The 144,179-nt window shown below is 43.8% G+C and overlaps 2 protein-coding genes and 1 non-coding gene across 3 annotated transcripts; all 3 read left to right on the forward strand.

Annotated features, from left to right (window-relative positions):
* Positions 1-27,927: 27,927 nt before the first annotated feature.
* Positions 27,928-47,575, forward strand: LOC124975218 (nascent polypeptide-associated complex subunit alpha, muscle-specific form-like). The gene is made up of 3 exons (XM_047538043.1): positions 27,928-28,070; positions 32,816-32,984; positions 46,838-47,575. Exons 1-3 carry the CDS (start codon positions 27,928-27,930, stop codon positions 47,573-47,575), a joined length of 1,050 nt encoding a protein of 349 aa, XP_047393999.1.
* Positions 47,576-72,370: 24,795 nt separating this feature from the next.
* LOC124975214 (mothers against decapentaplegic homolog 1-like) lies at positions 72,371-109,408 on the forward strand. The gene is made up of 6 exons (XM_047538042.1): positions 72,371-72,770; positions 94,023-94,277; positions 97,473-97,589; positions 99,701-99,922; positions 108,201-108,457; positions 109,265-109,408. The coding sequence occupies exons 1-6, from the start codon at positions 72,371-72,373 to the stop codon at positions 109,406-109,408; spliced, it is 1,395 nt and encodes a 464-aa protein (XP_047393998.1).
* Positions 96,775-96,904, forward strand: LOC124975219 (small nucleolar RNA SNORA33). Its single transcript, XR_007106867.1, has one exon. It is a non-coding gene; the product is annotated as a small nucleolar RNA SNORA33 (small nucleolar RNA).
* Positions 109,409-144,179: the final 34,771 nt, after the last annotated feature.

Raw genomic sequence — 144,179 nt, forward strand, 5'->3', positions numbered from 1 at the left:
CAGTGCACAAAGCACAGAGCACACAGCACTGTGCCTAGAGCAAAGTGGACAGAGCTTAGAGCCAGAGCCCAGGGCAGAGAAACCAGAGGATAGAGTACAGAGCACAGAGCACAGAGCATAGAACCAGAGTCCAGAGCACAGAGCACAGAGCAGAGCACAGAGCCATACACAGATCACAGGGCTCAGAGCACTGAGACAGAGCCCAAATGATAGAGAACAGAACACAGAGCAGGAGCACCAAGTACAGAACACAGAGCCCAGAGCACAAGGTACAGAGCACAGAATGCAGAGCACAGAAAATGCAACAGGAGCCCAGAGCCCAAACCCAGAGTGCAGAGCAGAGAGCACAGAGGAGGAGCACAGAGTACACAGCCCAGAGCCCAGAGCACAGAGAAGAGAGCCTGAGTACTGACCACAGAGCACAGAGACAGATCCCAGAGGACAGAGCACAGAGCACAGAGCCAGTGCACAGATCACAGAGCCCAGAGCAGAGAGCAGATAGCAGGAATACCAAGCACAGAGCCCAGAGACCAGAGCACAGAGGCAGATGCCAGAACCAGATCCCAGAAGACAGAGCACAGAGCCATAGCCAATAGCACAATGTTCAGAACAAAAATAACAGGGACCAGTTCACAGAGTACGAAGCACAGAACCACGGCACACAGTACAGAGATAGAGCCCAGAGCACGGAGCCCAAAAAACAGGGCATAGTGCACAAATCACAGACGACAGTGCCAAAGGACAGAGCGCAGGGCACAGAGGACAGAGCCCAGAACCAGAGCTCAGAGCGAAGAAAGCAGAGCACAGAGCCAAAGCGCAGAGCACAGAGCAGAGAAGACAGAGCCAGCACCCAGAGTACAGAACCCAGAACACAGAACACAGAGCACAGAGTCTCTGGACCCTGTCCCTGTGCCCTGAGCTCTGCACTCAGCATTCTGCATGCTGGCTCTGGGCTCATGGGGTGTGCTCTGTGCTCTGTGCTCTGGGCTCTGTGATCTGGGCTCTGGCTCTGGGAATTGTCTCTGACTGCGTCTGGACTCTGTGCTCTGTGCACTCTGCTGTGTTCTCTGTGCTCTGTGTTCTATGCTCTGTGCTCTGAACCTTGGCTATGTGATATGTAATCTGTGCTGTGCTCTGCTGTATGATCTGAGCTCTGGCTATGTGATCTTGTTGTGCCCAAAGGCTTGAGACCCCACAAGGACCACCAGAGACCACGATCAATGCAAGCAGCAAAGAATCATTTATTAGCGAGTTTGAACCCGGTCCTCTGCGTCCTTAATCAACGACGCTAGGAGAGGCCCCGAGCCCTCATCAGCAGGGTTTTTATAAGGAAAAGCAAGCAGTTTTACAGTGTTCTTCTAATTGGCTAACATTCGAACAGCTAAACCTCCCCTGGTTGGGTCCGGTCAATCTATTTGATTTTCATTGGCTCCGGCCAGAACTGGACGGTCCTAGAGGAAGAAGGGAGGAGGGAAGGGGTGAACTATTCAGGAGCTGAGTCGGGGCTAGGCCCTGCTCTCGTCCTTGACGGATAAGGTCTCCAGGCAACCGCACATTCCTCGGACATTGGTTAGGCAGGGTCTTGTCGATGAGGTGGCTTTCCTTGAAAGCATTAGGGGTGTCTCCCTTTTTTCCATGACCCTCCTCTGCAGCAGATGCACTGAGCGATTTTCATCCTCTAGTCTCAACAATCTCCTTGATCAGGAGGTTGTGTGACACAGAGTTGCAAAGCTCCTTAGAGAAGTTCTCTTGTTCATGGGTTCAGGCTGACTGAGGACAAAAGATCCAAATACTGGCCTATCTTGCCTTCTGTATTTAATTCCAATCTCTAAGTTTGATCTTAATCATCCAGCAAGCCAGTTTCACCAGTCATAAAGTAAGAGTACTGGACTTTAAATTCAATGTCCATAACTTTGCAGTTATTTACCCTTTTATCTAACTGGAGTCTGCATTAGTACTGGAAGTTACTACTATCTGTTCTGGTATTTGTTACCACATCTGTTAGGTGATGGCTTATTATCACAAGTTACCTAGGTTGCGTGTTCTGGAAGCAGCTACTTCTGCAAAATAGTAACAGGCAACAGTTTTACAAAATGAAATTAGCAAGAGTAAAAACATATTTAGCTTGTATAATAGTTATCTTGAATTTTGGCTGAGTTCTACATTATATACCCTGTTTGAGATCACAGTAATCTTTACAACAAACATCAAATTTTTGAGCACAACTTTAAATGAGTTAAAGTCTGGCTTACTTTGGAGTCATTCTAATATGTAGCAGGGTGAGGCAGAGCCTTATCTCAGATAAGGCAGGGCTCTTCACAAGTCTTAAGTAAAATGTTCTAATCCTAAAACTAATTTTTGCCCCTTTTGTCATGACCAGCATGACCAAATTTTCAAGTTCAGTGAGGGTCAAAGGAGTATTAGAAAATAAAGGTTTATAAACACAGATTTTGAAGATTAAGCTGAGATCAGATGGAGCTCTGTTCTCTGATGGAAATGCAGATCTAAAGAGTTATGTTAGCAACATTTATACATGTCTTATTATTAAGTTAAAGACTATGTAAGCATTATTCTTTGTTTTCAGGAGAGTTACAGAGACTAGACCATCTACATAACTTTTTCCCACAACTGCAAAGTGCAATGTTAGGAACTCTGTGTAGCTCTCAAAGAAGTCCACTGTCCAAAGTTACTGTAAGGTGGGCAGGAACTAGAGAAGGGAACTGATGAAACACTGGTTATCTAGCAAAACAATTTCTTTCTGCCCAAGAGCTGTGTGCCTGATATCAATGTAAGAGCTGATAGGACTCCTGTACAGAGCCTCCCCAGGGAGGCTACTGCCACAGCAGTTAGGCATCTTGTGCTCCTACACAGGAACACTCCCAGGCACCAGGCATGCTCCAGTCATGAAGTCAGGGACCCCAATCTCAGTCATTGTTGTCCCATTTTTGCTATTGTGCATTATACTCTTTCTTAAATGTCATTTTAAGAAGTTTACATATATTGATTTCTGAGTCCCTATGAATATTAGTTAACACAGTCTAACATTATATCCAGAACAGGAATCAATCAAAGAAAGGCTGAGAGAGCTTTTAACTTTTCTTTTGTGTAGCAAAATGCTTTCACCTTCTACAATATGAACCTTTAAACAAATCAGGCTGTCACTAACTCTTAGATATACATTTACATTTAAATTTTTATCTCAGTGAAATAAGTAACCAATTTTACATATACCTTACTGATAATATGTCCCATAATAGAACATTAAATGATAGAAATAAATCCCCAATAAAATTTACTCTTTAAGTTTAATATTACCAGTACAGACAAGTTTATTCTGGAGAATAGCAGCTTGACAAATTTCCTGCTTTAAAAACTTGTATACCTGGAAAATATGAATACATTTAATATACAAGGAGTGACCATTTCACAGTTACCTTGACACTTTAATCTTACTAAATTCAGTTTTTAAAGAAAAATTTAGACTCTGTAACATAGTACAATACTCTTAACAGTTGTTTAACCATAATTGTATAAACCCCAATTTTTAAGACTAATTGTTTTAAAAAAATAAAACTTAATAGACACAAAGTTAAGAGTAAATTAGTGTTTCTAAGAAATCCTTGTTATTTTACCATATATTTTAAACTTTGGCTTATATCAGAACATTAGTATTTCACCTTAGGAAAAATCTTAAATAGCTTTAGCTGTCTCACATACACACAACCAACTTAGTTACACACAGACTTGTTGAAACTTGCCCTTTACTTACACACAGACTTTCTTAGCACTTACTTAGACCCTCATGTATTCCATCACACAGGCACTTTCTTACCCAGAAACATTTTTTTTCTTTTTATTAAATATATTTCCAAACCCAGAACCTTTTATTCTCTCTTCCCTACCTGTTGACCCCTTTCTGTTCACATTCTGAAACAACTCTAACTGAAACACAGTGAAAGGGGAGATGGTAGCTCTAAATCCAAGTCTAAGAGCTCCTTGGAGCTTTGCAGAACTGGAGGGGGAGCAGGGGGAAGTGGTAAGGGAGCAGATGGAACACTCACTCTCCGAGTTGAGGTTTTATCTGTTAGAACATAACTCCTAATAACCTTGTTTTTAGTAATGACACAAAGCAATTTTAAACTCTTTTTAATTTACCAACCTATGAAAACACCAATAATGTTTAAGTATGATGCCCCATGGAATTTGAGGGGTTAAGAGTACTTGATGTTATTTAACAATGAGCATTTTAATTTTGCAAATTAATCAGATGTCACCAACAAACACATTTGAGTAATCCCATACATGTTAACTCTAATTCACTTATTTTGTAAAAACCAAGAAAGCAGGCAGGTGTCCTGAACAGTATTTGCTGTCTTTTTCCTGTTGAAGAAAAGTCCTAGAAACAATTGATATTAGACATTGTTTAACATCAACATTCCATTAGTTTGACCACCTAGAGACTTATGAGTTATTTTCAAAGACATTTTACTTTTATTAGTTTACCCAATTTGAATTGAACCTTTAAATCACGTGAATTAAAAGTATTTGGATCCATTTTTAAATTTTAGTTTTAGGAGCGCTCAGTTTTGATAAGGCCTTGTAACTTTATCTCCATTGCAATGTAACAGATGTTCAAAAACTCTAGTTGAATAAAAATAGAACTGATCAAAAAAATCATTAACCTAGGTATGCAGGATCAAAATTATGAGCTCAAAAATACAGCATTAAAGAAAAACAAAACAAAACAAGAATCCTGGAAAATGAATTAGTTAAACAAAACAAGAATCCTGGAAAATGAATTAGTTCTGTGTAGCAACCCATAAGTTTAAAACAGACACCCTTTTGTTTTCTTTCTCTTATCTTCAGGTTACCCCCCTTTCCCGCTGAGACTGCTGCAGCCTACATTCCAATGCAGGCTTCAGCAAGGCCAGGCAGGGGGGAGGGAGGATCACCCAGGACTCTTTTAACCCTTTTTTTTTTCTGGTTGAGAAATCAGGTTAGGTTTGAATGCAGAAAATAACAAAACATCATTTCTCACTACTTTTGAGGAATGGAGCTGCTGAGCTCTCTGCCTAGGGGGATTGGAGTAAACAAATCTCTCAGGAACAAGGAGGAGGACTGTAAAGTACCCTGCAATGAGTATCCCTAAGCCTAAGATCGGATTAACACAATGAAGAATTTAACAGAAGGCAAGAGTAAAGACCATATAGTACAATACACAAACAGACAGACACGTAGCGCGCTAAATCAAAAATTGGCTAGCTGGTATTTTGTAGTTTCCCAGGTGCCACACAAAGCCCAAATGGGACAAAGAGTTAACCAGATGCGGCCAGTTGTCCGAATGCAATACTGAAGCTGCTCAGAAGCAGCGCAGACTCTGCTCAGAAGTGACAAATTCACCCAGAATGCAGCACAAACTGCTCAGAATGCAGCACAAGCTGCTCAGAGGTGACAAATTCACCCAGAATGCAGCACAAACTGCTCAGAGTGCAGCACAAGCTGCTCAGAAGTGACAAATTTACCCAGAATGCAGCACAAACTGCTCAGAGTGCAGCACAAGCTGCTCAGAAGTGACAAATTCACCCAGAATGCAGCACAAACTGCTCAGAAGTGACAAGAATGTTACCAGATGCGACGAATCGCCAGAATGCAGCACCCACTGCTCAGATGTGACAATAATGTCACCAGATGCGACGAATCGCCAGAATGCAGCACCCGCTGCTCAGATGTGACAATAATGTCCCCAGATGCGACGAATCGCCAGAATGCAGCACCCGCTGCTCAGATGTGACAATAATGTCACCAGATGCGACGAATCGCCAGAATGCAGCACCCGCTGCTCAGATGTGACAATAATGTCACCAGATGCGACGAATCGCCAGAATGCAGCACCCGCTGCTCAGATGTGACAATAATGTCACCAGATGCGACGAATCGCCAGAATGCAGCACCCGCTGCTCAGATGTGACAATAATGTCACCAGATGCGACGAATCGCTAGAATGCAGCACCCGCTGCTCAGATGTGACAATAATGTCACCAGATGCGACGAATCGCCAGAATGCAGCACCCGCTGCTCAGATGTGACAAATGTCACCAGATGGGTCGAGGGGACGTCTCCCGAGACCCTGCTGGGGTCCTATAGCGCGTCCGCCAGGATTGTGCCAGCCCAGAACCAGAGCCTGCAGGCAATTCAGACCAGAAAACACACGGCAATGCCTTACTCACCGGTGGAAGATGTCACTTATGACTCTATGATCAGGTGTCTGGGTGGGCTTGGGGATCCCGGACGAGCCCCCATATGTTGTGCCCAAAGGCTTGAGACCCCACAAGGACCACCAGAGACCACGATCAATGCAAGCAGCAAAGAGTCATTTATTAGCGAGTTCGAACCCGGTCCTCTGCGTCCTTAATCAACGACGCTAGGAGAGGCCCCGAGCCCTCGTCAGCAGGGTTTTTATAAGGAAAAGCAAGCAGTTTTACAGTGTTCTTCTAATTGGCTAACATTCGAACAGCTAAACCTCCCCTGGTTGGGTCCGGTCAATCTATTTGATTTTCATTGGCTCCGGCCAGAACTGGACGGTCCTAGAGGAAGAAGGGAGGAGGGAAGGGGTGAACTATTCAGGAGCTGAGTCGGGGCTAGGCCCTGCTCTCGTCCTTGACGGATAAGGTCTCCAGGCAACTGCACATTCCTCGGACAAATATCTCTTAACAACCTTGGTAAGCACAGGGGCCCAGCAGTCCTGTTTGTCCTTGAGACAGTTAGCAGCACAGATACCACCCTGCTCTCAACAATCTGACTCTGTGCTCCCCACTGAGTCATCTGGTTTCTGGATCAGGGCTCTGGCTCTTTGCTCTGTGCTCTGCACTTTGTGCTACTGGCTCTGGCTCTGGGCTCCTGCTCTGTGCTCTGTGCTCTGTGCTCTGTTCTCTGGTCTCTGGGCTCTAGGTTCTGAGCTCTGTCTCTGTACTCTGAGTCTGGCATCTGTTCTCTATGCTCTGGCTCTGTGTTCTGTGCTTCGTGCTCTGTACTTTGTGCTATGAGCTCTGGCTCAGGGCTCCTGTTCTGTGCTCTGTGCTCTGCGCTCTGCACTGTGTGCTCTGGGCGTGTGCTCTGTGCTCTGGTCTCTGGCACTGTGCTCCATGCTCTGTCATCTGTGTTTTGGGCTCTGTCTTTGTGCTCTTGCTCTGTGATTTGTACTCGGAGCTCTATGCTCTGTTCACTGCTCTCTGGGTTCTGGCATCTTTTCTCTTTGCTCTGGCTCTGTGTTCTGTGCTCTGCGCTCTGTGCTCTGCACTCTGTGCTATGGGCTCTGTCCCTGTACTCTGGGTCTGGCATCTGTGCTCTGTGCTCTGCACTTTGTGCTATGGGCTCTTGCTCAGGGCTCCTGCTCTGTGCTCTGTGCTGAGTACTCTAATCTCTGTGCTCTATGCTCTGTGCTCTGCACTCTGGGCTCTGGGCTCTGTGCTCTGGGTTCTGTGATCTATACTCTGTGCTCTGCACTCCAGTCTTTGGTTTTCTGTTCTGTGCTCTGTACTCTAAGCTCTGTGCTCTATGCTCCTTTCTCTATGCTCTGTGCTCTGTGCTCTGTCTCTGCACTCTGTGCTCTGACACTCTGCTCTGAGCTCTGTGCTCTGGGTTCTGTGCTGTGGTCTCTGTGCCATGTACTCTGGGCTCTGGGCTCTTTGCTTTGTGCGCTGGGCTCTGTGCTCTGTGCTGTGGTCGCTGTGCTCTGTGCTCTTGACTCTGTGCTCTCTGCTCTGTGCTCTGTGCTGTGGTCTCTGTGCTCTCTTCTCTGTGGTCTGTGCTCACAGCAGGTGCCTAGAGTCAGAGCCCAGAACTCAGAATGCAGAGCAAAGAGCACAGAACACAGAGCACAGAGTTAGAGCACAGAGCATAGTGCACAGAGCACACAGCAGAGAGCCATAGCCCACAACCAGATCCCAGAGTGCAGAATGCAGAACACAGAATATACAGCTCCGAGTCAAAAACCAGAGACAAAGCCCAGGGCCCATGCCAGAGCACAGAGCACAGAAATGAGAACACAGAGTACAGAGAACACAGCACAGAGCAGGAGCCCAGAGCCAGAGCCCATAACACAAATTGCAGAGCACAGAGCACAGAACACAGATGCCGAGCACAGAGCACAGAATCCAGACCCAGTACAAAGACAGAGCCCAGAGACAGAGCCCAGTGCACATATCCCAGAGCACAGAGCACAGAGCACACACCTAGAGTGCTGAGACACAGCACACAACACAGAGCACAGGGACCAAAGATCAGAGACCAGAGCACAGAGCACAGAGACTGGAGCCCAGAGCACAGAGGACAGAGTGCAAAACACAGAGGACAGTGCCAAGAGGGCAGACTGAAGAGCACATAGCACCGAGACAGAGCCTAGAGCAGAGAACACAGAGCCAGAGCCCAGAGCGCACAGCACAGAGCACAGAGAGCAGAGGGCAAAGCACAGAGCACAGAGCACCGAGCCAAGACCCAGTATACAGAGAAAGAGCACAGAGCCCAGAGCCAGAGCCCAGAGCAAAAGCCCAGAGCACAGAGCACAGAGCACAGAGCACAGGGTGCAGAGCACAGAGCACAGAGCAAGAGCACTTACCCACAGCCCAAAGAGCAGAGTGCAGAGCACAGAGCACAGACCAGAGATTCAGAGCACTGATCCAGAGCCCACAACGCACACTAAAGAGCACAGAGCCATATCACAAAGTCCTGACACAGAGCAGAGAGCACAGAATCATGAGCACAATGCACAGAGCACAGAGCACAGAGAGCAGAGCAGGAGCCCAGAGCCAGAACCAGAACAGAGGACACAGAGCACAGAGCACAAAGCCAAGAACCTAGAGTGCAGAACACAGAGCATAGAGCAGAGATCAGAGAGCACAGAGCCAGAGCACAGAGCTTAGAGTACAGAGCACAGAGCAGAGAACCAGACACCAGAGCTGAGTACAGAACACAGAGTACAGAGCACAGAGCATAGTGTACAGAGCACAGAACCCACAGCACAGAGCCCATAGTCCAGAGTGCAAAGCACAGAGCTCAGAGCACAGACCAAACAGCACAGAGTCACAGCCCAGAGCCAGAGCCCAGAGCCCAGGGTGCAGAGTGGGGAGCAGAGTATAGAGCTCACAGTCAGAACCCAGAGACAAAGCCAGGGCCCATAGCCAGAGCACAGAGCACAGAACTGAGAACACAGAGTACAGAGCACAGAACACAGAGCAGGAGCCTGGAGTCAAAGCCATAGCACAAATTGCAGAGCACCAAGCACAGAACACAGATGCAGAGCACAGAGCACAGAGCACAGAACCCAGACCTAGAGTGCAAAGACAGAACCCAGAGACAGATCACAATGCACAATTTCCAGATCATAGAGCACAGAGCACAGTGTACAGAGCACAGACCCATAGTACAGACACAGATCACAGAGCGTAGAACACAGAGCACAGAGCACAGAGCGCAGAGTGCAGAACACAGAGTATAAAGCACAGAGTGCAGAGCACAGATCCAGAGCATAGAGCACAGAGGACAGAGCACCAAGTTTAGAGTACAGAGCACAGAGCAGAAAACCAGAACACAGAGCACAGAGTGCAGAGCATCGAGTATAGTACACAGAGCCAGATCCAAGAGACAGAGCCCAGGGCACATAGCCAGAGCACAGAGCACAGAATAAGAACACAGAGCACAGAGCACAGAGCACAGTCCAAAGAGAACCTAGCCAGAGCACACATCACATTGCCCAGTGCCCAGAGCACAGAACACAGATGCCTGACCCAGAGTACAGAGACAGAGCACAGAGCCAGAGTCCAGAGACAAGAGCATAGAGCTCAGAGCACAGAGAACAGTGTAAAGAAACAGAGCCCAGAACCAGAGCACAGAGCACAAAGCATAGAGCACAGAGTGCAGAGCATAGAGCCAAAACACAGAGCTTAGAGTACAGAGCACACTGTAGAAAACCAGAGCTCATAGCACAGAACACAGAGCCAGAGCACAGAGCACAGAACCAGAGCCCAGAGACTAGAGACCAGAGCATAGAGCTCAGAGCACAGTGCCAGAGCCCAGAGCACAGAGCACAGAGCACAGAGCACAGAGCACAGAGCACAGAGGAGAGAGCACAGTGAAAGTTTCCAGAGCACAGAGTACAGAGCCCAGTGCCACAGCCCAGATGACAGTGCCAGAGCACAGTGCACAGGGTGAAAAACAGAGCCCAGAGTCACAGCACAGAGCACAGATCATAGACATAGTGCACAGAACACAGAGCAGGGAGTCATAGCCTAGAGCCAGAACCCAGAGTGCAGAATGCAGAGCACAGAGTATAGAGCTCATAGCTCATAGCCAGAACCCAGAGACAAAGCCCAGGACCCATAAGCAGAGCAAGGAGCAAAGAACTGAGAACACAGAATACGTAGCACAGAGCACACAGCAGGAGCACAGTGGAAGAGCGCATAGGGCAAATTGCAGAGCACAGAGCACAGAACACAAATGCAGAGCACAGAGACCAGAGCCCAGAACACGGGGTACAATTCACAGAGCAAAGAGCACAGAGAGCAGAGCAGGAGCCCACAGCCAGAGCCACAACACAGAGCAAGAGCCCAGAGCACGTAGCCCAGAGTCCAGAGCCAGAGCACAGTGCACAGGGTACAGAAACAGGGCCCAGAGCCACAGCACAAAGCACAGAGCATAAAGCATAGTGCACAGAGCAAAGAGTGCAGAGCACAGAGCATAGAGCACAGAGTGCAGAGCACATAGCCAGAGCACAGAGCTTAGAGTACAGAGCACAGAGCAGAGAACCACAGTCCAGAGTGCATAGCACAAAGCATAGATCACAGAGCCCAGAGCACAGAACCCAGTACCCAGAGGGCAAAGCACAGAGCATAGACACAGAGCACAGAGCACAGAACCATAGACCAGAGCCAGAGCCCAGAGTACAGAGTTCAAAGCAGAGTATAGAGCTCAGAGCCAGAACCCAGAGACTAAGTCAGGGCCCATAGCTAGAACACAGACCCCAGAAATAAAAACACAGAGTAAAGAGCACAGAACACAGAGAAGCAGCCCAGAGTCAGAGCCCATAGCACAAACTGCAGAGCACAGAGCACAGGACACAGATGCAGAGTACAGAGCACAGAACACAGAACCCAAACCTAGAGTGCAAAGACAGAGCCCAGACACAGGTACTGGTTAATAGATCCCAAGGCACAGAGCGCAGAGCACAGAGTTCAGAGCACAGACCCATACTACAGAGATAGAGCACACAGTGTAGAGCACAGAGCACAGATGCCAGAACCAGAGTACAGAGACAGAGCACAGAACCAGAGTCTAGAGGCATGAGACCAGAGCATAGAGCTTAGAGCACAGTGCCAGAGCCCAGAGCACAGAGCACACAGCACAGAGCACAGTGCCAGAGTCCAGAGGACAGAGTATAGAGCTCAGAGCCATAACCCCAAGACAAAGTCAAGGGCTCATAGCCAGAGCACAGAGCACAGAACAGAGAACACAGAGTACAGAGCACTGAGCACAGAGCAGGAGCCCAGTGCCAGAGCCCATAGCGCAAATTGCAGAGCACAGAGCCCAGAACCCAGGGCACAATGCACAGAGCACAGAGGACAGAGCACACAGAGCAGAGCAGGAGCACAGAGCCAGAGCCAAAGCACAGAACCCAGAGCACAGAGCACAGAGCCCAGAGTTCAGAGCACAGGGCAGAGTGCAGGAGCACACAGCACAGAGCACAGAGCACAGAGCCATAACAAGGTGCACAGGGTACAGAAACAGAGCCCAGAGCCACAGCACAGATCACAGTGCATAGAGCACAGTGCACAGAGCAGAGAGCCAGAGCCTAGAGCACAGAGTGCAGAGCAAAAAGCACAAAGCACAGAGCACCAAGCCAAGACCCAGAGTACAGAGAAAGAGTACAGAGCCCTGACACAGAGTATTGAGACAGAGCCAAGAGACAGAGCCCAGAGCACAAGCCCAGAGCAAAGAGAAGAGCGCAGAGCACAGATCTCAGAGCACGGAGCATAAAGCACAGAGAAAAGAACTGAGAAAAAGAGTCCAGAGCACAGAGTGCAAAGCAAGTATAGAGCACAGAGCCAGAACCCAGATCACAGAGCACAGAACACAGAACATGAGCCCTGAGCAAGAGCCCATAGCACAGAGTGCAGAGCACAGAGTTTAGAGTACAATGCACAGAGCAGAGAACCAGAGTGCAGAGCACAGAGTGCATAGAATTGAGTATAGAGCACAGAGCCATAACCCAGAGACAGAGCCCAAGGTACATAGCCAGAGCACAGAGCACAGAATCAGACACAAAGCACGGGGCACAGAACACAGTCCACAGAGAACATAGCCAGAGCACCCATCACAGCAACCAGTGCCCAGAGCAGAGAGCACAGGTGCCAGACAGAGCACAGAGCCAGAGTCCAGAGACCAGAGACCACAGCATAGAGCTCAGAGCACAGAGCACAGAGCACACAGTTCCATAGCCCATAACACAGAGCATAGAGCACAGAACAGGAGGCGTGAGAAAGCCCATAGCACAAAGTGCAGAACACAGAGCATGAGGCTCAGAGCACAGTGCCAGAGAACAGAGCTCAGAGCACAGAAAACAGAGCATAGAGCTCAGAGCACAGAGCACAGAGAGCAGAGCACAGAGCATGAGGCTCAGAGCACAGTGCCAGAGAACAGAGCTCAGAGCACAGAAAACAGAGCATAGAGCTCAGAGCACAGAGCACAGAGAGCAGAGCACAGAGCACAGAGCACTAACCAAGCCCAGAGTACAGAGAAAGAGCACAGACCCCAGACACAGAGTATTGAGACTGAGCCTAGAGCCAGAACCCAGAGCACAAGCCCAGAGCACACAGCACAGAGCGCAGAGCGCAGAGTGCAGAGCACAGAGCAGAGCACACAGCACATAGAAGGAGCCCTGATCAAGAGCCCATAGCACAAATTGCAGAGCACAGAGCAGAGAACACAGAACCAGAGCACATAGCACAGATGACAGACCCAGAATACGGAGACAGAGCACAGAACCAGAGCCCAGAGACCAGAGACAAGAGCATAGAGCTCCGAGCACATTGGCAGAGCACAGAGCACAGAGCACAGAGCAGGAGCCCTGATCAAGAGCCCACAGCACAAAGTGCAGAGCACAGAAGACTGAACAGAGCCAGAGCACAAGCAAAGATGCCAGAGTACAGAGACAGAGCACAGAACCAGAGTCCAGAGACCAGAGACCAGAGCATAGAGCACAGTGCCAGAGCCCAGAGCCCAGAGCACAGTGCTAGAGCCTAGAGCACAGAGCACATAGCAGGGGCCATTATCAAGAGCCCATAGCTTGAAGTGCAAAGCACAGAGCACAGAACACAGAACAGAGCACAGAGCACAGATGCCAGACCCAGAGTACAGAGACAGAGCACACAGCGAGCACCCAGAGACCAGTGCACAGAAATCAGAGCACAGAGCCAGTGCACAGAGCACAGAGCACATGGCACTGGGAAAAAGCCCAGAACACAGATGACAGATCTTGGATCACAGTACCAGAGCCCTAAGCACAGAGCAGAGAGCACAGAGCCAGAACACAAGCACAGATGCCAGAACCAGAATATGGAGACAGAGCACAGAACCAGAGCCCAGAGCCCAGAGACCAGAGCATAGAGCTCAGGGCACAATGATAGAGCCCAGAGCACAGAGCACAGAGCGCAGAGCACAGTGTTAGAGCCCAGAGCCAAGAACACAGAGCACAGAGCAGTAGCCCTGAGCAAGAGCCCACAGCAAAAAGTGCAGAGCACAGAGCACTGAACAGAGCCAGAGCACAAAGCCAAGATGCCAGACCCAGAGTACAGAGAGAGAGCACAGAACCAGAGCCCAGAGACCAGAGACCAGAGCATAGAGCTCAGAGCACAGAGAACAGAGTACAGAGCACAGAGCACAGATCAGAGAGCACAGAGGACAGTGAGCCTGTATTCTGCGTCTGGCATCTGTGCTCTGTGCTCTGGCTCTGTGTTCCAGAGCCCAGAGCCCAGAAACCATAGCAAAGAGCTCAGAGCACAGAGTACAGAGCACAGAGCACAGAACACAGTTCCAGAGCTCAGAGCAGAGAGCACTGAGCACAGAGCTGCAGCCCAGAGCCAGACCCCATAGCACAAAGAGCAGAGGAGACAGCACAGGACAGAGTCAGAGCACAGAGCAGAGGAGAGACCCAGACTACAGAGACAAAGTACAGAACCAGATCCCAGAGACCAGAGTATAGAGCTCAGAGCACAGAGCCAGAGCCCAGAGCCCAGAGTTCAGAGCACAGAGCACTAAGCCAAGACCCAGAGTACAGAGAAAGAGCATAGAGACCAGACCCAGAGAATTGAGACAGAGAACAGAACCAGAACCCAGAGCACAAGCCCAGAGCACACAGCACAGAGCACAGAGCACAGGCCAGGAGCCCTAAGCAATAGTCCATACCACAAAGTGAAGGGCACAGGGCACAAAACACACAGTCAGACCACAGAGCACAGATGAAAGACCCAGAGTACAGAGACAGAGCACAGAGCAGAGAGCAGAGAGCACAGAGTATAGAGCAGAGTTTCAGAGCTCAGAGCACAAAGCACACAGCACAGAGCAGGAGCCCAGAGCCAGAGCCCTTAGAACAAAGTACAGAGCATAGAGCCCAGAACAGTCACAGAGCACAGATCACAGATGCCAGACACAGACTATAGAGACAGAGAACAGAACCAGATCCCAGAGACCAGAGACCAGAGCATAGAGCTCAGAGCACAGAGCCAGAGCCAGAGTCAAGAGCATATGGCACAGAGCACAGAATAGAGCCAGAGCATAGAGCACACAGCACACAGCACAGAGGAGGAGAACAGAGCCTGAGCCCATAGCAGAAATTGCAGAGCACAGAGCACAGAACACTGATCCAAGACCCAGAGTACAGAGAAAGAGCAGAGCCCAGACCCAGAGTATTGAGACAGAGACCAGAACCAGAGCCCAGAGCACACAGTGCAGAGCGCAGAGCACAGAGCACAGAGCACAGAGCATAGAGCACAGAGATCAGAGCATAGACTCAGAGCACAAAGCATAAAGTACAGAGCACAGAGCAGAGAACCAGAGCCCAGAGCACAGAGTGCAGAGAACAGAGTATAGAGTACAGAGACAGAACCCAGAGAATGAGCTCAGGGTACTTAACCAGAGCACAGAACACAGAACTCAGAACACAGATCACAGAGCGTAGAGCACAGTGCCAGAACCCAGAGCACAGAACACACAGCAGGAGCCCTGATCAAGAGCCCATAGCACAAAGTACAAAGCACAGAGCACAGAACACAGATGCCAGACGCAGAGTAAGAGACAGAGCACACAGCTAGTGACCAGAGACCAGAGACCAGTGCACAGAGATCAGAGTGCATTGCCAGGGCACAGAGCACAGAGCACAATGCCAGAGCCAAGAGACCAGAGCAGAGAGCACAGAGCAGGAGCTCAGAACCTGAGTCCATAGCACAAAGTACAAAGCACAGAGCACAGAACACAGAGCCAAAGCACAGAAGCCAGACACAGAGTACAGAGACAGAGCACAGATCCATAGCCCAGAGCACAGAGCACAGAGCAGAGGGCATAGATCTGGAGCCCTTATCAAGTGCCCATAGCACAAAGTGCAGAGCACAAAGAACAGAACACAGAATCAGAGCACAGAGCACAGTTGCCAGACCCAGAGTACAGAGACAGAGCACAGAACCAGAGCCAAGAGAACAGAGACCAGAGTATTGAGCTCAGAGCAGAGAGCACAGTGCCAGAGCCCAGAGCACAGAGCACTGAGCACAGAGCACAGAGCACAGAGCACAGAGCACAGAGCAGGAGCCATGAGCAAGAGCCCATAGCACAAAGGGCAGAGCACAGAGCAAAGAGCCCAGAGCACAGTGCCAGAGAACAGAGCCCAGAGCACATAGCACAGAACACAGTGTCAGAGCACAGAGCACAGAGCACACAGCAGGAGCCCTGATCCAGAGCCCAGAGCACAAAGTGCAGAGCGCAGAGCACACATGCCACACCCAGAGTGCAGAGACAGAGCACAGAACCAGAGCCAAGAGAACAGAGACCAGAGTATTGAGCTCAGAGCAGAGAGCACAGTGCCAGAGCCCAGAGCACAGAGCACTGAGCACAGAGCAGGAGCTCAGAGCCACAGCCCATAGCACAAAGTACAGAGCACAGAGCAGGAGCTCAGAGCCAGAGCCCATAGCACAAAGTACAGAGCACAGAGCACAGAGCAGGAGCTCAGAGTCACAGCCCATAGCACAAAGTACAGAGCACAGAGCAGGAGCTCAGAGCCACAGCCCATAGCTCAAAGTACAGAGCACAGAGCACAGAACACAGAGCCCAAGCCCAGAGCCCAGAGGCCAAAGACCAGAGCTCAGAGCACAAAGCACACAGCACAGAGCCCAGAGCAGAAGCCCAGAACCAGAACCCATAGCACAAAGTGAAGAGCACAGAGCACAGAGCAGGAGCTCAGAGCACAGATTCCAGACCCAGAGTACAGGGACAGAACACAGAGCCTGAGCCCAGAGCCCAGAGCCCAGAGACCAGAGCTCAGAGCACAGAGCACAGAGCACAGAGCAGAAGCCCAGAGCCAGAGCCCATAGCACAAAGTGAAGAGCACAGAGCACTGAAGAGAGTCAGAGCACAGAGTACAGATGCCAGACCCAGACTACAGAGACAAGAGCACAGAACCAGATCCCAGAGACCAGAGACCAGAGCATAGAGCTCAGAGCACAGAGCCAGCGCACAGAGCATGAAGCTCAGAGCATAGAGAGAAGAAGGCAGAGCACAGAGCACTGAGCCAGGTCCCAGACGACAGAGAGAGGAAAGAGCACAGATCCAGAGTATGGAGACAGAGCCCATTGCCAGAGCCCAGAGCACAAATCCCAGACAACTAATCACAGAGCACAGAGCACAGAGAACAGACCACAGAGCACACTGCACAGAGCACATTGCACAGAGACCAGAGCACAGAGCCCAGAGCCCTGAGCTCAGAGACAGAGCCAGAACAGAGACAGAGCACAGAGCACCGAGCACAGTGACCAGATACCAGGGCTCATTTCACAAAGCCCAGAGCCCAGAGCACAGAGCACAGAGCACAGAGCCATAGCCCCGTACACCTGTACTGTAGGACAGTAAGAGCTTACCTGAGAGAGGACACCTACATCACAACCACATAGATTTTCCTTCTGAACACCCCATTGGTTGCATCCTTAGCCACAGGGACTCTGTGCAAAGCACCGAGATCATTGCCTGCAACCATCTACCTGGGCCTGGGCCTCCCCTCTCCCCTGCTCTCATCCACAGGCCCACCCCAGCCAGTCATCATGTTACTCCTCATCCCTTCTCCTCAAGTTGCCAAGAACTTTCCTCTCATACCTGGTGTGACCTCTGGTTCTCAGGTGTCCTGGGCTTCCAGATGGGGTCCACCTGACTTCACATGCATACACCCTTTTCACAGCAGAGACACAGCTTCTGCCAACACCAGCCCCCCTAGAATGATAGACGTGTTTTCTGGACCAATGCTCTTACTGCAGAGCACCCTTACTAAAGGAGCTCCCCACCTGGGAACTGGGGCAGCTTGCTGGTGTTGGATTTTCAGACAGAACGTCTTACTCACCTAACTCAATTGAGCCACCTAACTCAATTCCACAGAACACTCTCCTGAAATTGAGGTTGTGGACATGCCCTTCCAGAGGCAGGAACCTCAGCCTGCCTGTGCTCCTTGGCTGTGGATCTGGCTTGCTCAGGTTCTCCCCTGCTGGAACCCAAGTGTCCTTTAATTCACAGCATGACTTATCTGCCCCTAAACTAAAAGGGCTCCAGAGCTTCCAGAGAGGGGAAAAAGATCTCTCAGGATCCCAGTTTCCTCCTGCACAGTACCAGCAGCTATGTGGGAGGACAGGGCTAGGTGCAGGTTGGATGAGACCCTTAAATTTGGAAAGAAAAGGTTTCTTGGACCATGCACTGAATGGGTGTTGGGTGAAGGGAGACCAGAGGCCAGGGGGTTGCTGGGCTCCCTGACTGCAGCAGACACTGTCCAGTGCCCCTACCTTTCTTGGTGCAGTTCTCCAAGCTGCAGCCCAACATCTCTACTCAGGAAGGTTCTAGATTCTGCACCACAGGTGCCCTTCCAGGACTCCTGCCAGGGCTGCTCCCTACACCCCACCCAAGGCTCCTGGGTGCCCATCCTTTCCACATGTGGGTACCAGCCAGACCTGGGAAGAGGTGTCAGACATGCAGATCATGAAGAGCAGGTTGTGAACTCTGCAAAGAATCCACGCTGTAGCCAGTCACATGGGGCCTCAGGAAGGAAGAAGCTTGACCTGGTCAACCCCCCTCCCATTGCCATGCTTTACTAGCCCTGTTCTCCTCCCGCAGGCCCTGGCAAGGGGATGCCTCTGCCCAGAGTGAGACTGTCCTGTGAGGGGTGCATCAGTCCACCCTCACTGTCCAAAAATGTATGATGCAGTGTCTTGGAAGCTGTGAGGCTTGGGCACCTGGAGCTGACCCTAAAAGGGAGTCCAAGTCTGCTGGGCAAGAAATGTGTACAAGGCTCATGCAAAAACCTTAGGCAGAGTCAGACCAGCACTGTGCACTCAGGAAGGATCTGAATGCAGTCCCTGTACCTGTTGAAGAAATTATTAATACACCAAGGTGTCAAGGACTGGCTCCTGGAAGCTCGTTATAATTAGGTCAAGGTTTGGGTTGCTGTGATTTGGAGTTCAAGCAAATGGTGTGTTTCAGGACAGTGAGGGGTAGCAGCCCAACTAAAATTGTTGTAGGATGTTTGGACAGAGACACAGGACACCAGGGATGGCAGCAGGAAGCAGTGCCAGCCCTGGCTCAGTGGATTCTTATCCAAAGGCTGAGCCTTTGGCACAGGGAGTGAAAGAACAGAGACGACACCGCATTGTTGAGTCGCCGGAGAAGTTCCGCTTTATTGGGGGAAGTTGTGGGTTTTTATAGACATGGGCAAAAAGTGATTATCATAAAGGGTGTTGGGGCTATGAGCGATTGGGTGGCATGCTGGAGAGATAGGGTGTTAGTAGCTGGTTGGCTGTGCCCTAGCCACCGGCGGGAGTCACCTAATGCGGAAGAGACCCAGGAAGTCAGCCATCTTTGAGGTCTTGGGACCATATGGACCTCTTACAGCCTTACAGGGAGCATAGCCTTGTATAATTCTGTTCGTTTCCTTTTACACACTAGTCCTCTGTCTCCTGTGTGAGGTAACTGGCTTTCCTTGTTGAGCATTCTATTTCTATACTAAGACTAGCAGCAATGTCCCAGCTGAGATGTGGAAGGATCACATTGACCCTGATAATACCATCTCATCTTCTTCTTTACTATGAGAAAATCTCACCCAAAATAAGTTAGATATGCAGAGATAAGTTACTTAGGTCACATGGTTACACCTTGAGTACCCCTGGGAAATAAAATGTCATGAATGGATGTTTGTTTGCTTTTTGCTTCTCTTCATTTTCTTTTTATAAGAGGACATTTTTCTGGTCTTCTATCTTTAGGCTTCTTTTCAAGAAATGGAAAGAGAAAACAGAAAGACAGAATTGGGTTGAGGCAGGTCAGGTCAATCACTGACCCAGCCTATTGCTGGAGTCACCCTGACTTAGTGAAGAACAGGTGGGGAATCCGTAAATTTCTCACTCATAAGGAAAACCTTCCTGGGAAGCCCGGACACTAGGTTGCATTAACCACCAGTGAATTTAGAAGCTAAACCATACAAGTACCCACATTATTAAATTGAAATGAGCTCAACACATTTTATTATTCTAATTCATCGATATAAAATTGGTTACTTTTTTGTTTGCCATTTACTCAACATATAAAATATCCCTGGGCCAGAGGTTACTGATTATAGGCATTTTGCTTGACCCACCCATCATGTCTCTGAGACCATGTGGAAACACTTCCCTCAGGCCCTTTGACTTCCCTTGATGTGGCCTCCAAAGCCTGCATTCAACTCCTGTTTTTAGGTGGTGGTGGAGGGGGGTGTTGTGTTATTTATTCTGGCCCCAAACTCCAGGCCTCAGAGGATCTTCCTGCCTTTGGTACTGAGGGTACACTCAGCAGAGAAATGAAGAACAGGGTACAAATGTAACAAACGAGCAGCATGTTTACTGCAAAGGAAAGATTACAAAGTAACAGACCCCTGCCAAGAGCAGAGTAGTCAACAGGAAAATCACATGTTCTCTTCAGAGGCTTCTTCCTCTTTCTATCACCCCCCCTCCACACTCCACATATTATCACTCACCGATACCACCAAGCCCACGTGTTCTAGTCAGCTTATTCGCTGCTGTGACTAAATAATCTGAGCAGCCCAATTATAGAGGAGGAAAGGCTTATTTGAGAGCTCATGGCTCCATAGAAGGTCAGTTCCATTCCTCAGGGCCCAAGGTGAGGCTGAACATCATGATGGAGGAGTGTGGCAGAGGGAAGCAGTTTGCATCATCAGGAAGCAGAGAGAGACTCTACTCTCCAGATACAAAATATATACCCCATAGCCATGTCCCAATTCCCACCTGATCCAGCCACGCCTTACCACATCCCATCAGGATGAATTCACTGATTGGGTTAAGATTCTCACAACCCAATCATTTCTCCTCTGACCCTTCCTGCATTGTCTCAAATGTGAGCTTTTGGGGGACACCTCACATCCAAACCACAACACCATGCATCTTGGTCTTTCTGTTGGGTTCCCCCTTCATGTCCACAAGCACTTCTGTCAGCTAGGCAGTTGACTTCTTGGTGAGCCATCTTTACTCTTCTGTCTGGACCTGAACCTGCCCCTGCCTTCCTCCTTCACCATCCTCCCTGGCTACACATGCAGTTCTAAATCTCCCTCACGTCTTCCCTTGAGCCAGCAAATGCCCAGAGATGGCCTTGCACCCTGAGTCCCTACCAGGGCACACTTAACCACTGCACCACAGCCTCCAGCTCACAACTGCCTCGTTAGCCCTGCAAACTGAGTCATACCCATGGGCCTGGGGAGGTGTGACTCCCTTTTTCTCTTTGGGGCTTGAGCTCTGAGGACATTATTCAGGGAATTCTGAGGAACAGGATAAAAAGACTTAAAAAGGGCAGAGGCAGGGAACACCAGGAGGCCTGCTGTTGCACCCCAGAGGAGCCATTCCCGCCTGTCTTGACTTCTCCCCAGTTGTGGGAGCTGATCAGATCCTTTGGACTGAATCCCTTCCTGCTGAGTTTTGAACTAATGAGGCAGGTGGCCAGCGCCCTTTTATTTCTGCCTGTGGCCCCTGGGAACCCAGGGGAAGCAGGAGTGTCTGTGAGAGGGCCTCATGCCACAATCCCTACCCCTTCCACTCCAGTCTACCTACAATGACCTGCAGACCAGGGACGCTCTCCTGGTACCCAGGGGCCCATCTGGTTCACCCTCCCCAGAGTCTGAGGTGTGGCCTGTTCAGGGACCACACTGAATCAACATTCTCCTGGCACATGGTTGCACCCATGGAGAGCTCCGGGAGGCTAGGACTGTGTCCGGCTTCCTTGGGGATGTGCCCAGCCTCACACATCACTGGGGGAACCTCGAGCCTCTCAGAGACACCAGTCAGGGTGAGGAGGTGTCCTGCAGGGGAGCTGGTGAGGGACCTAGGTGCAGCGTGTAGCTTCCCAGGCCAGACTGGCCCTCCAGTACCTGCAGCCATACAGCCCTTCCTCCAGACCTTGTGCAGGCACCTCTCCACCTCAGCCGCCTTGATCTCGTGCAGGTTCTGGTGCTGCTGGTGCTGAGTCTGCTGCTTTCTCCACCATGTGGCTGAGCACTTCTCCCACTGGTGTGGCTGCACCCAGGGCTCCCCTTGTGTTTCAGGGCCTCCAGCTGCAGGCGTGCGTTGCTGCAGCTCATCACACAGTACATCCTGCTCAGCCAGGTGGTCCACTTCATCTTGGTCTCCTGATCCTGGACCTGCCCTGCATCCTGCTCCCCATGCAGCTTTTCCAGTGGGCCTTGCTGTGACTGCAGGTGGTTCTGGAGTGTGACTGTTGTGAGGTTCCCTTCATCTTCTGCTGCTTCCCTTTCCTGCACTGGGCCTTGCTGACTGGTGCCACCTCACACACCTCCACCTTAATGAAGATGAGCACCAGCTCCGTGGCTCCATGCAGGCCACCTCCAGGAAGCCTGACTGCCTCCTCCATCTTTGTTGCCCCCTCTGTCCCACCAGGACCCTTTTGGTCCAGCTCCTGCTTTCTCCATGGCCTTTTATCCAGGAGAGCAGTGGACAGCTTCTTAGGGTTGCCCTGGTCCCTGGCCTGCTGGGTCTTTCCTGTAGCACTGTTGCAGGGCCTCAGGGCAGAGAGTCTGGCTCTGCCATCTCAGCACAGGCCTCTCCTCTTAGGTTGCCGCTGGCTTCTTGGTCCCAGAAGTCATTGGAGACGTCTCCCAAGGGGGTTGACCTTGCTCCCAGCCTTCTCTTTCTATATTTTAGTTTTTTAATGTGGTGCTGAGGCTCAAACCCAGGTCCTCATGCATGCTAGATGAGAGCTCTACCACTGAGCCACAACCCCAGCCCAAGCCTTCTGTTCCTGTTCTCAGAATTTGTGTTTCCTTTGCTGTTGTGGGGTCCAGACCCCTCTGGACCTTGAATATTTACAGTTTGTGTGTGCCAGAGTGACTTGGGCCAGGGCAGGTTGCAGGTCACCCTGACCAGATCCCATAGGTTGGCATCTGGGTGGCCTCCCACCAGGACCCTGCGGTGGCATAACTCATGTGTCTTCTTTTTAAAAATGTCTACTTAGAACTTTGGTCCATTGTTTAGTGTGCTTTGTTTGTTGTTTTTCCTTTGGAAATGTTTGAATTCCTTAGAGATTCTGGGCACAATGATAGTTTACAAATATCTTCACTCCTTTGGATGTTGTCTCCTCATTCTATTGATTATTTTCTTGGATGTTCAGAGGATTTTAATTAGATATGAATGCATTTGTCAGTTTTGGTTGATGTTCTTTTGAGGTTGTATCAAATAAATCTCAGACTGGTTTTCTAAAGTGAGTTCTATACTGGGCAGCTCTACTCTGCGAGCAACAGTCAACCTAAGGAGAGACCTTCACCTTTCTTCTTGGCAGAGTTTCTCCATGAGCATGGTCTGAGGTGGGCTGTGGAGACAGGCCCAGCTATAATCATCTATTTCTATGGAAGAAGAATGGAGATGGTGCTTCTAGTACTCCACTATAGAGGTGAGTCCTGAGTCCCCAAACTGGAATCAGCGCCCCCAGATTGTCCACCTATGTCCTGATTATCTTGATGCAACTGGGTGGATAGAATCTAAGGACCCATTGGTGATGGAAGTGAAATTTTGTCAGGCGAGGCTTTTGGGGGGCTTCCAGTTTGGAAGGGAGATAGCTCCCACTGGAAGACATCAGGTTGCCTGTGGATGAACATCAGGGGCTCTTTTATTGGTTACTGGCAGGGTGGGATGCTAGTTGTCTAGATGTGTGCTCACCTCAGGCCCTTTGCTCTGTGTGCGTGCAGGGCACCCTGGCCTCAATGATGCAAAGCTGACCCTGGTGGAGTGGCTCACACCAAGCTCCTTTGCTGGTTCCATCGGGCAAACTGAGGGGCTGTTGTACTCCAGGGACCTAGAGGGGCTGGTAGTTGAAGCAGGAGGTCAAAGACAGAACACCATCAGCAGTATGGTCTCAGCATTTCTTGCTGGTTGTGAGCTGGGCCCCAAATATCACCCCCTACCCGCTCAGTGCTGGGATGTTGAGGCCATGCCAGCAGTGGGTGCCTGGCCATCTCTTCCCATCTGCCTCCTGGGCCTGGCAGGATGACAGAGCCCATGAATGGGAACAGTGGACATGAAGGGCAAGTGAGGATTGCTGGGGTTGTGTCCCACATCTCGACCCCAGGTGGGCTCTCAGGGTGAGATGAATGATTATGTCACAAGGAGTAGAATGAGCAGTGTGTGATGTGGTCAGAAAGGCACCTGGCACAGGGCAGGTGCCACATATTTGCAATGGCATCTCATCAATGTTATCAGCAGTAAATAAATGCAATTCTAATGAGTGCTCACTACCTTCATCACCATTCATGCATGAGGTACAGAGAAAGGTACAGTCGGCTGCTGAGGGTTCACATGAGAGATGTGCACAAGGTTCCAGGCACACTTATAGCTCAAAGCCTCTGTTCTTTACTCCAGGATCAATGCTGCTTGGGGGTGCACTGCATGCCTCACTCCAAGATTGCTGATTCCCAGGGCTTCGTGTTGCAGAAAGAAGAGACAGATGCTGTTTTAGACTAGAGAGATTTTCTTGTGTGATTCCCACCAGCTAGTAGAAACAGGAGACAGGTCCTCAGAAGTCCAGCAGTTTATGGGCTCGGGTCTCAGATGCTAGTAGGTCCTCTGGATGCTCACTGCCTGCCAGGGCATGGCTCAGCACTCAGAGAACTGGGAACCAACTCATGTGGACTTCTCGGTGTGTGTGCAAGGGGTAATTTGTCTTCTGCCTCTGGTGTTAGGAGATGCTGGGTGTGGACAGCCCCTCTTTCCTGGTGCTGGACTTAGGCCATGGGCAGTGAACAGTAGACAGGCTGTGCAAGAACAGCTCCAAGAGAGGATCAGGACAGGTTGGGTCTTTTTTGTGGGACAAGGAGCAGTTTAGAATGGTGTATGGTGCAGACCAATCCAAGGTTTGGAAGACTCCTGAATAGGACGGAAGAGCTGAGCACATGATCAGGTACCCAGGCAGAAGGTCAAGGTCATAGGCCAGGGCTTGAGGGTTACTTGGTGCCCTGGAACCCATGGAAACCATCTGCAGGAGCAGAGTATGTGGCAACCCTGGACAAGGGTAGAATTAGGCAGCGGTTGGGTTTGCTTCCAAAGTTGTACCCCAGGAGGATGAGAGAGAGTGGGGGATGTGGGTGGTGGGCAGGAGAATCTGGGCTCTTTCCTCACTGTGCTGTTGTGCTGAGGGTGGTGTGGATGGGATGCATGATGGCAAGATGTGTCCCAGAACCCCAGTTGGCTGGAGAGAGGGAAGGTCATGGTAAGATGTGGTGGTTTTACGGACGGGTTGATGCGAGATCCCAGGGTGCCACACTGAGTGTGAACACCCAGGAGCACGCTGCTTTCTTCCCCAGGGTGCACAGGGCTACAGGGTGGTCAGATCAGAGGTGGGTTATTGAGCTGTGTGAGTTGTGAGCACCATCTAGATGGATGCTCCTATGTGTGTCACATTTCACTTACAAAGAAGTTCAGTCTCAGCAGAGATAGAGCCACCAGTCTGGGCACCCCTCATCCAGCATCGGAAATTCCAGGCCTGTGCCCTTTGGTCATCTTGTGAGTTGTCCTGAAACCCCTCAGGATGCATAGAGGAGAGGCTGAGGCATCACCTGGGCCACTCCTGGATCAGGACAGAGCTCTGAGGCTTTGAAGCCCAGAACAGGGAGAGCAGCAGTGAGGTGAGAGGAGAGTCCAGGAGTGTACGGGGCATAGAAATGTTGAGAGCAGGGTGGTATCTGTGTTGCTAACTGTCTCAAGGACAAACAGGACTGCTGGGCCCCTGTGCTTACCAAGGTTGTTAAGAGATATTTGTCCGAGGAATGTGCAGTTGCCTGGAGACCTTATCCGTCAAGGACGAGAGCAGGGCCTAGCCCCGACTCAGCTCCTGAATAGTTCACCCCTTCCCTCCTCCCTTCTTCCTCTAGGACTGTCCAGTTCTGGCCGGACCCAATGAAAATCAAATAGATTGACCGGACCCAACCAGGGGAGGTTTAGCTGTTCGAATGTTAGCCAATTAGAAGAACACTGTAAAACTGCTTGCTTTTCCTTATAAAAACCCTGCTGACGAGGGCTCGGGGCCTCTCCTAGCGTCATTGATTAAGGACGCAGAGGACCGGGTTCGAACTCGCTAATAAATGACTCTTTGCTGCTTGCATTGATCGTGGTCTCTGGTGGTCCTTGTGGGGTCTCAAGCCTTTGGGCACAACAGAAGGAGTAAGCTGGGAGGTGACTTTGGGTTTGAGAAGGAGGGAATGGGTGAACTATCTCCAGTGGGGAGTGATCCTGATGCAAGAGGACCAGGCCACCCAGGGGAGCAGTGGCGGTGGTGGGGGGAGGTGAGACAGGTTGCTGTAATCACCTGCTCACAGGCCTGTCTCTGTGTCTGAACCACTTCTGTTCAAACTTTCCAAGCAACTTAATCCCTGGGTCTAAATATAGTATGGAATGATTTAGAGTTAAACCACAGTTTTTGACAATCATAAGTGAGTGCAAACAGGAGTTCTAAAGCAAGTTTTATTTCAACCCTTGACTTAACATTTTTAACCAGGAATTCTGCCTCTTAGGTTTTGGTGGGGGGAACATAATGCTGTACCGCTGTCTTGAAGTGCTTCTAGATGTTCAGTAATCAGACACAGCCACAAGTGCAGGAGCGCATCCCTGAAGGACAAAGTACTGCTCCGCTGAAGAAAGAAGGGGAAATGCTGGAAATAAGTAGAAACAGGACTCAAAAAAAATATGTCAGATGTGTTTCAAAAGTGACTTGTATTTCTCCTTTCAAAATTGCATTGTCAAATGCCTGATGTTAATAATTCCTTCATGAGGAATGAACTGGAAGGCCAAGTCTCCTCTTGGGGACACATGTGGTCAATGGAAGGAGACAACGTGTTTAGCATTAAGTCAGGGGGCAAGAGGAGGATGTTAATTTATGTGCAAAAATGTATTTTGAATTTGATCCAAGATGAGATCCATCATATTCCAGTTTCCTCAAAGAGATGTAAAAGCTGGAAAATGCCCAGTTATGGTCCAAGACTCAGAAACAGGCTGCCTGGAGACAGAAAAACTCTCTCTGAGGGTCCTTCTACTTGGCTTTCTCAGGGCTTGATCTTTCTATATGGTAATAGGAGTGCTGTGGGGACCGTGGGGAGAGTCTGTGCATTTGCAACCCATAGATACTCACCTGGGCAGAGAGCAGAGCAGGGTATGGAGCAGGTTGGACTGGGTAGACTGGGTAGACGTGCTCCTTCTCCCATGTGTATGTGCTGCAGCAGCAGGGACATCACAACTGACCCTTCCTTTCCTGGGTCTGTCCAGGACAGGTGAAGCATCCAGGTGGCAGGTGGGCTTCAGTCTTCATGTGGCCCATGACTCCATTCTTGGAATTACTCAGGAGGTGGATCTGAGGGACTAACACTGCCTCTCACACCAAGGTCAGTGGACCTGCCCTGGGCTGTCCTAGCTCCCATCTCCCATGCCCCACCCTCTCAGGCCCCAGCTCCTGGCCTCAGTTTGAACCCTGATACCATCCTTGGTCTGATGTCACAAAGCCATTTCATCCCTATGCAAGTTGTAACTAAGCGTCTGTACTAATAATGACGTGGCCCATCACTGCACACCACAATTCGAAGGTATCGCTCCACCTTCCATAGAAATATCACTCGAAATGATAACTTGTCATTTTTTCATTCTTCTTTCTAGGCAGGGACTTGTGGGTAAAACGACTTCTGGAGTCAATATTTTATTGTTCAGCAACCTTTATAGAAAGATTGTTAAAATGATCTGTCTTTCAGGGCTAGGAGGTGATTGCTTTTTCATCTGACATTTTCCTCTTACAGGCAGGGCTTTTTAGGTACCCTTGTTCCTGTGTTAGCAACAGCTGTCATGTCCAGGACTCAGGCCCAGTTCTGCTGTGGTGTGCAGGAATCATTGGTACCTTGGTACAACTCCTTCCTGTTCCTCACATTCACCCAGCTTCTTCCACAGCTGCCCCTTGGTCTCCTTCCTCGTCTTGATTGGTGGGCAATGGCTTCATTTACAGTAAGTTTCAACAAATAATATTTGAAAGTAGAAAGATGTGGAAACTTAAGTGAGACATGAGGGCAGGCTTTTGTTCCATTATGGACAGAACATTTTGGGAACCCAGGCTTCTTCGATGCTTCCCAAATCCCAACCCAGAGACCATGGTGAAGATGCAGAAGAAGGCGGTCAGACGGCTGGCCTCTCTGTGGCTTCCGTGGCGCTGCTGGAGTTTCTCCTCAATCCTAGCTCACAGCTGATGTGCTGGCGGCAGCCTAGGTGGGGAGGTCCTGGGGCAAGGCCTGGAGAGAACCACTCGGAGCGGAGCGGCTGGACATTCCATGTTTTCCAGGAAGGGAGGGTGGCACTCGGGAAGAGAGTGAGGTCTAAGGCAGGAGCAGGAGGGTTCTTCCTTGGAGGGGTGAGGGCAACAGTGTCACCTACACACAGACACCAGGGGACTAGCTCAAGATGGTGGTAAAGCAAAATCCACTTATTGTGCACAAAGCCTTTGGTTACATAGACTATGCAGCAGCTTGTGTGAGGGGAGGCTCCTTTCGCATCAACCAATGAAAAGGTCATTGACTCCCCTTATCTCAGATACTCCCAAGGCTACGGGCAAGTATCACAAGTCCACTGGATGGCGTTCCAATCCATCCTGAGTGGTGGGCCTTTGCTCACACCATTGACTCAGTGACTGCTGCCAAGTATGCCTGTGGGACATGAGCTACACCTCTCTCTATGGCACTCCTGTGTCCTGGCCACGCAGTATCCCGTGCTATAACTGGGATTCCTTCTTCTCACAGCCTTCCAGTGCCTTCAGCTCCTCACACCAGAGAGGGGGCCTATTCACAAGGACAATGCTAGGAAGGTAGGCAGGATGGTCTTGGGGTCCCAGTGCCCTGGAGCTTGTATGGCTCCACAATCTTGAGTGGCTCCACAATCCTTGCAGAGACCTCAGACATGTTTCTCCAGAGAGATGCCTGGGCTGGGAATGGCCACATCCCCTTGAGAGGAGCAGATCATTCATGGGGTATGACCCACCACTGATACAGAGAACAGCATTCCAGAATTAACCACCCTGTGGCCTGTGAGTCAGCTTGTCCCCTTCCACAAGCTATGTGCTTCCCAAGCTACTGAATCAGGATCTCTGAAGGTAGGTGGATATTTGTCTTTGTAAAATTCCCCAGGTGATGCTGATGTACAGTAGCACTGGAGCTCAAAAGACTTATTCCATATCTGGGAAGTGGGCCAGGAAGGTGACTCACCAAGGCCAATGGAGCCAGGTCTGGATCCCAAGCCTTCCAGGTGCCTGTCCAATCTTACATTACCCCCAATGACTGCCAGTCTTCTGGGACAAGGCTGCCCCACCCACCCCAAGCTCCCTGGGCTTCCATCCTCACCAGGCACAGATGCTGAACTCTCTTGTGTGCTCATGGGTGGCTGCTCTCTAACCTGCTTTTCATGGGAGAAAAGTGTTCATCACTCTGGTTTCATAATTGGATGATAGGCCTACAATGCTGCAGCCTACAGTTCCTGAACAAGGCTGAGGGCCCCCCACAGGCTCTGGAGAAACAGAGAAGTCATGTTTCTTCCAGGGTAGCAGATGACACAGTCTCATGGAAAGAAATCTACTTTGGAAGCAGGCAGGTGGGCATGCAACCAGTTTTTGCATATGAGTGTTGGTTCCTGACCTTGCTGGACTTTTACTCACCTGTGAAATAAGGCTCCCAGTTGGCAGGGGTGATCACTTGAGTTAACAGATGGTAAGGCACCTCCTCTGTTATCATAGGTAGAATATTGCTTGTATGATAGTCAGGAGAGGTTAGGTTGCTACTGTAACAAACACTCCCCAACTCTCCATGCACAGACCAAGGCTTCATTTCTCCCCCACATTAGATGTTGGAGGAGGGACTACAAGTGGGATTGATTGATAGTTGACCCTGAGAATCAAGTTGCAGAGTCTCCATGACCAATGAAGCATCAGGTTTCAGGTTCACAGTGACAGGGAAGAGAACGTTGGAGACCACGCCCCAGCTCTGAAGTGTTCTCCCCAGAAGTAACACATCATGCCATTCACATGTATCAGCTAGGGCAAGTCAAAGAGCACATCCGAATTTGAGGGCAAGTTTTCAGAAGATGAGAATGAGAGTCCTCGGTGATCATGACCAACATGCACATGATGTAAGGGCTTAGCATCATCTGGATGGCAGAGAGACACTGCCACACAGGACTGACTAGCAGCCAGGTTCTCCTTGGTCACACCATGCAGCCACCAATGGGCAGTTCTCTACAGAATGACCATGCATTCTGAGTCCTTCACCTCTCACTGGATGGTCACTGAAAAGGGAGATTTCCAGTGGGCAAGAAAGACATCTGAGCAAATGCAGTGAGTTCCGCTGTCATGTCTTGCTGCTGGAGGATGGTTTCTTCTCCCAGGTTCATAGCTCCTGCTGTATTGCTAAGTGGCTTACACGTGTCAGCAGTAGTGCTTACATAAGCAGTGGGATTTCAGGTATGACACATGGAAGGCATCTCACTCCTCAGCATTGCCTTTGACTTCAGTTGTGGGTTCACATCCTGGCTCCTGTGGTCACCCACAGCGATCCCCTCTTTCAACCAAGCTCTGCAGAGACTCTCCAGCATGCTCACAGGGATCTGGCTATGGGGCATCTCAGGTCTGCAGTAGCTGCTGGGACAGGAGGTCTACTGAAACTCTGACCCACAGCAATAAAATCAGAGGGCACCATGGGAGGGAGAGATCCATCAGGAAAAGCTCCCGGGTTCATACAAGGTTCTTCCTTATGAATATACATCAAAGTTGGAAGTTCCTTAGCGACTGCTTATACATGCTTACTATACTCAGCTCCTGCTACAAGCCAGGTTTGTCCCGGGCTTGGGGTCAGGTAATGAGTGGCAGAGTTCCTGCTCTCCTGGAGTTGATATTCTTGTTAAAGAATAGGAAAACAGAGAGACCCACAGAGAAGGAATCCTGTTTAGGTGGAGCATATGATGAGGAAAATCACACAAAGTAAGGGGAGAAGGAGTGCCTTGGCCTGGGGAGGGCGCTCCCCTTTAATAGAGGGACAGGAAAGACTTTCCAGAGGAGTGGATGAAGACAGGCATGGAGAGAAGGGGTGCGTAAGCTGACACAGAGGCACTCAGGGGTGTGTGCATGGTGCCAGCATGCCCATGTGGTGGGGGTGACATGCCTGTCAGGTCTCTGCAGGTCGACTGGCACTATCTCGGGGTGTTAAGCTCAGTGTGGCAAGGAGGCAAGGTAGCAGCTCACATGAGGTTGCTCTCTAAACTCCTGCTCTGCCTCACCCTCCTGCTGAGTCAGGAAGTGGCTTAGCTTATGGACCAGCAAGTGGGTGAGAGGGGACAGCGTCCAGCATCTGAACAAGAAGAGGGAGGGTGCAGGGTCAGGTCAGGGCCGCAGTGGGGGCCGAGCTCTGAAGCAACAGAACATAGCCCTTGAAGCCCATCTTGACCTTTGGCAGCCACAGCGCTGGTCCCCTGCAGCAGGGCCAGCTGTGAGAGCCATGCTGGGGAGAGGCTGGTGTTGCAGGCCCGACAGCTGGGACACCCCTGAGTCCTGCAGCATCACCCTGCAGCAGTCTGGCCAACTTCCTCACTTCTACCCACACACACCACCGCCATCCATAGAGTGGCAGGTGGCCTTGTGTGCCCCTTTTGTCTGGAAGTGTCTGGAGTCTTGGATCAGAGCTTCAGGCACTGGAGGGATGCACCTCTCCCTTTAAAGAATGAGTTGTGGGACACTGAGATCAGTAAGTGGGACGTTCCTTGAAGTTTTCAGAAGGACCTGGGTCAACCCTCAGAAGATCAGGATTTCAGAAAACAAACCTGCTCTTGACCAGTCAGTCCAGGTCCCCCAACCACTCTCCATGCTTCACCATCATGTTAATCACTTTCTTGGTATTACAGGGTAACAGGTCACATTAGAGTCTTTTATTTCAAATGTCCTACTGACATTGAGGTGGAAGGATGTATGGTAAAAAAAAAAAATTAACTGGGTAGGATTTGTATGTTTCATGTCCTGGATGTGCAGGAATGCAGGCTGAGCAGACAGTGAAATCCCCAGTTCATGGAAGGGTGGTGGGTGGGAGTGGGGCCTCCAAATGCAGGAAAAATCAGGACTGATAGCAGGGTGGCCAAGAGCGCAAAGCAAGAGTCAAGGGCAAGACTTCGCAAGTTGAGATATTTGGTAGATAACAGAGGGCGAACACAGAGCAATAAAACATGTGCAGGCTGCATAGGAGGCCTGATGTGATGGAGGGGTGCCGAGCGGCAGGACTGTGACCCTGGATTTCTCTTCTGGGGTCCTGATATTTTCATCTGTAAAGAGGCATCATGAGGTATAGTTTTCCATGTCTCAGAACCTCCTGGATATTCCTGACTCAGGAACAATTAATTCTATTCCCAAATAGTCATTGGATAACTGAGTAATCAAAAGCAATTTTATTTTCATAACCTAGCCCTGGTCCTGGGATTTGAAAGTTGTCAATCTGAGGGAGGAGCGAGTGTGGACATGTGAAGGGACTGCAGAGGTCTGACCCAGCACCCAGTGAAGGGTCCCTGAAGTGTTCAGAAGAGAAAGTTCCTAAAGTTAGGTGTCATGGTGTGGGCTGCAGAGAAGCCATCTGGGAAGACTGCAGGGGTGGGGAATCTTGGGGAGAGAAGTGAGCATCATGCACAGGGGCACATAGTCCTCCTGCCATCCACATCTGCCATGGTGAAAGAGCCTGAGCACCTGGCTCAAGACGAGTTTGTCTTTTTAAACTTCTCCCTGACACGTACTTCTAGCAAACAGAACTTGTGCATTCATTATAGCTCCTCAGTCTGCGTTCTCCAAAACCTGAGGCCCTGTCTTTCTGAGTCTGTGCTAGTGAGGGCATGTGTGGTGTGCTTGCATGAGTTGTCTGTCTTTGCTTAATTGGTGAAAGGAAGAGGAACACTTGCATTTGCAGCTAAATTATGACTATGCTCTCTGGGCACCATAGAATCAGCCGCAAGCAAATTGGCCCTGCTCTTGTGGATCCTTTCTTCAAGCAGGAAGACAGAAAATCAGCTCTGAATAGCCAACTGGTGAATCTGATGGTGATGTGTCCCAAGAAGAGAACACTGGATAAGAAGGTGGCAGAGATGGAGGTGAAAGGTGTGGATATGGAGGTGAAAGATGAGAAGTTTTCCTGATGCTTCCCTTCAGAACCTCTCAGGGCCTTCATCATAACATGTGTGAGACTCCGTAAGGGAATGTGGGGATGTAGCCTGCCCAGGGGGAGCCCCAGCATACCAAGGGACATTGCTTGTGATCTGAGGAGCACTCAAATGTTCTTCTAATTCTAAGGAGGAAAGTTGGGCCCGGAGGACAAGCAGCTCACCAGGAAGTCACAACTGGTCCCCTGGGCTGGAGCTTCAGCCCTACTTGCGTTGGGACCTCTGTTCTCTCAACTGCACTCAGGCCAGGCATCATTACACTCATTCCTCTGTCAGATGCAGCTAATGTTTAAATGATTACCTGTGTCCAAACACCTGTTATCAGGTGGAAGCATGAAACGTGATAGAATAGTTTCCAAATAGAGGAAGTGTGTAAGATACCTGAATGGACATATGGATCAAATCTCAGTATTAAGAAATAATGCTGCTAGCCATCTGAATTCCTTCCCTGTGATGGAATTTAATTATGGTTACACTCAACTGGGCTGCATTGTTAGGAATCTAGGGAGAACATATCAGGCATTTCAGCACTATGGTGAATTTTAAAATAGGAGAAAATATAATGAGCACAGGATGGGGAAGAGAAGAGGGGGACTTTTCTGCCTCTGTGTCTCTGTGTTTTTGTCTGTCTGTCTATCTGTCTGTCTGTCTGTCTGTCTCTCTCTCTCTCTCTCTCACACACACACACACACACACACACACACACACACACACACACTTATTTTACTCTCTTGCCTTCAGATTCTGGGACTATTGGGGTCACTTTGTTAGGTGGTGGGAACCCTTTGGATGGAGAGGCTGAGGACACCAGAGAGAGGGCTGGGCCTTGGCACATCCAACTTGGGTTTCATTCTGTCTCTACCAGTGACCAGTGATGGGCATTCAGGAAAGTAACGTCCTAGGGTCTCAATGGCCAGAGAGAAATATGATCCTACTGTTGTGGATGGAGCTGATGAGTGCTTTCCTGTCTTGTCACATGGAGTACTGGGAGAACTCTTGGATTCAAGGCCACATCCCCATATCTCTTGAGGAACTCTGCAACAGGAACCAAGAAACTGCACTTCTGTATATGGACCTGGAGATAATGGTGCATTGGAACCAGACTCTGGGTTTGGAGAAGCCTTGCTCTAAAGTTGTAGGATTTCCATTGAACTTTCACAAATTGATGAGAAAGGGCACCTGTATTTTCAAGGTCAGCCTGCTAAGTGGCAGACTCCTTGAAATTCAATTGAGAGCACTGTTCTAGGGGCAAAATTAAAGCTAGGAAAGAGCAAAATACTAAGATTGGCTGGAGTGGAAAATGAAGAACACTCTGCATGGCAAAGCAGCTGCTTGTACTGCTTCCTGCTCCCCAGAGACCCCTGGAGAGGGGCTGGAGGGAAGGCCTCCAGGTCCAGACATACTGGTGGCACCACTTTTGCTTTCCACAGCTCCCTTATGGGTTGGCAGATTCCACTTTTCTGAAGAGAGGGGACAGGGCTGTGACCTCCTCAGAGTTGTGCAGCTACTGAACAGAGGGAGATTCGAAGTGAGGCATTTCTGCTGTTTGTCTTTGTCCTGTTTATCGGATGCCACACTGCTTCATGTTAAAGAAGTCCGTGAACATGTACCTGCATTCTCCTGCAGGCTCAGCGGCAGTGGAGTAGAAAATGAAACAAGAAACTGCATGAAAAAAGAGAAAAAATTGGAGTAATAAAAGTAGAATATTTGGAGAAAGAAAAAGTAAAGAAGCATCATATGGTAAGGATCACTGGACTTCTGGGTTTCCATGGATCCAGACTTGTTGGAGCGGAACACTTAGATGGGGGAGGTGGTGACTTTGATTTGGGAATTGAAATCCTCTTCAGAGTCTCCCTACTTCCAGAACTCAGTGACTAATCTTAGGTTAAGAGTGTATTTTTTCAATGCATAAGTACAGATGACTGATGGGTTTCAGGCAAAGCCTGCCAGAGCACTGTATTCTAGCAGGGATAACAGACAGAGAGAGAGGATGCATCCATACTGTGGAATTTCAGGACACAGTACACTGTCAGCATGGGTACAGTGACCTTCTCACAGCACTTAGTGAAAGGCAGAAGTCCCATGGCCTACGAGGCTTCCTGCCATCCAAGCACAGGTTAGACACTTCTCCAGAGACAGGCTGGTTTATGATTTACATCTTAAACCTTTGAGATGTATTCTGAGGTTGGAAGTAAACTGACCTCAGTTCAGTGTCCTCTAACCCATTTCTTTCCTCCACTCTGTGCCTGTGTTGCATAGGGGCAGAGCCCTTATGTTGAGCAGTCACAGGGTGAGCCACCCTGAGAACACAACACCTCCTACAGCTACCTGCAGCACCTGTGTGTGGCTGGTCACCTGTACTGTGCTGTCAGGAAACATCCCTGACCTGTACAAGTTTCCTTCATTTAGTGGACAACATCAGGGAGCCCTACAGGTCTGGGATCAATCCCTTCAGCAGATGGGGTCCATGATCCCTGGAGAGGAGTCCACGGGGAGTGACACTTTCACCTTTTGTCCTCTGATAGGAGTGAGTTTTCCCTGCTCTTGAGCCTTCCCTCTGCCCAGGGATCATCCCAAGAATATTGTCATCACAAGATGCCTCTTCCAGATTCCACCTGGAATTGGAGACATGTCTCTTTCTCCCATTCCTGCTGAGGTTTCCTTTCTCAAATAGTTATTGAACTTCTACCATAATTATGAGCCTACAACACCAAGAAGTGTAAGTCCTCAGGAGCCACAAGCTAACAGGGGAGAAGGAGGACTACCAGGCAAATGTCATCCAGCATGCTAAGCAGAGAGAGGACAGGATGCTGTGCTGCACTTGATCAGCTGGGCTATGTTCAGAAGATGGTTAAGCAAAGGGGGGAGAGTGGGGGGAGAAGAATTCCAGAGGATAGCATGGGAGAAGACCAGGGGCCTGCTGCATGATGGAGGAATTCCAGGGGCTCTGCAGTAAGAATGGAGGGTGGGTATTGGAGTGTGGGGTAGGGAAAAGGCAAGGGTCTCAGAAGTTTGGGTCACATTCTGATTATAAATCCTGGGGGTGAATCAAGGTATGTTCAGGCATTCACTGGGTTCCTTGCCCATCACAAGGAGTGTAGGAAGGTCCACCCAGATCACTGGGTCCCAGGTGAACATCAGGTTGCCCTATTCCTAGGTTCAGGAAGGTCTGGTTGAAGAAAGCCCTGGAGCTGGGCTTCAGTTGTGATTCACATCCTCCTTCAAGAGTCCTGAGCAATGAAGTACCTTGACTTAACCATGAGAAAATAACACAGAACCAGAAGTAGGTTCTACCTAGCAAGAAGGGGGTGCAGACCACCTTGGAGACCTGCACAGTCACAGGATGAATGCCCCAGTTGGAGTGTACCTGGAGGTTCTTCTGGGATGAAGGGTGTACATGGCCTGCCTGCCAAGGGAGGTTCTACTCTGACACAGGGGATGATGGGCCAGAGGCGGATCTGAGTGAAAACAGACACACACTCCACACTTAGGGTTCTGTCCTGGGCATGGGCAATCCTGGGCACCCAAGGACCCTCTCTCCTGCAAACTGCCCCCCACAGCCCAAGTTGGGAGCACAGCCCTGCCACACCCTGTGTTTCACCAAACATCTCTAGTATACTGGCTGAGTCGAAACCTAAGGACTTAAAAACTGCCTCATTTTCTCCAGAAAATGAACTTTCTTAAGCCTGTTCTGGGCCTTATACAGACTTTTGCCCAATGCCTATAGTAGAACCTGTTGATGGTGGATGGTGGGTAGATGTGGGAGGTAGTAGAAGGGAAGCAGGAAGGCAAGGAGGAATGGAACAGGGAAAGCAGGAGGGAAGGAGGGACAGGAAATTGCCTGGCGGCCAGCTGTTGGCATCAATATGATCCAAGATGCGGAAAAACTACATACACCCTAAATGTGCAATGGAGAAAAAAGTTAAACCCATCCTGGCTCTTCCACAGTGAGGAATATTTCAGAACAGAGGAAGATAATGAAAAAGCTTAGGAAAGATGTGGGAAAAATTAAAATATAACCATATTTCTCTGCTGCAGGCCACATGCTCACTATACTGCCCTCAGGATTCTGGGTATTGTGGTCCATCTCTTCTCTGCTGCTCTCATGCAGAAGTTCCTGCAAACTCAGACCACATGTTCATAAAGCCCTGAGAATTGTAGCCAGTGTAAACCATCCTTCCTGGGCAAATATCACCCAGAAAAATCCATGGATCTGCAGGCCCCATTCCCTCAGAAAGCCCTGATGTTATATAGTGTAGCCTATATTTCCTGCTCCAGGAAGCTGCAGGACACAGTCCTACCAGGTACGCTGAGGAATCTGAGTAGTGTCCCATTTTTCCTGAGGCCTTTGCCCAGCAGTTCTAGGGAGCTGTAGACCAGATGCTCACCATGCACCCCTGAGGATTCTGGGCAATGTAACCCATCCTTCCTTTTCAGCCTCACCCAGAGGATGCTGGGAACTTCAGGACAGAGGCCCACCAGGAACCCAGAGAATTCTGGTTACTGCAGTACACCCTTCCATCACAAACTTCACCCAGATGCTACTGGGAGCTGAAGGCCACATGGTCACCCCTGTAGATTCTAGATAGTGGTACCAAACGTTCTTGGCAGCCCTCACCAAGAATTTCCTAGGAAGTGCAGGCCACATGCTTACCTGGCAGACTTAGGATTTTGGGTAGTGCAGTTAATTCTTCCTTTTCAGCCATAATCCAGGGTTTCTGGAATCTGTAGGGCACATGCTAACCATACACCCCCAAGGATTCTGTGTAGTACAGCCCATTACTCCTGTAGTGTCCTCATGTAGAGGATCCAGGGAGCTGCAGACCACATGCTCATAAGACACCACTTAGGATTGTGGGCAGTTTAACCCATCCTTCCTGGGCAAACCTCACTCAGAGGATCAAGGGAGCTGCAGGCCACATACCCCCACAATCCAATATGTTTCTGGGTAATGCAGCCTATACTTCATCTGTAGCCCTCACCCAGATACTCTTGGGACCAGCAATCCTCATGTTCATAAGGCACCCTGAAGTTCTGGGTAGTTCAGACTATCCTTCCTTTGCAGGCCTCACCTGTAGACTCCAGGGAGTGCAGGACACATGCTCACCACACGACCCTGATGATTCTGTGCAGTGCAGTTCATCTCTCCAGCAGGCCCCCTGAAGAGACTCCTAGGAGCTGTAGGCCACATGCTCACCACACACACCTGAAAAATCTGGGCAGTATTACACATCCTTCTAATTCAGTCATCAGCCAAAGGCTCTCAGGAGCTGCAATTCACAAGCTCATAAGTCACACTCAAGATTCTGTGTAGTGAAGCCCATTATTTCTCTACAGCCCTTATCCAGAGGCACCTGGGAGCTCCATACAACATGCTCACCACAATCCCCTGAGGATTCTAGCATTGTAAACCATTCTTCCTGTGTGGCCCTCATGGAAAAACTCCCAGGAGCTGCATGCCACATGCATACCACATACCCCTGAGGATTCTGGTTAGTGTAATGCATCCCTTGAGTAAAGCCACACTCAGAATATCTAACCATCCAGGAGACTAAGCCCCAGTAATAGGTTAGGTGTCCCCGACACTGGGACCTCAAGGGCACTTCTTCATATTCACGAGAATGACTGTGGAACACCAACAGCGTGTAGTTGCCTGCTGACCTTGCCTTTTTAATGTCAAGGAGGCTACTGTCCGGTTGATTGACTCCTCCTCCTCCAGGTCTGTGAGGCTGGCAGCGCGGGGCCATACTGTTGGCACACAAAGGCAGAGGATTTTCCATTGTCTTTTTTTCTGGGAGGATGAAGGGATAAAAGCCCTAATAAATCTCAAAATATAAATTTTTCCTTTAAATTTTTTTTTATTCTTATCATGTCCTTTTTTCCAACTTTTTCCTTTTTGATGACTCTCAGTGATACTGTTGTTCTTTTTTCAGTCAATATGAATGAAAAGAAGAATTAAGGGAGAGAGCTATTCCTTTGCTCATGATTTGTCACTCAGTCTTCAAAAGGAAAGTTCTTGCAGGCATGAGATGCAAAAAGATGCATCAGCAATGGACAAGATCTTGAGTTGGACCTATTTTACTGACCTTGGACATAGAGGTGTGATGTGCAAAATGTGTCAGTATGATGAGCTAAAGTGATTTGGGGGTAATAGCATATACTAATGTCATTGATGAGAGCAAAGTATGTAGAGAAATTGCTGACATGCAGATCAGTCACCAAGATGCAACATCCTGAGCCTGAATGGTAGGAGAGGAACCCGCAGAGGAATAAGTGTAACATCTGCAGACTGCTTGGTGACACAGAATCACAAAGTGCTATTTCCATCCATGACATGCTGCTGATCCATCGAATTTCATGGTCCCACAGCAATAGTCTGAGGAAAGGGCACCCACGTGAGCTGCCACTCAGACCTGCATGGTTGGTGTGTCCTGCAGACACCACGGAAGCCATGGCCTCCTAGGCATTGCTAGCATTGTGCAGATCAGAGCCACATCTTGGAGAAATACTCTAGTGTTTTTGGTAGAGCTTTGTGTGTGGTTCCATGTTTAGGAAATGTTTTCTCATCTATTATTTTTTGACCACTTTTTAAATCTTAGGAGATTTCTGAAGTATCTTGCTCTTACTTTGCCTGGAAGCATATTTTTTCTTGATTTTATATTAGCACAATATTTACAAAGAGTTCTGCACATTATCATGATTTAAACAAGACTTAAATTCTTCTGACATTACTCAATAAAATATCTTTAAATAGAACAATTTATGATTAGCTAGAACATCAAAAATAACTTTATATGGATATATTAGTAATAACTATTTAAATGAAATTAGATAACCAGCAAAATAGGTTTCTTAATAAAAACAATTTAAAAATTGTTATTTGTAATTTCATTGGAACTGTGCAAAGTTAACCTAGGAAAAAGTAAGTGTTGAAAATACAATTTGAAGAGAGGAGCTAATTACAAAGTGATTCCAAATTAAACAACTGAAATGAAACAACAAGAAACAGGATGAGAGAAAAAGCAAAGATGCTTTTGTGTACATTGTTAATCAAGATTCTACCAAACCCTCTTTGTCCAAAATATAATCATTAGAGCATCAAGCAGGTGATGTTATTATATGCAATTAATACTAAAGCTAATTTAATAATGGATTCTGCTTCAAGACTGCCTTTGTAATCTCCATTCCTTCCTTTTTTGTTTCATGAACTTATAAGTTGTTTCTATTGCACTGTTGGTGCTTAAGTGCTATAAGTTAAGTTCTTAAAACATGGAAATCTGGAAAACACCTAGGATTTGTAAAATGATATTAGGTGAAATGCACAGAATCTGTTTTAAAAGTGAACATTAGGAACTGAGGTAGAGCACAGTGTTAGATCACCTAGCATGCACGCAGACCTGGGTCCAATCCCCATCACAAAACATGTAAAATGACGACCTATGCAATGTGAGTGCTACTAGCATGGCATTTGACATGAAACTTGCCAAAGTCAGTAACAGAGTCTCAAAAGGCAAAGACTAGTTTCAACATTATTTTCTATAATTTCCTGTTTCAAATTTATTTTCCCCTCAGAATTTGTAAAAATGAATAGTGAGATTTTTTAATCTTTGTAAGATTTGGATTATTTTCATAAGATTTGGATGATGTTAGATTTTTGAATTCTTTGTTCAAATAAAATATTGCTCATTTTTAAAAGGCAAAATCTTCAAAATCATTGTATGTTTCACAAACACTCAGATAAGCAAGTTTTATTTTAAACATTAATAATTTCTTAAGCATGCAAATAGGTTATAAACATCAAGGATACATCACTGACCAGTAATTATATTTTAATTAATAAAATTTTAGTTTAGATCCCAAAGTCACTGTTAAATGAAGAGCCTTCCACAAGTCAAACAAAGCAATTTATTGTATAAGTTTTAAAAAAAGGATGATTCACAATCCAGGAACACAAGAGCATAAAATTAGGAGCACAGGATCAGGCAGCATATATTGACAGAACCCAGATGTTTCTGGCTGAATGTTACCTACACCCCCCCAACAAACTGCCAGTTTTGTCCAGTTGCAAAATCTTTGTGGGTATGCAGAAGACCAGCCTCTAGGAAGGGATGGCTGGGTCCACCTGCCTTCATCACACACCTCAGCTGCAGCCAGATTGTGCAGATGTCTCAGGGCTGCAACCATGGGACTCAGCTCCGGCACTGGGATGTGAGGGAAGTCAGCACCACTTTCTTTATTTTGGGTCACTCTCCTGATTTTGCTGAGTTTAAATGTTTAGATATTTATGTCTCTCAGGGGTTTAGGCTGCAGCTGGTCCTCCATATATTCCAATTCTGCATGCTCATATTCAAACAATCTTAGCTGCAAAACAGTTAGAAACAATTTCATCTGTACTATATAAATAGGTACATTTTCCTTGTTATTACTGCCTAACTTTTTACATAGGGCTTATGTTCTACTGGGTATTCTGTGGAATTTTCTGATGGTTTAGAACATGCAGGAGGGTATGCATGCATTATATGCAAATGCTGTGCCATTTGCTATGAATGACTTAAGCATCCCTGGGTTTGGGCGTCTGTGGGGCTCCTGGAACCCATCCATGCCAGCAGTTAAAAATTTCTGTTGAATTTTCCTGTGCAAACTTTAGGTGATCTCTGGCATTGTGTTGTCTCCAGCCACACACTGGATATGTAAGGAAGTCAGCCAATGGAGCAGACCTGGAATCCTCCCAATATGCCTTGGAAAGCTAGGCATGGAGTTGAGTGGGTGATGTTGTCAAAGAGATTTACGCAAATGAGATATCCAGGGGTGTAAACTACTTTTGGGGGAAATGAGGATGATAAAGACACTGAGAAAATGGGTGTAACTAGGGAAATATTTAGGGCCAGGAGTGGCTCTATTTTTGTGTCTCTATGTGTTTATGAATATTCGTGTGTTCGTATTTTGAGGATTGAAGATATTGGAGAATATTCATTATTTGGGTGACAAAACCAATTCTAGTTAGGACCACAGGAAACCAAAAGTTACTGCTGGTGGGGAAATTCTGCAATTCTTTGTTTTTGAAGATAGCTGCAATTGTTGAGAGCAGCATTGAGAAATATAAATATGAGAAAAGCATGTTTTAAAATACATATTTCCTGAAATTCATGGGACCTCAGTACTATAGGACAGGGACCACACTTCCCTTGGCCTGTCCTCTTGAATCTCACGGTCAAAGAAGCAGCCTTTCCTCTTTGGTCCTGTTTCTCACAACCAGCCCTGTCCAAGCCACCATCTTCTCTTATGACCACTGCAGTCGCCTCCTCCCTGGTTCATCTGCTTTCCCTCTAGATCCTCCTCTAGCTCCCACTTTTCTACTGAGAAGCCAGGGAAAGGCAACACCCATCAGGCTTTGCCCCACTTGGATCCACTGTTTGACTTTCTATTGCAGTTAGAATAAAATGTGAAGTGCTGATGAGAGTAACAAACGGGATTTAACTCCTCAGCCTCTTTCCTATTGTCCTCATCTGGAAGGTCTCCTCAGAGATGCTTTCTGTGGCCATCTGGTCTAAAATAGAACCCTGCCTGGTTCCTACCATCCCTGTCACCTTAACCTGTTTTACTGTCTTCATAGCTTCAAGGATCACATCTTATCTTGTGCCCCTGTGCTGTCTCCCCAGTGAAAATATAATTGTCAACCTAAAACGAAAGATCCTATTTGCTACAGTCATTTTAGTACCAAGAACTGTGCCCAGCGCACTGTAGGTGCTCAATAAATACTGGCTAAGATAATATTCTTTCACTTGTCAATACCTTCTCTAGCTAGTGTTCCATGTTCTCAGTCCTATGGTTTTACAAGAAGTGCTCCCATCTAATAACCATGGCTTGTGGGGTGTCAACATAACTGGAGCAAATTTGAAATGGATAAAACTTGGTTTCTGCCAGGCATTCACAAAATGCAAACTTAAGGGGAGTTTTATTAGGCAAAGTGGAGCATCCCTTTGTTAACTGGTCAAGCAAACCTGATCACCTTGTCTCAAATGGACAAGTACAACGTTAACTTTGCTTTCGAAATATGAGTTAACTTAGGGGATGCACTGATGCAGAGTGGAAGAATCCTTCAGGAAACCAGAAATACATTCCCTTGAGAGTGAGATGTCCTTTTTGTTTTTTCTTTTTTGTATGAGGAATTGAACCCAGGATGCTCTTGTATTTATGATGTCTCCCTTGAAGAGGGCATGGCTTTTCATTGGTTTTCTTTGCCATCATATCCCCTGAAACTAACAAGGTTTAATTGGTTCATTCATTCACTCCATTCCTTCATTCATCCTGTCAGGGGTTTAATGAGGTTCTGTTAGAAGCCAGGCAGTTTCAGGCACCGAGGCTATAGCAATGAACACAGCAGGCCACGAACTGACTTTCTTTGGGAGGTAGTTAGTCATGCTAGAGTTTGAATTTGGAATATCCCCCAAAGACCTCAGTGACTTGGTTCTCAGCTTAGCCCCATTGGGAGGTGTAGGAAACTTTAAGAGGTGGGTCCTAGTGGGAGGTTTTAGGTTATTGGTGGCATGCTCTCAAGGGGATTGTAGATTTTTAGTCTCTCTTTTTCTTCTCCCCTCCCCTACCTTCCTCACTTTCAACTCTCATGGGGTGAGCAGCTTGCTCCACCAGAGACTTCCTGCCATGATGTGCTGCCTCACCAACAGGTTCAAAAATGATAGGTCCAACTGACCATGGAGAGAAAGAAACCTCTGAATCCATGAGCCAAAATGAAACTTTTTTCTTTATAAGGTGATTGTCTCAGGTATTTGTTACCATAATGGAAAGGTAATCAGTACAGGTACTGGTATAAGAAACATATATAACAAAATAGGGAGAGAGGATATAAAGTATATGTGTAGGAGAAACCTTAGATGTTGGCCTTGATGAGATGCAGATTAAAGACATGGGGAGGAATGGAGTTAGTCATGTGGACCTCCTTCTAGGGTGGGAACAGTTAGTGAATAAGAAATAATGTGGGAGTGTACCCATATTGTTCCACAAGAGTAAGGAGGCCAGGGTGACTTGAGGCAGGGAGCAAGAGGGAAAGTAGGAGACTAGGTTGGAGTGGTAAAGGAGGTTAGGGAGGGAAGATCATGTAGGATCTCTACACATTGGAGAACTTTTATTCTGAATGAAATGGGGAGCCAAAGAAGAATCTTTTATTACTTTAACATTTAGTCCATATTCAGGCTTTTATAACTGTCTCAATAATGTCATTTTTAAAAGAATATCCAAAATTTTATTGTCATTTAAGGCAATAACTTCCACAAGAGTTGAAATCAAATTTCATAGTGTGTTGCTCCCTGTCAAGCAACAAGGTCTGTTGTATCTCCTCAGGGCCCGCCTGAGGAGAATACAGGGCCGAGCAGGATGATGAGTAACTGCGGCAATGGAAACCCACCAGAGCGGGGAGGTCTGTCAGCGCACGAAGAACAGCAGGAACTCCTTTATTGAGGGAGTTACACAGCTTTTATGTAGGGTGGGGGCTAGATGGGAACCAATCAGCTTAAAGGTCAGCAAGGCACAGGGAATCCTCAGGGAGAGAGTCCCATAGAACTAAATGGCAAGCATGAGCTGATCACGTTCACGGAACTGCTGCTAACCAATCCCAAACAGTAGTGGGTGGAGATGAGCAGGCCAATCAGGGAGTTGGGTACAAACACATTTTTCAGTTTCCTGGGGAGAGTGACAGTACAAAGAAGCCAGGGTAACTGTTGGTGGATCAGGCAGTGCCACGTATGAGGAAGAGGTTGTCACGAGGGTGCAACCACCATTAGGGTGCATCCCCTACAATAGTGTGTTATATAATAATTACCATTTGAGGCTACTAGGACTGCACTAAGAAAGACCATGTATAGATTTAGAAAATTTAACAGCTTTATAAAGCCAATATATCACCTTTTCTCCCATCAGGATCCAATCAAGGATCATATAGTTATATCTTCCTTTTTTTCCTTTAACAGCTTTGTTGAGATAAAATTCACATGCATATAATCCACTCATTTAAGGCATAAAATTCAATGGCTATACACACAAAGTTGTGAAACCACTACTGGAAACTGATTTTAGAATAATTTCATCATCCTACAACCTTTGGCTATCACCCCCAGGTCGCTCAATTCCCAATTACTTTCTATTTCTGTAGATTTTTCTCCTCTAGATATTTCAAATAAATGAAGAAAACAAAATGTGGTCTTTTATGTCTACTTTCTTTCACTTGCACTAATTTAAAGGGTCATCCAAGTAACAAATGTCAGTACTCTGCTCCTTTTTATGACTAATGTTCCCTTGACTAGATATATCTCATTTTATTTACCAAAGGAGGGTTCTGAACAGGAGACCTGATCTCACTGGCATTCTACCAGGCTAACTCCAGCTCTTGCTCCAAGAAGCAGAAAATGATAAATGCTGCTTTTAGAAATAATAAGATGAGATCCAAGAATTGACCTGTAAGTGCTCAAATAGTTTAACAAATAAGGGATTTGAAATTTATTTAGCAGACATATAACTTATAAATGACATTTTATGGGTTTTATATGATTTTTGTTCCTTTGAATAATTAAATATGAAATATATAATAATTGATTAATAAGCAATAATTTCAGATGGGATGCTTGATGCATACAGGTACAGGAATAATTGAAGAAATATTCATTTACCATGGTTTTTGGTGTTAATGTTGCTGGAAATGATTCTTTTGGTTGATATGAAATTTACTCCTCAGAATAATCCTTCTCTAAACACAACTCAACATTATGGTCATTATTCAAGATTCCATTCCAGCTTTCAGAAACTGGCCATGAAAAAAGTTCAATCTTGGACAAACATCTTTTCAATGTCTATGCAAATCAGGTAGACAAGTTTATTTTTGTTCTGAAGGTGTTTGTGACATCTAAAAGGTCGTAGAAATTGGACCAAACAACTAGAGTATGAAGAGCTACCTCCTTGTGGCTTCTGTCATTATTTGGAGCAACAGGGCCCTATTCAAACCATTGAATCCTGAGTTGGAAATGCATGTATGGACTCGGGGTTTGCAATACTTAAGAGGCTATCCAATTCTGGACACAAGCATCTTTTGGGGCTGCATATCTTTGTGGAGAGAATGAGGGGAAATGAAAACTAGACATATAAAGAGAGAGAGAAAATGTGATCCGCATTCTAAGGAAGATCGGTGCCCATGGTGGATGTGATGTGTTAAGAACCTTGTCAGAAATACACACAGCACAGCGAGCCTGATTTGCACATTCTGCACCAAACCTGCTCCACCAGGACTAGAGTCGGGGCTGGGGAAGCCAGAAAGCCAGTGGGCTTTTGCTACCCCTTGGAAGGGGCTGGGCTGAGTGTGGGCCTGGGGACTGGGGGCGTGGCTCCCGCCGCTCCCCTGCGCTGTCCGCCCACTGGGCAGGGAATTTGGAGAGGATCCCTGGTCGCGCTACCTGCACGCGTGCGCGAGGGCGCACGTGAAGGGGCCGTGACCCCCGACCCCGGACGCCAGCGCCACCAGTTCAATCCAGTCTCCGGACCCCGCGGAGGACAGAGAAGACTCAGCGGCTGACCCGGGCCCAAGCGAGGGGAGGGACCCCGCCCGCCGGCCACTCGTGCGTCCGCCTGGACTGGGCGCCTCCAAGCAGGTAAACGCAGAAGGACCCGAACCCCGCTTTCCCCTGCTCGGCGGCCTCCCAGCGCGCGGTCTCCCCTCAGGCGGACGCGGCTGCGGGGCAGGGCTTCCCTATCAGGAGCCTCCGGGCCGCTCCAGGTGCAGCCCCGCCGGCTCGCCTCCCTAGTCGGGTCGCAACCCGTGCGGTCCACGTCTCTCCCTTTCCGGGGCCCCGCCGGTTCCCCGCGCCCTTGCGGGTCGCAGCCCGCGCGGTTCACGTCTCTCCCTTTCCGCGGCCCCGCCGGCTCCCCGCGCCCTGGTCGGGTCTCAGCCCGCGCGGTTCACGTCTCTCCCTTTCCGCGGCCCCGCCGGCTCCCCGCGCCCTGGTCGGGTCGCAGCCCGCGCGGTTCACGTCTCTCCCTTTCCGCGGCCCCGCCGGCTCCCCGCGCCCTGGTCGGGTCGCAGCCCGCGCGGTTCACGTCTCTCCCTTTCCGCGGCCCCGCCGGCTCCCCGCGCCCTTGCGGTTCGCAGCCCGCGCGGTCCACGTCTCTCCCTTTCCGCGGCCCCGCCGGCTCCCCGCGCCCTGGTCGGGTCGCAGCCCGCGCGGTCCACGTCTCTCCCTTTCCGCAGCCCCGCGAGTCCTGTGCGCTGTCGGCCGCCCACGGTGTCCCGCGCCGTCTGTGGCCCTCGCGGGGTGAGGACCTCGGCGGGCACTGCCCTTTCCGCCCGGCCAAGCGGTGCGCCCAGGAGGGGACGCCTGGTGCCCGGTCCAGGCGTCCTGCGCGGGTTCCCTTCCGTGCCCACCGGCCTCTTCGGGGTCCATGTCGGGGAAAGCGCGCACCGAGATTCTCCCTTGGTTTATCCGAAGCGTTGGCTGCGGCGTGTAGTCCGCCCTCTTCCGCCGCCGACCCTCGGCGTCTCCTGACCCTCTCATCCCTGCCCTCGCCGGATTCCTTGGCCTCCTGCCCCTGTGTCCACGAGTTCCCTTGCCCCGCGCCCTCTTAGTGCTTCTCGGGTGTTCCCGGAGGAAGGCCGGCGCTGGGTGAGACCGATGGCGACCTGCTTTGCAGGTAGTTGCCGGCCGTGCAGTCTGAAGGCTGAGGGGCGCTCGTTTCCTTGGTGTTCTTCAGGGAGGAGCAGGAACAGGTCGATGAGGCCGGATCTCAAAACTGCCGCCGCGGAGGCCTTTCCCTCGGGGCTCTTGCGATTTTGTAAAGTACTCCCTGAAGATAGCCAGTGAGACCCATCTCTGGAGAAGGCGCCCTGTTCGTGAGTACTGACCGCCTGCCCTTCCTCTTTCCGTGGTCCCCCAAAGTCTGGGATGATAGAAAAGGTGCGTGGGTCCTGCCCTGTCTTCCTGTTGCTCAAGCTCTCAGCGCCTGCATCACAGAAAGCCCTTTCTTCTGAAAGAACATGCTTCGCTCCACTTGACTGTGTTGGGTAACGTATCCACACCTCAGGAACACCAGAACACTTCCTGGCCCAGGCTGGTTTTACCTGTTGTGATAACTGCAGCCTAACATTGTATTGGTGTCAGGTGAGCTGTACTGGAAGGAGTGTTTTTAAAAAGAATCAAGGCAGATCCTGTGTTCACTGCCCAGCATTTTAAATGGGTGTAAATGTTTTTGCATCAGCATTGCTCCGATGTAGGTTCCAGGCCTAAATATGCTGTACTGATCAAAGTGTTTGTCCTCCTCTCTCCCTCCCTCATTACCATGTGCAGTTATTTGGTATTTCTGTGCAGGTGGCGTAGCATTCCTATAATAGTGCAATTCTTAGGAAACCTTAACCAGGATCTTGGGGGGTAATTTTCTGGAGATGGTGATGCCAATGTATCCAGAGGGCCCAGGCAGAATCAGATTTCTTCTGAGGGTAGGGATTTGTCCTAGATTTAGTTTTGACCCCTGTTTCCATAGGTATGTAACCAAATACATTTTTCCTTTTGCATTTTCCTTTCCTTGCAGAGCTGATGATCTTTGTGTTTTAGAGAAATGACAGTTTTTTAGGCAATTAACAATGTTAACCTCTTAGACCTCTTGAGACTTAAGTAATTTTTTCCTGCTAAGTTCATTAAAGCATTAAGAGGAAGTAAGTCTCATTTATCAAGCAACATTTACTACATTTTTAGTTAAAAATAAAAATTCAGAATGGTACACCACCTGCACAGAAATACCAAATAACTGCAAATGGTAATGAGGGAGGGAGAGTGGAGGACAAACTGAATTTTTATTTTTAGCAATTCTGGGTTCAAGATAAAATTTAATAACTTGGTAGATTGGAAAAAGAATAAATGAGTGTAATTAGAGGAGCATATTTAAACTTCAGTAACCTACATAATTAAGGCCAAGTTGTGTGAGTATAAAATAACTCATTTGTTAATGGAGGCTAATGGAGGCATCGCTGACACTTTATAAATAATGTAAGTTGTGTATGATGTAGAGTCTACAGAGATGGCAGAGAAAGCATCGTTACCAGCCTTTTCAATTTGCTTGAGATCTTAACTGATTTACAGCACTGAAGTAGTACAACATGATACATCAGGATGACATGGGGTCAGCCTGTGAAGCTGTGTGAGGTCAGCCTATTAGTTCAGCCATCATAATCAAACCATATTACAGGGGCATCAAAGCAGGAATCTGTCATATTAAACCATATTACAGGGGCAGCTAAGCAGGAGTCTGTCATATTAAACCATGTTACAGGGGCAGCTAAGCAGGAGTCTGTCATATTAAACCATATTACAGGGGCAGCTAAGCAGGAGTCTGTCATATTAAACCATATTACAGGGGTATCAAAGCAGGAGTCTGTCATATTAAACCATATTACAGGGGCAGCTAAGCAGGAGTCTGTCATATTAAACCATATTACAGGGGTATCAAAGCAGGAGTCTGTCATATTAAAACCATATTACAGGGGCACCTAAGCAGGAGTCTGTCATATTAAACCATATTACAGGGGCAGCTAAGCAGGAGTCTGGCATTATAACTCAGACGTGGGTGGTACATTAATTTGTTCATAATGGAAAGGCCAAGTTAGCCAAGAGCACTAGTGTTTCTAAAGGAAGGAAAGCCTTACAGAACTATGAATTTCTGAGGGAAAATTTGAAGATGAATGCAGAGATATTCAGTGTGCATTGATCAAGTGGCTTCCCCTTGGTGGTATAGAAACAAGTGCTTTGGTGCTGGCCCTTTGCAGATCTGGTCTGTGTATGGAATCATGCTTTACATGAGCTTGAATTTAACCTGGCCTTAGGAACCTTATGCAGTATCAAAGGACCACATCTTTACCTCTGATCCTTTCATTAGCACTGAGTTTGCACTGTATTGATGTATGAGTTGACATGTTATTTCTCTTAACTCATCAGTGACCAGATCTCCCTTAAACACAAAGATATTTGCATTGAATGTATGAGCAATTCAGGAAAAGTAGACCCTTGATTTGGCTCAAATTTCTTAGATTTCATTTTTAGTTTATGGATCATCTGTGGCCATATAGTCTAGTAAAGTAGCCCCATAGTCACATATGGTTATTTGTTTAAATGAATTAAAATTAAATTAAATTTTTTCTCAGCACTGCCAGTATTTTAAGTGCTCAATAGCCACATGTGACATGTGACTTCCATATTGAACAGTGTGTATATAGGACAGTTCCATCATCGTAGAAAGGTCTAGACAGTGCTTCCCAAGGACCTTCCCCTCTCTTCTCACTTGTCTCCTCTACTAGTGAATTTGGGAGGTTGAAGAGAGACAGACATATATTGGTTAATTTATGTGCTCTAGTTAAAACACAGTTTAGAAGTGACAGTCAAAGCTAGTGGATAAAATGAGGTTGACTTTTCTGTAGATCTTATTTGTCATCAATGTCATGGATTCTAATTTGATTTACAGCATGGGGTAAGAGAAATAATGGTGATTTTTTCACAGAATTTTTACCAAGTGCCATGTCAGGCATTATTTTAATAATTTTTAAGCCTCAAAACTTCCCCTAAGAACTGTTGTCATATTTTACAGGTAAACTGAGGCCAGAGGGGTTGGTTGTCTTCCCTGAGGCTCATAACTAGTGATTATGATTAATCATCTTAGCTGGGATCCAGACAAGGCAGCCTGACTCCAGACCCACAGCCTTGGCTGTGCCTTTGGTTTGCATCTAGAGCACCCAGTTAGGCATTGCATGGTGGTGCTTTACTATGCCTGTGTCGACGTGACTTGTCTTACTGTTTAGGCCTCAGGACATATTTTTCCCCTTGTTCTTTTTTGGGGCTGTCTTCTGTTGTCCCCTTGTAAATGTTTAAAAGGGAAAAGTAATTTTAATAGTTATCTAAGCAACACGTAATTTGAAGAAAATCTGACATAGAAGCAATGCATTTCAAAGCCCAGTTAGTTCTTTTTTTCACCTTTTCTGTATAATTCCTGCCACTTTTCTTGTGTTTTATTGTATAATCACAAGATATTGGGTACTGATGAAGAAAGTTCTAGTATTTCAGTTTATCTCATTGACATTACCCTGTTTTTCCTGGGTGGTTAAACGTGTATCTTGAGGTAAGACTAGTTAATTGCAAATTCCTTGGGGATGTTTTTGGTAAGTGTTTTAGTATTCTTTAGTTTAATGTCTGACCTTTCACTTGTTCTCAACTTTTTGAATGGAGTGGTGGACCATTTAAGAATCTAGTAAAACCAAGAGTCCTGTCTCTTCTCTTTTATCCTCCCATCCAAAAATGTCCCTGTGTCCTGGTGAGTTTACACGCACACAGCCCCAGTGCATGACCTTCAGGTGAAGTACATCCGTGGGGCCATCTTGCCAGACGCTTTCATGAACACTGACTCGAGACTGCCTATTTAGAAATGTTTAAAGTTGCTTTAAAGGCTTTCTAATCCAGATGGCTCATGTCAAGATGAGCAGTGTGAGGCTGAGAGAAGATGATCTGCTGGTCCACAGTTACCCACATAGTGTTTGCAAGCAGGAAAGCCAACCTGGATCCTCCTAGTGTTGTTGAGCATTCTTTATTATTGTTATAATTATTGTTATTATTATTTACATGATAGTATATTTTGAAATATTTTACATACATAGAATAATTGTTCCAATTAGGATTCTGTGGTTGCGGTTGTACATGATTTTGGTTTGCATCTAAAACACCCAGACAGGCATCATGTGGTTACCTTGGTGGTGTATTCATATACGAGGACAGGGTGTTCCTTTTGTTTGTTTTTTCCTTCCACACTCCCTACATTTCTGTGGCTTTGGACTGAGCATGTCCAGTAGACCTTGGGCGAAGGGAGAGGAGATGGGTTTTTATTTGGCATGATACTGACAGTTTATACCTACTGTTTGAGCTAAATAGAAATCAAGTCTGACAGAGAGATATTTGTTTCTCCGTGTTGAAATTGGTATTTTTCTTTCATTCTAGAAATGGAAAAGAAAAACCCTATGTCTAATTTAATCAATGGGACCTTATTAGAAAATGGGGGATCCAAGATTGAACAAACTTCAGATTAAACCAGACAATTCTGACTGAGGAATACGTGAAACTCCTGCAGACTCCCCAAAGCAGATCACGTTCTCCACCAAAAGCTGCAGTTTGGGGTGTTTACAGAAGGGATAGGGGGCACTAGGGAGAGAGTTGGAAATGCCTGAGAAGAAAAAGGATAATTTAAATGTAAAATGATGGAGAAATTTGATATGAAGTCATAAAGCAACTGTGAGGTAGAAGTGCTCTGGTACTTCTCTATGTGTGACTTTAATTGTTGGAATGATGATGGCAGGGTGTGCTTTGGAAACGGGCATTGCTTCTAGGTCTCAAACTGAAAGCTCTTGACTCTGTATCTACCTGTTCTTCTGTTATCTGGTAGACAAATACTCAGTCTGATGAGGTTATCTCTTACCTGATTTGAGGGGAAAATACCTAAAGGATTTTTAACACTTAACACAGCATCCTTTAAAAAGAAAAGAAAGATAGTGCTAAATAACATGTACTACTTACCATCTAAGTTAAACTCTTCATTGATGTATGCATTAAGGTAATGTCAGTTTTATAGCAGTTAGTTTTATAGGCAAAATGTAACATTTACATCTGCTGCTGATGGACTTGCAGAAATGAGCAGGCTCTAGAACATTTGTTTGCATAAGGGACTTATATCTTTTGGACAGAAAGAGCAAAAACTTTTGTAAACTGTACCTCAGAAGTCACTGGAAGCAGTATTGGAATAGTTGAGCATCTCTGCCAGTTTTTTCATCAGCTGAAAACAACTTTAGAGAAGACTCTCTTGAAAATAAAGCTTCCTACCCTCTTAAGGTCTGAGGAGTCTACCTGGTGTGATTCTCACAAATCTCTTCTGCTTGGTTCTTGGTGTTTGGAAAAGGAACTTTATTCTTTTACAAGAACCCAGGTCTGTGGTGTAGTGGATTAGTTTCTTGACTTTTTTTTGGACAACATATCTGAATTTGAAGAAAGAGCACATATACATACAAGTATAAATTATGCATATGCATGTTTTTGAGCTAGAGATGTAAATGAATATTCACTGTCATATTTGAGAAGTGGGATATAAGAGTTGCCTATTAACTGGAACTATATTTTATTTATATACCTTTATATATATAAATATATTTATTATATATCACATTTTGAAAATATATTTTATACAAAAATTTTAAAACTATATTCATAGTTTCTCCTAATTTTAGTGCTAGTCTACTATTGATATTTTTTCCTACAATCTCAGATTGTTAGGGTATAGTTACTCATACTATTCATTCATTTTCCTGTCCTGGTCTATCTTTTGTGGTACGCTTATGCAAGGTGGAAGTATTTCAGATCTTGTATAGCTTTTTCCTTTCAATTTCAAACACGAAACAAAAAAGAGAACTAATTATCTGTGAACTATTATAATTGGGCATTAAATTATCCATTTAGCTAAATGCAAGATCATTTGTGTGTTTAGATCAAAGGAAAATGTCATTTTTAATGAAGGAAGTAATTTTGGTGTGGTATTGTAATAAGTACATGTTCTTAATTTATTCCATGAATATTTGCTAGTTCTAAGAGGCACAATAATTTAAGACACAATAATGAAAAATTAAATGCAACAACGTTGTAAGAAGTATAACACGGTCATGTAGGAGTGAGCTGTGCTGCAGCTCATGAGAAGATCACTGTGACATGGAGGGTCACATGGTTTTGCACAGGTAGGAGGGAGACACTGCTGGGCGCAGAGTGCTTGGGCAGAGTGCTTGGGAGATCAGCATGGGTGCTGAATAGCCCCAGAGCAACATTGTCCTGTAGAAGCAGATGTTCCATGTCTGTGCTGATACAATAGCTATGGCTATGGGCGACTACTAGGCACTTAAAAAGTGGCCAGGACAACTGGCAACTGCGTATTTTTGTCCTAACTTACTTCTGGTTCAGCGGCAACGATGGCTGTCATGGATCAGCCCAGAACTGGTGAGTGGTGAGCACCTCCACCTGACCTGCAGTGTTCCCAGTGGAACCCAGCAGGGTGAGGCAGAGGAGATTTCAGAATGGATAGGTTGGGATGACAGTCTGAAGGCCTTGGTGTGTGAGAATAGGAAGCCTTGGGAAGTCCCTGGAAGTGTTGTGCTTGCTGTTGGGATTGGAGTGGGTAGAACGTGGATGCCAGGAGATTTATAAGAAAGTTGTTGAATTATCTGTGTGAGAGTAAATTTCTGGTGAAAGTAGAAGTGGAAAAAGAAGGAGTTTTGCAGGCAAAATGCCAGAGACTGGTGATTGGCTGTAGAGTAACAAGAGATATCAGAGGTGGATCTTAAATTTCCAACCTTAGTAGGGTAGAAATGGTTGTAAAAGGAGAAAGGATTCTATGAATGATACGTTGGGGTTGACTAGACATGTTGAATTTAAGGTGGGGTGGCTGAGAGTTCTTCAGGTACGTTGCAGGGGCATACCTGAAGTTTAGGGATGAGTTCTGAGCTTTGCATAGGTAACCTCGGCAGCTGCCTGCTTATTATTCTGAGGAACCCACAAAGAAAGAAACAGCCATTAGAGCATTGGAGCCCACAGTTAGGAGTAAGGAGAAGGAAGAGGCATGTTTGAAATAGACAAAAAGGAAGGAACTGGAAGAAAGGTAGAAAGTCAGAGGACAGGTGAAACCATGAAGCTGTGGGAAGAAAATCCAGTGCAGGTCTAGAGAGGTAAGTTCAAGGTCCTGGGTGAAGGAGAGAAGGTCACATGATCAAATGAATGCATTGATAAGTCTGCAAAAGCAGCAGAATGGGGGTCCAGGTTAGAGGAATGCCAGCTACCACTGTCCCAGGATGCAAGTCAGTTCCTGCATCAGGGTGGAGAGGTGAGGGAAACAGCAGACGGCAGTGGAGTTTAAGAATCTGGAGAAGTTTTGGAAGAACTGTTGTAGATAGTATTTCAGAGAGTTGAGAGAGGATTCAAGTTCTAAATAGTGGATGAAAAGCCTGGGGTGAGCAGAGGTGATCACTGCCTTTAGTGTGACTCTGGCATGGTGGACCTGGGATAGCAAACAGGCTCAGAGGTGGGACCCTACAGTCAGGTTGTCAGGGCTTAAATCCAGGTCCAGCACTTGCATTTGCAAAGCTACCACTAGCCTTTGATTCTCCCTTATCAGAAAGAACAGAGATAAAGTATCAGTCTCAGTATTGCTACAGAGATGAAATGAGTTATTCTTCCATATTTCTTCTAATCTGAGATGGTGCTAATTGTGACACTTTATTTCCTGTACCACTGAGGGGAAGAACTGTCGAAATACAAATGTACCACAAATTGTAAGCTTTCATGACTTCAGTGGTGTTAAAATGTCAGAGGTGCATCTCACAGTCAGTGAAATGCAGAATATATGAAAGACTTAGCATAGGTCTTGGCATATAATAAGCATTCATATATGTTAACTATTTATAAAAATCAATGTTTTTTAGAGTCTAGAATTCAAATGTTAATGAGGGCAATATTGAGTCCATCTAGATAAGGTAGCCTGATGGACTAAATGAATTGAGAGGAGTTATGAAGTGGGTGTCCTGGTAATGAAACTGTGAGATATCAAGTTTGGGAATTTGTAGATAGAGCATTTTCCTGATAGTTCTAGATAAAGGTCTTAAAGAAAAGTATAGTAATTGAGCCAAGGGAAGAATCTCTTTAATAATTTAAAGAAGTTATTTAAAAATAACGACTTTGAAAATAGATATTTCTTTTTTATTGCTTTTCTTACTGCATACATTAATGTCAATTTTTTCTTCATTATAGCAATACATGCTTAGTGAAGGAAAATTCTGGCATGAATTCTTACCCTAGTGGGAGATGGAAAGGGAGAGGTTGATTTCCATCAGTTTGGGGGCATTATTAGTAGCCAACTACAGAGTACTTCTCCCTGTGCTCCAAAGGCAGAAATCATAAAGGATAAATTTTATAGATTTGACAGCTTTTATATGACCAAACACACAAACATGGCCTGAAAGATAGCAGATTGAAACCAGTTATTGTTCTTTGTAAGAAACTTTAAAACAATCATAGGAAATACTATTTTAATAGAAACATATAGGAAAGGGATATGAACAAATAATTTAAGAGTAAATAAAATACAAATTGCTAAACATGAAATGTTCTGCTGTGTTCTGCATAAGACCACTCACTGGCATGGGAATGGTATCTTCTCTTTTGTTTTTCTGTATGGAACAGAAAGTGGGATGTGAAAGTGAACGCCGGACTTCCCTCACTGAAGGAAAGGCGAATCTTGAGACTCTGGAATTACAAGGAGTGACAGGTTGTATCTATATCTATACATAGCTAACCTTGTGTATATATCCACATGTGTGCATACACACACACACACACACACACAGATTGTGTATGTAGTTGTGTGCATGTGTACATGTTGGACTTACGTGACTTCTGAGAAGCAGGCCCTCTCCATCCCGTTTCCTTGATATTACCCTGCTTCCCTCATGACATGATTTGGGGTTGAAGAGCCCTTATTAGAATCTGAGGTATTTCTGACCCTTTCTGGGCTGTCAGTTATATGCATATTTCTCAATCAGCTGGCATGATTGATGAGCCGTAAAGACACCAGTCCTCCCTGGAGCATTTTCCCATCTACCTGTGTTGCAGTGTGAGATTTTATAGTGGCACTTACTGATTCACGTGAGGCACAATGATATTTGGAATATGGTTTTGATTATCGAGATGAACTGGTTTATGAGGTATTAAAATAAAGAGAAAAGTTTCCCCATGTAGTAAAATCTCTTATAAAGTAAGTTAGGCATCAGCATTTGATTTTCCAGATTTTTCCCCTGTGGGTAACAGTTAGTGGTCATGGGTCTAAAAGTGTCTTCACGTGCTGCCCATAAAGAAGACGTCTGCTGGTGACTGGTAGGGTCCCTATTTACTGAGTCACATTGTCTTTCCTCAGCATTAAGTGGGCTCTTAGCTCACTACTAGACAGAATCAGAATTTTTCTGCATGTTCAGCCTCACCACATCACCTTTCTTTTAATTACCTGCAAATATTTCAAAGTAGTGGGGGATGGTGGATGGGGAGCTTGAAAACTCTCACCTACAGGCTCGTCATTGGCCGGCCACCCAACCCTAAGTGTGTGCTGAGTGATGAGTGACTGGGAGTGCAGGCCCTGAACCGGTGTGCACTGGTCCAACCTGTCACTCAAACTCTTTAAGCTAAGTGGGAGAGGGAAGGTAAATGCCAGGATCTTAATTTTATTATAGAAGGTAGCTTTGTGTGGAAGGGAGCAACAGTGCAGTGAATGTTGCTGTAGGAATTGTACATTTAGCCCTTTTGAAACTCAGGACAGCTGATTGTCTATAGTTCACCATGTCCTCAGTTATAACTTACTGCTTTGCTTTTTGCCCATTACTGGCTTCGCAGTCTGGCATAATTAATAACAACCTCTCTATTTCCCCTGTATTCAAGGTTATGTATTCAGGACATTAGTTAGTTCAAGTGTGAAGGAACATTTGATTGATTTTAAATGTTTTTTATCTTTTAACTGAACAGAATCAATTATCATTTAAATGATTGGCACAGAAAATGGTATAGCATTTATTTGCATTTAAATACTGGAAAGTAGTCAAATGGTGTGGCCCAGATATTGCTCTGTGTTCTGGGAAGGTATTTAGGAAGAGCACATCCTGAGTGTGGGGTTTTGCTCTTGAAGCTAGCAATAAACAATTCAGCAAGTACTTCACGTGTCAGTGCCATGCATCCATCATGGGGCCGTGGCAGGAGAGGAGAAGACGGTGCAGTACTAATCTCTGCTTTACAGAAGCAGTCTAACTGGTAAGAAGAGCTGACAGCAATGCGACAAGCCTTTGTTGTGATGTTACTTGGTCTTAGATTAAAGGTATTTCAGTTCCGGGTGGGATAGGGTCTCCCGATCAGGGGATTGGGAAAGAAGCTTGATGTAATTGATGGAACTTTCTCTTCCTGCCCGCTTTTCGTCCTTAGTTCACTCTCAGCGGGTTTTCGAGTGTCTGTATGTTTACACTTGTATTTGTAGCGTATTCAGGTCTTCTTCTCACAGGACACTTGAGAGACAGCAGAGCCTGTCCTGGGTGCTCAGGTGTGCTACCTAAGAGCCAGGCTGACTTTTGCTCCCCCTTCCCTCTGAGGAGTAGAGAGAACAGCTCTGTCTTTCACATGTTCCCCCTTTTCCCTGGAAGCAGCCAGCACTTCTTTGATTCTGGGTCTAGAAGTGCAGCTACACTAAGCTGCTGAGGTTACAGAGAGAGGAGAGGGAGAGTGTGGAATAGAGCCATGTTTGCCCCACAGAGCCCAGGAAAGGTTGTACTGGGGTGAGCGGGTAGGAGGAGGGGCCTCGCTGCTGGCATGGAGTAAGTAGGGGACTGTGAGGCTAGCTGGTCTCCTCATGATGCTGCAGCCCCCAGAGCTGGGGTGGAGGGGGGAGAAGGGGTGGGGAGGCAGGTGGATGGCTGACCGTGTGACTGCCGTAGCCTACATGTTCACTTTCCCTGCGCTCCTTACCCCTCAACCCCAGTTCTCCAGAGTCCCGGGAGCACTGCAGCTTACAGCTGTACACCAGGCATCGCAGTGGAGACTGCAGTGTTTTACTTTATTGAAATGGGATATTTGATAAGCATTATCCAAAGGGAAAAATGAGCCACGAATTTTTTGTATTATTTTGTTTTTTTTTTTCATAAAGGGCCTTAAAAATATTCCATGAGAATGTAAAGAACTTGAATTTCTTAAAAAGAGTTTAATTTCAACATTCCACAGACTCATCATAAGGAAAGGATATTAGGCGTTCAGCACAGGTGTGAGCTGTTGATGTGAAGCCGAGGACCAATTTCCTCTTGTCAAATTATAACAAGTTTATTCTAAGCTCTTTAGATGAAAATGAGTTTGATTTTGTCATTGCTGCCCTGGTAACATTCTTGGTTTTACATGTTCTAGGAAAGTGGGAAGGTGTCATGAAGAAAAATGACAAAACAAAAACAAAAAGACAAAAATGAGTTGGGAAGGGAAGCATAGAGGGATGAAAACGAAACTAGAAGTGAATCTTTGCTTGTGGGTCCTTCAGCTTTATCATCAGGAAAGGCGGGGGTTGCTAGGAGGGAGGGTGGGGGAGGGCCTAGGCACGGTCCTGAGCGTATCTGACCCTCACTTTTTCATCTCTAAGGCAGTGCTCACAGGAGCCTCATCAGGATGGAGAGAGGTGGCACAGGCCACGGGCCTGCATGGTGGTGGTGGTGGGGAGGATGCGGGGATTTTCATTCTTTTTGAAGACTTGAGCTGTGTTCAAGATTGATGGGCACCGGCACTGGCCCTGGTGATGTTTCCCGTAGATTGATCAGCACAACACTCTTTCCTTTCAAAATCAGTGGCAAGAATGACAAAAGTGTCTTCTCAAGCCAGAATGTTTCAGATACTCTCTACAAAGGCCTGTTTCTTGCTGGTGCTGTAAATTCCAAGAGGAGGATAGAGTGAATCACATGTTAAAGGTTTTCATAATATGAGAAAACTGAGGGATAGCTGTTATCCACTTACATATTTTTCACAACAAGTTTTGAATCTCCAACCGGGACTCTGGAGGACTGGGGTTGAGGGGTAAGGAGCGCAGGGAAAGTGAACATGTAGGCTACGGCAGTCACACGGTCAGCCATCCACCTGCCTCCCCACCCCTTCTCCCCCCTCCACCCCAGCTCTGTGGGCTGCAGCATCATGAGGAGACCAGCTAGCCTCACTCCAATTTGACAATAAGTTCTGTCAAATTTACTATCTTCTCAGTCTACATAGTAGCTTTATTTTCATTCTAAGACAAATAGAAGTAGTTAAAAGATTTCTTGGTTAAATCCTAATGCATTCCAAAGCAGCAATTGATTTTTACTGAGGCTGCTTGGGAATATCCATTCCATTTTTCATACCCCATGGTGTGGCTGGTTGGTAGTTAATTGAACTCATTTAGATTTCCATTGCAAGGTGAGCAACATGAAGCTGGGGATGCATGGGAGGCAATGGTGGCAAAGGAAACAGCACAGGCTGTTGGCCGTTGTGCCTGAACATGTGTTCCTCCACAGATGAGCAGCCCAGTCACACTGTTGTGATCTTACCCAGGGCACCCTACTAGATGCTTCCCCATGCCTCTCACACACACATTACTTCTGTGAGCTTGGTGGTGGTAGGAATGATATCATTCTCCTCTTCATTCTGTACATCTTTATGTTGGTAGTAAACATTTAGATAATATTTTCAGTTATAGTTGGTGTCTTAGATGTCGAACCCATAGAAGAGGAGAACTTGGATTCTCAGGCCTTTGCAGAGCAGCGCATTGATTGTTCAGTTCTGATTGGTAAGTCTGTCACTGTAGGGAAGTTATGGGATAGAGATGCCATCGAAGGCACCAAAGGGCCTAGATTTGTGGTACAGGTCCACCTGGTTCTGTGGACAGTGCTTACCTATATCTGAAGGGTTAGTTCTCTAAAAGCAGGGGAGAACTTTCTTCTTTTAGATCTTAGCTTGAGGGAGCTCTTTCTATTCAGGAAGAGGGCTGCTTTGGAGGTGGTCAAGTGAACAATTGCTATTCCTCTCCAACTTTTGGCAGGTTGGAAACCGGGTGTCGCTGATTGTCACATAGGGTGATACCTGGCTGATCTTAACTTCCCCTCCCCCCAGTGGTTATATAAATGTTGATCTCTAGACATTTTATTTTTCCAAGTGCTGATTTGTATACCAGAAAAGAATCATGATCAAATTACTCTTGGAGATATTTGAATAAAAAAGAACATTTTTTTTCTTAGTAATTTATGCATTAAGAATTTCAAAGGACATTTGAATTTTTAGCAGAAAGGGGACCTGAAGGGGAAGGAAACTTTCTTTTTCTCTTTTGTTAAATGAAGTTTTTGATCATGTGGCTGAACTGCTTAATGAAAGAGTCCACTCCCATCCATTATCCCATGCACCCAGAATTGGGTCACATGTTCCACTGCTGGGTACAGGATGCAGTCCTGTGAGAATCCCCATTCTAGTATAGTCTTAATGTTAGTCTGTGGTTTCTGTGTCAGGAACTTTGGGATGTCTCTGGAAAAAACCTTGGGAATCATAATCTGTTTTGACAGTTCTCCTTTTGTTGGAATTAGCTGACTTCAGTACCTAAGTGAAATCAAGCAGTAATGGAAGTTGCATTACAGGTCCCTTGGTATGTTCCCCTTTGACCCTTTTTGTGTTTTTGTTTTTTTGTTTTTTGTGGTACTGGGAATTGAACCCAGGGCCTTGTGCATGCAACTGAGCTATATCCGCAGTCCCCCCTTTGACCCTTTTTGATGTTTTAATTTAAGTATTTTAGGTGGCAGGAATTAACTTCATCAGTCCTTGAACCCTATCTAAAACTGGATGCTAGGCTAGATCACATATACCTTTCCACAGTGCTAATTCATATCACCACTGATCACTTTGTGCAACTTACCTCCTACCCTGAGGTGTTTTACATCTGTATGGCATCTAGCGAGCATACGGCAGAAGGGTTAAAACACTGATCTACAAAATTCAATAGTTGACTCATTAGCACTGTGAAGCCCCCTTGTGCATCTGCTGTAGGAGCTCAGGTCTTGCTTTTTCTAGGTAGTTGTAAGATCAGTCTATCTGTTTAAGAAGGTAGCTCCCTAGCATAAGCCTGGGCATATGTGTTCAATTGGTTTATTGAGTTAGTATGAACTGTTTTTCTTGAATAACTTATCCAGCTGTTAAACAGTCTCAAAGCAAATTAATCGATTACATGTGGGTTTGTTTCTTAATTCTTTTGATCTTTATGCCATGATATTTTATCCTTACTTAAGTCAGAGTAGTGAACCAAAGAACAAGTGAGGGGGAAGTTGAGCCCCTTGCCTCAGTGACTGTAGGCCACTCATCTTTGGTCAGTTGCCTTTTTTATAAGGTATGAGTCTGGTTTTTGATCCCTGGTCATATTTTGGATCCATATTTTATCTTACTGAATAATTGTGTCCTCAGTATTTAATGGACTCATTCATTCTGTCTAGTTGCCTGGTTTCCATGCCAGTGCAAGAATCGTAAAACAGCCGCTGGCTGAAGCTGATAGAGTGTTGGCCGTTTTTTGCCTTCCTCTCCCCTCATCTTTATCTTAAAGCTTCAGTCGTCCTCTGGCATCTGTGGGTATCCATGCCTGAGTCCCTTACATAAAACGGCCTAGAATTTGCATGTAACCTGTGCTCCTCATTCCCTATGCTTTAACTCATCTCTGTAATACCTCGTTGAATGTAAGTGCTGTGCAAATAGTATTGTTCAGTGAGCATATATATGTTGAATACATGTAGTTTTTTCTTTCTTTTCTATCTACTGTTGGTTGAGTCCACAAGTACAGAACCCATGGGCACAGAGGGCCAACTGTACCTTCAGACACAAGCTAGAATAATTGTCCTTTAGAACTTCCTGTGGGAAGCTGGGATCTGTAAGGTGTGGAGTGGTGGAGAGTGTATCGTTGTCACTCACACAGTTGGATAATTACATGCTTCTTTATTTGATGAGGCCATGGTGGAGAGAATGCCATGGCTAATTAGGTGTTCTTTAAATATGAAGCTGGTTACACAGCTCTTTGAAGTATTCAAAAATTCCTTGATTTTTTTTTTCTTTTTAACAATAATGAATACCGTATCTAACTAAGGAGGAGCATTATAAGGACATCTTCTAGGTATTATAAGGATGTCTTCTAGCAGACCTAATAGAAATCTTCCTCTTGGGCGAGACTCCATGGGAAAGGCTTCTGACTTAGAACCCAGCCTTAAGCTGCATCATTATTACTTCCTGCACTGGAGCTCAGGGGAAGTCAACCTGACTTCTGAGGAGAGTGTGTATGTGTGGCTTTATCTCATGAATTCCTTTGTGTGTGTGTTTTGTAATTAGCAAATGTTGGCATAGCAGGACTTAAAAAAGGAATTATGATTTTTCACTAAATACTTGGACAAGTTTAGAAAAATAGAGAGAATTGATCTTCCAGACTCAGCCACAGTTATTTTAGTTTATTTACATAGTTGTTCATGTCATGTATTCCATTTATATTTTGCTTATAGTTTTTTCCAAGTTATTTATTTTAATTTTTTGATACTGGGGATTGAACTCCATGGGTGCTTTACCACTGAGCTATACACCTAGTCCTTTTATTTTTGTTTATTTTGAGAGGGAGGAGAAGGTCTCACTTGATTGCTGAGGCTGACTTCAAACTTGTGATTCTTCCTCCTCAGCCTCCTGTGTTGTGGAGGTTACAGGTGTGCACTCCCAAGCTTGGCTACAAAGGACATTTTTTGTTTGCGTGTGCATGGTGCTAGGGATGGAGGCCAGGGTCTCTTACATGCCAGGCAAGCACTTCACCCCTGAACTACACCCCAAACCCTTTCAAAATTATTACATAGTTTTTGTGAACATATTTTTAAGGGCTCCACATTATTCCATTGAGTGGATTCATATAGTTGACAGCTATTTTCTGATTGTTAGAATTTCTGTTTTCTTCTGTTGTAAATCATTCTCTCATGAAAATCATTGTGTGAAACATTCTTCCCTTTTCACTTTATAATATTTCCTTAGAGTAAATTTCTTCTGGAACAAAGTTTCTTATATTTTTCAGGGCTGTGGGAGTGGGGAGATGGTGGTTCTTTTCTGGACAGGTGCTTTCTTTTCCATCCATGTGAAGTGTTTGTATTTGGACAGGGGGGAAGAAAATCTGTTTGCTGACTCATGTATTTATTTGGCACTTTAGACTGATATGGTCACTTCACTATTGACATAAACTAAGGCAGGAAGTATAAAAAGGGACAGAAAATATTGGCTATCTTGCCAAGGCCATAGATCATGGACTCATTTGAGTCCCTTATGCAAGGTAGGTTACATGTTTGATTTGTTTATAAAACGTGCTTAAATCACGTAGGTAAAAATCAGTCATCAGTATTTATTTGTTTTGTCTATGCACATTTATATACAGGTTTATATGCAGGTTTATGATCTTTTCACTTTAAATTTTGCAATTGGCATTCAGCTATTTACTGTCCAGCTGGCACCTCCAGTTTTGTGAGGTGAAAATTTTAATTTTTTTAAATTTTCCTCCTTGTGTGGAGAAGTCTCCCTATATTGAAGAATTACCTTAATGTCTTCCTGAAACATAGACTGAATCACCCTGGTACACTGATTTAAGACCTCAGTTTGTCCACAGGAGAGATGCTTCACAGACCCTTTCTGGGTCATGCCCCTGTCCTTCATATTAGCTTTGTATCATTTCCACCCAGATTAAACCTGTCATTGTTATCACCTGTTTGCTGGACGGAGTTGGGTTAGAAAGGTGGTTTAAAACCTCAGGTTCTAGAGTCAGGCAAAATGGATTCAGATATTGGCTCTGCCACTTACAACTCTGTATGTAACTTTGAACCAGATATTTAACTTTTTAATATTTCACTTTATTTACCTATAAAATAGGGACAACAGCAGCCTTTACTTAGAGTTTATTGGTGAGGCCAACGTAGTCAGTGATGTGAGGTATGAAACTGTGTCCGTAGTGGAATGGGTGCTCACACTGTGAGTTCTGTCGTTTTTGCAAAATCCTGCTCATCCCTTAAGGCCTACCTGGTATTTCCCCTCTGGAAAAACTTCCTAGAATTAATTGTTCTTTTCTGCACTGTATTAGATTTGCCTTAGTCCACGTGGGCTGCTGTAACAAAATGCCGTAGGCTGGGTGGCTCACAAACAACAGAGGTTTACTTCTTGCGGTTCTTGAGGTGGAAGTCCAAGACGGAGGCTCTGTCTGGTGAGAGTGCGTGTCTGGTGAGGCACCTTCCTCCTGGGCAGAGGGCCTCTTCCCGTTGCAACCTCACCAAGTGGAAGAGCGGAGACATTCTCTGGGGTCTTTTGTAGGGCAGTCATCCCATCTGAGAGGAGTCTTCTTTCATAACCTAGGCCTCCCAGAGACCCCACCTCCTAGACTATGGCCTCGGGAGTTAGAATTTCAGCATAGACATGGTGGGGATGGGGGCACACACACACAGACCTCTCCATTGTTTGCACTTGGTTTACAGCGTTTATCACACCGCATCACGGTGAGCAGCGTACAAATCCACAGTACCTGGACCTTCTTTTCTCTTCCTGTGCTCATGGTTGACCTTGGTACTAAAAGGTCTTCTGACCAAGGTCCTAGACATGGCCTGATAAAACATCTCAGTGCAGGGCTTTGGAGCCAGCAGGCAAGTTAGCGGTTTGCTTTGTGGGAGTCGGCTGTTCACGCCCTGGCTCTTCCACTGAATCCTTAGTTAGCTCCTTTAGGATGTTGGATCTCTTTCTTTCTGTGTCTGGCAGGCACTTAACACAGCTTTGTGATTCTCAATTAGAATACTTAAAACAAGGGACTGAAGTATTGCTTCTTATTACATCACCCCCAATAGACTCCCCTCATATAATAAAAACTACCATCAGAATTGGACATTGCCCTAAGTGATTTTGATAATTTACCCCCTCTATTTGAAAATCATTGGTTAAAAAGCTGTTTGGGGAGTAAAAGGTGAGGTAAAGTACAGGAAGAAATATAGTTCCTCTATCAATTGTTACTGGTGTCTGAAGAGAAGTTGTCTTTCTGGTTCTTGTGCAAAACCAATCTGTAGTAAAAAGGAAATTACCACACCAGTAGGTACACTCTGACCAAGTGGGACTTTTGATAGTAGCCTGATTTTTTTCTCTTTCCTGTTAAAAGCAAGAATACCAGCCTCAGAATAATTCATAAATTTGGTAAAACTCTTTTCTTTAAAATAGAAAACTTGCCTCCTGTAACCTACTGAATAAAGTTGAGCCTTCACATTTTGCTTTCTTAGTTCTTTAGAGAGCTAAAATAGTTCACCAGACATTTATTGAGGATCTGCTTTGTGCCAGGTATACTTCCAGACTCCAAAGAAGGGGAATTGGAAGAGTCCCTTGGTCACCTTTTCCAGTGAGGAAGCGATGTGTAGATTGCCATCCTGTGACAGACACAGGGTTGCAAGCCTACACGATCATGCAGTTTACAGTTGTTCATAATCATCTTGTTAAATTTGGGACTCAGTAATGATTTCTGCCATCTCATTCCTGTTATTGGTAATCTGTGCCTTCTCTTTTATTGATTAGTCTTGCTAAGGATTTATCCAATTTTATTAGTATTTTCAAAGGACCAACTTTGATTTTAACAGGGTTTTTTTGTAGTCTACTTTAGAAGAAAAGTTTCTGTTCTCATTTACTTGTACTTTCTTTAGGTTTGATACCAACATTCCTTTTTCCCCCCTTGTGGAAGATACATAGAATACTGAAAAGTCCCTACCCCATGTATGCATTTAAGCTGCAGTTTCCCTCTAATAACAGCTCAATTCACATTCTACAAATTTTGATGTGTCATTTTTATACTCATTCAGTTAAAAATATTTTGTCTCCACTGTAATATCTTCCTTGACTCATAGGTTAAAAAGTGTGGTGGTTTTCAATGATAATATTTTTATTGATTTCTTAAATTAAGATTAAAGGAGCCTGGTGCCGTGGTGCACACCTGTAATCCCAGTAACTTGGGAGCCTTAGGCAGGAGGATTGTGAGTTCAAAACAAGCCTCAGCAACTTAGGGAGTCCCTAAGCAACTTAGTAAGACTCTGTCTCTAAATAAAACATAAAAAAAGATGGGGATGTGCCTCAGTGGTTAAGTGTCCCTGGGTTCAATTCCTGATACCAAAAAAAAGAGAAAAAATTAAAGAATCTTAGTAATTAAATGATTTTATTTCTTTGTTGCATGTTGAGATTTGCTTGATATGTGGTCAACTTGGGTAAGTATTCCGTATGTATTTGGAAATATTTTGTATTCTACCATTGTGGGGTACAGTGATTGTTTTAGTCAACTTTATTATCACTGTGACCAAAAGACCTGACAAAAACAGTTTTAGAAGAGGAAAAGCTTACTTGGGGCTCACGGTTTCAGAAACGTCAGTTCGTAGATGGCTAATTCTATTGCTTTGGGCCCAAGGTGATGCAGAGCATCATGGTGGAAAGGTGTGGAGAAGGAAAGCAGCTCAGAACATGAGAGCCAGGAGGCAGAAAGGGAGGAAGCTTGCTCACCAGGACAGAGCATACCTCGGAGGCACACCCCAGCGACCCACCTCCTCCAGCCACAACCTGCCTGCCAACAGTTAACCACAAAATAATCCCTATCAGCAGATTAATGCACTAAGTGGGTCAAAGCTCTCATTACCCAGCCATTTCACCTCTAAACTGTCTTGCACTGTCTCACACATCAGGTTTTGTGGAGGACATCAGATATCTAAACCCTAACAGTGATCTGTGAACTTGAAGTTGATCAACTCTTCAATCATGTCTCTCTTCTATATGTATCAATTTTTGTTTGCTTGTTTTCTCAGTTAATATTTTAATCTCCCTCCTGGATTGTGGGCTTGTTTGTCATTTTGAATCTTTCAGGTTTTGCTTTATGCTTATGGAGGCCATTATCACTTGCATATAAACTGGAGGTTGAGATGACTACGTGGTGGGTCAACCCTTAGCCTATGAAATGCCGTACCCTCCCCCTTTCAGTCTTGGGTGAGATGCCTTAAAGTTTTATTTTCTCTGAATGGATAACTGGCTGTGCCAGCTTTTTGGTTAGAATATACATTAGGTAGCTTTTCCCATCCTTTGGTTTTTAATCTTCCTGTGTCCTTATGTTTAATCTGTGTCTCTTGTAAGGACAGCTCTGTGAAGTGGTGTTCCCCACCCAGCTCCACCTTGCAGTTGCTCTAGTTCAGTCTGTGTTTAAGTAATTATTGATACTTGGGGAATTGGAACTAAATCATATTATTTTCTATTTGTCATCTATTATTTGTTCCCTTTTTCTCTTACACGCTTGGATTATTATTATTATTTTTTTTTGGTACTGGGGATTGAACATGGAGACACTTTGCCACCGAACCGTATCCCTAGCTCCCTCATTTTTATACATTTTTAAAATTTTTTTCTAGTTGTTGATGGACCTTTATTTTATTCATTTATTTATATGCAGCACTGAGAATTGAACCTAGTGCCTTCCACATTAGCCAAGTGCTCTACTACTGAGCCACAACTCCAGCCCTCCCTTGTTTTTTTTTAGTTACACACATGACAGTAGAATCCATTTTGACATAATTATACAAGCATGGAATATATCTTATTCTAATTAGGACCCCATTCTTTTGGATGTGGTGAGATCTACCGTGGTGTATTCATATAAGTACATACTAAAGTTAGATCAGATGCAGTCCACTGTCTTTCCTTACCTATCCTCCCTCCCTTTCCTTCCTTCTCCTCTGCTTAAACTGTTCTGTTCTCTCCCCTCCTTGTTTTACTTTAGCTTCTGCAAATCAGAAGAAACATCGGGCCTTTGGCTTTTGGGACTGGCTTACTTGACTTAGCATGACAGTCTGTAGCACAGGGCCTGTGACTATGGAGGGGACCCACAGCTGATGCTATCAACTATGGGGGACTCAGTCTGACTCACACGCCAAGCTCTGAGGAGAACTTTATTCGGGAGAGATGGAACGCTTGTCACATAGGAAGCTGCTTCTGTCTTTACTGCGTATAACAGTGTCTTTTATAAGCTTGCAGTTAAGCGAGCCCCACACCTTAAAGACTAAGCCTTGCGTAAGCAGTTACTAGTCTGTTTTTTGGCAGATTATATATTGGTAACAGAAGGCAAAACACAGCCATGTGAACGCAGAAGGTGACAGTTCTCAGACCACAGAAGAGCTGTCTTACAGCCCATAGACGAACATTTTGTTCACAGAACACAGGAAAAGGGTGATGGGACCCAAGTCCCTGAGTGGCCTGAAAGGTGCATGCCGTGTTGGCCTCCTTCCAGGGGCAGGGCGGAACCCTAGTCCCCGAGTGGCCTGTTTGGCATGTCTGTCTCCTGACAGAATGTCACATAGGCCTCCTTCCAGAAGGGGCCCAAATTAGCTTCCAGATCCATTATCTGACAAACATAATAAAGTCATTCGTCTTAATGACTGAGTAATACTCCATTGTGTGTATTATATATATATATATATATATATATATATATATATATATATATCACATTTTCATTATCCATTTATCTGTTGGTGGGCACCTGGGTTGTCTCCATAGCTTACCTATTGTGAATTGAGCTGCTATAAAAATGGATATAGCTGCATCACTGTAGTATCCTGGCCCTTCTTATTTTTTATTTTGAGGCAGGGTCTAAGTTGGTCTAAGGGCAGGGTCATGGTAACTTGCTGAGACTGGCCTCTAATCTGTGATTCTCCCTCAGCCTCATGAGTTGCTGGAATTACAGGTTTGCGCCAGCATATCCAGCAATCACAGTATTTTTAAAAATTCTATGTTTTTGTTTCTACTGTTACCTTGTGTTTTAATTTGCTCTTTTAGTTGTTGTATTATGAAATGAATTTATAACTTTTAGTGGCAATAATAAATAATGCTTTACCATGGTCTAGATAATATGAGAAAACTTAGAGCACTGACTTTATTTAACTTGTTTTGCTTTTTTGCATTTTAATTCTACATATATTTAAATAACAAAAAATATTTATATTATTGTTGTGTGAAATCAGTATTTCTTTTAGACTTCACCTTTATTTACCCTTTTGGAGATCCTCATTATTTTCAGTAGTTCCTTACTTCTTTCTGAATTCTTTTCCCTTCTGCCCAAAGAACTTCTTTGTTTCCTTTAGGTCTAATCTGCTGGAATCCAGTTTTAAGTCACCTACTATTTATTTACATTTGCCATGCTAAAGATGTCCTTTCACTGTCTTGTTTCCATTGCTTCTGTTGAAATGATAGCTCTCAACCTTATTTGAAATATAATGTCTTTTTAAAGAGTTTTATCTTAGATTTTTAGGTATTTTACTGTGAGATGACACATTGAAACATATAGACTTGTATTTTTGTTTCATGCATCTATGACTAGAGTCTACTATCAATTTTGGAAAACCCTTAGAGTGCTAAACATTATTAATGTATCCATTATGTCTCTTTATTTTCTTATTTTCCCTCTTACACTCAAGACATTTTTTTATTGATCTCTCAGATTACGAACTATTTTTTTTTTTTTTTTGGTAACCTTAAGTCTTCCTGTTTAAAGTCTTCACTGTTTATTTTTCAATTCTAGAATTTTTAATTGATTTGTTTTTTATGAATTGGTGTTCTCTGTTAAAATTCTCACTCTTCTTTTTCCTTGGCATATCAGCCAATAATTTTTGACATTTTCAACTCTGTATTTGGCAGTTTCACTGTGAACTTTGTTGGCCTCTCAGGTCAGTTTCTTTTCTGTTTGTTTCGATCATCTGTTCCTGCCTCCGGGATGCCTGGGTAGCTTTTGGTTGATGCTGTACACTGTGAACAAAACCTCGTAGGGGCTGAAGATGATGTCCTCTCCCTCAGGAGGGCGTATGCATTTCTTTGTCCAGCTGTTAGAGGGAGGGTCATCACTGTGACCCAGTCAGCGATGAGGACATTCTGGCTTCTGGTGCTGTGCAGACGGCTCCTGTTCAGTTTGGCTTTGCACTGAGCCTTCACCTGCAGGATACTCCGCTGGAAGCCAGAGTATTCACCAGGACCCTCTTTCCTGGTGGACACTCACCCACAGGTTTTTAAATCTCAGCATTACTGGGCCGTCGGGGGTCCTGCTTAGTTTCTTAGCTTCTTTATAGCTGCTTTCTGCTTCCCTGCTAGCTCTCTAACAGGCTTTGGCAAATGCTTGGAGAGGAAAATAGAAGGTATTCAGCTCACTTCTTTGCTTATTCCTTCTCTCTAGGATCTTAGCTCTTTAAATTTTTTTAAAAATTTCTTAAGTCTTTTAAAATTTTTCTTAGTTTTTCTGTGGTGCCTTTAAAAGCTGGACATTTTGTTTTCTGATTTGGTGGTGTTTTGGGAAGTGGTGAGTCTGGTACTAGCTGCTACCCCATCTTAGTCAAAGTGAGCCTCCTAACCTGCCTCAGCTCTTCTGTCTTCATCTGGAGCAGCTTAGATGGAAAGCTCAGCGAGACAGTTTGACTGAAGGCTTTGGCGTAGCACGTCAGTGTGCGCTTCGTCTTTTTCATGGCAGTGCCATTTCATGTCAGTGTGAAAGCAAGGATTAATGTCCTACGTCACTTATTGCCCTATTGCCTGTAGACAGAGACGTGTGTACTGAAACCAGCCTAACGGGCTAAGTTTATATAGCTTAAGAAACAAATCAGAGGTGTTCAGATTGATGTATTTCTACTGCTTTCATTGAGTTCAGTTTTTGCTGAATGAGGTATGTGTATTTTAGGGCTTACAAATGAATCTCAGTAGAGACATCACAGTATCAGTTGAGAATTTGGATTTATTTACACTAAGGTGTTGTTTCTATCCCAGTGCTTACATTAAAAAAATGACATACAACTTTTAAATTGCCTTAGTTTACTCATCTGCAAAATGGCAGCAGTTCCATCACCTGTCTCAAAGTATGTTAAAAGGATTGAATATTGTGTACAGTTCTGCACTGGTCTCCATACCTTAAACTGGGTGGTTTAAACAAATTTATTTTCTCTCACTCTGGAGGCTGGACAGACCAGGATGGAGGGTCTGGACAGCCTTCTGGTGAGGGCTGTCCACCTGGCTCGCAGGCGGCTGCCTCCATGCTCTTCGCTCACACAGCCCTTCCGCAGTCCTTGGGCACAGGTGTTGGGGACCTCCTTCCTCTTACAAGACCGTCCATCCTGTTGGAGTATGGTGCCAGCCTCCTGACTTCATTTGCTTCTAAACACTTCCTTAGAGGCCCACATCCAGAGTCCCACCAGGGGCTGGGCTTTGGTGTGTGGATTTCAGGGGAATGCCATTCAGTCCTTGGCAAACAGGGACAGATGCCCCCTGACTTAGAACAGGCTCCTTCCCAGTAAATCCATTGTGTAGTAGAAAAGCCGTAAAGTTGAATCACTGTAAGCCAGGAACCTTCTGTACATAAAAGTACTTAAAATAGTCACCTGTCACACAGTAATTAAATGAATTACGGTTGTGTGATTCTAAACATCTCCCCTTTTTTCTTTTCTAGGTGCTGACTTTGGATCACATTCTAGAACAGCAGGAATCGTGATTTCTACCCGTCAGGACTGCTAAGAAGCTACAGAGAGTCCCATGTAAATAAACCGTGACCTCCTTTGCTGCCCTTTACATGGGGAGACCCCTGTATTTCACCGCATCCGGGAGTGTGTATCCAGCACCGTCATTATGAGTGTGACGAGTTTGTTTTCCTTCACAAGTCCAGCCGTGAAGAGACTTCTTGGGTGGAAACAGTGTGACGAAGAAGAAAAATGGTCAGAGAAGGCTGTTGCTGCGTTGGTGAAGAAACTGAAGAAGAAGAAGGGAGCCATGGAGGAGCTGGAGAAGGCCCTGAGCTGCCCCGGGCAGCCCAGCCACTGTGTCACCATCCCCCGCCCGCTGGACGGCAGGCTGCAGGTCTCCAACCGGAAGGCCCTGCCTCACGTCATCTACTGCCGCGTGTGGCGCTGGCCGGATCTTCAGAGCCACCATGAGCTGAGGCCCCTGGAGTGCTGCAGGTTCCCCTTCGGCTTCACGCAGAAGGAAGTCTGCATCAATCCCTACCACTACCAGCGCGTAGAAAGCCCTGGTGAGTGTGGCTTGCTGTGTTGATTGCTTTACGTGCCAAGCAGCAGATTCAGACTTAGAAGCAACAGAATTTCTCTCTTTGGTTGTAATTCCAAAGTATCGAGGCAACTTGTGTGCGTGTGTTTGTGTGAGAGAAAGACAACGTGAGCCGTGTGTTAGTCCGCTGGCCTCTCACTGAAACAAACACCTGAGATAGTCAACTCATAAGGAGAGAAGGTCTGTGTGGGCCACAGTTTAGGGAGTTTCAGTTCATGATCAATGGATTCCTTGCTTTTAGGCCTGTGGCAAGGCAGCGCATAATGGTGTGGCATGCGTGGCAGATCAAAGCTCCTTTCCAGTATGGAAGCTGGGGTTCCACTCTGCCCCTCAAGGGCATGCCCTCAAAGACTGGAAGACCTTCAGTAGGCCCACCAAAAAAGGTCCCACCACCTGCCAATGATGCCACTCTGGGGAACAGCCTGTAACACGTGGACTTTGGGGTACATTCCCAATCCAAACCTGTAGCAGCCCATAACTGTTCCATATATTTTAACAGCTTAGAACTCTTTAATCAGCTCTGTTGGAAACAGGCTGTGAAAATTGTCACTGCAATACCAGTACCACTAATTTTTAGTAAATGTTGCATTTCTGGATTTATTTTTTGCTTCACTTTGTTCTATACATTTCTGTACACAAATCTAGCTGAAATATATCACAAGAGGAGAAAATTAGGAAGTAACATGCTGTTGCTTGCCATCGATGTACACGAGGGAAGTACATCATGGTGGCAGTTGGGACTTACCACTTTGTCTATGAGAACAGCACTTATCATCATCTCTAGTGGAGGATATGAAGGAATTAGCCTGTGACATCATTTATTACTATTATAGGATATTCCTGTTTTTTACACGTGTGTCCCTTTTTGGAGGTAAAGAATATCCAGCTGACCTTCCATACCTGTGGATTCTGCATTTATATGTAGAACCAGCTGGGGATTGAAAATATTCAGAAAAAAAATACATCTCTACGTGTATCTATGTATAGATAATTTTATTTCCATTATTCTCTAAACAATAGAGTATAACAACTGTATGTAGCACTTGCATTGTATTAGGTTTTGTAAGTAATCAGAGATGATTTACAGTGTGGAGGAGGATCTGTGTAAGTTATATGCAAATCTTACGCCATTTTATATAAAGGAATTGAGCATCCACAGATTATAGAATCTGAGGAGAGTCCTGGCACCAGTCTCCCATGGATAGATGACTATGGTTTTTGTTTTTATTTTTTTATTTTTTCAAATTTTTACAGACTATATTTTTATTATTTGTACACAAATGGGGTACAATTTTCATTTCTCTGGTTGTACACAATGTAGGTTCACACCATTCAGGTATTCATACGTATACAGAGGGTAACACTGTCTCTTTCTGCTATCTTTCCTTCTCCCACCCACTCCCCTACTCTCATTTCTCATTTTGCTCTTACACAATCCAGTTTCTCCATTCTTCTCTTACCCCACATCCTATCCCAAGCCCCATTATATATCATCATCCACTTATCAGAGAAAATATTTGGCCTTTGGTTTTTGGGATTGGCTTATTTCACTTAGCATGATATTCTCCAACTCCGTTCATTTACTAGCAAATGCCATAATTCTATTATTCTTTTGGCTGAGTAATATTCCATTGTTTGTGTGTGTGTGTGTGCATATATATATATATATATATATATATACATATATATATATACCACAGTTTCTTTATCCATTCATCAATTGAAGGACATCTAGGTTGGTTCCACAAACTGACTATTGTGAATTGAACAGCTATGAACATTGATGTGCTGTATCTCTGTAGTATGCTGATTTAAGTCCTTTGATACTACAGTTTCTTTATCCATTCATCCACTGAAGGACATCTAAATTGGTTCCACAGTCTAGCTATTGTGAATTGAGGTGGTATATACATAGATGTGGCTGCATTACTGTAGTATGCTGATTTTAAGTACTTTGGGTATTAACCTAAGGGTGGGATAACTGGGCCAAATGGTGGGTCCATCCCAGGTTTTCTGAGGAATCGCCATACTGCTTTCCAGAGTAGCTGCACCCATTTGCAACTCCATCAGCATGGGTGAGTGTGCCTTTTTCCTCACATCCACACCAACACCTGTCATTGCTTGTGTTCTTGGTAATAGCCATTCTAATTAGAATGAGATGAACTATTAGGTTGTTTTGATTTGCATTTATCTAATTACTAGAGAGGTTGGACACTTTTTCATATATTTGTTGATCACTTGTATATCTTCTTCTGTCAAGTGTCTGCCCAGGTCTTTAGTCCATTTACTGATTGGGTTCTTTGTATTTTTGGTATAACACTTATTAAGTTCTTTATAAATTTTGGAGATTAGTGCCCTGTCTGAAGTGTACGTGGAAAAAGATTTTCTCTATTCACATTATTAATTGTTTCCTTTGCTGAGAAAACACTTTTTCATTTGAATCCATCCCATTTATCAATTCTTGCTTTCATTTCTTGTGCTGTGGGGATCTTGTTAAGGAAGTCTCTTCCTAAGCAAACATGCAGAGGATTTGGGCCTACTTTTTCTTCTGTTTGGTGAAGGGTCTCCAGTCTAATACCCAGGTCCTTGATCAGTTTTGAGTTGAATCTTGTGCAGGGTAAGAGATAGTGTTTTAATTTTCATTTTACTGCATAGGGATTTCTGTACCATTTGTTGAAGAGGTTATATTTTATTCATTGCAAGTTTTTGGTACCTTTATCTAGTATGAGATAATTGTATTTGTGTGGGTTTGTCTCCGTGTCTTCTATTCTGTATCACTGATCTGCCCATCTGTTTTGGTGCCAATACCATGCCGTTTTTGTTACTGATTGGTCTATAGTACAGTTTAAGGTCAGGTATTGTGATACCTCCTGCATCACTCTTCCTGCTGAGGATAGCTTTGGTTATTCCAGGTCTCTTATTCTTCCAGATGAATTTCATGATTGCTTTCTCTATTTCTATGAGGTACATCATTGGGATTTTAATTGGAATTGCAATGAGTCTGCATAGCACCTTTGGTAGTATGGCCATTTGACAACATTAATTCTGCCTGTCCAATAACATGGGAGATCTTTCCATCTTTTAAGGTTTTCTTTAATTTCGTTCTTTAGTGTTATGTCATTTTTATTATAGAGTTCTCTCACCTCTTTTGTTAGATTGATTTCGAATTATTTCATTTTATATAAGGCTATTGTGAATGGAGTAGTTTTCCTAATTTCTCTTTCAGAGGATTCATCACTTTTGAATAGAAATGCATTAGATTTATGCTTGTTGATTTTATATCCTGCTATTTTGCTGAATTCATTTGTTCTAGAAGTTTCCTGGTGGAGTGTTTTGGATCCTCTAAATATAGAATCATGTCATCGGCAAATAATGATAGCTTGAGTTCTTCTTTTTCTGTTTGTATCCTTTTAATTTCTTTGGTCTGTCTAATTGCTCTGGCTAGTGTTTCAAGGACAATGTTGAATAGAAATGTTGAAACAGGCCATCCCTGCCATGTTCCATTTTTAGAGGGAATGATTTCAGTTTTTCTCCATTTAGAATGATGTTGTCCATGGGCTTAGCATAGATAGCCTTCACAATGTTGAGGTGTATTCCTACAATCCTTATTTTTTCTAGTATTTCGTTCATGAAGGGGTGCTGTATTTTATTAAACACTTTCTCTGCACCTATTGAAATAATCATATGATTCTTAATTTTAAGTCTACCCATGTAATGAATTACATTTATTGTTTTCTGGTTGTTGATCCAACCTTGCATTCCTTGATGAACCCTACTTGGTCATGGTGCATTATCTTCTTAGTATGTTTTCATATGAGATTTGCCAGAATTTTGTTAAGGGTTTTTGCATCTGTGTTCATCAGGGATATTGTTCTGAAGTTTTCTTTCCTTGATGGGACTTTGTCTGGTTTTGGTATCAGGGTGATACTAGCTTCATAGAATGAATTTGTAAGGGTTTCCCTCCTTGTTTATTCCATGGAATACTTTGAGGAATATTGATATTACTTCTTCTTTGAAGTTCTTGTAAAACTCGGCTGAGATTCCCTCTGGCCCCAGGCTTTTCTTGGTTCATAGGCTTTTGGTCTATGCATTGCTTGAAATTGATCCATTTAAATTGTGTATGTCCTCCTGATTGAGTTTGGGAGGATCATATGTCTCTAGAAATTTGTTGATGTCTTTGAGGTTTTCTATTTTGTTGGAGTACAGATTTTCAAAATAGCTTCTAATTCTGTGATGCATTTCAATGGTGTCTGTCATGATATTTCCTTTTTCATCTTGAATTTTAGTAATTGGAGTTTTCTCATTAGTGTGGCTAAGGATTTATATCAATTTTGTTTACTTTTTCAAAGAAACTACTTTTGGTTTTGTCAGTTTTTTGAATTGTTTCTTTGCTTCAGTTTCATTGATTTCAGCTCTGATTTTAATTGTTTCCTGTCCTCTACTACTTTTGGTGTTGTTGTTTTCTTTTTCTAGGGTTTTGAGATGTAATGTTAGGTCATTTATTTGTTGACTTTTATTCTTTTATTGATTGTGCTCCATGCAGTGAATTTTCTGCTTAGTACTGGTTTCATAGTGTCCCAGAGTTTTTGATATGTTGTATTGTTGTTCTCATTTACCTCTAAGAATTTTTTTTATCTCCTCCCTGATGTCTTCTGTTATCCATGCTTCATTCAGTAGCACATTTATTTAGTATCCAGTTATTTCACTACATCATTGATTCTAATTTCTTTCCATTATGATCTGATAGAATACAAAGTAGTATCTCTGTTATTTTGCATTTACTAAGGACTGCTTTGTCGCATAATATATGGTCTATTTTAGAGAAGGATCCATGTGCTGCTGAGAAGAAATTGTTTTTGCTCGTTAATGGATGGAATATTCTCTACATTTCTGCTAAGTCAAAATTATTGATTGTGTTATTGAGTTCTGTGGTTTCTTTGTCCAGTCTTTGTTTGGAAGATATATCCAGTGGTGAGACCGATGTATTAAAGTCACCTAGTATTATTGTGCTGTGATCTGTTTGGTTCCTGGATTTGAGAAGGATTTGTTTGACATACATTGATACTCCATTGCTTGGGTCATAAATATTTATGGTTGTTATGTCTTGCAGGTTCATGGTTCCCTTAAGCAGTAAGAAATGTCCTTCTTTATCCCTCTGACTAACTTTGGCTTGATGTCTACCTTATCTGATATAAGGATAGACACCTTTGCTTTTTTACTGATTCCATGTGCATGGTATGTTTTTCCCAGTCCTTTTTACCTTTTGTCTGTGGGTGTCTTTTCCTCTGAGGTGAGTATCTTGAACGCAGCATATTATAGAGTTTTTTTTTTTTTTAATCCAATCTGCCAGTCTGTGTCTTTTGATTATTGAGTTTAGGCCATTAATATTCTGGGTTATTATTGAGATATGATTTGTATTCCGGGACATTTTGGCTTATTTTTGGTTTTGAACTAAACTTGGTTTCTCCTTTGATTAGCTTTTCCTTTAGGGTAGTTCCTCCCTTTGGACTGACATTGTTGTTCTTCATTTCCTCCTCATGGAATATTTTGCTGAGTATGTTCTGAATGCAGACTTTGTATTTGTAAATTCTTTTAACTTTTGTTTATCATGGAAGGATTTTATTTTGTCATCAAATCTGAAGTTTAGTTTTGCTGGGTAAAAGATACTTGGTTGGCATCCATGTTCTTTCAGACCTTGAAATATGTTGTTTTTGGGCCTTTCTAGCCTTTAGGGTCTTGGCTGAACAATCTGCTGATACCTGTAATTGGTTTTCCCCTATATGTAAACTGGTGCATTTCTCTTGCAGCCTTTAAAATCCTGTCTTTATTTTGTATGTGAGGCATTTTCATCATAATGTGCCTTGGTGTGGATCTGTTGTGATTTTATACATTTGGTGTTCTGTAAGCCTCCTGTATATGATTTTTCCTTTCATTCTTTAGATTTGTTAAATGTTCCAATATTATTTCATTGACAAGGTCATTAATTCCTTTGGTTTGTATTTTGTGCCTTCCTCAATCCCAAAAATTGTTGAATTTGGAGTTTTTATGATATTCCACACTTCTTGGAGGTTCTGTTCTTGATTTCTTTCCATTGTCTCTGTTTGGTCGACTTTATTTTCAAGATTAAATATTTTGTCTTCATTGTCTGAGGTTCTTTCTTTCAAGTGATCTAGTCTGTTGGTGATGCTTTCCTATTGAGTTTTTAATTTAGTTTATTGTTTCCTTCATTTCAAGTTTTTTTTTCAGAATATCTGTCTCTTTGTTGAAATGATCTGTTGCTTCCTGCATTTGCTTTTTTAACTGTTTATTGGAGTCTGCATTTGCTCTCTCACCATCCTTTGCTTTGCATATCATTTTAATTATGTGCATTCTGAGTTCCTTTCCTGACATTTCTTCTACCATGCTGTCAGTGGATTCTGTTAATATAGCATCTTGGTTTGTTTGGGGCACTTTCTTCATGCTGTTCATGTCCCTTCCCTCTAGCAGTTCGGGTCGTAGGTATTGCAGTTTCCCCCCATAGGCTTATAGTGACCTTGCAAGTTTCAATACCTCACATGACAGTGAGCTTGTAGTTTCCAGCAGGTGTCTCAGGATGAGAGCTCCCCCACCTAAAGATGGTGGCTTATGCTTTGGGGATAATCCAAAGTGGCTGTACCAGCTTCTGAATGCATTGGTAGATGGGCGCAGAGTCTGTGTGTGGTGTGGGTGGGTCAGGGTCCTGAAGAAGTTCTGACTATCTTTTTAAATTATAGTTTTGCCCTCAAGTTAGAATCCTTGTTCTGGAAAATTGGGTCAATTGAAAGAGATTTGATGTTGAAGCATTTAAGTATCTCATTGTCAGATTGGGGCCAGTTTTGTTGATGGAATGGCTGTTAATAGCTAATGGTCAGGAATGGTTCCTAAAGGTGAATGCACGGTAGAATCAGAGGGTTCCCCTCCTAGAATTCCTGACCCTGGGATAGCTGGTAATCTGTTTTAACAAGTACTTCAGGTATTGCTGCACAGACATCGGATTGGTGTTTGGGAACTACTGAGCCAAATCATGTAATAACGTGGTTTTCAAGTAAAAAAAAATCCAAAATATTGTTTTATAAAAGGTATATAAAGAGTATTTAAAGACTATGGAATAATTTATAAACTCCTTTGTATTTACCACCCTGTTTGGTAACAGTCTACAAACAACTGAAACCCTTGTCCTTGTTCTCTGACCACTATTCTGAATTTGATATTTATCATTCTTGTGCATATTTTGTACTGGTATGATATATGTATAAATCCATGACAACACACACTATTATGTTGTGTGCTTTAGAATGCTATATAATATTAGCATTTCCTTTGCAACAACTTATTACATTCATTCAACATTATATTTTTGTGATTCTAGAGGATCCAATTTAGGATTACCTTGTCTAATTCTGTGAAGAACCCTCTGAGTATTTATTGAAATTTCATTGATACCGTCTGGGGAGGATTGACATAATTATGCTCTGGAGCATATTATTATTTAATATTCTTTAAGTTTTCTTCACATCTTCTCACAGATGTATTTCTAGGTGTCCATTTTTATCATATCTTTGAAGGTTGCATTGTTACAGTTGTTCTATGCTAAGAAGGCGGTTGCTTTTTTCCAAACAACATTGCCAAATTCTCCCTATGAGTTCAAATGTAGATAGTCTTTACTGCTCAGTTATACCAGATATGCTGGATTTTTAAAAAAAAAAACACAAAGATTAACATAGAATCACATGGTCCTCTTTAGTTAGGAGTTAAAATGGAGCTAAGAGTTTGAGAGAATGAAAAGCAGGGTCTAAGTAAGATGTGCAGATATTTAGGTCAGTGTGTTTTGATTCCTGTGGTGACTTTCCAGGCTACCAAGGGAAGATTCTAGTCATGAACATGCATGAAACTCAGACTCTCGTAGATTAAGAGGCCTGTGTGTCAGACATGTGGAAAGGAGAGCTGTTTTGACCTGAAAAGGGTTCTGACGCCAGGATCCACTACTGGAAAGCACTGGGCGTGTGCCCTACCCACTTCCTGCTCCCAGCCTCCAGCTTTCAGCGAGCACTGCAGGAGGTGGTTGCCTCCCTCCTGCTGGTCACCCTTGGTCACCTGTGCTGCAGGTTACAGGTAGGGTCCAGTCACCCTCCTGCTCCCCAGTCTTGCTGGAACTCTGCAGAGTGTGTCCTGCCTTCCCTCCCAGCTTCCTTTCCTGCTCTTCATGTCTGTGTACTGTGTTCTGTGGGGACACCTGGTGCTCTTTTCCTCTGCCTTCACACCTCCCTCCTCCCTCTCTGTTCAGCTCACTCTGTCCTTGGCATCTGACCTTAATGGATGTCAGTTTCTTGGGCAGCCTCTTCATACCTTCTCTGCAGCCCAGGTAGGTCATGCCTGTGTCACGGCAGCCTGGGTTTCCTCCTAGTGCTCTGCACTGCTGGGATCACCCTTGGACTTCTCCGTAAGACAGTGATTAAAGCCTCATGAGGGCGGAGGCCATGAGAACGTCTCTATTTTCAGTGACTTGCCTTGTTCAGTAGATGTTTACTTGTAAAATGAAAATGCTGGTTCTGACTTCTCTGTGTGGTCATTTGCCCATCTTTTTAGAGATGAATTTACTGTTCATATATATTGTCTTACCATCTACTGCCCTTCTTTGGTCATTTCAGTGCTGATGAAGATCAAAAGTAAAACTGATACTGAGATGATTTTGTTACTCTTGGTAATTTACGTGGTATAATAAAAGGTTTGATAAGGAGGAGGTGGGAAACTTACTAAAATAGGCATTTTGCAATTCCACAAAAGTCATTTCAGCTTCTCTTTACCTAAAAGTTTTGGGAGCCATGCATAAAACAGTTCTAGAAAAGTTTTTGAGACTGAGGCTTAGATCTGTTTCATTTGAACATATCAAGGTTTTACTTTGTCATATTAGTCCCTGGCGTGAAACTTGGAACAGATGGCTTTTTTCCCAGAGACTGCCGTAAAGTAGCCCCTGTACCTGGTTAGAAGCCAGGCTAGATCCACCCCTTCCTCTCCTGGAGCATACCTGGGAATGTTTTTGTAAAACAGGAAAAAGGGAGTGTGGCATTCTAAGCTGAAAATGCACTACTGTACAGTGAAATTACTTGAAAACCTATTTTGAACAGGAGTATAGCAATTTAAGCATAAGATACTTAGCTTATTAGTCTCTCAAACTTGAAGAGAGTTCCCAGCAACTCTTCAGAAAAACCCAACAGAAATCTTGAGTATCTAGAAAGTTTACAAGTAGGAATTTTCAGATTGTGGTCTACTTACTGATGACAGTAGCATCATCTCAGAATGTGTTAAAATGCAGATTTTTAAGTCAATAAATAATAATTATCTTTTTTATACAATGTGATGTTTCCACACATGTACATTGTGGAAAAATCAAGCCCTAATTAACATGTCCATCACTTCCCATCGTTGTCATTTTTTGTTGAGACTTAAAATCCACTTCATTATTGATTTTGAAATGTACGTTATTAACTATGGTTGCTATGCTGTGCAGGAGATCACAGAACTGTTCTTCCTGTCTGAGGGAAACTGTCTTCTTCCCCTGTCCCCCCTTCAGCCTCTGGTACCCTCCACTCTTTCTCCCTCCTTACCTTCAACTTCCTGAGATTCCATGGGTGCATCAAGCAGTAAAGTCATGCTTTGCTGTGACCCTGATGTCCCCTGCCTGAGTGTCCAGGGAAGGCGTCAGACCCAGCCGGCTGGGTGAGGTTGTCTAGTACTCGAAAGAGGTACTATAGAGCTGGTCATGCAACATTTTGAATTTTGTGTTTGGAGACAAATATAAAATTCACTTGTTCTTTCCAGATTTTTCCTTCTGCCAGTATTCATTAAGATTATTGTGCTGATGTTATAAGGCATCTTCAGGTGGGTAGGAAAATGGGGAGAAAGACAAACATGGTTTTTTAATTTGTCTCAAATGCAAGTTTTGCCATTGTTCTTTTGGGTATCTTTTGCCCTCAGTTTCTTCGACCAAAAATTTTTATATTGATTTAAGCAATTGTAGTTTTTCCTCAGCTTATGACATTTATTTTGTTACAAATAAAATAGTGTAAAATAATCATGTGGGGAAGCTGAGTTATGGAAACACTTTGCGGAGGCTTAGATTCATGGCTATTAGTAACAGTGGTGGAGCGTGAGGAATGGTGTGGTGGAAAAGTGCCTCTTTGACCATCACTGACAAATACATCTTTGGGAAAGTAGAAAATGTTAGGCATTTTGTTAACCGTGTGTGTGTGGACACATGGAGGACACAGAACGTTCCAGGAGCATCTGAAGACCCTGACCCTGCTGTGGTGTGGCAGGTGGCTGTTCTCCTAGGCTTTAACTAGCTTTGGGGACCAAGGCTACTTATTAGTGGTTGAATTAAATGGAGGTTTTCTTTTTCTTTAACAAAGTAAATGCCAGTGCTGGTTGTCAGTCATCTGTTATTGAGAAGACCATTCTGTTGCTATCTGCTGCTACTAAAGCGCCTTACTGGAGACTTCCTAGCATTGGCCTTTTATAATGTTTTCCACATGGTTCTTGACCATTGTCATTTGCACTTTGAACTTAATCAGCTCGAAACACTGTAGAAGCCTGAGCTTAACATTCTGTAATTTCAGTTTCCATCTTTACAGTGACACCCTGGAGTTGGCTTCCAGGTGCCTTTCTTTTTAGCATGATAGCTGCCAGCTGTTTAAAATTACCAGACACCTGACAGCCTCCTCACCTGTTGACTGAATGCAGGTTTTGATTTTGATACTTCAGTCACCCTGTAATTCATGACTTGGCAGATTTTATATTGAGGACAAAGTCTTGAAATTATAGAAATGGAGAACAGATTGGTTGTTGCTGGGTAGGAGAAGGAAGTGGGTGTGGCTGATAAGGGATGGGCTGAGGGCAGCCTTCTCCGGTTTCAGTGGCACTGTTCAGATTGTGGTGTAAAGGTGAGCTGAGTCTCTCCCTTCTCGTGCAACGGCCCCTGAGTCTGGTTACTCCATCTAAAAGATGGCGTTACGTGAAAAGGCAGCTAGTTCAACTCACAGCTCAGCCACCTGGGCTTTTCCTCATGACAGGTGGTACCTCATGTTGGTGCAAAGGCAGGACACATTCAGCAAAACTACTTCTGATTTTTGGTTTTGATGTTTTCCTTTGTTGGTGATGTGCAGCAGGATACACTCCTGGTGCTGGGAAGAGCACAGAGCTCAACTCCCAGTCAGCCACACGGTCATGGGGGAGACACTAACACTCTGCGGGGTCTGTGTCGCTGAGCTAGGATGTTAGGTTAGGTTAGGACATCAGATGCATTTCCACACCCAAGGGTTGAGGGGCTCTGTGTGCATTTGGAGGGTGGGGAGAAAATGTTGACTTTTCCATAAAGCTTGAGTGCTGGCAGCTCAGGGTCTGATCGTTGATAGTGTAAATGAGATCGCAACTGTGTTCATTAAAATATTTTGAAAATTTGGGATTAATTAGCATTAACTGTAAAAATTAAAATGAGGTATGTGTTTACATAGATCGCAATTTCTCTTTATTCAGACATTCATACTGCACAGATGACGCCTCAGGAACTGCGCCTGCTTAAGGAAGCCTGGCGTGTGTCCAGCAGTGTGCTGAGTTGAGGAACAGAGGTGCACCTCACTTACAAGCCTGAGGGCACTGACAAACTCCCCGTTCTCACACAGCTGGACTCGTGTGTTCCAGCATATATGGTGGTGTTCGTGTGTATATGTTTTGCTGTACCAAGAATTTAAATCAGTTTATAGGTAGAGATAGAAGGTAGGAAAGTGTTATTAATGAAGTAGACCAAGGAAAACAACTGGAAGTAAGGTTGACTAAGGAAGTTGGGAAGGTGTGGGCTCCTTACAGTTACTGGGCTGTTGATAGATTCCTATGTGCAGTTGACCCTCTGCATAGACTGCTGATTGAAGAATCTTGCACACAATACTGCGTCTGCCCTGACTGTACAGTGTGGTTGGGATGCTGACACTAACGGCCCATGTGTTAAAGACTAGGTCCCCATCTCACTCTTCTTGGGAGGTGCTAGAGCCTTAAGAGGTGAGCCTAGTGGGGTGACTTCAGGTCTCTCAGGTCAGTCCCTGTCCACGCCCTGAAGGAGATCCTGGGACGGCTCTCTCCTTGCTCACTCTGACCCCTGGCTCCTCAGGTGGGCTCTGTTCTTCCCTGAACTTCCACCTCAACAAAGGCTGGACCAGCCTATCAACCAGGGACTGTAACTCCAGAGGAAATCCATGGGTCAAATAAACCCTTCCTTTTGTAAGTTAATTGTCTCCTATATTTTGTTCATAGATGTTCGTAGGGCTAAATCCACCAGCCAGCTACCAACTACTAAAGATTAAAAATATGGCTGAAGAAAAAGAAATTTTGAAAATCACAGAAAGATATTTTTTGTAATACATGAAAGAAGTAGTGTGTATACTGATTGCAATTGTATGAAAATAGTTTTTCTTTTTTTTAATGAGTAACCTGGCTGGGAGCTGTGACACACTCCTGTAATCCCAGGTTCTCAGGAGGCTGAAGCCAGAGGATCACAAGGTCAATACCAGCCTAGGCAGCTTAGCAAGATGCTGTCTGAAAACAATGGCTGGGGTGTACCTCAGTGGTGGGGCACCCCTGGGTTCAGCCCCAATACCGATCATCACCACCACCACCATCATCATCGTCATCTAGCTAATTTATCCATGACTGGGTTTGGGAGAAATAGTATTTGGGACTTTGTGAGTTGTGTGTTTTGGCTTATTAACCTCACGTGTGAATTTCAATAGTGATTTATTTAATCTGATTTATTTGCAGGTGTGGGGAGGTTTTATGTGTGGCTGGGGGTAGTAGAGAAGTCACAGGTGACTTGCCTCATGTGGGGAGTGCCCTGTGACCTTGATGGACCCTTGTCAAAGGGAAAGACATAAGATGAGGTTTTGTCTTACGTAATGATCTCAGGACGCTTGTCTTGGTTTTACTTTCGGCTTCCTTGGTACTGGGTTTCGAAAGGCTCAGAGAAAAGACTGGATATTTCTTTCCCCAAAAGTGACATTTTCCACTTCAGAATGAAAATGTTCTTTTCAAAAAGTCGGAATCATGACTAATAATCATGAACTAGCCAGATCAGCAGACCTTTGCCCAGATTTGGGGGAAAATGAGATTCGTTTGGGAAAGAGATGGGGAAGTAAAACAAGGATATTCATTTTGAAAAGCAGAACTGGGGGACTTGAGCAGCTGTGAGACAGATCCCATTAGCACTGTGTCAAACATCTAAGTGGATTTGAAGAATCCCCAGTTTGGTGATTAGTACAGTTGTTAGATCCTGGTGTCGACTAGGTGAAAAGCCACAGGCTCACCTCCCTCACTTGGTGTGATCCAGCGTCCGTGGCAGCTCTTCCCTGTATTTGGAAGGTAGACTGAGAACACTGGCTGCTCGCTCATTCCTCCCCCATAACCTTGATTTCCCTCCTGTGACCCTTAACCTGAAGCCAGACTGCAAAGCTCCAGTGCAGTTCTGAGGTCATCAAACTGCTATGGGTCAGAAGTAACCGTGACTTCCTCCATAAGAGAGAGTCTGGGAATGTGTTCCCTGGACTAAATAAAAAGATCTAGGTCAAAGAAGGCTGGCAGTTTCCCCCAGTTCTTTAAATGGTGCATTTATGCTCTGGAATCTGAGCCGATGTTCTGGATGGAAGCGCACATTCATTTTCTGCCACAGACTGCCTCAGGCTAGGGCAGCTCTGCAGGAGAGGCTGCAGTTCTGAGTTCACTCCCACAGGAAGCCACCCACGGCTTAAGAGGCTGCAGCCTGGTGCCTGTAGTCAGCAGTAACTTCACTGCTTACTGTCTGCCCACCTCTCTGGAGATGCACGTGGAATGAGGCAAAAGAAAAGCACATCTTTATGAAGGGTGTTTGGGCAGCTTCTTGTAAATTAAAAATAAATGTACATGGATGTATGTGTATAAAACATATGTACATGTGTGTGTGTGTGTGTGGGTGGTGGAGTAGTGGATATATATACACATATACATAACAATGAAACTGGCTTTGTATAGTGTTTTCTTTTTATTTCTCTATCATCATAAGGATATATGTCCTGTCTCACTCCATATTTATATCATATACATATATATACACACACACATGTGTGTGTGTGTCCTGTATATACACACACATATATATGCAGACATACATCCATAAACACATGTCCTGTTTCAGTCTCATCATTGATACGTGTGGGGGTCATGCATACTAATGCCTTCTTGAAACACCAGGTGACTGAAACAGTCATGTATGTAGACAGCCAGTTGTAGCCGTCAGTGATTTTTTTCTGTGAGCACCTGGAACTTTCCCCAGTGGATGGTGATACAGTGCATAGATTTTTAATTTAAGATAGTCAAGTTAGAAAATGACTGGGGATAAATGCTTTTGGAATGTAAACCCTGTGACTATGAACTAGGAGAAGGAACAGCTAATTTTAAAGTGAGGTATTAAGAGGCAGATGATGGGCAGTCCTTGAGGCCAGCTGGAAGGAGGGGTCCCTGGCTAAACCTGAGATGGTTTGATCAGCAGAATAACTAAGGACAGAGTAGATCACTAGTAGTAACTGGAACAGGAATCCAAGGACCCTGCTGATGTAAATCATTGGGGGAGCTTGTGTGTAGTAGAGGGCTCTTTGCCAGCTGTGAATGTGGAATAAAGTTCTTGAAGTTAATTCAGTACAGATGAGGCCACTTAAAGGAGATACTTATTTCCATTCCTTTTTTAAAGGGCATTCTTAAAATTCAAATTAACCAGTGGCTCAGCTTTTCCTAAAAGGGATGCCTCATTCTTCGATGTTACCAGGTAGGAGTGACCTCATGGCACTGAGATAATAGTGCTCTAAGATGCTGGAGATGGTTCCGGAAGAGTCATCGTCCTCATATGCTTGTTTCCCATAAGAGAGGAATAGCCTCAAAGCAGGAAGAACGTCTGAGGAAGGTGTCCCACACCTGTCTTCCTTCCTAGGTCTGATCTGAGTCAGGCCAAGCTGGCAAATCCTGGTTCCTTAGGTCAGTTAATCTCTCACCCAGGAACTCAGAATTGCACACAGAAAGTGCTTCAGCCTGGGTAGTCTGGATGCCTCTTCATACCTTTCCCCACCAGAGAAAATGGATATATTGCCAAAATGATAGGAGCAGCCTAGGGGGAGGGTCACCAGGTGAGCTGCAGCATCACCCTTCAGGATTCCAGCAGGAAGAGGTGCCTGGCCTGTTAGCCAGCAGACCTTGCTTCCATGAGTCCTTCTCTGCACACTCCTACTTCTTCCCTGGCTGGCAGCTCTTCCAGACCCATCTCTTTCCTGAATTTCATCCATCATTGCTATTATTAAGGATGACCACATTATTTATTGACCAAGCTGGGGCACTTTTGGGATTGACAGTGGTCCTCTATTACTAATGAAACCAGACAACAGGTACAGAGTGGGACTGCTCCAGACAAACATCCTATTTAAAAACGTCTTCAGATGGCACAAATCAGATTTCTATAATGATTCTTGAATTGTGCAGCATCGGGGAGATAGGTGCTTGTTGTCATGGAACTTAATAAACTAGACTGGATTTTTTCCTTTAAATGAGTAGCCTTTAATTTGTCCAGAAACATTCTGGAATTTATTCTGTTCATCCATGATTTAAACATACCACAAAGAATATAGCAGTGCTGAGACCCCAAGACAAGGTCCTCGTCTTAGTCTCGGGTCTCCTGGGGACTCCTGATAAGCACCCATCACCTTCCCCTAAAGCCTGACCTTCCTGTGTGACCTCGGGAGGAAGTCAGCCCTCTGAGCACCCCACTCTGCGGCATGGTGTCCTGTGCTCAGTGTGCTTTGGGCTGGTAGGTAATACTTGTAGTGGCAGCAACATCAATGTGGCCCTTGTGGGACTTGGTCATCCCCTGAACGTCAAGTTGGGACATTGTCTCCTCACTCCTAAATAGGTCTCCTGGTTTGTAGGGTATAGTTTTATATTTTAACTCTCCACCTTTTCTGAGAAATTTATAACTTCGTTAGAATAGTGTGTGACATTCAATCATGTTCATACTAGGGTGCCAACACCCACCCAGCCCCACGCTGTAAAAATACTCAACTGTGGAATGGGTAGGTACACCTCCATCCTAAAGTCAGCATCGTTTTTAAGGGTGAAACACTACAGCATCAAGACAAGTCAAGGAAGTTTGCTTTTTGCACATTGTCCTCTCATGATTAGCCAGTGCAATTAGACAAGAGCAAACAGTGGAAAGGAAAAAAACTCAGCTGTCCAGTGTCAGCCATGTGATTATGCACCCGAACATCTCTATAAAAGTCAATGATAAAACTAACTCAGCAAGATAATCCAGGCAGATAGTAGACCACAGAGGTAACATGAAAATGTCAGTAACCTTTGTATGTGTGATGACTAGTTAGAACATATCATGGAGAAACATTTTCAGAAATAGCAGAAAATATAAAATGCGTAGAGAATTTAACAAGGAGTGAACACATCCTGTGTGTGGCATGACGGACTGAATTGTTTAGTCCTCCAGAATCCATGCTGAAGACCGTACCCCAAGTGCCTTGTAAGGTGACTGATTTTAGAGATAGGGTCTAAGGAAGATTAAGGAAAATCGAGGACATGAGGGGAAAGCTGTAGTGCAGTCTGTCTTGTCTCCTTAACAGAAGGAGGGTTAGGATACACAGAGAAATACCAGGAAGAGGGCCTTGGCGTACACCCTGAGAAGATGGCCAGCAGCAAGCCAAGCAGAGAGACCTCAGGTGAGACCAGCCTGCCAACACCTTCATCTTAGGCTTTCAGTCTCCAGAACAGCGAGAAGAGAAGTTTGTTGTGGAAGACTCCAGACTGTGTGTTTGTGACAGCAGCCTTAGCAGACTAATGCAGGCGGTACCCGTGGAACACAGAAGGCTCAGCAGGAGGCTCCAGCAGACCTTCCTAGGTCTCCAGCAGGCCTTCACCATCCTCAGGTTGTCGATGTTCACTGTCAAGTTATGACCGTGACGTGATCCAGTAAGAGAACCCAGTGACCTCCTTTTCAGGAAGCATGCAAGGTGATAACGAAAGTGATGTGGGAAACAAGCATACAAACAAAACACTGGCTGGAACCACGAGCCCTGTCAGACCAGAACTGCTGTAATGGAGACTGTGGTTCTAGGCGCAGACAAAAAAAGAATGAAGCAGAAGGATGTGTCTTGACATGGACCCAAACATGGAGATCATGAGAAAAGTGGCGTCTCCAATTAGTAGGACAAAGGTGAACCCTTGATGAATGGTGTCGACTAATGATCTATAAAATGTAAAATTAGAGTCTTCACAAGTAAAACCAAACTCCATACACACCAGAAGATAAATAAGTGCCTGAAGCTGCATGTGTGCTGAAGAGTGCATAGGTGGATTCCTCCCTGTTGTGTGGGTGTACATGACTACATATGATGCAGACGTCTGCATCCAGTGCAGTGTCCATATAGGGCTAGCAGAAATTAACGTTGGCATATAAGAAAAGTCAAGAAACCTGTGACAGGCGTGTGAAATTCCTGGAACATATGATACTAGCTAATATGGCAATCTCTAGTGCATGGGTACATGTTTTTAAATGAAGGGCAAAAAAATCAAAACAGACAAAAAAGCATAAGCAGACACTTGACAGAAGATATTAACTCACTGAAACACCTGAAGAGATGATAATTACTTACAATAGGAGAAGTAAATTAAAATTGCTCCTAGAAAATATTTTTCACTCACTAGATTGTCAGAAACATCCAAAGCTTGACAAAGTCTCTGGAGAATGGCGGGGAAGGGTGCTCATGTGACAGCCCCTGTAAGGGGTGCTCAGCCGTCACATCACGCGCGCATTTACCCTGCACCCAGCACCCCCATCTTGGGAGTGCAGCAGCGTGTACAATGCAGTCAGTGCAGCCGCACAGGTAATGGTAAGATAACATGGACTACTTCACTTCCCGGACATGGACGGGTTCAGTCAACTGGTGTTGCTGACTTCAGAAACAAATGAGTAAGAGCCCTGTAACACGACGTCATTACGAGGGTGTGGAAAGAGCAAAATGCAGAAGAAAAGAGTAGGTTACCAGCTAGAGTGGGCTCCTGATGGCCAACCCTCAGATGGTATGACTATCAAAATAGATAAGAAGAGTGACGGTATAGCCCGTTGACTAAGAATCCATGACTCCATAGGATGATCGACCGTCATGAATGGCAGGTAAATGGAGGAGAAGGGAAAGTGCTTAGGTCAGAGTTCTGACAAGGGGTGACAGTTAAATCTTGCTGTTTTGCAGTCATCATGACAAAGATTGATTCAAGCAGAAACGGATACTTCACATGGGGTAGAGTTTGATGAGAACTCACTGTTTTTTTCCCACTCGTTTTTTATTAATTACAAAAGGAGGAATCGTAACTCTAGACAGTGGATGAGTTGGACTTCACATTAACCAAGTGGAGAGATGAACAGCATTGGTCACACGCAGAGGCGGTGGACTTCTGGAGGCTGACCCTCAGGAGAGAGGAATGTCATCTCCCTTCAGTCAAAAACCTGTGAGTTTAATCATCAGGAAATACAACAGAGACCCAAATGGAGAGACAGTCTACAAAACAACTCAATGTCAGCAGAATCAAACAGAAAACAGCTATTTTGTTAACCCTACATGTGGAAGTTCACATTCGTTTTAGAAATGGAGGGGATCTGGGCTACCTGCTCTGAGATGACTCAGGAGGAGAATGAATGTATGTGCGTGTGTGAATGGGGAGCGGGGAGGAGGGTAGAGTAGCTGATGTTAGAAATTGTTGAGGATCTAAAGGATCTATAAGGGTTCTTTACACCATTCTTGTAATTTTTCTGTAAATTTGAAACCATTTCAAAATAAGTTAAATAAAGGAATGATCCTAGTAGCTTCATTATAATTACTCCAAACTGGAAACAATTAATTGGCAGAAGATAATATTGTGTCATCAAATAAATCGCAGTACATACATGTGAGAAAATGGAACACAGCCTTAGATGAATCTCACAGGCAGAGAAGCCAGGGAGGGTTGTGTGTTCTGTTTATGTGAAGATCTGTGCATCTCACTATAGATACCTAGTAATTCAGTGTTCAGAGTTTATTAAAAGTGCCTCCACCAACAGTGACAAAATCATCCAACCATCAGAGGTGAGGACCTGGGAGTGGAGTTCAGTGGCCAGGCATGTGCTTAGCATGTGCAAGGCCCTGGGTCCAGTCCCCAGCACCACACCAAAAGAAAACAGGTGAGGGAAAAGTTATTTTCCTTGCCAAGTTCATCTGCAGCGTGCTGCTTTGCTGTCCTTGGTGGCTCAGCTCCCAGGTCATCTTCCAAAGCTGATTGAGCTCATCTCTGGCTGAGCAGATCACCACACATCAGGTAACTGCAGGAGCAGAAATACATTCTCCTTTGCTGTGGCAAAGGTTAAGTCTTCCACCCTGGCTCCCCTACCTGCAGGAAGTAGGAACAGGAAGTTCTCAAATTCTCCTGAGCAAAATAGGAGCTGCTAAAATAGGCTGGCAGGGGGTGTCCTCTGAAAAGTAGAGGAGATGGAGATCGACTCAGGTTGCCCCCTGTTTCTGCATTTGTGGAAGGTAGTTTAGGGGGTTAGAGTGACTTGGAGTGAAAATTGTAAGAAACTGTAGCTAGATGATAATTTAAAGTCATTGGGCTTTTTCACAGCTTGTAAGGTTTCTATTGGCATTTCAGAAGCCTTTATCAGTAATTTTTTTGACAAGATAAAGTAGTTTGCACTTCAGGTGATATTGAAAGGTAGAAGGAGAAAAGAATCAGTTTTTTAATGACTTGGTTTGGGCAGATTCCATCAGTGCTGAAAAAACAGTAAAACAATATGCTCAAAAGCTTTATTTCTGAAGGACCAGATAATAGGGAAATCAACAAATCTGCTACGGGATTATATAGGAACGTAAGATATAGCATGAGAAATTTAATACTTCATATTTTTCAGCTCATAAATATGTGATAATCTAAGTATTAAGAGCTTATTTTCCTCAAAAGCAAAATAAATCATGAGATTCCCTGGAAACTCCTCAGAAGTCAAACTGATTTCTAATGCCACAAAATATTGTTGCTTTAAGGAAATGCATTGAGTTTTAACTACCAACAATAATAGATTTTAAATATAATCTCTTCGCTCCTGCAGTTTGAAAATGGGTTTTTCTCCTATCCACTGAGGATACAAGAGCAGGAGGGCTTCCAAAGGCCTTTGCATTAGGAGAAGCCTTCTGGTGACCCTGGTGGGAAACTTGGGTGGAGCCTGGTCAGGGCTCTGTAACTGACCATTGCCCCGCCCTTCCCTTCTAGAATGGCTGTATTGATGGTGGCTTTGCCTGGAGGTTTCTAGAATTTGAGGAGCATGCTCATTTTAGCTCCTCAGGTTCCTAGTGTTACATGGAGCTTTTAGGAGGGACAGTAGTTGCTTTTGCTTCTCTCAGGTGCCTGCCTTTTGGGCCTTCCTGTCTTGAGTTTTTAGTTAGCAGAATGTGGTTTTCATCCTGTGTCCTCCTTGGCCTATCGGGGTGCCAAGGATCGTTGGTAAATTGACTACGCATCTCAGAAAAGAGGTGTTCATGGAGGGCTGCCGCTGGGACCGCACAGAGTGAGTTGTGCCGCACAGGGCACCACCCCTGTGCCATTGGCGTCTTCACCAGCCCCTGGATGTTTTCTTGCTCACTGTCGACTTCCTCAGCCTTATTTACTCTGCTTTTCACTTTAAAGCAAATTTATGTGTCATTTCAAATATTCATGGTGAATAATTCATATCATTCAGTAAACACTAAAATCTTACCAGCTGGGCTGTGAAGTGGACTTATTCTTAAGTGTGATTGATTTTTTTAGTGGGTGGAAAAAATAAGAATGAGAACCTTAACAATTTTTAACCTAAAACAATGTACTTTGCAAACTCTCCTTGGGCATTTTGTCCATGCTGCAGATCTCAGGCATGTCATCTGTGGGTATAAAGACACTGGATTTGTTCCTAAGTATAAAATGGATTTTCATTTGAATGGTGCTTTTGAGTCAGCCGCAGGGCTGGGTTCAGATCGTTCGTTGTCACTTACAGATAATGTTACAGCTTTCTAGTGAGGGGCTTATCGATCTTTGCTATTCTCTTTTTTATTTCTCCTCTTTTCCTCTCCATTTCCAGTTCTTCCTCCAGTGCTGGTTCCAAGACACAGTGAATACAGTCCTCAGCACAGCCTCCTAGCTCAGTTCCGGAACTTGGGACAGGAGGAGCCTCACATGCCACTCAATGCCACCTTTCCAGATTCTTTCCAGCAGCCTACCAGCCACCCGTTCCTGCATTCTCCCATCAGCAGCTACCCAGATTCTCCTGGAAGCAACTGCAGCACCTATCACTCTCCAACCAGCTCAGACCCAGGCGGCCTTTATCAGATGCCAGGTAGGATGGAGTGGCCCCAGGGAGACGGACCACCTGGCAGGGAGGAGGCCTCACCCAGCATCTGGGCCCAAGCTTGGGTGCTTCATGTGCCACTGGCAGAGTAGGAGGCTCCAGCCAAGGAAGCAGATGTCTTGCTTCGTTTTTCAGGCACAGATGCTCAAATAAAAACTGTTTTTCATTTGTTTGAAAATAAGTTTGGAAACAGCTGCATCCTTCTGCGAGTGACATTATTACACTCTTTGTTATTGATTTCAAACAAAGAGAAATAGTGCATTACACATATTGCCATTACGAAAAACAGCCTGATTAACTTCGTTTCAGACATGGAAGAAAACCTGTTGCCAGTTCCACCACAGATAAGATGATCCCTAAGGGATCACACCCCATCGAATTAAGTTCATTTAAGTGGTGATGTAATCCCAAGAAACATACTTTAGCAACAAAGGAACTGCAGTGGGAGTGCAGGAACCATCTGCTTGTTTAACTTACCACAGGCAAAAAATAATGATTTTCCTCTTAGACAATAACTGATGGTGTAATGGTTATCAAAATATATGATAAATGAGGACTTTGTATTTTTCAAATTATAAATTATAAACAAGAATCTCAGAAAACAAACAGTACCAAATTTCTTGCCAGTAGACCTCAAGGAAAATCAAAGACGGACTTGAAGTTCATTAACATTTTGGAAAGGGAAAATGGGTAAACGTTTTTTGGGCCACTTAGAGTGTTTTTAAGTAAATTTAAACTCAGCATCAGTCTCAGACCTTTAAAAATCGAAAAGTGAACCAGTGGGTGGCGCACACCTGGAATTCCAGCTACTTGGGAGTCTGAGAGAGGAGAATCACAATTTCAAAGCCAGCCTCCACAACTTAGCAAAATAAAAAGATCTGGGGCTGTAGCTTCGTGGTAAAGTGTCCCTACTTCCAATCCGCAGTACTGAAGAAAAAGAAAAGTGTTTCATACTTTATATGGCTTCCATTTTATGTAGTTGTTACTCCCCTATTTTTAATATACACAAATATATATAAATAAATATATATTTATTTTATATATAAATTATATATAATTTATAAAAATACGTGTGAAGTTTTACATATATATTTATTTTAGTTTTGGGTGAACACAACACCTTCATTTTATGTGGTGCTGAGGGTGGAAGCCAGGACTCCACGTGTGCAAGGCGAGCGCTCTACACTCAGCCACAACCCAGCCCTTGTTACTACCCTATTTTGTAAGCCTCTTTATTTTGCATTGTGGTTTTTTAATCCAAAATTCTTGGGATGAAGGTGGTATATTAGTTTAAAGATCAAAGTGCTGACATCTGGTGGTTCCCTGTCCACATCACTCCCTTGAAAACCTGTTGAATTTGGTGGGCAGGTTGGTGGTAAGGAGACACATTGCAGAGCACTTCAGAGCAGTGGCAACCGGCCGAGCCTGAAAGAAAAACCTGGAGATCCTTGCCAAGTTTATACTTTGTCTTTGGCTGTCAGGGATAAGACACAGGCCAGGTAGAGGAAATGCAGGAAAAAGAGAGGAGGAATCCTAACCACCAGCCAGAATGAGCTTCTCCCTCTAAGCCACGCTGATGCTGTAGGTGGCCAGTGAAATTGTCCCTAACTTGACAGTGGAAATCCACGGGATTCAGGCTCAGAGGAGGCTGCCTTGACTCCTGGCTTGAGGTAAAACAGGCAGCCATAGAGCCTCAGGGAAGAAGCTAAATGTAAACAGAAGGAAAAATGGGGAAAGGCATCTAGATGCAACCCCTGTAATCATGTCTTGGGACCCTGAGTCACTGGATGGAGGCAGCATTGGGCTGATTGGGCTGGAGCATCAGTTAGCACCCCGAGAACCCCTGGAGGAGCAGTGATGGTTATTCCCATTAAATGGTTGCCCGAGGACTTTGCCCAGCATGCAGTTCCCTCAGGTCAAAGTTCGTTCCCAAGGCTCTGTCATGGTGCTAGGTGGTGGGCTCCCCAGAGCCCGTGACCACAAAGGGCTGTTGGTGGGAAGCCACGGTGCTTTATTTTACAGTAAGGAAACACCAGACTTGGACCAGTATTGTTGTTTCAGAAATCACGTTGCCCTGGTTTGCCAGCAGGTGGTGAGCTCTTCAGGAGAGTACATATGTAGATTCTGAAACAGAAGATTTTAGAATTAAAACTGTGATAAACTGATTTATTTCCAGTTATTAAGGATTTTAAAACTAGTGCTTATTTAAGTAGTAGGGAGAAGGTGATCCTAACAGGTTGCTCAAAGTGATGGAAAGTTAACAGTTTTAAATTCATAGACTTCATTGAAACTTGGCTGGTAAATTCCTAAAAGCCCATAGGTTTAATGCAAAGATTCTCAAACCTCCCTTCTTAATCATTCTCTTGTAGCTTTCAGATGTTTTCCATCCAGTAGTTGAAACTAAGATGTGCAGGTCCTCTTCAGGCAGACAGTATGGGAGTGGGCTGAAGCGCCGCTCTAATTGTTTTTTAAAATGGCGTGGTCCAAGCCACCTGGTGACTCTGCTTACCTGGATGTGTTTCTGCAGAAGTTTAGAAAAAACTGCCAGTGGTAATTCCATATTGTGAGCCTTAAGGACACTGAAGTCACTGATGTTCCCAGAAATGGCTGCAGCAGATATTAGTGATGGAAAGCATGATCCATAAGACTTTTAATTACTAAGGCTTCTGGGGGCTAGGGTTGTGGTTTAGTGGCAGAACGCTTGCCTAGCATGCGTAAGGTACTGGGTTTGATCCTTGACACCACATAAAAATACGTAAAGTAAAGGTATCATGTTCACCTACAACCAAAAAAAATATTTTAAAAAAACTTCTGTATAATTAGTGCTAAAAACTTGGGTGAAACTTTCAAATGTTAACAAGAAACTGCATATAATATTGAATCGCATATGATGAATGAAGGAAGAAATGAAGGAATGTACAAATGAATGAATCAGTGAATGGCATGGTCCTGGATGGGCTGATAACTTCTGTAACAGGCATGTAGTGGTTGGTTCTCCTACTGAACCATCATTAAAATTGGAGGAGTTTCTCAGATGCTAATAATCTTCAAAAATTGTACATCAAGACTGGTGTCTGTAGTATCTAGTCTTTTGATGTGAAGGTTAATTGGCAACTTGAAGTCTTAGTCTTGCACAGAAGAAAATATGTGTTTTAAGCATGTAATTTCTTTGAAACTTCGTAGCTGATACTCCCCCACCTGCTTACGTGCCTCGTGAGGACCCTGTGACCCAGGATGGCTCTCAGCCAATGGACACAAATATGATAGTGCCTTCACTGTGTTCAGAAGTCAACAGAGGAGGTAAGCTGAGTTGGCTTGCTGCCCTTGTAGAGTCCAATGTCCATATGTCCAAACATTGCTTTCTCTCTTAAATTTTATTAATCTTTAAAAAGATAACTGCTAGAGAAATGTAGAGCACAGGGAGAGAAGCCCGATGGGAAGCATTCTGTGGATAACACGTGCCTCTTATTTAACGAGCGGACACTGACCATTTAACTAACGGAGGCCTGAGTGTGGCTGTTCGCTTGTCTCTTCAGCTCTCCAGTACTTCACTGTTTAGAAAGGTGGTGAAAGGATGCTTTTACATGGACAGAGGGGAGCTGAGCCACAGTGGGCACAGCACCAGCAAAGCGGAGTTCCACAGTTGCTGTTCACAATGGAGAGTTCACCTAATCGGCCTTCCAAAAGGTTTCTTTTGTGGTTAGAATCTAGATTCTAACCCCATCTGTTTTCTAGACCTTATTTATGACTCACTGAAACTAATAGCATTTGCTTCTTTCTTGCTGAATTTATTGTTAACTTTATTACCAAAAGAAATCAAGGCACACGCTTTTCCTCTTCTCACCCTGGAAAACTTAAGTGGAACTGGACATTCCTTTCTTTCCTTGGTGAAGGGTGAGTCTCTACTTCCAGCTCTGTATTATTCATGGCAGTTACTGAGGGGACGGTGCCATCCGTCTTCCAGGTTGACAGTGGCAAGCTGAGTAGGCTTAAGAGAGCAGAGCTCAGGTGAATAAGTGTGGGAGGACCCTGAGCCTCTGTCAGAAGCCACGGCCACACTGCTGGATAGAAGGAACCCTTCCCCAGGGGCCTCTCCCAGGGCTTCACTGCACACCCACACACACTCACATGCACAGGTTGCTCAATCTGTATAACATTTATGCAAATTGAAGTTAAAGTGCAACTTGATTTCTAGATTTTAATTGAAGTCAAAATGCAACTGACTGCTTATTCCATTAGCACTTTTTTAATTAAAATAGGAGATGCCTCAGACTTTGTCAGAGTTGTGTGTATTTTTTAAGTACTTAGGTTTGGTGATATCTGTGTGATACTATGATGACAGCTTGTGTTCCTGTACATTTGTCCAGACCCATACAAGGAAGAATACCAGGAGTGAGCTCTAAGAGCTGGGGGTGTAGTAAATGGTAGAGTGCTTGTCAAGATGGCTCAAGGCTCTGGGTTCATCTCCAGTATGACACACACCTCCTATAAATATTAATTCTGGGGTTAGGGTGATAATTATGTGTCAATGTAGATTCATAGGTTATAACAAATATCCCCCTCAGTGGGGGCCATGGATAGCATGGGAAGCAATGCACAGGGTCAGGGACATACAGAGAATCTCTGGACCTTGCATTGAATTTTTCTGTGAACCTTAAATGTGCAATGTAATAAATTGGGATGTACAACTTTTAAGCAGTAAATTTTTTGGATCTTTTTTTTTTTTTTTAACTGACTGTGTTTTATGATACCTGATCCTCTCTAGGACATTTTATCGAACATATAAGTCAACAAATAAAAACTCTGATTAGTTAATCACAAACCTCACACAGTTTTGGAATTTGGAAAATAGGATGAAGGAGAGAATGGACACAGTAGTACACACTAATAGGATCTGTGGCCCCTGTGCCCATTGTGGCTAATTTCAGGAAGGTGACACAGATTTAAGAATGTTCCTTTAAGAATTTTAAACTTTAAAAATCTTCCTCAGTGGAGGAAGTCTACAATCAGCTAATATTTTCACAAGGAAGGGATGTTGTCCTTTTCTTGTTGGCCTCTCTGGTGGGTTTCCTGGAGGAGAAGTCAGCAGACTTTTGCCCACATCCCATTGAATCTGCTCCTGTTTGTAAATAAAACTTTACTGCATTTTAAAAAGCAAGTAGCTTCTTGTTAGTACTCAGCAAATGCTGTTGCTAGTCTTTCTTTCTGGTGGCAATTGGAGGAAATTTGTTTTCCTTTTAAAGGAGAATGTCTCCTTGAGTAAGAAGTACCTGCTTTAGACCTCAGAGAAAACTGCTTACGTGTGAGCACAGTCGCTGTTCCACGATCCCGAGCCAGTTTTCTGATGCAGTTTCAGTTTTTGAGAGCCCGGGGCACAAACTTGGGTTGATGGAACCTTTTCTGTTTGACAGATGTTCAGGCAGTTGCTTATGAGGAACCAAAACACTGGTGCTCCATTGTCTACTATGAGCTCAACAGTCGTGTGGGAGAAGCCTTCCATGCCTCCTCCACAAGCGTGTTGGTGGATGGCTTCACTGATCCTTCCCACAGTGAGAACCGCTTCTGCCTTGGGCAGCTCTCCAGTGTTAGACGGAATCCCACTATTGAAAAGACCAGGCGGCACATTGGAAAAGGTGAGTCACAGTTCTCCCAGAGGAGGCTTGGCCGTTTGTTCAGGTGTCAAACACCAGATCATATTCAGTTGCTGCAATTTGAAAATACTCCTAAAATTTGTATGATATGCAAGTTCTTCCATTTAAAGACTATGTGGTCTCCTGACTGCCATTCTGTTGATGGGAATTAGCCAAAATCATATTTCAGGGCACTATGCTATCTTGTTTTGCTATAGAATAAATAATAGATTCAATTATTTAGTGGTGATATGAGTGAGACAGTTCTGTAACTTTTACATGTATGATAAGATTAAGTGAATGAATGAATGTGCAGCTATTGGGGGGCCTATTTTTCACTGTGGAATGAGGGACACACAGAAACACGAAGGAGGGCAAGAGATGACTCGTGAACTAGGTGGTGGCATCAGTATGTATTATCACCTTAATAATATATTCATGGAAATGCACACACGTGTTTGTTCTCATTCATATGGAAATCTTTGGATACATGTGGTTTCTGATGTATGTGGCTGGAAGGGCCAAGAAACAGACATCAAGTAGCAACAGTGCATCTCTGACCTCGACTGTAACTTCCAGTGCCGTTTCCCAAAGAACTGGGGCTCCATGGAGAAATGGCCAGCTCCCAGCCAGATGTGATGAGCCTGAAGCATCTCATTATAGCAGAAACTAAAGAACACTTGTGGGGCAAGTCACAGGAGTCAACTTGAAGAGGCTTCTGCCACACAGCCCTCGGTGTGAGCACAAAATACAGTTGTCCCTTGTTGTATCTTGTTCAGGATCCTCGAGGGTACTAAAACCCATGGGCACTCAATTCTCCTGGTGTAGTGTTTGTTTATAACATGCACAGTCCTCCTGTATACTTTAAATCAAATGCAGCTCAATGCTGTGAAACTAGATAGTATGCTGGGCTGCTCAAGAAATCATGACAAGAAATGAAAGTCTGTACATGTTCAGTATAGGCAGATTTATTTTTTTTTAAATTCTATCTGAATTCAGAACCTACAGATACCTAGGGCAAATATAATGAGATGCACTAGTGAATTTTAAACCACTCAAAAACAATACTGACATGTGTCCTTGCCAATAATAAATAGATGAGCTAGTGAATTAGAAGGCTGGTTGGTGTAGAGTGAGAGCTAGAGTTGGAGAAACAGCAGTTGGCAAGCATCCTGTTGTGAGTCAAGCAAGAATCCTCAGTGAAGGCTAAATATAAAGGGAAATTTTTATGAGAATTAGGATATTTGCATGGTCTTCCAAGTGTCTCCCCACAAACTTCCTACTAGACTCAAAGACACTAGAAGGCAGTGATTGCACAGTGGAAAAACAGTAATTTGTATTTTTAATTACATAATCGATCCCCCGTCTTGGCTGGGAGATCAAAATTGTCATCAGCAGTGAAGACAAGAAATACCACATCCCTCCAGATGTGATTCCCTGACAAGGCCACAGCATTAGGCAAGTCCAGCTGGTAATGCATACCTGGGCCCTTCTGTAGGAACATCAGGGAAACCCACAGTGACAAGCACTCTATATTTAAAAGAGTAAGGAGAATAAAGTCTTATTCTCCCAAATTATTTGTGGAAAAGAAACAAGAAAATTGTAGAAATGTTCCCAATTAAAAGTACTTAAAAGACATGACAGCTGTGTATAATACCTGTTAGTAGACATGATCCTGTACTGAACAGGGGGAAATTATTATAAATGGCAGTATTGAGAACAGCAGACAAAACTGAACTAAGAAGGGCAGGTCAAAGTGTCATATCAATGTCAAATTCACTATCATTGCTAACAATTATGTGAAGCTGTCTTGGTTGGGAAGTTCGTATTTAAGTACTTAAGGGTAAAGGACCATGATGCAATATTTCAGAAAGACAGTATGCACATATGAGGATACCTGCTGTCTCTCCATCTGTAGCTGAAGCAATCCTGTGTGAGTGTGTTGTGGGGAGGGAGGTGCCGACCATAAAGGAAAGGGAGCAGAGTGTCACAGTGGATTAGTCAGGGTGATGGCTATACAGTTGCTTTATTGTTTTTTTATATTTTTCAGACTTTTCTATGAATTTGAAATTGTTTTCAGAGCTAAATGTTTAAAAAGAATAATCTGAAATTTAAAACAGTGGACCAGATAGAAAGATTATTTAATGGATATTTAAAAGGCATTTGAGACGGAGCTTTAACATTCTAGAGGCAGGGGAACCAAGCAATCCTTAAATAGGAACTGATACATATTTCCATAAGATGATTAAAATGGGGGAAAAATCCCTAAACACTTTTAATTATGAAATGCTAGAAGTTAGGTTTATAACATACATAGTTAACTTTGTATGGTCTGTAAACCTTGTGATTTTTAAACACATTCTGCATTTGGGATGGAAGGACTTACTTTTCATTAAATTCTAAGGTGACTATTCCCGCAAAGTAGTAAAAAAGCAATAGTACAATTTCCTCTTAGAAAATAAGAATTCTGGGAATGCCATTACTTAAAGTTGTTCCAGAAGCCCTGAGTAGTGTGCTCAGAATTTCAGATGCTGGCAGTCGGCCAAGATTATCATGACTTGCAGATGATATGATTGATTTAGATAACATTCATGAGGTACGTTCTTGAAGTGAAATTAGTAGGCCAAAAACTCTTTTTGTCATTTTGTCAAATGATTTCCAGAAAGCCTGTGTTAATTCACAGTCCTGTCAAAAGCACACCAGTCTTCTCCATCACCTGTGCCGTATCATGGATGAGCACTGCGTCTGTTCACAGGAAACTGTTTACCTAGAAGACCCTGGAGAACCTATTTTTTAATTGTTAGATTCCCTTAATCTGGCAATATCTAGTTAAAAAGTATAAGCGAGGGTAAAGTCCCAGTCCTACTAGCAACAGAAAAAAATAAATTTATTGAAAATAATGTAAACTGTACTGAGTATTATATAAAAGATAGTAAAGCTTTACCAAGAGAGAAAGAAAATTCAAATAAACAGGCAGTCTGTGTTTCTTAAAGGGAAGGCTTAATATTGTGAAAGCATTTTAGGGTATTTGCTTTTCCTACCTTAATTTGTAGTTTAAAGCAAATTAAACTAAAATGTGATGTTTTCCAAGATTTGAATAATATGTTTTGCGTATTACCTGGAAGAATAAAAAATGAGAGTAGGTAGCTAAAAGATTTAATGGAATATAAAGAAATTGTTGACACCAGGGTTAGTAAAATGTTACAAATCAATGAGTAAATCATAAACAAAACAGAATAAATTCAGACTGCATAAAAAATTTAAGGTTGTTGGGAAGCATATCAAATCAAGAGAGTTTTCTGACAGTTCTCAGTAACACAGTCAGCTGTTGGGAAGTGGAGGATCCTGACCCTGTACCATATATGCAAATGGATTACTGAGTATTTTTCAAAGGCAAACAATTAAAAGGTGAGAAGAAAATATATTTGATCAAAGAGGTAAAACATTTTTTTCTAAGCATAAAAAGCAACATAGTAGATTTGAAAAAAGTATTTCAAACATCCTTAGGGTAAAAAATATATTATGAACCAAATTAAAATACAAAAGTTAACAGGGAAATAAGATATAAATTATTAATTTTCTACCTCTATTTGTACAACTCTTTAAAAAATAATAAGAAAGCTAGAACCCTGGTAGGATAAATAGGTAAGAACATGGACAGTGAGTTTAGGGGAGAAGCATAGAGGGCCACATATGCAGCCTCCCACAGATTAAAACGGTTACACCACGTTTCAGCAATCCATTAGAAAACCTTGGCTTTTGTTGAAGCTCAGATTCAGTTCTGCCTGGGTCAAACAAGGAAGGCACTTACACAATGCTGGTGAGGGTGCAAATTGATCCAAGCATCCTGGAAAGTCATTTGGCGAAGTGATTCAAAGTCTTTGATCTAGTGCTTTAACATCCAGGAATCTCTAGCCAGGATGTTATTACAAATTGTCCAGAGACATTTATCATGGATTGTTGTAGCAGCAGAAAATCAGCATAAACACAATGGTCTGCTCATGGGAGAACTGTAAAATAAATGGTTAGCTCCATAGCCATGCATAAATGATTGTAAAGAAAGCTTAACGATACCCAGAACCGAATATGGTGTTTTAGACTATTAAAAATCATTTTCTCCGTGTCACTAATAGAGTAACATTTTCTGCTTATTTATATTTTTGATTACTTTCTAACTTTTACAAGATGAAATTTATCATTTTTCTTATTGGTAATGAATGTCTTTCTCTAAAGTTTCTACTGCATTAGGTGAAAGATGGGTTTCTACCTCAGCAGCTCTTTGTTACAGACGTCTTCTGCCTTGAGTGTACATGTAAACACAACACTTAGTATTTCAGATGGGACAGTCACAGTACAGTGTCCAAGCCATGCAGCTACCTGAAAGATGGCTCGTTTAAAGCCACACAAGCTGTGACAGCTGAGTGGCATGTGTAATCTCCCTTAATGGCATGGGAGTTTGTTGAGGGGGCCTTTGCCCCTTCTTTCTTCTTTTAAAGACTGCAATGTGTCAATTTCCTACACTTCCAGGACTCTGGGTCTCACAGGAAGAAGTTTGCACTAGGTGGTAGTTTGGTGAGCTACCATTTTACACAGCATGCCACTTTTAAGTTCAAAAAAATTTTACTATCTCTTCTATCTCAGTTCTCAACAGTGTTTCTTCTACCTCTAGTTTTCTAGTTCTACTTTTTTGGTCTCCCTTCTCTATATTCTGCTGCAAAATAAATGCAAGAGACATATGTTGAATACATAGAAGTCACCACCACAAAGCCCAAGTGCTATTGTACAATATTTTTAGAGTGAGAATGCATGTTCAGCCATGGCTAAGTAGGTCCTTACTGACTTACCAAAATGAACTGTGTACAGTGGCACCTGCCTGTTACCCCACTGACTTGGGAGCCTGAAGCACAAAAGTTGCAAGTTCAAGGCCAGCTTCAGCAACTTCACAAGGCCCTGTGCCACTACCAAGACCCTGTCTCAAAATTTGAAAAGTTGGTATGGGGAAGAGGATGTGGCTCAGTGATAAGGCATACTTGGGCTCTACCACCAGTACCACCCATAAAAACCCAAAGTAGAATTTTTGTACATTGTCATATTTTTATAATTGTTCTTTTACTTTATAGAAACCTCTTCAGTGCTCTTATTGACATGCGTATATTGTATTAACTAAGATTTTATCAGTTGTGCAGGACTTAGAGAATATGTGCCTATGCTGCCAAAGTTGAAATCCATATAAATGTATACGTCTATGTTCAGGTTGCACAGGTGCCTTTCAAATGTAAAGGGGTGGCGGTAGCTCACTGGTCTGTCCTCCCACAGGGGTGCGCCTTTACTATGTTGGAGGGGAGATGTGCGCCGTAGCTTAATGGTCTGTCCTCCCACAGGAGTGCACTTTACTATGTTGGAGAGGAGGTGTGTGCCGAGCTCAATGGCCTGTCCTCCCACAGGAGTGCACCTTTACTATGTTGGAGTGGAGGTGTGTGCCACACCTCAATGGTCTGTCTTCCCAAAGGAGTGCACCTTTACTATGTTGTAGGGGAGGTGTGTGCCGTAGATCAATGGTCTGTCCTCCCACAGGAGTGCACCTTTACTATGTTGGAGGGGAGGTGTGTGCCGTAGATCAATGGTCTGTCCTCCGACAGGAGTGCACCTTTACTATATTGCAGCGGAGGTGTGTGCGGTGGCTCAGTGACCTGTCCTCCCACAGGAGTGCACCTTTACTATGTTGCAGGGGAGGTGTGTGCCGTACTCAGTGGCCTGTCCTCCCATAGGAGTGCACCTTTACTATGTTGAAGAGGAGGTGTGTGCCTTAGCTCAATGGCCTGTCCTCCCAAGAGTGCACCTTTACTATGTTGGAGGTGAGGTGTGTGCTGTACTCAATGGTGTGTCCTCCCACAGGAGTGCACCTTTACTATGTTGCAGGGGAGGTGTGCGGTAGCTCAATGGTCTGTCCTCCCACAGGAGTGCATCTTTACTATGTTGGAGGGGAGGGTTGTGCAGTACTCAATGGCCTTTCCTCCCACAGGACTGCACCTTCACTATGTTGGAGGGAAGTGGTTTGCCTTAGCTCAATGTTCTGTCGTCCCACAGGAGTGCACCTTTACTATGCTGGAGGGGAGGTGTGTACTGTACTCAATGGCCTGTCCGCCCACAGGAGTGCTCATTTACTATGTTGTAGGGGAGATGTGTGCCATAGCTCAATGGTCTGTCAACCCACAGGAGTGCACCTTTACTTTGTTGGAAGGGAGGTGTGTGCCGTAGCTCAATGGTCTGTCCTCCCACATGAGTGCACCTTTACTATGTTTGAGGGGAGGTGTGGCTGTAGCTCAATGGTCTGTACCCCCACAGGAGTGCACCTGTACCATGTTGGAAGGGAGGTGTGTGCCGTAGATCAATGGTCTGTCCTCCCACAGGAGTGCACCTTTACTATGTTGGAGGGGAGGTGTACGCCATAACTCAATGATCTGTCCTCCCACATGAGTGCACCTTTACTATGTTGGAGGGGAGGTGTGGCTGTAGCTCAATGTTCTGTCCTCCCACAGGAGTGCACCTGTACTATGTTGGAGGGGAGATGTGTGCCGTGGCTCAATGGCCTGTCCTCCCACAGGAGTGAACCTTTACTATGTTGGAGGGGAGGTGTATGCCATAGCTCAATGGTCTGTCCTCCCACAGGACTGCACCTTTACTATGTTGAATGGGAGGTATATGCTATAACTCAATAGCCTGTCTCCCACAGTAGTGCACCTTTACTATGTTGGAGAGGAGGTGTGTGGCATAACTCAATATTCTGTCCTCCCACAGAAGTGCACCTGTACAATGTTGGAGGGGAGGTGTGTACCGTAGCTCAATGGTCACTTCTCCCACAGTAGTGCACCTTTACTATGTTGGGGGGTAGTGTTTGCCATACCTCAATGATCTGTCCTCTCACAGGAGTGCACCTTTACTATGTTGTAGAGGAGGTGTGTTTCTTAGCTCAATGGCCTGTCCTCCCAAGAGTGCACCTTTACTATGTTGGAGGTGAGGTGTGTGCCGTACTCAATGGTCTGTCCTCCCACAGGAGTGCACCTTTACTATGTTGCAGGGGAGGTGTGCAGTAGCTCAATGGCCTGTCCTCCCACAGGAGTGCACCTTTACTATGTTGGAGGGGAGGCTTGTGCCGTACTCAATGGCCTTTCCTCCCACAGGACTGCACCTTCACTATGTTGGAGGGAAGTTGTTTGCCTTAGCTCAATGGTCTGTCCTCCCACAGGAGTGCACCTTTATTATGTTGAATGGCAGGTGTATGCTGTAACTCAATGGCCTGTCCTCCCACAGGAGTGCACCTCTCCTATATTGTTGGGGAGGTGTGTGTCGTAGCTCAATGGCCTGTCCTCCCACAGTGGTGAACCTTTACTATGTTGTAGGGGAGGTGTGTGCCGTATCTCAATGGTCTGTCCTCCCAAAGGAGTGTACCTTTACTTTGTTGGAGGGGAAGTGTATGCCATAACTCAATGGTCTGTCGTCCCAAAGGAGTGCACCTTTACTATGTTGGAGGGGAGGTGTGTGCAGTAGGTCAATGGTCTGTCCTCCCAAAGGAGTGCACCTTTACTGTGTTGGAAGGGAGGTGTGTGCCGTAGCTCAATGGCCTTTCCTCCCACAGGATGCACCTTTACTGTGCTGACGGTGAGGTGTGTGCCGTAGCTCAATGGCCTTTCCTCCCACAGGAGTGCACCTTTACTACATTGCAGGGGAGGTGTGTGCCATAAATCAGTGATCTGTCCTCCCACAGGAGTGCACCTTTACTATGTTGGAGTTGAGGTGTGTGCCATTCAATGGTCTGTCCTACCACAGAAGTGTACCTTCACTATGTTGGAGTTGTTGTGTGTGCCGTAGCTCAATGCCCTGTCCTCCCACAGGAGTGCACCTTTACTATGTTGGAAGGGAGGTGTGTTCCGTAGCTCAATGGCCTGTCCTCCCACAGGAGTGCACCTTTACTATTTTGGAGGGGAGGTGTGTGCCATAGGTCAATGGTCTGTCCTTCCACAGGAGTGCACCTTTACTGTGTTGGAGGGGAAGGTGTGTCCCATAGCTCAATGGTCTGTCCTGCCATAGGAATGCACATTTACTATGTTGGAGGGGAGGTGTGTTCGTAGCTCAATGGTCTGTCCTTCCACAGGAGTGCACCTTTACTATGTTGGAGTGGAGGTGTGTGCTCTACTCAATGGCCTGTCCTCCCACAGGAGTGCACCTTTACTATGTTGGAGGGGAGGTGTGTGCCATAGCTCAATGGTCTGTCCTTCCACAGGAGTGCACCTTTACTATGTTGGAGGGGAGGTGTACGCCGAGTGCCTCAGCGACAGTAGTATCTTCGTGCAAAGTCGGAACTGCAACTACCATCACGGATTCCACCCCACGACTGTCTGCAAGATTCCCAGTGGGTGCAGCTTGAAGATTTTTAACAACCAGGAATTTGCTCAGTTGCTGGCACAGTCTGTGAACCATGGTTTCAAGACCGTCTATGAGCTCACAAAAGTATGCCTTATACGCTTGAGCTTTGTGAAGGTGAGTGAGTTCCGAGGGCCTAGGTTGGGTTTAGTGTACTTGGTGTGCCTTGTTGGAGTTCCTCATGATGTCTGTGTCCTCCCTCTTTATATGTGTCAGCCGTAGCAGACTTGTGATCTAGGGAGTTTCAAACCTTAACCAGAAGTTGAATTTCTAAGAAAATAATATTGGAACATAGGAGTACTGTTTTGAAAGTCAACAGCAATAACCTTCAGTAGCCTCTTCCTGAGCATGTAGCACTATTTTAGCTACTGTAAGACCATTAGAATATGTAATGTATTTAATCATATAATTTTAAATTTTGTCCTGTAAGAGCAATTGAGTAAATATAGTCAGTCCTTTCTTTTTAGTACTTTTATGATTGTTCTATTCCTTTTAGCTTGTAACACTCGTTACTTTTGGTTCAATGATAAGTCCATAATCTTTTTGTAAAAATAAGCATTCATCTCAGTGGAAATTACTTTTGTTTAGTCAGGTTTTTGTTGTTTTAGTGGTTCTAGTATAGCTTGTACTTTTCATGTAGTTCAAAATTTATTAAGGCCCTTGCTCAAAGATAGGTACCTTAGCTGTTGATTCTTAATCTGGAGTTCATGGATGAACTTCATTTGACCAGCACTGTCTACCACAGTTCACCTGCCAGATGGTGTGTGTGTGTGTGTGTGTGTGTGTGTGTGTGTGTGTGTGTGCTTCCTGTGGGAACGGTCTGTGGCTTCGCTCAGTCCCTGGTTAGGTGAACTCCTGTTACTTAATAAGTTGAACACTGAGTTAATCATATTAAGCTAAATGACGCTGCCGTTTTTTTTCCAGGGCTGGGGAGCAGAATACCAGCGCCAGGATGTCACTAGCACCCCCTGCTGGATTGAGATACATCTGCATGGTCCCCTGCGGTGGCTGGATCAAGTTCTCACCCAGATGGGTTCACCTCATAGTCCTATTTCATCAGTGTCTTAAGTGGCCCAAGGCTTCTATCTCTGAAAACCATTGAACCTGGCATGTCCTCGAAGGATGGATGAGTCAGACCCGATGGAGAGCTGACAAAGGGGCCTTGATAGTACTTGACCTCTGTGACCAAATGTTGGATTCAGAAATTCAAAAACCCTTGATGACATACTGTTGATATCAAGAACCTGTCCAGTTTGCATTGTAACATTCCCTTGTAAAATAAGTAAAATACAGACTTTTAGCAGGACTCTGTGTCTAGTTATAGGCAAGATAGCCAGTAACATTATCAGAAAGGAGTGGTCCTAAGAGGTTCTTTTGCATTTGGCACTGTAGGGTCATCGTTTGGCAGAAATTTAGCGTTAACGGTTGGTCTTTCTGAAGTGTGTTTTTATCAGGGCTAGAGCCCATGTCGAATCTTCTTTCATGGGTTTTCATAATTTTAAAACTATTTGTTTAGTTATGGTTTTTGTTTTAAGTAAAGGTAAATCTTTATGATCTACATAGTAATCTTTCTAAAATTGTATGCTGACCATTCTGCTGTCAGAATGATGTTAGGCATATGCTCTCTGCTAAATATATTTGTACAGAATATTTGAAAGTGAATACTAGTGAATTCAGGAGTATTTGAGGTGGGGAGGATAGGGGAAGTGACAATGGCAAATGTAGAATATACTGTAAAATTCAGTTTGTTGCCTTAAAAAAACTGATGTCTCAGTTTGGCTGTTTCAATTTTTTTTAGAGATTTTATGTTCTTTTTTTTTTATGTATTCCATCCTCTCCCCAAAAAGCATAATGCAGCTGGTTAATCCAAATAACTGTGAGAGCAAATGAGATATTCCTGATATTCTGAAATTGACAGCCTATGTATTTCGATACCAGTTATGTCAAGTGTTTGAATTTAACAGGCAGATTTATGGAGTTTACAGTACAGAAATAGGCTTTCATTTTCAAACAAATTGTTTGTCAAACCTAGTAACTGTTAAATATTTGAAGGATTTTAAAGAACATCCCTGTTTAAATCCATTTCAAACTTTTTAAATTTTTTCGTACTGTTGTTTTATTTTCTTCTGTTATATTTTTATTCACTTAAATGCTTTCATACATTGAGTACATTTATTCCAAAACAAGTGGGTTTTCTCTAATGGAAATTTTAAATAAACCTGCCATTATTGCTTAGTTTGATTAAAAATTGGTGATTTCTATTTCTTTATATATTAGATTTTAGGGTAAGATTTGCTATTCTTTTGAAAGGTTTTTTTTTTTTTCCCTCAGATATTCTCTGCCTATTAAAACAAATCAACTAAATTACTAGTGAAGAGGAAGCATGTAAAGAGCAAAGATCCTTGAAGTCAGAAAAGACAAGACTGGTAGAACTCAAGAAATTGAGAGGAAAACTAGCAGAATCTAAATGTACACATCTCTCAGTGTGCAGAAATCCAGAAGGGGCAGTTATTGGTGCCATTCAATCAATAGAAGGAACCGGTTTCACCTCAGATGAAGCTCTCCTGGCACGTGTGAGGCACTGGGTTTGATCCTCAGCACCACATAAAAATAAATAATTAAAGGTATTGTGTCCATCTACAATTTAAAAAAAAATAAGTATTCCAGGCTGTCCAGGCTGGGGCGAAGGATGTTGCTCAGTGGTAGAGCACTCACATGAGCCCTGGGTTTCCTCCCAGCACCTCACAACAAAACAAACCAGAAGTCCTCCTGAGTTGCTTCCCCAGATATATTAGCATGGCATAATAATACCCCAAAGAAAGACACACTGAGCAAGAAGAATGAATGGGAGACGTAAGAGCTTCCAGGAAAATAGCAGGAGAGACAAGACGGTGAGAGCAGACAAAATCTTCGGCTCAGTAGCTCCGGGGTGCAACCCCTGATCCTCCAAAGCTCATTGGGTTTCTAGCAGCTGTTGAAAGAACCATAAATCTCTGAAAAGCATTGCCAGTTCCTGGGACCATGGACTTGGAATATTTCGGTGGTATAATATCAGTAGGGTCCCTTAGAACCATAGATATTTCCTAAAATATTCTTTAATTTATCGCCTGCATTTTCTTCTACTAGCAGGATTTAGGAAACAAGTAATTTGCCAAGTGCCTTGCAAACGTACCACACTGGGGTCACATTACCACACCCTGTCACCCGGCACAGAAGAGGGGCTGCCCACCACAGGGCAGTGGGCTTCTTTGTTGCATTTACACCCCTTTTTCTTCTGGGACAACTGGGGTTGTATGAACTGTAGGCTTTTCTCTATAAAGATTATTTTTACCGAGTCTGATAAATGTGTATCAGGTACAGTTTTGTAATGCTTGGGTCACTTTGAAGGCTGCTGTTGCCAAAAGGCAACCTGTGGCCCACAGTTTCCAAGACCTGGAACTGAAGAATCTCTTTGGAGATCTGAAAGCTCAGCGTCAGCAACAGAATACAAAAGGCCATAATCCATTCTGCCTGAATTTTGTATGATAATTAAAAGACAGGGGCCTATTACATTTAAAAGCTTGGGAGTGATGTTTTTAAGGAATACTTTGTGAAAAGCTGACAATAAAAAAGAAAGAAAGAAAGAGAGAGGGAGAGAGAAAAATAGGGAGAGAGGATAAAAAAGAAAAAGGAAAGAAAAAGAAACAGAAAAAACCTTGCTTGGTGTGGTAGCGCAGGCCTGTGATCCCGAGAGGCTCAGGAGGCTGAGGCAGGAGGATCGCGAGTTCAAAGCCAGCCTCCACAGAGGTGAGAAGCTAAGCAACTCAGTGAGACCCTGTCTCTAAATAAAACACAATAAAGGTCTGGGGATGTGGTTCAGCAGTGGAGTACCACTGAGTTCAATCCCCACTTCACTACTCCAAACAGATGTCCTCAGACTCAACTGATGTTCCTTCATGTTTCACAAGATATTGCTATAATGCTTTGTGAACCAGTATTTCATCATGTATTATATATATATACATAGTATGTTATATATACATAATGTTATTATATATGTACATAATATGTTATATATACATAATGTTATATATATACATAATATGTTATATCTATAATATTGTCAATGGAATATTAGCCACTGTACAAAATGCAAAGATGTGCATAACTAGCAATACACATTTGGATTAGATGATCCAATCGATATCTGTGCATGTGTGTGTGGGAGGTAGAGTGAGTGACTTTATTGTTCTAGCTCTTTGGAAGTCTCTTTTGCTGTCTAGGGATCGATGCAGCTGCTTGCAATGTTCTGCCAACACTCTCGGCCCTACTACAATCAATTTGTACATGGAAAACTTAACAGTGCAAAATAGTTTATATTATTTCCCAAAGAAAATCTTTCTGTGACTTTCCATGGAAATTGGAATAAAATCCCAACTCCTTCCTATGTTTCATAAAGCCCCACCTCGTGGTCCTAATTCCTAGGGCAGGCTTGAATTTTATAGGGGATCTTTTATTGCCATAATTATTGGAAAAGGGAGCTGCTACTGACATTTAGCAAGAAGTATAGAGAACACTAGATGTTCCATATTGTAGGATGATCTTTCATTCTGCCTGTTGATCATTATCTAAGGCTGGTCCTTTGCTCAATATTACATATCCAATGCAAAGTATTTACTTAGGATCTTCCAGGAATGCAATTATTATCTCAAAGTAGAACAAGATGCATTTTGTCTGGGTTTGGTGGTGCATGCCTATAATCCTAGCAACTCAGGTGGCTGAAGCAGGAAGACTGCTAGTTCAAGGGCAGCCTCAGCAACGAGGTTGCTGACCCAGATGAGCAAGTGGGCAGTGTGAGTGGACAGTGGAAATCAGCTGGTGTGCAAGGAAGAGTGGTGCCCACTGATGAAGCAGGCAGTGTGAAAATCCTGGGCAACCTGCTTGTGTGTAGGAAAGACTGACCCAGGGGGACATGAAAGAAGTGTGCAGGGGGTGCAGAAACTGTTGGGGTGCAGGGAAGGCTGACCACAATAAGCGAGCAGGCAGTTTGTGGAGCATGCGGTCACCTGCTGGGAAACAGGAAATACTGACCCAGCTTGTTAGGCCTTGTGGGGGGCCTGTGGACATCGGGAGTGGTTCAGGGAAGACTGACACAGGTGGGCAAGGAGGCAGGGTGAGTTGTCACTGGAAATCTGCTGGCGTGCAGGGAAGACTGAGCCACCGTGAGCGAGCATGACAAAGGTGTAGGGTATGAATACCTGCTGGGTGAAAAGGAAGAGTAACCCAGCTGAGCTAGTAGGGCATGTTCTGCAAACACAGAAACCTGTTGAGGGGAAGGAAGTCACACCCAGAGTGAGCAAGCAGGCAGGGTGAGTTGTCATTGGAAACCTGCTGGGTGCAGGGAAGACTAACCCACGGCGAGCAGGGTGGCACTGCGGTGGTTTGGGGAATCCTGTAGGGTGCAGGGAAATCTGAACCCCAGTGAGTCAGCTGCATGTGTGATGTATATGTAAACACAGTTTGGGGTTCAGGCAAGACTGACTCAACTGAGAAAACGGGCAGGGTAAAGGGCCTATGGCAACCCACCAGGGTGCGGGTGCCACTCACCAATCACAAGTCAGTAGTGTGTGGGGTTTGCAGACACTGTTGGGGTACAGCAAAGACTAACCCAGGTGAACAAGCAAGCAATGTTAGAAAATATGGAAACCAGCTGAGATGCAGAGAAGAGAGACCCACGGAGAACAAGCAGGCAGTGTGAGGAGCCTGGGGCAGCCTCTTTGCATGTAGGGAGACTGATCCAGCTGAACAAGAAGGCAAAGGGGGGGCATGCAGACACGAGATGGGGTGCTTGGAAGGCGGAACACAGTGAGCAAGCCGGCACATTGGGTGGCACGTGGGCACATACTGGGGTACAGGAAAGACCAACCCACAGTGTGCAAGCATTCATTGTTAGGGGCCCAGTGCAACCTGCTGAGGTGCAGGGAAGACTGAACCAGAGTGAGCAAGCTGGCAAAGTGGGGGCACGCAGACTCCTGCTGTGGTGCAGGGAAGGCTGACCCAACCGAGCAAGCTGCCAGTGTGAGGGGCCTGTGGAGATGAGCTGGGGTGCAGGAAGACTGACCCGAAGTGAGCAAGCAGGTAGTGTGAGCGGTGCACATCCATCTGCCGGAGATCAGTGAAGAAAGACTCCAATGAGCAAGGAGAAATATTTGTGGGTGTGGCTTAAATGGGTGACTTTGGGAGAGACTGACCCAGCTGAGCAAGCGGGCTGTGTGACTGACCTATGGAAAAGTGCTGGTGTAATCTGAAGACTGACCCAAAGTGAACAAGCAGGCAGAGTTAGGGTCTGTGGGACGGTGCTGGAGTTCAGGAAAAACTGACCCACAGGGAGTAAGCAGGCAGTGTAACTGACTCACAGAAACCCTGCCATGGTGCACAGATGACTGACACACACTGAGCAAGCAGGCAGAGATAGGGTCTGTGGGAAGCTGCTGGAGTTCAGGGAAAACTGACCCACAGGGAGCAAGCAGGCAGTGTAACTGACTCACAGAAACCCTACTATGGTGCACAGATGACTGACACACACTAAGCAAGCAGGCAGAGTTAGGGTCTGTGGGAAGCTGCTGGAGTTCAGGGAAAGCTGACCCACAGGGAGCAAGCAGGCAGTGTAACTGACTCATAGAAACCCAACTGTGGTGCACAGATGACTGACACACACTGAGCAAGCAGGCAGTTTGTGGGGCATATGAACACCTGCTGGATAGCGGGGAATACTGACCCTACTGTAAAAGCAGGTATTGTGGGGGGAGGGAACATGTGGAGTGGTGCAGGGAAGAGTAACACTGGACCAAAGCAGCACGTGTGTTTCCACTGAAACCTGCTGGCGTGTAGGGAAAACTGGCCATTGTGAGGAAGTAGGCAGTGTGAGGGGCCTATAGAAACCTCCTAGGCTTCTAGGGAAGACTGACCCAGCTGAACCAGCAGGCAGGTTTTGGAGTCTATGGCAACCTCCTGGGGCGAAGGGAAGAATGATGCAGCTCAACAAGCAGGAAGTGCTGGGGATACGTGCTCAGGTGTAGGAAAACTTCCCCACAGTTGTTAAGCAGGCTGTCTGATGGTACTGCAAACATATCTTGGGTACAGGGAAAACAGACCACAGTGAGCACGCAGGAAAAATTAGGTTTTGGGGGAAAATGGTGCAGTGAAGAAAAGACTGACCCAGCTGCACAAGCAGGCAGTGTTAATGACTAGTGGGACTCAGCTGGTGGGCAAGGAAGAGTGGCCCACAGTGAGCAAGCAGGCAGTGTGTGGAACCTGTGGCAACCTGGTTGCATTCAGAGAATACGGACCCATCTGAAGGAGAACGCGGTGTCAGGCGCAGGCAGGTTTCTGCTGGGGTTCAGATAAGTCTGACCCATTTAAGCAAGTTGGCAGTGGGAGGCATGTGTGGAAACCGGAACCGACGGCTCAAGGGAAGCCTGGGCTGCAGTGAGCAACCAGGCAGTGGGGGTGGGTGCAGATTCCTCCTGGGGTGCAGGAAGCAAGATACAGCTGAGCAAGCAGGTAGTATGTGAAGTCTGTGGAAACCTGCAGGAGGCAGGGAACACTGACCCCCAGGGAGCAGCTGGCAGTGTGAATGGTGTGTGGACACATTTGGTGTACAGGCAAGATGGACCCAGCTGAGCAAGCAGGCAGTGTTAAGATCCAGCAGCAACCTGCTCTGGTGCAGGGAAGACAGACACACAGCATGCAAGCTGGAAGTGTGAGAGGAATGGGGAAACCTGGTAGAGTTGGAGGAAGAATGACCAAATCGATCAGGCATCGAGAGTCAAGAGGTGGCATACACCCACTGGGATTAAGAGAAGAAAGCCTGAGGATAAGTAGGCAGGCAGTGTGTGGGGGGGGGGTGTCCCAACACCTGCTGGCATCCAGGAAAGACTGAACCTGCTGTGTGGGGGTTGAAAACTTCTAGGTGGAGTAGAAGACTGACCCAGAGTTGACTTAGCAGACATTTTGACAGGCCAGTGGAAACCTAATGTGCTGAAGGAAAGATTGACCTGGCTGAGCCAGCAGCAGTTTTTGGAGCTTGTGGCAACCTCCTGAGGTGTGGGGAAACGCATGCAGCTGACCAAGCGGCAGCGAGATGGCCTTGCAGACAACTGCTGAAGTGCCGGAACCACTGACTCAGTGAGCAAGCATGCAATTTGAGGGGCATGGGAAAACAGGCAGGGTGCAGGAAATACTGACCTTGGTGAACAAACAGGCACTGAGAGGGACCTGGGTGAATCTTCTCGGGTGTTTGGAAAGGGACCCCTAACAAGCCAGCAATTAGTGTGAGGGGTGTGGGGACACCTGCTGGGGTGGAGTGGACACTGACCCACAGTGAGCAAGGCGGCAGTGTTAGGGCATGGGAAAACCTGCGGGAGTGCAGGGATGTCTGACTCAGCGGAGCAGCGGGCAGTGTGCTGGCCAGTGGAAATCAACTGGTGTTCAAGGATGCGTGACCCTCAGTGAGCAAGCAGGCAGTGCAAGAATCCTGGGGCAACCTGTTTGCGAGTAGGGAAGACTGACCCAGGAGGACAAGAAGGAAGATGGCACTGGGTGTGGAAACTTGCTGGAGTGAAGGGAAAGGGACCATGGTGAGCAACCCAGCGATGTGAGGGCATGCAGATTCCTGCTGGGGTGGGGAAGAATGACCCCACTTAGCAGTGAGCCTTTGTGAGGGTCCTTTGGATACGTGCAGGGCTGTAGTGAGGATCAGCCCTCAGTGAGTACGCAGGCAGTCTGAAGGTCACGTATGTATTTGTTGGGGTTCTGTGAAGACAGACTAATGAGCAAGGAGGAATGTTTAGGGGCATGGGGGAAACGCTGGGGCAGATGAAATACTCACCTTAGTGAGCAACTGGGTGGTGTGAGTGGCCTGTGGAAATCAGGTAGGATGCTTGGAAGACTGAACCAAATTGAGTAAGCAGGCAGTGTTAGGGTCTGTGGTAAGCTACTGTGGTGCAGAAAAGACTGACCAAAACGAGTAAGCAGTGTGATGGACTCGCAGAAACCTACTGAGGTGCAGGCAAGACTAACACACAGAGAGCACACACACAATTTGTTGGACATGTGACAATCTGCTGGGTAGTAGAGAATACTGAACCAGCTGAAAAAGGAGACAATGTGGGGACATATGGACGTGTGGATGGGTACAAGGAAGATATACTTGACCAAGGAGGCACTGTGAGTTTTCACTGGAAACCTACTGGGTGCCGGGAAAACTGACCCAGTTGAGCAAGTAGGCAGTGTGTGGGGCTGGAGAACACCTACCTGGGTGCAGTGAAAACTGACCCACATTGAGCAATCAGTGGGAAGGGCTTGTGGAAACCTTAGTAGGAAAGACTGAGCAGGCTGAGCCTGCAGGCATTTTTCATAGGTTGTGACACATTGCTGAGGCGCAAGGAAGACTGATACAGCCCAATAAGCAGGCATTGTGATGGCCATGTGGACAACTGCTGAGGTGCAGGGAAGACTGATCCAGCTGTACAGAGGGCTGGGGACACATGCTTGGGTGCTGAAAAACTGACCCATCATGATTAAGCAAGCAGTCTGATTCACAATAGAACTTTTGATGGGAGCTGGGAATTGGGACCACAGTGAGCATGAAGGAATGCTTTGGTTTGTGGGGAAATGCTGTGGTGCTGAGAAAATCTGACCCAGCTGAGCAAGCTTGCACTGTGAATGGCTGGTGGAAATCAGCCGATGTGCAAGGAAGACTGATCCACAGTAAGCAAGCAGGCATTGTTTGGAACCTGTGACAACCTGCTTGTGTGACAGGAAGTCTGACCCAGCTGAACAAGAATGCAGTGTAAGGGGGAGGCTGGTTTCTGCTGGGTAAGACTGACCCATTTGAACAAGATGGCACTGTGAGGGGTATGTGCAAACCTTTGGGGCAAAGGAAAGACTGAGAGATCCAAGATGGCGGACTAGAGGGAGGCTGCTTTCCTTGTCGCTCCATAACTCCAGTTTCAAGCAGAGGATATCTGTTCCTTGATGAGGCAGTTTTTGCTGCTTATGGATCCCCTGGTGTTTACCCATTTGTCTGCTGTGATCACCTGCAGTCTGCCAGCATATCGACTAGTTTTTGAGTGCAGATTGCTCACTGTCAGGTGTCTATCATTCGCCATTTGCCTGCCTCTTGCCTGTCCATCGCCTGCCTTACACCTATCCATCACCCAACACACGAGGTTCACCTCCTGATCATCCGACAACAGTCAGGAAACTGATCGCCAACCGCCAGTGGAGCACCAGCTGCCTGCTGTTGCCTGGAAGTTCACAGTTACAGTACCTGCAGGTTTGGTTACACGTGGCTGCTGCCATTTTGAGACAACAGCCAGGCCCTGTAGGACCCCTGGCCAGACTGACTGAGCCCCGTCTCCAGGATCCCTCAGCCCAACCGGTCACTCCCTGCCTCTGGGGCCCTCACATCGACTGACTGCTCCCTGCCGCCAGGACCCCCAGACCGACTGACTGCGCCCTATCACCAGGACCCCAGACCGGCGGATTGCACCCAGCCTTCAGGATCCTGCAACCACACCAAACACACCGGACCTCCAGGACCCCTGCCTGACCAACCGCACCCCACCTCCAGGACCTCCAGCTGACCACGTCCACACCCCGAGCTGCAGCTCCCCATTTGCCAACACATTTGGAAGCCAGAGCGGCCATCGTGGATAATCCTTGAAGCCCTAGCTCTGATCTTTAGGTAGGGCAAATCCCATCCTGAGACGCCTGCTGGAGGCTTGAAGCTCATTGACAGGTACTTCTCATGCATGAGGCTACTGAACACTGGGAGGTTTCATTACTATATGACTGTTATACTGTAGATTTTCTTTTTTCTCCTTATAGAAAAATTTTAAGTTTTTATTTCTTTACTTTTCTTGATCTCTTTTCCTTTTGTTTACCTGTTCCCTCAGAGTCTCTTCTCCCTTTTTTTGCATGCTAACATCCAATTTCTTTTGATTACACTCTCACCCTTTCTTTATCTAGAACTTTTGTATATTCTTTTCTTTTTTTTCTTTTTTTATTATTTTATTGTAAACAAATGGGATACATGTTGTTTCTCTGTCTGTACATGGTGTAAAGGCATACCATTTGTGTAATCATAAATTTACATAGAGTAATGCTGTTTGATTCATTTTGTTATTTTTCCCTTCCCCCCCACCCCTCCCACCCCTCTTTTCCCTCTATACAGTCCTTCCTTCCTCCATTCATGCCCCCCTCCCTAACCCTAACTCTAACCCTAACACTAACCCCTCCCACCCCCCATTATGTGTCATCATCCACTCATCAGCGAGATCATTTGTCCTTTGGTTTTTTGAGATTGGCTTATCTCACTTAGCATGATATTCTCCAATTTCATCCATTTGCCTGCAAATGCCATAATTTTATCATTCTTTATGGCTGAGTAATATTCCATTGTATATATATATACCACAGTTTCTTTATCCATTCATCAATTGAAGGACATCTAGGTTGGTTCCACAATCTGGCTATTGTGAACTGAGCAGCTATGAACATTGATGTGGCTGTATCTCTGTAATATGCGGATTTTAAGTCCTTTGGGTATAGGCCAAGGAGTGGGATAGTTGGGTCAAATGGTGGTTCCATTCCAAGTTTTCTAAGGAGTCTCCACACTGCTTTCCAGAGTGGCTGCACTAATTTGCAGCTCCACCAGCAATGTATGAGTGTACCTTTCTCCCCACATCCTCGCCAACACCTGTTGTTGCTTGTATTCTTGATAATCGCTATTCTAATTGGGGTGAGATGGAATCTTAGGGTGGTTTTGATTTGCATTTCTCTTATTACTAGAGATGTTGAACATTTTTCCATATGTTTGTTGATTGCTTGTAGATCTTCTTTTGTGAAGTGTCTATTCATTTCCTTAGCCCATTTGTCGATTGGATTATTTGCATTCTTGGTGTAGAGTTTTTTGAGTTCTTTATAGATTCTGGAAATTAGTGCTCTATCTGAAGTATGATTGGCAAAGATTTTCTCCCACTCTGTAGGCTCTTTCTTTGCATTGCTGATAGTTTCCTTTGCTGAGAGAAAGCTTTTTAGTTTGAATCTATCCCAGTTATTGATTCTTGCTTTTATTTCTTGTGCTATGGGAGTCCTGTTGAGGAAGTCTGGTCCTAAGCCGATATGTTGAAGCTCTGGACCTACTTTTTCTTCTATAAGATGCAAGGTCTCTGGTCTGATTCCAAGGTCCTTAATCCATTTTGAGTTTAGTTTCATGCATGGTGAGAGATATGGGTTTAGTTTCATTCTGTTGCATATGGATTTCCAATTCTCCCAGCACCATTTGTTGAAGAGGCTATCTTTTCTCCATTGCATATTTTTGGACCCTTTGTCTAGTATGAGAAAATTGTATTTATTTGGGTTTGTGTCCATGTCCTCTATTCTGTACCATTGATCCACCTTTCTATTTTGGTACCAATACCATGCCGTTTTTGTTACTATTGCCTTGTAGTAGAGTTGAAGATCTGGTATTGCGATACCCCCTGCTTCACTCTTTCTGCCAAGGATTGCTTTAGCTATTCTGGGTTTTTTATTCTTCCAGATGAATTTCATAATTTCTTGCTCTATTTCTGTGAGATTTTAATTGGAATTGCATTTAATCTGTATAGCACTTTTGGTAGTATGGCCATTTTGACAATATTAATTCTGCCTATCCAAGAACATGGGAGATCTTTCCATCTTCTGAGGTTTTCTTTAATTTCTTTCTTTAGTGTTCTGTAGTTCTCATTGTAGAGGTCTTTCACCTCTTTTGTGAGATTGATTCCCAAGTATTTTATTTTTTTCAAAGCTATTGTGAATGGGGTAGTTTTCCTAATTTTTCTTTCTGAAGATTCATCACTTATGTATATAAAAATGCCTTAGATTTATGTGCATTGATCTTATATCCTGCTACTTTACTGAATTCACTTATGAGATCTAAAAGTTTTCTGGTGGAATTTCCTGGTTCCTCTAAGTATATAATCATATCATCAGCAAACAGGGATAGTTTGAGTTCTTCTTTTCCTATTCGTATCCCTTTAATTTCTTTGGTCTGTCTAATTGCTCTGGCTAGAGTTTCAAGGACAATATTGAAAAGAAGTGGTGAAAGAGGGCATCCCTGCCTTGTTCCAGTTTTAAGGGGGAATGTTTTCAGTTTTTCACCATTTAGAATGATATTAGCCATGGGCTTAGCATAGATGGCCTTTACAATGTTAAGGAATGTTCCCACTATCCCTATTTTTTCTAGTGTTTTGAGCATGAAGGGGTGCTGTATTTTATCAAATGCTTTTTCTGCATCTATTGAAATAATCATGTGATTCTTGACTTTAAGTCTATTGATATGGTGAATTACATTTATTGATTTCCTGATGTTGAACCAACCTTGCATCCCTGGGATGAAACCCACTTGATCATGGTGCACTATCTTTTTAATATGTTTTTGTATGCGATTTGCTAAAATTTTGTTGAGAATTTTTGCGTCGATGTTCATTAAGGATATTGGTCTGAAATTTTCTTTCCTTGATGTGTCTCTGTCTGGTTTAGGTATCAGGGTGATATTGGCTTCATAGAACGACTTTGGGAAGGTTCCCTCCTCTTCTATTTCATGGAATAGTTTGAGAAGTTTTGGAATGAGCTCTTCTTTAAAAGTTTTGTAAAACTCGGCTGAGAACCCATCTGGTCCTGGACTTTTCTTTGTTGGAAGGCTTTTGATGACTTGTTCTATTTCATTACTTGAAATTGGTCTATTTAAATTGTGTATGTCCTCCTCATTCAGTTTAGGCAATTCATATGTCTCTAGAAACCTGTTGATGTCTTCGGAATTTTCTATTTTGTTGGAGTATAGATTTTCAAAATAGCTTCTAATTATGTTTTGTATTTCAATCATGTCTGTTGTGATATTTCCTTGTTCATTCTGAATTTTAGTAATTTGGGTTTTCTCTCGTCTTCTCTTTGTTAGTGTGGCTAAAGGTTTATCAATTTTGTTTATTTTTTCGAAGAACCAACTATTTATTTTGTCAATTTTTTGTATTGTTTCTTTTGTTTCAATTTCATTGATTTCAGCTCTGAGTTTAACTATTTCCTGTCTTCTACTACTTTTGGTGTTGGTCTGTTCTTTTTCTAGGGCTTTGAGCTGTAGTGTTAGGTTGTTTATTTGTTGAGTTTTACTTCTTTTATTAAATACGCTCCATGAAATAAATTTTCCTCTAAGTACTGCTTTCATAGTGTCCCAGAGATTTTGATATGATGTTTCTTTGTTCTCATTTACCTCTAAGAATTTTTAAATTTCCTTCCTAATATCTTCAGTTATCCATTCATCATATAATAGCATATTGTTTAATCTCTAGGTGTTGGAGTAGTTTCTGTTTTTTACTCTTTCATTTATTTCTAACTTCAATCCCTTATGATCCGATAAAATACAAGGAAGTGTCTCTATCTTCTTGTATTTGCTAACATTAGCTTTGTGGCATAATATATGGTCGATTTTAGAGAAGGATCCATGTACTGCTGAGAAGAAAGTGTATTTGCTCTTGGTTGGATGGTATATTCTATAAATGTCTGTTAAGTCTAAATTATTGATTGTGTTATTGAGATCTATGGTTTCTTTGTTCAATTTTTGTTTGGAAGATCTGTCCAGTGGTGAGAGAGGCGTGTTAAAATCACCTAGTATTATTGTGTTACGGTCTATTTGGTTTCTAAAATTGAGAAGGATTTGTTTGACATACATGGATGAGCCACTGTTTGGGGCATAGATGTTTATGATTGTTATATCTTGCTGATTTATGCTTCCGTTAAGCAGTATGAAATGTCCTTCTTTATCCCTTCTGATTAACTTTGGCTTGAAGTCCTGTATATTCTTTTCTTATCCCATTAACAGCCACGTTATACATCCCTCTGCATCCTCTTTGTCCTCCATTAGAACTGCAGACCTTATTGCAAATAAGTTTGTTTTACTGAAGATAATATTTGAACTCATTCTGTTTATTACAGCAATTTTGTTATTGTCCTCATAGGGGCTATTTGGTCTAGGCTTGCATAGTGTCTGAATTGGGCACTGCTAATATTGATCCCCCTTTAAAGAAAACATTTTGGAAACCTATAGGGCCACTATAAGCCTATAGGGGGAAATCTGCAATACCCCAGATCTGCACTGCTAGAGGGGAAGATACATGAACAACATGAAAAATCAAGGGAAGAAAATGATCCAAACAAATCTAGATTCTATATTAATGGAATCCAATGACAGTATGTTAGAAGAAATGTCAGAAAAGAACTTCAGATTATACATGATTAAGATGATTCACAAAGCAAAGGATGAGATAAGAGAGCAAATGCAGACAATGAATGATAATACCAATAAACTGAAAGAGCAACTGCAGGAAGCAAAAGATCATTTCAACAAAGAGATAGAGATTCAATATAGTCCTGGAACTTTTTTTTGGTGTGACTTAGCCCAGTTCCTCCTACATTCACTAGCATCCAAAATGGCTCAGCTCATGTTTTTGATGAAATGTTGTATTGTGTTAAACAATATATTGTTTATATTTTAGATGCATTGTTGTCTTATGTTAAGTAGTATATAAAAACTTGGTAAAATTATATTTTAAAAGGAGTCAAAGGTCAGCTTCAGTATAAAACACCTTATCTGAGATTTGTCAAGAGCCCCATCTCACCTGAGTTAAGACTCTGTCTCTCACCTTACTCAGTGTTAGGATAATTTCAAAGTAGCCCAGACTCAAGCTCCCTTAAAGGCTTATTCAAAGGATAGTTTTTTTTTGTAAAGATTACTCTGATCTCAAAATAAACAGGAGATATATAAGTAAATAAGTAAGGTTTGACATTCTGAAAATTATTTTTCTTGGATTTTAGCAATTATACAAACTGAACATTTTGTTACTGTTAATTTTACTTTAAATTTTCCTTTTTTGACTTTATCACTGTTACCTGTTAATGTTTTAAAGAGGTGCAACCTGATAGAACCTCTAATAGAATAACCTGAGTTCATTTCAGATAATTAGCCATCACCTGCAGGACAGAAGGGATATGAGACTAATTTCCAGTGCTAATATTGAATTCCAAATAAATTCAAGGGGTAAGCATAATTAAAACCTATACTTATAAAGAGACTAGATTAAACACCAACACTTCCATTAAAAACTGGTAAGAGTGGTCTGCTGCATGTTTAAAACCAAAAACATGGAGACTAAAGTCAAGGATGTTAAAAGGTCAAGGAAAAAGTAGTCAATATTTGGCCCTTGCCACCTGAGGTCAGCAAGACCCAGAGAAGACCCCCCTGTAAGGGCAACTCTAATGAGTCAACATAGCTGCCCACCTGGGAGAAGGAGGAGGTTTTCAAGGACAGAAAACTAACCAGGGCACATTCTGTGAAGAGGATGGTCACTGGAGCCGAAAATGTCCTTGATGCTTCTGAGAAGTTACATATCGTCAGTAAGACCCTGATCCCTCCTGGCAGATGGCCCCAAACTTAAAGGAAAGCTAAAGGAACCAAGAGGCTTCACACTTTTCTCAAGAGTGAATCTAAGAAATCTCAACTGATACTGAAAAATACATAAGAACAAGGTTGACTTTGGACAACTTCAATCACCTGGCAGGAGAGTATAGCCAAAGCACAGTTCTACATAAACACATAAATGGAAAAACATTTTTTTTAACTGAACATTATACTTTTGACGGCTCTACCAAATGTAAGTGCAGATGGAGGTTATAAAAGAGGGATTTTCGGGAGTGCCTCATATTTAACTATCACAAAAACTCTGGAGAAAGAAGTGTGTCATGCATTTCAGAGAATGACTGAAATGCTAATTGCTTTTATGTTAATTGTTTACAGAATTGTAAGCCTTTGCTGTCTTGATTATTGTCGTCCAAGCACGATCCCTTTCCTGTGTGGTCACTTGTTAACTGCCATCAGGGACCTCTGAACAGCTGTGCTGCTCATTACTCTTAACTGTCCATGACCAACCACAGGGAGAGTAAGGACTCTGGGATTCTTACTCGCAAGGTCACGCTCTATCAGCAGCAAAGAGCACGGAGATACCCTCAACCATTGTGTCACAGAAATGGAATGTATAAATGAGAGTGGGGAAATGTGACCACGGTCCACTTTATCTTGTGAATATAGCTCCTTTTCTCTTCTCTCTGTCCTCCTTCCTAACCTGGGGGCAGGAAACAAGATTCTCCCGAGTTATCTGTGCTCCACATAAATAAGATGTTCCCAGAAGATATAGGAAGTGTCTATCTGTCAAATTAACAAGTGAATTTCAACATACCAACAGGTACAACTGGGATGCCCTGCAAGCACACAACTGGAAAGAGATTTTTAAAACACATCTTTAAACGACCTCCATTTCCATAATGAACAGCTCTACAGTCTCTGGAACTGGAGTTCGCCCAGCGTTCTCTTGATAGCAGAGCTATAAACCTTTATCCTTTTTCTAAAAACCATGTTCTCATTAAATTTACATGAATTGGCATCAGGGACAAAAACCAAGCTTTTGGAAACAGGATGCCTCCACATAAAGTGTGCCTACAGGGAACATGGAAAAGTAAAAAATTCTCCATTAAATAATGTAATTGATGATATAATGGAATGCAGAGAGGGAAGTACAGACCTGGGGAGAAGGGTCTGATAATGGCAACTCAGGTTGTCCTGATGTGCAAAGTCATGATTTGGAGGAATGGCTGGTGCTGAATAAAGTCTTCATTTACTTATTTACTTCAGTGCCTGGGAAGAGAATCGTGGTTTTTGTGCATCTGACAGCACCTTATTGCCAGTGCTCTACCACAGCCTGACCTGGCCTTAGAACTGACACTGCAATGGGAAATGAGACACTGTCCTATTAACACACAAACATTTAAATAATTTTATGTTTCTAGGGATTGAAAAGGGTGAGATAAAGGTAGAAAACATGTCAATAAAAATATTACAACTCTTAAACACTTCTGTTTTTCTTTCCAGAAATGCATCATTTCCTCAACATCCCTGTGAGTATGAACAAACGTGCTAGACATACTGCCCTAAGAAGTGCCCTCCATCCCCAATCCTGCATTGGGATCTCAGCAAACACCTTTCTACTTTGCCTCCCACATTACCTCTGTCCTTGTGGGTTTCAAGCCTGGATCACTGTCCCACGATGGCTCACTTGGTTCTAACACACATCTTCATGCTCCTCACCTCAAGGCTTTTGATACCTGCAGATTCGTGTAAAGCACAAGTCATTCCCGGTGATTTCAAATCCAAAGTGCTTGTCTTCCTGCACAAGGTCATGAGGGGACCATGAATCCACACCACCTGTGTCCTGAGTGTACTTCAGTCCATTACCACCAGCCCCAGTGGCTCCTAGTTGGCCAACCTCAAATTTAAATCCACAAATCCATCCTGTGGTTAATCATTTTCTTATGGATCCTCACCATGCCCACTTATAGCAACACCCTTTTCTCTGCTGTCACCACAACAAATACGACCCAGTCTGGTCTTCTTTTTGTCAATGATTACTGTTCCTTTCTGCCCATGATCTACAACGGGGGCCTCTTTTCACCATGATGTTATTTAGAGATATCTTCTTTGAGGGCCTAATGGTTCTTCCTAGTGGATACATGATGATTCTCTTCTATACACTTAAAGGTGGGTCATGCCTCTTCATAGCTTGAGGTATTTTTCCAGAAGCTCCGAAGAACAAAGGGCCACTCATACCATTGTGCCACTCCTCAGCTGCTTTGCTGTCCTGTACTGGGCACACTCCATCATTCTGGTGTTTCTAAACATGACATATAGAACTGACCCCATCCTGGTGTGCATCCACAGTGCCGTTGTCAGTGGCTATGGCAAAGTCAGTCCCCCAGTGCTGACCGGTGTTGACGTTCAAATGGTAGAAATCATGCAAACAAAATGAACAAACAAGGGTCAGGTCATGACAAAATATCTAAGAGTTTTACAACACTTATTGAATAATTATCTTTTACAGAATTGTACCTCTGAAAAAATATTTATTAAATATTTTATCCAAATGTCAGTGAAAGTAATCTACATCACTAGTAAGAATATACGTATGATTTTATTGTACATCTGCAGCAATGTTTTAACTTACCTCTATTGATTTTTACAGTTTCATGATTTTGTATCTCATTTGTACACGCATATCTTCTTTCATTCTTCGTTTTATTCTTAAAAATATCTTATTTAAGTTCTACTTGAGGTTTACTGTTCCTTTTAGTGTAAAAATGGCTGTGCTCTAGTCATCCAAAATCTGTTGTAGCAACCAGGCATGTGGAGCACATGCCGTAAACCAAACTATTAAGTGAGACCATGTCCCAGAGCAAAAAAAAAAAAAAAAAGAGAGAGAGATAGAGAGAGAGAGAGAGAGAGAAGGGGATGAAGATGTCCCTCAGTGTTCAACCCTCCCTGGTTCACTTTGCAGTGCAAAAAATAAACAAAAACAACTAAAAATAAAGCCAGAGAGAGAGAGAGAGAGAGAAATAGAGAAAAAGAGGGAGAGAGTGAGAGAGAGAGAGGGAGAGAGAGAGAGAGAAACAACAAACAAGAATGAGAAACATCTTTTTACTCACTAGGGTGGCTACAATTTTCAAAACAGGAAGAAACAAGAGTTGGTATCTATGGAGCTGTGAGTACTGCCAGCATAGGAAATGCCATCTTGTAGTGTGCCAGGGCTTCCCCTGATTCTGTCTCCATCTTTGCTGCCTGCCTGCAATGTGGAGCCACCACCCTCTCCATGGTGCCCAGGACACAGTGAGGGTGTTATCTATGTCTACAGTCACAGTGTGGGTACTGTGAAACAGTCACAGTGTGGGTACTGTGTAACAGTCACGGTGTGGGTACTGTGTAACAGTCACGGTGTGGTACTGTGTAACAGCCACGGTGTGGGTACTGTGTAACAGTCACGGTGTGGGTACTGTGAAACAGTCACGGTGTGGGTACTGTGAAACAGTCACGGTGTGGGTACTGTGAAAGAGTCACGGTGTGGGTACTGTGAAAGAGTCACGGTGTGGGTACTGTGAAAGAGTCATGGTGTGGGTACTGTGAAAGAGTCACGGTGTGGGTACTGTGAAAGAGTCACGGTGTGGGTACTGTGAAAGAGTCATGGTGTGGGTACTGTGAAAGAGTCACGGTGTGGGTACTGTGTAGGTGTCAGAGGCCACAGCGAGGGTACTGTGTAATAGTCACAATGTGGGTACTGTGTAGGTGTCAGAGGCCACAGTGAAGGTATGGCATCAAAGATCACAGTGATAATGATGAGTTTCAGAGGTCACAGGATATGATGTGAGTTCACAGGTCATATGGAGGTTATCATGTGAGTGCGAGTTGTCAGTAGAGCATTATGTGAATTTCAGGCGTCAGTGAAGGTGTTATGTAAATGTAAAAAGCCACACTGAGCTTCTTAAATGAAGGTCAGAGGCAATGTGAGGATATTATGTGAGTGTTGAGGCCAAGTGAGGATATTATGTGAGTGTAAAGGGAACAGTTAGGGTGTTACATGAGTGTCAGAGGTCTTAGGATGTCTTTAAATACCAGAGTCCACATGAGGATATTATGTGACTGTCAGAGGTCAATGTGATGATGACATGTGAGTGTCAGTTAGGATATTTTGTCAATCTCAGAGGCCAATCCGAGTATATTATGAGAGAATCAGAGGGCATAGTGAGGATATTCTGTGAATTTCACAGAGCGTCAACACCAGGGACCATAGTGAGGATAGTGTGTGAGTGTCATAGGTCACGATGAGGGTATTATATGAGTAAGGATCTGTTAGAGGCCACATTTAATATATTTTATGAGTGACAGGTCACATTGAGGATACTTTTTGAGGGCCAGAGTTCACAGTGGGTGTAGTATGTCAGTTTCTGTGTCTTTGCTCACAGTGAGGGAATTATGTGAGTGTCAAGGGTCATATTGATGGTATTATGTGAATATCAGTGGCTATGTGAGTGCATTATGGAAATATCAGAGGACAGAGCCAGGGTATTATGTAAGGGTAAAGGGTCACAGTGGTGATATTATGTAAGTTCAGAGGTCACAGTGAGGGTACTATGTGAATGTCAGAGACGACAGAGTATATTGTGTCCTTGTTATATACAGAGTGAGGATAGTATGAGTGGCCACAAGAAAAGTATTATATGAATGTCAGAGATGAAGTGAAGATATCATGTGAGTGTCAGATGTCACAGTGAGGGTATTGAGATTCAGAGGCCATGTAAGTATATATTAATTTCAGAGGCCACGTGGAGGATATTGTGCTTGTGTCAGTGATGACAGGGTGTGTGTTATCTGAGTGTCAGAGTTATAGTGTAGATATTCTGTATCAGAATGGACACTGAGTATATTATGTGAGCGTCAGAGTCCAAAGTGAGGGTCGTGTAACACTTTCAGTGATCACAGGATAGTATTAGTTTCAGAGGTCACAGTGAGGGCATTATGAGAGTTTCAGAGACAATATCAAATTTATTATGACCCAGTGAGAATATTACATGAGTTTCAGAGGCCACAGTGTGAACATTATTTCAATCAAGAGGCCAAATTGTGGGCATGATGTTAGTGTCTCAGGTCATACTGCAGGTATTATGTGACTTACAGAGGTCACCATGAGCACAATATGAGTGTCAGAGTCCAGTATGATGGTATTGTGTTCTTGTCAGAGGACATGGTGTATTTTATGAGTGTCAAAGGACATAAAGAGGATATTATGTGATTGTCCAAAATCACGATGAAGATATTATGGCAGTGTCAATACCACATTGAGGACATATGTGAATGTCAGAGGTCACAATGAGGGTATTATGTCTGAGTATGTGATTATCCGGGGTCACAGTGAGGTTATTAAGTGAGTGTCAAGGGACTTAGGGAAGATATTTAGTGAGGGACATTTGTCACAGTCAGTAAGTGTCAGTGGTAAAAGTGATGATATTATGTGATTGTCAAAGACTACAGTGAGGTGATTAGATGAGTTTCAGTGGCCACAATGAGGATATTGTATTGATATCAGATACCACAGTGAGGGTATTATGGAAGTTTCAGCAGATGAAGAGTTATTATGTGGGTATCAGAGGTTAGAGTGAGGGTATATTTTGAGTATATTAATTCAAAGTGAGGGTATTTTACAAGTGTCAGAGGTCCCAGAAATTTGAGTGGCAGTTGCCACAGTGATCATATTACCTGAGGTTCAGAGGTCAAAGTAAGTATATTATGTAAGTTTCAGCAGCAGTAACAGTGAAGGTGTGATGTGAGGGTCAGAGGCCAGAGTGACAATATTGTATGAGATTCAGAAGACATGTTAGGATCATATTATTTTCAAAGGTCATGTAAGGTTATTATGTGAGGGTCAGAGGCATGGTAAGAGTATTATTTGGTGAAACCACTCTAGAAAACAGTAGGGAGATTCCACAGAAAATTGGAATGGAACCACTATTTGACACAGTTAACCCATTACTTGGCATATACACAGAAACTTTAAAATCGGCATGCTATAGTGAGGCAGCCACATCAATATTTACAGCAACTCAATAACCAGAAGATAAGATATGGAACCAACTGAGGTACCCTTTAACAAATGTATGGATAATGAAACTATGACACATATACACAATGGAATATCACTCAGCATAAAAATGTATTATGGCATTTGTATGTAAATGGATGGAACTGGAGTCTATCATGCTAAGTGAAATAAGCCGATCCCCCAAAACGAAAGGAAAAATAGTTTATCTGACATGTGGATGCAGACTCACATCAGGTGAGGGTGAGGTTCGCTGGATTACACACAGTTGAGTGGGGGGAAGGGAGAAGGAATTGGAATGGGAAAGACAGAATGACATGGCCATCCATTTCCTATGTTCACATATGAATACATGATCAGTGTAACACCACATCCTGTACAACCACAAATATGGGTAGCTCTTCTCCATGTTTTATTGTAGGACTAAATGCATTCTACTGTCATGTACAACAACAAAGAACAAATTAAACAATTGAAAGAATAAAGATGGCGCATTGGGGTTATTATAAAATGCCAGTGGCCACATAAGGATATATGTAATTGTCAGAGGTCACATGAGGAAATTATTTGAGTGTTAGTGGCAACAGTAAGCATATCATGTTAACATCAGAGACCACATTGAGGATATTATGAGTGTCATAGGCACAGTGAGGATATTATAAGAAAATCAGAGTCCCCAGTGAGGATACTATTTGAGCATCATTGACCCTGTGAACTGGGAATTACATGGGTGTCAGAGGACAAAATGACAGTATTATGTAAGTGTAAGACGTCATATTGTACATATTATATGAATGTCGCAGGCCACTGTGAGAATATTAGGTGAGTGTCATAGGCCATAGTGAGGATATTATATGAGTTCAAATGTCAAAATGAGGACCTTATGTGTCAGAGGCCAAATTAGAACACTTCGTTCATCACATGCCCACACTGAGGGTATTTTGTGAGTGTCAGAATCCACAGTGATGATATTTTGTCAACGTCAGGGACCAGAGTGAGGATATTAAGTGAGTTTCACCAGTGGCGTTGAGGTTATTATTAGAATGTTAGAAACAAAATTGAGGGTAGTATGTTGCATTCAGAGGTCACAACTAGAACATTTTGTCAGTGTCCAAGGCCACATTGAATTTATTATATAAAAATCTGAGATTAAATGAGGAAAGAATGTCAGAGATCACAGTGTGAGCATTGCGTGTCAGTGGTCCCAAAGCGTATATTATGTGAGTGTCAGAGGACATATGAGGTACTACATCAGTGACAAAGGTCACAGTTAAAGCATTATTTGAGTATCAGAGGCCACAGTGGGGATATTATGTGCCGGCAGAGGTCACACTGAGGGTAGTAAGTGAGTGATACAGGCCAATTCGGTATGTTATGTAAGAGTAACAGGTCACACCGAGGGTATAATATATTGACAAGTCATTTTAAGAATATTTTTGCAATGTTAGAGACCACAGTACTACAGTATGTGATGTCAGAGGCAACAGTGTGGGTATTATGTTGGTGTCTGATGTTACAATGAGATTATTGTGTCAGTGGCAGACTTCACAGTGAGCATAATGTGTGAGTGTGAAGAGCCAAAGAGAGGATAGTATGTGAATGTCAGAGACCATTGGTAGGAAATTCTGTCGATTTTCAGGGGGTATAATGAGTATAATATATAAAAGTCAGAGGACACATTTGAGATATTTTGTTAGCATCCAGACCACAGTGAAGGTATGCCATGAATGCAGGGGCCGCAGTGTGGATATTATGTGAATATCGGGGCCTACAGTGCAGTAATGACATGAGTGACAAAGGCCACATGGAGGACATAAAGTGAACGCCAAACATCACAGGGAGGGTGCTATGTGAGTGTCAGAGGACATAATGAAGATATTAGGTGAGTAACAAGTTACAGTGATAATATGATGTAATTGTCAGAAACCACATTTAGGACTATGCACATAAGAGCCTAAGTGATTATATAATGTGAGTGTCAAGGAGATTGTTGTTATGTGAGGGTCAGAGGCCAGTTGAAGATATTAAGTGAGTGTTAGATGCCACCATGAGGACTTTATATGAGTGACAGGCCTCATTCGATTTTTGTCAATGTGGTGGGCAATACTATAGGTATTTTTTGAGTCAGAGTCCACAGGTGTTATGAGACTGTCAGTGGCCAGGTGAGGATAATATGTGAATTTAATATATAGTCAGGATATTGAGTGTCAGAGGTCAGAGTACGGATATTACGTGAATGTCAGAAGCCATGTTAAGTATATGAGAGTGGGGGAGGCCATGGTGAGGGTATTATGTGAGGGTTAGAGGATATTATGTCAGTTTCAGGTCACAGTGAGGTTTTTTTGTGAATCTCAGAGGTAGCATGGAGGATATTATATGAATATCAGGAGCCCTATGAGGATATTATTTGACTGCCAGAGGCCCAGTGAGGGTATCATGTGAAGATCAGCGGTCACAGTTAAGGTGTTGTGTACCAGATGCCACAGTGAGGGTATTATGTAAATGTCAGAGGACAAGGTGAAGAAATACTATGAGTGTCTGAGGCCACAGTGAGAATATCAACTTAGCGTCATAATTCAAGTAAGGATATTATGCGAGTATTGGAGGACAAAGTTAGGGTCCTAGGTGACAGTAAGGGTCTCCAGTTAGGATATTTTTCCAATATCCACAGGCACGGGAAGGCTCTTTTGTCAATACCAGGGGCCAAATTGAGGCTATATTGTGAGCATTAAAGCAAAGTGATGATAATATGTAAATTCAGAGGCCACAGTGAGAATATTAAGTGAATGTCAAAGACCACAGTGATCATATTATGTGAATGTCAGGGGTAACTCTGATGGTAATATGTGCAGGTCCAAGGCCACATTGAGGACATCTGGTGTCAGACATCACATTTTGATATTCTAAGAGTGTAAGTATTCACAGTGAGATTACTATGAAGGCATCACAAGTCACAGTAAGATATAATGTCAAGGTCAAAAGCTAGAGTCTAGGTATTAGGTGGAAAAGCCAATTCCTTATTGTGCCCAGAGTTTTATGGCCAATAGCCATGCCACAATCAGTGCTCGGTGTCTTCATGAGCATCGTAAAACATCATTTACTGCTTGAAATCCATGTTGTGGGAGGACAGGTAATAGGTGGTTATTCTGTGATGCCTAAGTCTCTCTAACATGTGTCAACACACATCTGGTAGTGTCATTCCTATGCTCTAGATGATATGAATTCAGGGAGGTATGTTTCCCCAGTTAAACCTCTTGATATGGTCTAAGTAGGTGATGGTCAATCTGAATTGTCAGCTTGATTGAGAGATGCCTAGGAAATGTTTAGGATTGAGAAACTTCTGGTTTCAGCTGTGAGGGTGTCTTCAAACATTATTGACATAGGGAACAGAAGACTGGGGTTGACACAACTTGAATATGGGCAGCATTGTCCAACAGGCTGAGAGACTAGGAAAAGAATATACAAGAAGGAAGAAGCTGCAGTAGATGCAAGACGTATTCCTCTTTAGTGGGCGTTTCTCTTGCTACAACAAAACTCCTCCTCAAACGATGGCAACTATATGTGATTGTTTTTTATTTGTTCTGTTTATATATGCAAGACAGTAGAGTGCATTTGGACATATTATACTTATGTTCAGTATAACTCATTCTAATTAGGATTCCATTCTTGTGGTTGAACATGATGTAGATTTACACCAGTAGCATGTTCATATATGAACAGGGGAAATTTCTATTCAATTAATTACACTTTCTTTTCTATTTCCATTCCCCTTCCCTTTCCTTTATTCATCTTTGTCTAATCCAAAGAAATTATGTTCTTCCACTCCCCACAGTCCTTTTTTGTGTTTTAACATACACACATCAGAGAGATCACTTGGCCTTTTTTTTTGAGACTGGAAAATTTTATTTAGCATAATGATCACCAACTCCATTCATATACCAGCAAAAGTTATAACGTGATTTTCTTGGCTGAGTAATATTCCATTGGGTATATGTACCACATTTTATTTATCCATTTATATGTTGAAAGACACCAAGTAAGCTTATTAGCTTACATAATGTGAACTTAAATGATATAAACACAGATTGATTGCATCACTATAGTATGCTGATTTTAAGTACTTTGGGTATATACTGAAGTGTGGAATAACTGGGTCAAAAGATGGTTTTATTCCAAGTATTATGAGGAATCTGTGTACTGCTTTCCAGAGTGGTTGCTCTAATTTAAAGTCCCACCAGCAATGGATGTACATCCTTTCCCCCGACATCCTGACCAGTGTTAATTGTTACTTGTATTCTTGACAATTGGATGATATCAACTTGATCTTGGAATTCATTTTCCCCAGAATACTGAGAAAAATACATCTCTATTCTTTATAAGTCACCTAATCTGATCTCTACTTACATAGCAGCAAAAATAGACTGAGACAGACCTTGAGCACACAAAGCAAACTTGAAGCAGAACAATGATGAAAGAACTACATTTCCTGATTTCAAATCATATATCTACAGGAATTAAAAACTGTGGTTCTGAAATAGGAGGAAATATATAGACCAACACACATCAAACACCACCTGGATATGCCCAGATGAGCTACCAGCTCCTCTTTGATAAGCAAGTCATTAATATACAACAGAGTAAGGAAAATCTCATTAACAAATGGTGCTGAGGACACTGCAAATCCACATGGGGAGGAAAGAAAAATTTACCTTATACTATATTAAAACATCAACAGTAAAGGGTCTAAAAATGTAAACATGAGACATGAATCTGTAAAGTGTCTTAAAGGAAATGCTGGTGCCCCATGTATCAATCTCTCTGCATCCTCCTCAAGTGATGGATATGATCTTTGCTCTCAGTCTTTGAGCCTGTTGGACAGTGACGCCAGACAGGGACAGGATCACATGTATCAAGATATCCTGCTGCACCCCATAAGCAGGTGGATATACTACGTTGAATCTAAAAGGAAAGAAGACAAGAATAAGGTCATGAGGAAAATATAAAAGAAAACAGAAGAAACCCTTTAAAATATTGCTATAGGAAATGGTTCCTTGACTGTGACAACAAAATGACAAGGGAAAAAAATAAACAAGTAAAATTTCACTAAATCAAACATGCACAGCAAAGTAAAGCTTGAACATAGAAGAGATTCGACTATCAGAATGGGAGAAGTTACTTGAAAATCACCTGAGAAGAGCAAAGTGCCCAAAATATAGGAGTAATACCCACAACTCTATAATAAATAACCTGATTTAAAACCAGGGAAGGAGCTGGAGCTGGTACCACAGACCTGTAATTCCAGGGCCTTCAAAGGCTGAGGAAGGAGCATTTGAGACCCTACCTCAGAACAAAATGGTCAAGGGATGAGGCTCAGTGGTTAAGTGTCATGGGTTCAATCCCTGGTACAAAAAAAAAAAAAAAAAAAACCAGCAAAGTATCAAAAGAAACATTTCTCCAATGAAGACATACACACAAGTGGTCCACAGGCAGTGACAGATTGTTCTTATCAACTAATCATCAAGGAAATAAAAATCAAAACAATGATCAATAAACATATCAATTAGGTTCATCAATTTCACATTGTATGTGAAAATTAAAGGCCTCCTATCCAAGATTTCATCAGCTCTAATTTGTTAGTAGTAACAGTACATAGAAAACCAGCATGATCTATCACAAAAGAGGTGCAGTGGCAATTACCAACAGATGAGGAAGAAGAACTTCTATAAAACATATGGAGAAATTATCACAACCATGTATTTTGGTGGGAATGAAAAATTGTACCACAATCATGGAAATTAGCATGGAATTTGCTCCAAAAATTAAAAGCAGAATGTCCATATACTACCACCACCCTCTTCAGGTTATATATCCAAATGTGGAAATCAGAATCTCTGGAAGGTGTCCACACAGGCATGCTCACAACGGAATCCTGTAAAAAAAAAAAAAGAGCCACTTCATGTCCATGATAGATGGACAAGTAAAGTAGTGTATTGTTTGGCCTTCAAAAATATGGAATCCTGGCCCTTGTAACAATATTGAGAAGTATGGAATCATGTTAACTGAAAGAAAATTACTGTAAAATAGCTCTTCCATGAGTTATTTTAAAAGTCTAATTCCCAGAAACATCCCAGTGATGTCACAAGATCGACCACGCTGATCACAGACTCAAGATTCAAGAAGAGGAGGAATTGAGAGACTCAGGACCAACTCAAAGCCACTGGGTGAGTCTCTCCCACTGGACGGGGCTCCCCGGACAGGTGGCAGTCCCAGAACACAGGGAACTCTGTGGAGTAAAGTTGCCCAGCGAGACTCCCCCACTGGAGTGGTGAACCTGGACCACCGGCAGAGTTGTAGAGAAGGGCCAGCCAGTGGGACACTTCAGCGCAGAGTGAGGGTCCCAGGCCTGGGTGGCAGGACTGGACCGCAGGTAGCTTCCTGGAGGAGGGCCACCCAGCGAGAGATTTCAGTGCAGGGCAAGGCTCCCTGGCCCAGGCAGAAGGTCCGGACCCCAAGGAACGTTGCAGAGCAGGGACGCTCAGTGAGTCCCTCGAAGGCCAGGCTCCTCAGCCCAGGCGGTAGTTCCAGACCCCAGGAACGTCACAGAGGAGGGCTGCCCAGTGAGTGAGAGGCTCCCTGGCCCAGGAGGTAGGTCCGAACCCCTGGGAAAGTTGCAGAGGAGGGCTGCCAGGCCCAGGCAGTAGTTATGTACTGAAAGGAACTTCTTGGAGGAGAGCTGTCCAGCAAGACTTCCCCACTGGGTGAGTCTTCCCTGCCAGGTGAGGCTCTCCCAGCACAGTGGTAGAACAAGAGACACAGGCCCAGAGCAGCCATGACCCAGCCTGCAGTCTAGTCCCCTTTGACTGACCATCACTCAACAAGTGGAGTCATCTCTGTCCACTAGCAGGGAATATACCCCTCCTGACGGCCACCACCACTAGAGGAGCAGCTTCCTAGTGGAGCACTGCATTATCAACTTCCTCCAAGGCTTCAGGCTACTGAGGACTAGGAGGTGAGTTTTTGGAAATCTATAGGGACACTATAAGTCAATAGAGGGAATCTGCAATATCTCAGAGTTTCACTACTAGAGGGGAAGATACCTGAGCAATATGAGAAAACAAGGGAAGAAAATGTCCCAAACAAACCTAGATGCTATATCAATAAAATCCAATGACAGCATGGCAGAAGAAATGTCAGAAAGGGAGTTCAGAATGTACATAATTAAAATAATCAGAGAAGCAAATGATGAGATGAAAGAGCAAATGCAGGCTTTGAATGACCACACCAATCAACAGTTAAAAGAGCAAATGTGGGAAGCAAAAGATAATTTCAATAAAGAGTTAGAGATACTGAAAAAAAAAAAAACCAGAAATCCTTGAAATGAAGGAAACAATAAACCAATTAAAAACTCCATATAAAAGCATAATCAATAGTATAGAACACCTGGAAGACAGAACCTCAGACATTGAAGACAAAATATTTAATCTTGAAAACAATGTTATCCAAACAGAGAAGATGGTCAGAAATCATGAACAGAATCTACAAGATTTATGGGATATCATGAAAAGGCCAAATTTAAGAATTATTGGGATTGAGAAAGGCTTAGAGAAACAAACCAAAGGAATGAACAATCTATTCAATGAAATAGTATCAGAAATTTCCCAAATCTAAAGAACGAAATGGAAAAACAAGTACAGGAGGCTTATAGGACTCCAAATATACAAAATTACAACAGATCCACACCAAGGCACATTGTATTGAAAATACCTAACATACAAAATAAAGACAGAATTTTAAAGGCTGCAAGAGAGAAGAATCAAATTACATTCAGGGGGAAACCAATAAGAATATCAGCAGATTTTTCAATCCAGACCCTAAAAGCTAGAAGGGCCTGGAACAACATTTACCAAGCCCTTAAAGAAAATGGATGCCAACCAAGAATCTTATACCCAGCAAAGCTTACCTTCAAATTTGACAATGAAATAAAATCATTCCATGATAAACAAAAGCTAAAGGAATTTACAAAAAGAAAGCTGGCACTACAGAACATTCTCAGAAAAATATTCCATGAGGAAGAGATGAAAAACAATGATGTAAATCAGCAAAGGGAGGAACTACCCTAAAAGAATAGGCAAACAAAGGAGAAAACAAGTCATGTCAAAAAACAAATATGGGTCAAATGACTGGGAATACATATCATATCTCAATAATAACCCTGAATGTTAATGGCCTGAACTCATCAATCAAAAGACATAGACCGGCAGATTGGATTAAAAAGAAAGATCCAACCATATGCTGCCTGCAAGGGACTCATCTCACAGAAGGAGATACCCACAGACTAAAGGTGAGAGGATGGGAAAAACATACCATGCATGTGGACTTAGCAAAAAAGCCGGAGTATCCATCCTCATATCAGATAATGGGAACATCAAGCCAAAGTTATTCAGAAAGGATGAAGAAGGACATTTAATACTGCTTAAGGGAAGCATAAATCAGCAAGACATAACAACCATAAATATCTATGCCCCAAACAGTGACTAATCCATATACATCAAACAAATCCTTCTCAATTCCAGAAATCAAATAGACCACAACACAATAATCACAAAATAACTAGGTGATTTTAACACACCTCTCTCATCACTGGACAGATCCTCCAAACAAAAATTGAATAAAGAAATCATAGATCTCAATAACACAATCAATAATTTAGACTTAATAGACATATATAGAATATACCATCCAACAAAGAGCGAATGCACTTTCTTCTCAGCAGCACATGGTTCCTTCTCTAAAATAGACCATATATTATGCCACAAAGCTAATGTTAGCAAATACAAGAAGATAGAGACACTACCTTGTACTCTATCAGATCATAATGGATTGAAACTAGAAATAAATGACAGAGTAAAAAACAGAAACTACTCCAACATCTAGAGATTAAATAATATGCTATTGTATGATGAATGGATAACAGAAGACATCAGGAGGGAAATTTAAAAATTCTTAGAGGTAAGTGATAACAAAGAAACATCATATCAAAATCACTGGGACACTATAAAAGCAGTACTTAGAGGAAAATTTATTTCATGGAGTGCATTCAATAAAAGAGGAAAAAATAAACAAATAAATGACATAACACTACATCTCAAAGCCCTAGAAAAAGAAGAACAGAGCAACACCAAAAATAGTAGAAGACGGAAATAAATAAAATCATAGCAGAAATCAATGAAATTGAAACAAAAGAAACAATACAAAAAATTGACAAAATAAATAGTTGGTTCTTTGAAAAAAAAAACTGATAAACCCTTAGCCACACTAACAAAGAGAAGGAGAGAGAAAACTCAAATTACTAAAATTCAGAATGAACAAGGAAATATCACAACAGACACGACTGAAATACAAAACATAATTAGAAGCTATTTTGAAAATCTATATTCCAACAAAACAGAAAACCTCGAAGACATCAGCAGGTTTCCAGAGACATATGAATTACCTAAACTGAACGAGGAGGACATACACAATTTAAATAGATCAATTTCAAGTAATGAAATAGAATAAGTCATCAAAAGCCTACCAACAAAGAAAAGTCCAGGACCAGATGGGTTCTCAGCCGAGTTCTACAAAACCTTTAAAGAAGAGCTCATTCCAATACTTCTCAAAGTATTCCATAAAACAGAAGAGGAGGGAACCCTCCCAAACTCGTTCTATGAAGCCAATATCACCCTGATACCTAAACCAGACAGAGACACATCGAGGAAAGAAAATTTCAGACCAATATCCTTAATGAACATTGATACAAAAATTCTCAACAAAATCTTAGCAAATCGCATACAAAAACATATTAAAAAGATAGTGCACCATGATCAAGTGGGTTTCATCCCAGGGATGCAAGGTTGGTTCAACATCAGGAAATCAATAAATGTCATTCACCATATCAACAGACTTAAAGGCAAGAATCACATGATTATTTCAATAGATGCAGAAAAAGCATTTGATAAAATACAGAACCCCTTCATGCTCAAAACACTAGAAAAAATAGGGATAGTGGGAACATTCCTTAACATTATAAAGGTCATCTACGCCAAGCCCATGGCCAATATCATTCTAAATGGTGAAAACTGAAAGCATTCCCCCTAAAAACTGGAACAAGGCAGGGATGCCCTCTTTCACCACTTCTATTCAACACTGTCCTGGAAATCTAGTCAGAGCAATTAGACAGACCAAGGAAATTAAAGGGATACAAATAGGAAAAGAAGAACTCAAACTATCCCTATTTGCTGATGACATGATTATATATTTAGAGTAACCAGAAAATTCCACCACAAAACTTTCAGAACTCATAAGTGAATTGAGTAAAGTAGCAGGATATAAGACCAATGCTCATAAATCTAATGCATTTTTATACATAAGCGATGAATCTTCAGAAAGAGAAATTAGGAAAACTACCCCATTCACAATAGCTTCAAAAAAAATAAAATACTTGGGAATCAATCTCACAAAAGAGGTGAAAGACCCCTACAATGAGAACTACAGAACACTAAAGAAAGAAATTAAAGAAAACCTTAGAAGATGGAAAGATTTCCCATGTTCTTGGATAGGAAGAATTAATATTGTCAAAATGGCCATACTACCAATAGTGCTATACAGATTCAATGCAATTCCAATTAAAATCCCAATGACATACCTTACAGACATAGAGTAAGCAATCATGAAATTCATTTGGAAGAATAAGAAAACCAGAATAACTAAAGCAATTCTCAGCAGGAAGAGCGAAGCAGAGGGTATCGCAATACCAGAACTTCAACTATACTACAAAGCAATAGTAACAAAAACAGCATGGTATTGGCACCAAAAAAACAGGTAGATCAGTGGTACAGAATAGAGGACATGGACACAAACCCAAATAAATACAATTTTCTCATACTAGACAAAGGTGCCAAAAATATGCAATGGAGAAAAGATAGCCTCTTCAACAAATGGTGCTGGGAAAACTGGAAATCCATATGCAACAGAATGAAAATAAACCCATATCTCTCACCCTGCACAAAAATCAACTCAAAGTGGATCAAGGACCTTGGAATCAGACCAGAGACCCTGCATCTTATAGAAGAAAAAGTAGGTCCAAATCTTCACCTTGTTGGCTTAGGATCAGACTTCCTTAACAGAACACCCATAGCACAAGAATAAAAGCAAGAATCAATAACTGGGATAGATTCTACCTAAAAATCTTTCTCTCGGCAAAAGAAACTATCAGCAATGCAAAGAAAGAGCCTACAGAGTGGAAAAAAATCTTCGCCACTCATACTTCAGATAGAGCATTAATTTCCAGAATATATAAAGAACTCAAAAAACTCTACACCAAGAATACAAATAACCCATTCAACAAATGGGCTAAGGATATGAACAGACACTTCACAGAAGAAGATCTACAAGCAATCAACAGATATATGAAAAAATGTTCAACATCTCTAGTAATAAGAGAAATGCAAATCAAAACCACCCTAAGATTCCATCTCACCCCAATTAGAATGGCGATTATCAAGAATATAAGCAACAACAGGTGTTGGCGAGGATGTGGGGAAAAAGGTACACTCATACATTGCTGGTGGTGCTGCAAATTAGTGCAACTACTCTGGAAAGCAGTGTGGAAATTCCTTAGAAAACTTGGAATGGACCTACCATTTGACCCAGCTATCCCACTCCTTGGCCTATACCCAAAGGACTTAAAATCAGCACACTACAGAGATACAGCCACATCAATGTTCATAGCTGCTCAGTTCACAATAGCCAGACTGTGGAACCAACCTAGATGTCCTTCAATTGATGAATGGATAAAGAAACTGTGGTATATATATACAATGGAATATTACTCAGCCATAAAAAATAATAAAATTATGGCATTTGCAGGCAAATGGATGAAATTGAAGAGTATCATGCTAAGTGAGATAAGTTAATCTCAAAAAAACCAAAGGACAAATGACCTCGCTGATAAGCAGATGATGACACATAATGGGAGGTGGGAGGGGGGCAAGAATGAAGGAATGAGGGGCTGTATAGAGGGAAGAGAGGGGTGGGAGGTGTGTTGGAAAGGAAAAAAATAACAGAATGAATCAAAAACTATTATCCTATGTAAATGTATGATTACACAAATGGTAGGCCTCTACTTCATATACAGAGAAACACGATGTATCCCATTTGTTTACAATAAAAATAAATTTAAAAAACAAGTAGCATTCATTCACAAAGCAAAAAAAAGTACAAGTCAAAAGAATTCTCTGAGACTCAGGCAGATTCAGCCTATGAACCCTACAAAAACTGAAGAATAAACTATGTACTTGTAAAAAAAAAAGATAGACTTAGATTATAATAATGTAATGTGCACCTAAAATTTTTTCAGATTATAGATATCCTACTTAATGTTTTTCTACTATGGAAGGAAGGGAGGGAGGGAAGGAAGGAGGAAGGATGGAGAGAAGGAGGAGGAGCAAGAGGAGGAGGAAATGGTAAAGACAGACAAAGGAGAACCAGCCCCATGACTTTCATCCTACACAGTCATGATCCCTGATTAAAGGGGTCCATGTCTTGATCAAATACTCTTCTGATGCTCCCATAATTTTTATTAGTTGCATCTTAGTACTTGTGTTTCAAAGAGACAGTGGACCACAAGGATGAAAACAGCACACACCTGTAACCTGCATGTATCCTGCATCTGACCACCTCATGCACACTGAGGAGTATTAATCCCCTTCAGCATACATATCCAGTGGGTCAAGGAAATATGGGGTCTGAGAGACAATCAGGTGCACGGTGACCGTGTCCTATCTACATAGAGGGAGGAGGCTGAAGCCCAAGAAGACCACACCGGAACTAGAGTCAAATGCAGAAAGAAATGAGTTGAGTCTTCATCAAGACCAAGGGCCTGTCTTCTCCTCTGTCACTCCCGGGACTTCAGTGTGTTAGTCTACATCTCCTGCTGAGGACATGAGGGCAAATGGAAACCAGGGCAATTTACAGTCAGTTTCTTTGCAGTTCCAACTCATTAACAAACCAACGGGAGAAACTGTAAATGGTTATCCAGGTGAATAAAGAAAACTGAGTTGGTTTTGTGGAATATTTTCACTGCTGGTATGAATGAACTCAACCTGTGTATGCAATCTATTAAATATTACTTGCTTGTAAGTTTGTATTTAGAATTGACATTGCATAATTAAAGATAAATTTTAGAAGTCTTGCTCATAATTTAAATGCTGTTTTTTTCTGTAATAAGAAGGACACTAAAGGACAGATAAAGT

This window comes from Sciurus carolinensis, unplaced genomic scaffold (genome assembly GCF_902686445.1).
Source record: "Sciurus carolinensis unplaced genomic scaffold, mSciCar1.2, whole genome shotgun sequence".
Lineage (NCBI taxonomy): Eukaryota > Metazoa > Chordata > Mammalia > Rodentia > Sciuridae > Sciurus > Sciurus carolinensis.

Coding starts and splice junctions, on each gene's coding strand:
- LOC124975218 (XM_047538043.1), top strand. CDS start 27,928: ATGCTTCCCAAATCCCAACCCAGAGACCATGGTGAAGATGCAGAAGAA. Junction 28,071..32,815: donor ATGTGCTGGCGGCAGCCTAG/GTGGGGAGGTCC, acceptor TGGGCACCATAG/AATCAGCCGCAAGCAAATTG. Junction 32,985..46,837: donor TGAAAGGTGTGGATATGGAG/GTGAAAGATGAG, acceptor TCGCCTCCCTAG/TCGGGTCGCAACCCGTGCGG.
- LOC124975214 (XM_047538042.1), top strand. CDS start 72,371: ATGAGTGTGACGAGTTTGTTTTCCTTCACAAGTCCAGCCGTGAAGAGA. Junction 94,278..97,472: donor CGGCCTTTATCAGATGCCAG/GTAGGATGGAGT, acceptor GAAACTTCGTAG/CTGATACTCCCCCACCTGCT. Junction 99,923..108,200: donor CAGGCGGCACATTGGAAAAG/GTGAGTCACAGT, acceptor GTCCTTCCACAG/GAGTGCACCTTTACTATGTT.